General features: G+C 38.3%; 9 protein-coding genes across 20 annotated transcripts; 4 read left to right on the top strand and 5 right to left on the bottom strand.

Annotated features, from left to right (window-relative positions):
* Positions 1-22,166: 22,166 nt before the first annotated feature.
* Positions 22,167-27,820, top strand: adprh (ADP-ribosylarginine hydrolase). Of its 2 annotated transcripts, none has more exons than XM_041973193.1 (8): positions 22,167-22,525; positions 22,969-23,083; positions 23,238-23,346; positions 23,665-23,763; positions 23,838-23,943; positions 25,368-25,634; positions 25,987-26,201; positions 27,125-27,820. In XM_041973193.1, exons 1-8 carry the CDS (start codon positions 22,518-22,520, stop codon positions 27,271-27,273), a joined length of 1,068 nt encoding a protein of 355 aa, XP_041829127.1. In that variant the 5' UTR covers positions 22,167-22,517; the 3' UTR covers positions 27,274-27,820. The 2 variants fall into 2 exon arrangements, with proteins under 2 accessions (XP_041829127.1, XP_041829126.1); XM_041973192.1 differs by having other exon boundaries at positions 22,966-23,083.
* Positions 27,821-27,883: 63 nt separating this feature from the next.
* LOC121632037 (ataxin-2-like protein) lies at positions 27,884-38,810 on the bottom strand. 5 transcript variants are annotated; one of them, XM_041973188.1, is made up of 25 exons: positions 38,499-38,810; positions 38,335-38,379; positions 38,129-38,238; positions 37,370-37,406; positions 36,947-37,003; positions 36,474-36,545; positions 36,126-36,285; positions 35,595-35,716; positions 35,361-35,452; positions 34,134-34,382; positions 33,077-33,525; positions 32,914-33,000; positions 32,691-32,804; positions 32,359-32,439; positions 32,117-32,178; positions 31,280-31,638; positions 31,109-31,178; positions 30,755-30,889; positions 30,477-30,540; positions 30,028-30,209; positions 29,661-29,799; positions 29,224-29,333; positions 28,884-29,063; positions 28,594-28,750; positions 27,884-28,476 (listed from the first exon to the last, which is right to left on the bottom strand). In XM_041973188.1, exons 3-25 carry the CDS (start codon positions 38,179-38,181, stop codon positions 28,427-28,429), a joined length of 3,081 nt encoding a protein of 1,026 aa, XP_041829122.1. In that variant the 5' UTR covers positions 38,182-38,238; positions 38,335-38,379; positions 38,499-38,810; the 3' UTR covers positions 27,884-28,426. The 5 variants fall into 5 exon arrangements, with proteins under 5 accessions (XP_041829122.1, XP_041829119.1, XP_041829117.1 ...); XM_041973185.1 differs by having other exon boundaries at positions 38,335-38,810; XM_041973183.1 differs by having other exon boundaries at positions 38,129-38,379.
* A 141-nt stretch (positions 38,811-38,951) lies between these two features.
* Positions 38,952-44,294, top strand: mto1 (mitochondrial tRNA translation optimization 1). 2 transcript variants are annotated; one of them, XM_041973189.1, is made up of 14 exons: positions 38,952-39,354; positions 39,594-39,686; positions 40,017-40,219; positions 40,304-40,503; positions 40,592-40,709; positions 40,973-41,271; positions 41,382-41,494; positions 41,577-41,767; positions 41,936-42,066; positions 42,750-42,954; positions 43,202-43,370; positions 43,493-43,602; positions 43,790-43,947; positions 44,044-44,294. In XM_041973189.1, exons 3-14 carry the CDS (start codon positions 40,021-40,023, stop codon positions 44,209-44,211), a joined length of 2,061 nt encoding a protein of 686 aa, XP_041829123.1. In that variant the 5' UTR covers positions 38,952-39,354; positions 39,594-39,686; positions 40,017-40,020; the 3' UTR covers positions 44,212-44,294. The 2 variants fall into 2 exon arrangements, with proteins under 2 accessions (XP_041829123.1, XP_041829124.1); XM_041973190.1 differs by lacking the exon at positions 39,594-39,686.
* Positions 44,295-44,348: 54 nt separating this feature from the next.
* On the bottom strand, positions 44,349-50,294 carry LOC121632039 (tectonic-3-like). The gene is made up of 14 exons (XM_041973191.1): positions 49,600-50,294; positions 48,823-48,937; positions 48,635-48,732; positions 48,374-48,486; positions 48,164-48,272; positions 47,138-47,250; positions 47,002-47,040; positions 46,318-46,392; positions 46,114-46,233; positions 45,924-46,022; positions 45,710-45,813; positions 45,432-45,579; positions 44,792-44,926; positions 44,349-44,695 (listed from the first exon to the last, which is right to left on the bottom strand). The coding sequence occupies exons 1-14, from the start codon at positions 49,889-49,891 to the stop codon at positions 44,450-44,452; spliced, it is 1,806 nt and encodes a 601-aa protein (XP_041829125.1). The 5' UTR covers positions 49,892-50,294; the 3' UTR covers positions 44,349-44,449.
* A 1,776-nt stretch (positions 50,295-52,070) lies between these two features.
* sult1st6 (sulfotransferase family 1, cytosolic sulfotransferase 6) lies at positions 52,071-67,354 on the top strand. Of its 4 annotated transcripts, XM_041973813.1 has the most exons (9): positions 52,071-52,226; positions 58,964-59,015; positions 59,103-59,474; positions 60,269-60,397; positions 62,299-62,396; positions 62,616-62,742; positions 65,072-65,166; positions 66,413-66,593; positions 66,955-67,354. In XM_041973813.1, exons 3-9 carry the CDS (start codon positions 59,288-59,290, stop codon positions 67,065-67,067), a joined length of 930 nt encoding a protein of 309 aa, XP_041829747.1. In that variant the 5' UTR covers positions 52,071-52,226; positions 58,964-59,015; positions 59,103-59,287; the 3' UTR covers positions 67,068-67,354. The 4 variants fall into 4 exon arrangements, with proteins under 4 accessions (XP_041829747.1, XP_041829744.1, XP_041829745.1 ...); XM_041973810.1 differs by having other exon boundaries at positions 58,964-59,474; XM_041973811.1 differs by lacking the exon at positions 52,071-52,226 and having other exon boundaries at positions 58,745-59,015.
* Positions 67,355-67,700: 346 nt separating this feature from the next.
* On the bottom strand, positions 67,701-78,293 carry atp2a1l (ATPase sarcoplasmic/endoplasmic reticulum Ca2+ transporting 1, like). 2 transcript variants are annotated; one of them, XM_041973808.1, is made up of 24 exons: positions 78,027-78,293; positions 77,215-77,232; positions 76,794-76,876; positions 75,778-75,882; positions 74,773-74,911; positions 73,895-73,975; positions 73,712-73,797; positions 73,331-73,628; positions 73,067-73,233; positions 72,889-72,977; positions 72,690-72,792; positions 72,474-72,605; positions 72,248-72,364; positions 71,947-72,165; positions 71,741-71,852; positions 71,357-71,580; positions 71,029-71,249; positions 70,723-70,925; positions 70,544-70,629; positions 70,332-70,465; positions 70,106-70,223; positions 69,851-69,968; positions 69,495-69,540; positions 67,701-68,016 (listed from the first exon to the last, which is right to left on the bottom strand). In XM_041973808.1, the coding sequence occupies exons 1-23, from the start codon at positions 78,142-78,144 to the stop codon at positions 69,536-69,538; spliced, it is 2,976 nt and encodes a 991-aa protein (XP_041829742.1). In that variant the 5' UTR covers positions 78,145-78,293; the 3' UTR covers positions 67,701-68,016; positions 69,495-69,535. The 2 variants fall into 2 exon arrangements, with proteins under 2 accessions (XP_041829742.1, XP_041829740.1); XM_041973806.1 differs by lacking the exon at positions 69,495-69,540.
* An 8,006-nt stretch (positions 78,294-86,299) lies between these two features.
* On the bottom strand, positions 86,300-93,517 carry ppp1cab (protein phosphatase 1, catalytic subunit, alpha isozyme b). Its single transcript, XM_041973518.1, has 7 exons — positions 93,113-93,517; positions 91,437-91,568; positions 90,229-90,459; positions 89,635-89,739; positions 88,276-88,499; positions 87,260-87,394; positions 86,300-87,175 (listed from the first exon to the last, which is right to left on the bottom strand). The coding sequence occupies exons 1-7, from the start codon at positions 93,165-93,167 to the stop codon at positions 87,080-87,082; spliced, it is 978 nt and encodes a 325-aa protein (XP_041829452.1). The 5' UTR covers positions 93,168-93,517; the 3' UTR covers positions 86,300-87,079.
* Positions 93,518-93,619: 102 nt separating this feature from the next.
* Positions 93,620-103,060, top strand: pelo (pelota mRNA surveillance and ribosome rescue factor). 2 transcript variants are annotated; one of them, XM_041973517.1, is made up of 13 exons: positions 93,620-93,992; positions 94,518-94,610; positions 95,294-95,444; positions 96,200-96,290; positions 96,675-96,838; positions 98,665-98,725; positions 98,989-99,150; positions 99,226-99,272; positions 99,547-99,620; positions 99,709-99,780; positions 100,120-100,194; positions 101,657-101,688; positions 102,505-103,060. In XM_041973517.1, the coding sequence occupies exons 1-13, from the start codon at positions 93,979-93,981 to the stop codon at positions 102,597-102,599; spliced, it is 1,131 nt and encodes a 376-aa protein (XP_041829451.1). In that variant the 5' UTR covers positions 93,620-93,978; the 3' UTR covers positions 102,600-103,060. The 2 variants fall into 2 exon arrangements, with proteins under 2 accessions (XP_041829451.1, XP_041829450.1); XM_041973516.1 differs by having other exon boundaries at positions 93,620-94,096.
* A 356-nt stretch (positions 103,061-103,416) lies between these two features.
* Positions 103,417-105,697, bottom strand: LOC121632855 (progestin and adipoQ receptor family member 4-like). Its single transcript, XM_041974615.1, has 3 exons — positions 105,532-105,697; positions 104,415-104,633; positions 103,417-103,850 (listed from the first exon to the last, which is right to left on the bottom strand). The coding sequence occupies exons 1-3, from the start codon at positions 105,695-105,697 to the stop codon at positions 103,417-103,419; spliced, it is 819 nt and encodes a 272-aa protein (XP_041830549.1).
* Positions 105,698-122,834: the final 17,137 nt, after the last annotated feature.

Raw genomic sequence — 122,834 nt, 5'->3', positions numbered from 1 at the left:
AAAAATTATACTTTTGCCAAATTCATGTAAGACCAGTGTGCACAGCATGATTTAGTCCATATATTCTACCTTTCACTGCATGCTCTAAATAGTTGATGATTAATGATGTTGATGTTTACACAGTAAAGAGGACAATAATAAAACGCAAAAGCATTTTATTGTTGTTTGTTTACCCTTGATTCAACATGCATTTACCCCCTAAAGATGAGAGAGAAGGAGAAATATCATCTGTTCAAACCAAACATGGAACTGGTGCTGCTGCAGCTGTAATATCAGCAACAGCAGCTGAAACATGTTGCTATAGAACCAGTTGCAAGACTACAACGAAATGAATACAAAGCAATAGAAAACATAATAGTAATAATATTAATAATTATATATATATATATTTGAAGCATCAAGGTCACAGAAAACAGGTGAAAAACAAAGTATTGACTTTGGCTGAACGTCATCCTCCATGCAGATGAGTTGCTGAATTATTTTCTCACAACTGTGTGAAATGGAAGTTGTTTCATTTAAAAGAACATTCATGTCCCAAATGAAATAGAGTCTGACAGTAAAATCAAATGAAGACGTGCAACAGTTTTTGAGTCCAAGCACACAAACAAAGAATGATAGACAGAATAAGAAACTGCATCTAAATAGCAAAGATTAAAGTTGTAGAAAAAAAAGCACCTATTGTCAAAAGCACTTTCATCTAAAAGACAGATTTCTTTTAAAAGTGATCTTCACTCCCTAAGAATCTGCTTTGAAGGTTTTGTTTCTGTCACATGATGATTTATTAAATTGTGAATGTGCACATAACCTTACAGACTTTATATTGTCTTCAAGTCCAGCCACGACTGTAAAGCAATTAATGAAGACTGTGTGTGCTTCTCTGATCTGAGTATCTACGGTATATGAGTTCTGCATATAGGATTAACTCTGAGCAAATTGTCCTGGGTGCTGTCCCAGTTACCTTATTATTCATTTCTATTCTCATCCCCTATGGAGATTTACATCAAGACAGGATGAAGACTCCAACTATTGAAGACATTGTTAATTGTTAGATGTGCTTTCATGTGAGTAAAGATGTGACCATTGGATGGGAAGGAACACACATATCTAAAAAGCTGCTTCAACAAAGGCTGTTTTTCTAAAAGAAAACATACTGCTTAGTTATAAACAGACACTGAAGAGGTGTTTGACCTTGGAGTCATCCAGCGAGCAGCCTTGCTTGACATATGGAGATGAGCTGCTGGACCACTCATGGTGGGTAGAGAACAAGTTAAAACGAGTACATGAGCAACTGCAACATGTCCAGGTGAGTGCGCAGTGTCTTATGAGTCTTCCAGCTTAATGTGCACATCCACTCATCGGACGTATGTCGTTAGATTTCACGTCTCTTTACAACAAAGGCATGTGAATGCATTTACGTCAGCAGCTTTCTCTGCTTGTTGATATAAATATGAATCAAAACTCTGGGAACAAACAGAAAAGACAGTCATGTACAAGAAAATGTGTCAAATCTCTTGCAAAAAAAATCTCTATAAAAAATATCCTAGGTAAGTGTCGCCAGCTGTAAAAAAAAATCTCAAAAGAGCCCGACAGATTGTTTCAGTTAAACAATTTTCTCACTGAACTGAGGAAATTACTGAAGTGCTGCAGCTATTAAAAATTATTGCCATTAACCAGCCTTTGTGGAAGGATATAGCTTAATATCTTCCTCACCTGACTGAAGTTCCAGCCATTATTTAATCAGACAGTAAAATCTTAATTATCCCTTACCATTAGTAGTTGGAAACAAAAGCTCAGAAATTACCAAGCTGATATGAGACCAGTTTTTATTTGATTTTCAAACATTTCTGCACAGCAGCAATTCATGTGGGATGAATTATATAATTAATTTGTTTAATTTTCATGGGAGATAATGATGGAATTGGTGAGCTCTTCTGATAAACATCTCTCAGCTGGAAATGACCCAACTCCCGTCCCCTAAAGGGAGGACACACATTTAGTTTGGCCATTTCAGTTAAGCCAAAATTAAACATGCTTTCAGTGTTTTTTTTTACTCTGCCACAGTTTGCTTAAATACTTGAATGTTATAAGTGTGCAACATTTTTGTTAGTGGTTGCCACATATGGCTTTAAATCCTGGTTGTTCTGGACCTGCTTGGCAGTATAAATTTGCAGATGTAAAAGAATCTGAAACATCGTAGTTCACTTGCAGTTTCCAAGGGTCAATAAACTATATAGCTCTGCCCTGAATCACAACAATCATATTTGTGATGTAGAATCTAATAACCAGCTTTAACAGCACTGTTCTATCCAGTGCAGCAGTATCAATAAAGCCCAGACCAAATGATGGTTATTGACCCAGTTCAGCCTAGGCCAGGTTAAAAATGGAAACAGGAAAGAGACCCGACAAATTCTGCCTGAACAAAAGAAAAATTAGCTTTCAGAAGTGGTCCTAGACATGGTTGCCAAAAATCTTTTGGTGCAAATGTGACTAAACTCTAGTAGGACAGAGGCAATAACTCATCCCAAGTCTGGTGTGAATGGCATCCCATAACTGGCTTAACTGCTCAGGTTTAACTCCAGGTGGTGAGATTGAGATAGACTGGCATTACGTCCTAAATTAGGTCACCACATGTGGTAAGTTGTTTAGGAGAATGCAGCTAAATAAGTCAATTTTCATACCAAATCTGGCAACTGACTGACTAAACCACAGCTGTTATATTTAATGTGATACCAGACAGCTACCATGTGTTCCAATTCTTGCACTAATGTAGTGCATTTGGCTACGGATCTAATTCAAGGTAATCAGCTAGAAAATGTCTTTGATCAGATAGAGGTTTCTAGAGTACAAATTAAAGTGTACAAAAAATGTACACAAACACTCAGAGTTACTTAATCTGGTCATACTAGAGCCGCAATCCAGCAGGTTTTCACCGTATTCCTGCTTCAACACACCTGAATCAAATGAAATGGACTTGACAGCCTCTCTAGTTCTGCACAATGACTCATTAATGAAGAAATTATGGGAATGAAGAAACCAGGAGTCCGCATGCACAAAGCATACTGGCTGTTATTAACATCTCTGGCAAATCCTCTTCAGCCTATCTTCATAGGATCATCCAAGCCTGTCAGGAATCATGCTTTTGTTGACTCTTTTTTTTTGCTTCCTTTGTGGCTCGGGGACTTCCTGCCAGGTGTGGTGGTGGTGCTAATGGGAGATTCGACTCACCAGCTGCAGATAAACTCAGTTAGCCAGCCTGCAGCTCACTCATCGCCAGATCGTTGCCCTATCAAGTGGTACAACATCGGCCATACGCATATTTTGTTCTAAAGTATCAGTTTTGGTTAGTAATGTTCTTATTTTTTGTTGAATCTGTCCAGACTGGAGTCACCCTCCATGAGCCTGTGTTTTCCTTGCTGCACCACCTTTACCTCAGATTTATTTATTCTTTCTTTCTTACCTCAGGATTCTCAGTTCACAGAATAAACATTGTTTTCTCTTTACCTACCTGCTGTCTGCTCCTTCCTGGTTCCAGCCTGTCTTCCATTTAACCCTAACTTTGACCCCACCCCACCGGCATCTAACTCCACCCACAGCTTTGACTCTACGTCCACAAAAGTTACATGAAAATGTGCATCTTGATCTGGAATAGTGGGCAATGACTTTTGCTGTACAAAAGTTTTACATGTAATTCGCAAACAACTATGACTTTTCATCCCATTTGAATGAATAAGATTTGGCTGAAATGAGCCAAAAACCCAGCCTCCTTTGGAAATATAACTGGTAAACTATAACCTAGAAAAAATCCCTCCACCACCAGCATGCTTCATGCCCAGAGTTTGCCCTGTATGTACACAAATTATATAGCCAAACAGAGGAAATTATTTCAAATTAATCTGGGTGTGAAAGAGCTGAGACTTACAGATTTTGAGCTACATTACTCTTAGCATCAGAAAGGCTACTTATTCTCCCATTAACTCCTAATTAAAAACAAACCTGCATTCTCAGACCAAAATGCAATTATCACGTGTTTAAATTCTGTTCACATTAAATAAATTAAATAAATTACATCCATGCTTTCCTCCAATCCTTCTGGCACTTATAGTTGAAGAATTCTTAAGGTAGGACGTTTCATTTGCCAACAATGCTTGATTGTTTGAGGTACAGATGGACATATCGATAATCTGGAGTCGATACTTTGATAACAGCCAGTCAAAATATTGGATTCGATACATTTTTGAATATCAAGATACCACTCTGTCGATACAAAACAGCCATTTGTTTTCACTTCTGAGAGTTTTAGGCAATATAATTGCATGCAAGGCACTTTTTTACAACCGTTCTTTATGTTCTTGAGTTTTATTTATATTTCATACAGATACAAATGCACACTGTACAATCCTGATATTCTTTGAAGGAACAATATGTATTGGTATTGGTATCGATATTGATGAAAACGGATCATAAACTAAGGGTATTGTATCCACAGGGAAAATGTTGGTATGGCCTATCCCTAGTTCGACCGGTTCTTTGGGTCCTCAATCATCTATGAAGTCTGACTGTCTGTTTCAGAGTGAGTCAGCATGCACAGAACGTCTCTGTCATCGTAGCAACGACAACCATCAGGCCAGGGACAGCTGCGTGTGTAAGATTGGAATCACGCACACACCTCCTGCAGTAATACAAAGTGATTCAGAGGAACTGGATGCATTTAATGATCAATCCACAGTTTTTATTGATTCATAATGGACCCCAGTGATTCAGTGCTGTCATTTAGTGTCTGTGACAGTGCGCCTCTTCTCTCATTCTCACTCACACACACACACACACACACACACTCTGTACATCATACTGTTGGTGTGTCTACATATCATTGTCTGTCTACAACCCCTCCCTAAAACAAATTAGGGCTGGCTCCATCATTATATATGAGGGGCCATAGAGGCCAATATTTATTCACAACACTCTCACATACACACATACATTCTTACTTACATACATGTACATTCACTCTCACATTCATACATACTTACATACCAGTTATACCAACCAGTTACACAGCAGCTGCTTTGCTGTAACATGGCAGCCTTCATAGTACATGTATGTATACTAAGTGGGCAGTAGTTGCTGTGGCACCTGCCAAAATTTCTTCCAAGGCTCGAACCAACGATCTTCCAGCTGTGTTGCCTCTCCTGCTGCTAACCACCACACCACCCGGCACCCCATAGTTTCAAACCACGTTTTCATTAATTATATAATTCACCTCAAACTTGTCAGGAAGTGCACCAAAAGACGGGTACATGAGCTGCTCGCTTTATTGATAAGAATAAACTATCATGGACTGGCTTGGAGACAGGAGTCACCCTGGCTACCAACCACCAGCATGGTAGCCATGCTGAAAAAGAGATTTACAACATCTGCTATGTGTGCTTTCCTGAGCAGGATGTTAGTTGGACTGCATTTACTTCCATAAAAAAGTTGCTGTCTTATCTTGGAATGTTGTGAATGAGAAATAAATTAGACCTTAAGGGAACTCCCTCCTTTTATGCCTATAAATAACAATTTTCTTCAGTTGTGCAGGGAAATGTCAGATCTTTCTGAGATTTGACTATATGTACGTGTGTATGCGTGTGTTTTCACTGTAACAACGGATTTTCAGTAGATGTGTATTGAAATACTGGGAACAAAACTATTTCCCCACCACTGTAAGCCAACAAATAAAACACAAATATCTAAAATCATTCTCAATGTTGGTGTAAACCTGTGTGAGCTTTGTGTTTGACTGCTGGTGGTGAGAGCCAGGTTTATTCATGGTTGAAACTTGAGTTGTTCAGTCTAAACACAACAATATGCAGTAAGCTTCGAGGCAGCTTAATGTTAAAATTTTTCCATGCAAACTATAATAAATTATCCACTTTGGCCCAACAATCAGTTATTTAACATTTTTAACATGTTTATTAGCATTTTGTGGATAATTAATTAAGTAATTATTAGTATATTCAAGATTATTGCAGTAATTTCTGCATCTAGTGCCTGTGTACGTAGAATCAGTGCAATTAAAAACATTATGAGTGCACACAGATCTGTGTCATAAAGCTTTACAGCAGCGTTGAGAAATTAGATGTTCATCACAATATGCTGTCTCCATAAACAGCCAACTTGGGCTGTCTATCACCTCAGATCTGGCTTGTGTCGATCCTGTTGGCATTTGTTTCTGTGACGTGTAACTGTGAATATCTGTCACATGATGACAGAACACTGCTGCATACAAGCAATGTTCAAAATGCATCAGCAGCTGTCTGTATCTCCTAACATACTATATAGTGAGTAAAGGAGTGGACAATCCAGATCCAGCTCAAGTTTCACTGAGAACACTCAAGAAACAGCCAAATAAATAAATAAATAAATAAAATAAAAAATACAAATCACAATAACTAACTAAATAAGGGGAAACAGATTATGATTATTATTTAGACAAAACTCAACACAAAACCCACTGAAATTAGAACAAGATAAGAAATACATAAAAAACAAAACAAAAAAAACCCAAATTGAGACCATGACAAAAAGCTGTTTACTGATTAAAATGTTCCCAAAACATGTAAATAGAAAAATTCAATCCAAAAATGTCTCTTTCTTGTACATCAGTGTTGCTCATCATGTTATATCTCTTTATATGCTTGTTTACTAAATGCATGTTGACAAGATGCTGTGTCAGCAAGCGTTGAAATGTTCTCTTTAAATAAGAGCATGGCGTCAGCTTGTTTTTTTGTTTTCACTCACAACTGCATCCACACAGCCTCAGGAGAAATGCAGCAAGCCACATGAAAACTGAATTCTATTAAAAGTACAGTGATATTCACAAAGGCTGGCAAGAGTACTTTAAAATGAATCGTTTCCGTTCACATGCTGTAAAATCATCATACAGCAGTCTGGATGAATTTTAATATATGTTTTGCATATTTTTTATCTCTATTGCTATATGATTTTCATAACTGTGAAGCACTTTGTAGCATTAGCTTTTTTTTTAAGTGAGTAAATATATTTTATTTAGTTTCACTATGGAAATATACTCAAGTACAGACAGAGAGGACTATGATAAATGACACAATGCCGTCATTATGAAAACTTGATTATGAGACATTAATAAAGTTGTGTGTTGACATAAAAACGTCTTTATCATGTTTTAGTGTTTCTCGTTTGGCTGCAAAGTTGCAGGGCAGTTTGAGTTCATTCATTACAAACTGGAACAAGACAAACAGAGAAATGAAAAGATGAGACTGAGAAAGGAATTAAAAATAGAAATGAATCAGTATGGAAAGATTCTAATCTATTTCCATTTTCTCAAAACTTACTACGATTATTTGGTAAATGTCCTTTTTTCTGTTCTTGGTAATCTTGGATATAAGATTTAAAAAAAGAGGAAGAGAAAAAAAAAAGGTTTTCACCAAAAAAGTAATGGAATCATCTGGAAGAATCATCACTTGATCAGAATGAAGTTGCTCTGGCTGTGTTGAGATATTGATTTCATACAGCAGGCACACCTTTTTCACAATGTCTCAGAGATGAAGGATTTACTGAAAAATATCAGTGCTGCACCTCTGTTAGTGAAAGACAGGTGTTACAAGCACAGAGAAACTGTAAACAAAAATAACAAAAGAAATGCTCCTTGCAAACATTTACAGCCTCTGCATCCACAGATTATCCAAACAGTTCATATTGTAAAATGATAAAATAAAAAATATCCAACTTACTGGAAATGAATCAGGACAAATGAGATGACAAAAAATAACCTTATAAGCCAAGTTTTTTAATCTAAATTATCAGGACCAAGTAAGGCCTCTTTGAATATATGCTACTCAAGTCATCCCTCGTGCATTATCTTCTTGAATGGCCTTTCATTATTCAGTAGTGAATTTATATTCTAATGACCAAGCTTAGGGCCCCTGCATTTTTTATCTTTACAAATGAAAAAAATAAATATATTTATTAATTTTATTTATGAATAGCAAAGTCAGTTATTTTATCTCAACCAACAATTAATACTTTAAATAATAGACAGGCTCTCTGAGTCAGTTAATCAAAGCTCAGTTCAGTTCAGTTTATTCAGACATCTTTTTACAAAGAAAATATAATGTATGTCCTTGTAAAAGGAAAACTTAAAGACAGTCCGAAAAGGTATATAGGCAGAAGCAAAATCTTATATTGCCCACCCCCAAATCAGTTACATCAAACTATAAAAGAAGAAAATAGCTACCGTGACATACATACAATAATAGGATTTAGAAAATAATATTCACATATCTACTGTTAATAATTACATTCACATGATTCATTATGTTTAATCACATTTGTCTTAAATATGTTTTTAAACCTTGTTGTAGGTTGTGTGACCAGAGGGGCAGAAAGATGGCAGTAGGCAGAGGTCTTCCAAAAATGACAAGAATTTATTCTCCACGGTGCATGTTTCAACAAAAATATATACGCAACAGAAGCAAAGAAACATAATGTAACTTAACAGTTAACTTAACCAACATAACTGAAATCTAATAAACCAAACATAAAGTAGACATGCACCCTGCTGCATCATCATGGCCCCCCCAACACAGACTAAAGGCCAGCCTTATATAGGCTTGAGTTCTATCCACAAGATGGCTTCCCTGGGTTCCTCTCACTTAACAGGTGAGTCTATTCATTCAACCTAAATACAACATATAATTTAAATTACCAAATCCCAGTCAACTTAAATAAACAAACACAATTGGTAATAAATTAATCCTGGTACCACCCACAGAACTAGGTAATAGAAAAATCAAACAATTCCTGTAACACAACATAATCAATCTCCCCCCATACTTAAACCCTTCCAGTGACATCATCAAATCAGGGCAAACCCTATAAATACAGGAAGTGATGTGCTTTTCCCTCCTTTTGCTCCTGGAACACATGGTAAGTATGGTGAGTACCATTCAAATGACATTTAACAAACAAAACTGTTTTAACCAAATAAACAGAACTAAAGATATTAAACAGTGATCTGACTCTTGCTTTAACCAATGAAACAGTGGCAAATGGTGTGAACTCACCCACTTTGTCACAAACCTTTTTAAAGTTAAAGTTTTTAAATATAATATTATTAGAGATAAATTGTGCACCATGGAGATCATTTATCAAAAACATGACAGATGCTCAGAGCAGATGCTTTTCTAATGCTCTTGCTCCTCTACAAATTTATTATCCTGGTCAAAGTAACTAATATGCACAAAAACGTATGTGCATTTTTTAAAAAGGCTACTAGTGCTCAACCAAACTTGACCTTTTCAAATCTATGCAACTCACTTCAACTCAGTAAAACAAATGAGGAAACATACACATCAGATAATAACCTGAAATGCCAAAAAACTATATCAGTAAAAATGTTACTAGAGTTAATAGACTTTATAACTTAAGGGTGGCTCAGAGTTGAGTTTATACAGCTGCAGACGATGCTTCCAGAGGCAGAGAAGGAGGGACCCATGCACCAGCGGTCGCTGTGATTGTTGGCTTGCCACATTGCTGAAGTCAGCAAAGCTGCTGGAAGTGGTTGATTCTTGCAGCATGACACCTAACATGTTTCTTTCTTTATGCTATTCTTAAGCATTTTCTTTTTATCTGAAGATCAGTCTATACTCCTATTTCATTAAAGCTAGCCAATGACTGTGCGCCAAATAACATGATCACTTAAAGAACACACAGACACAACTTGCAAATATCTCGAGAAGTTTTCTCACAGCCAAAAAAAAAAAAAGCAAATGGGAACTGATTATAATTATAATTGTTTAGTACATAGAAATAATACAGTTGTTAAATAATAATGACTGAAAATTATATTTAAAAATATATAATAAATCTTTCTGTTTCTGCTTGACGTTTGTGCTAAAATTCACTAGATTTGTTACTAGTCACTATTTTAACGTGGTAGAGAGGGTCTAAAAAAGAAGCAAAGTCTGCTATGAGAACATCAATGTGTGATTCAATAACGTGTTCCATTCTTTGCCAGAGGCTGCCCAAAAATTACTGAAGGAAAAGACGAGACATACAGCAAAGAAGAAACCGCTTTTATCTACAATGCAGAACAATTTCCTGATCTAGTAGGCAACAGCTAAATATGGAGCTGTATCAGATCCTAGCTGTCTTGGGTCGATCAGAATTCTATCAGAACTTCACCGAGTTCTTCCACATTTGACCGCAAGCCATTTCTCCCATTCACTTATGTTTTAGTGGTGTTTACCCACAATGTTGTGCACTAAACCCACAATGCACTTTGTTTCATAGTCCAGTTTCTGTATTTGGTCCACTTGAAATGGATCGAGACCTGCATTTGTAGGCGGACCGAGTTTGCTTCTTTGATTTGAATCAGAATTCATTTGAGCATTTACAAAGCAGACTTTCCGAGCAAACGGACAAGGATTCACATCAAAAAGGCTGGTGTGAATGCATCCTAAATTGCAAGAGTCTCACACTCGTGCCTGAGTTGAGAAAAATAAACTTTTTCTGAGGAATGAGCTCTTCAAAAACCTCCAATTTAATTTATCTAAAGATGTACTTTTTTTGAGTGCAGTATATTTCCTGGAAACTGCACGGAAAGCAGCAGGAGAAGCATCAACATACACTCAAGTCAAGTCTTGTGCTGTGTATGCAAACACATTCACAATCACATATTCACGTATTATTCAGACACCAGTTCTTTTTAACCCCCACCCCCCACTTTTTCATTGGCAAATTCTTGCACATACATGCACATATAAACAGGGTCACACCCCTATAAACAGTGAAACTGTTAAATCTCCTCCAGCCAGTTGCTAGGCAACGCTGTAACCTCTCATGGCACTTGGGTATTGTGCAGTGGTGTAGTCTAGTTTATTCTAGTGGGTATACTCTGACTGGGGTTGTTGCCGTGGTGATTGCCCTTGTCCCAGTGGCTGGGGGTTCTGCACTGCAGTCCTACAGCTGTGATGTGGACTTTGGCCTGCCCCGATCTGGGTGGTTACTGTGGTAGTCTCTGTGGAAATGGGTGGGCTGGCTCTTGGTGTGATCGGATGCCAAGATATTGTTTCCTCACAGCGGCGTCAAGCCAGATGTTTATTACTTTTATTATTTTTGTACTAAAAAACAGAAACTGTGGAGTTCTTGTTTGTATATAATGTAGTGAGGGGGGGACTGCTCTGTTTGTGCATGTATGTGGACATCTGTATGACTGTGAGAGAGACAGTGATGGGTGTGTTTTTAAATTGCTATGTCATATAGTGTGTGAAGGCTTGTTTTACTTTAATATGCATACATTTTTCATCATGTAAAGCACTTTGTGTTGCCTTTGGCAAGAAAAACGCTTTATAAATAAAGTTTGATGTGAATTGATTAACAGCTGCACTTTAATTAACCACTGAACAGCCACTGAGAGAACAAGACAAATTCATTTTCAATAAATAAAAATTCATGAAAAAATATAGAGGCAAACATTCCACTCTTGGAATAGCTTGAATAATGAGACAACTACACGTTACACACATACGTTATTTATTTGATGGTGTACAAGGTGTCCTTATTAATGGACATTTAAGATTACTATGAATTGTCTTCATTTTTATTTAACTATAATAACATGCTAATATAGAGTTAACTTTGTACATTTAAATAGTTTCTACCAGCTTTAAATGTCCAACCTTTACCTAACTTTAAGTTTCTCCACTCTAACCAAGGATGCCTGTTTTTAAATCCCCCTACCTGACTCTCACTCCACAAGACCGGCCAGGTCGAAGTGCGCGCTCACACACACAGAGACTCACCGGGGTTTCAGAAAGCGGGTTAAACAAACTGAGTTTAAAGCGCAACTATGGGTTGACCAACTCTGAGTTTTCACTAAACCCGCTTTCTGAAACGGGGCCCAGGTTGAACGACAGCGTCAGGCTCTCCTCCCCGCCCGTAACTGTGTGACTGTAGTGTCCCCCGATTCGACAGTGGAAATAGCACCAGTAACACGCTCACTGACACACTAAAACAGTGTGATTTGACTTTGTTTTCTTTTCATGTTTTTTCTCTGCGTTCCCTCTCCACTAACTACTCGTACCGCCCAAAAAAAATCTTCTTACTCTGCTTTTTCTGCTGCTGCTGCATCTTCTTCTTCCTCTCATCCGCCACTCTTTAATTCGCGGTTGTCTAGCAACCAGCCACCAGCTGTTAAGGACCGCAGGTCAGGATCAGGACAGACGGCCAAGCTGCAGCGGCTCAACGTCACTTTTGACGTAATTCCTCATGGTCTAAACGGTCCGGCTTCGTGGTTAATTTATGACGGGGAAAGTAAAAGTTATGTCACGAAACATGTTAATACGCATCTTTGAGCAGTTTTTAGAGGTTATACGGACATTTGTGACATTTTTCTAGCGGTTATACGGCGTATACACCACTGGTATTGTGGTCCAGTGAGGGTGGGGTGGGGGTGAAGGTTTTTATAGGGGTGTCAGTGGAAGAGGTTGCAAAGGTTTTTTTTAGAGTGAACACCAGAGAGAGAGAGTGACAGTGAATCCTACAGACGTACTGATGTAAACTTCTACTCTGCAACTGTCATGGGACCCTGCAGTCACCATTAATGCCATTTCTGACAAGTGCAGATCGACTGGAGGGTCTGGGGTGTTAGATGAAAGCCAGAACAGCAGGGAGAGATGCCAAAATATCTCCTCCCTCACTCTGTTTTCCAAAAGACAAAAGCAAGAATAGAAGTGGGGAAAAGTCTAAAATCAACCCCACAGGCCTGAAAAATAATCATAACCTCGATAAAATACAACTCCACAAGTGGCAGAAAAAGATTTAAAAGGTTTGGGCTGTGCATAAGAAACACTTGGGACAGTTTTCACATGTAACACTGTCACACCCCATAGCCACCCAATTCTGACTGATGGTTATTTTTTGACATTGGAAAGAGCTCAGAGCTGTTTTTAAGATTTTCCAGACACCCAAGAATCCCAGTATTCAACAAAGTGATTCTAACTTAAGTCAGCAACGATCCTGCAGGGCTTTGCAGTTATAAGAAGTGATTGGCTGCCCCACACTAACGTCTATCCTATCTTGGCCACCCCAATAACATAGACTCTTTAAATGATTATGATAACCCATTTTTCTTTTTTGTAAGAAAATGTTATAGTGAGTAAGTGATAAATATGTAATTTGAGTACATCGTTCACACTGATCACTGATGAAATCTGACTCATCAAATTAGAGAATGACAAAAGTAAAATTAAAGAAAACCTTTTAATTAGTGTTTTACTAATGCAGGCTAGTGATTGTCATTTCTTTTTCTCATAAGTGTGATGCAGTATTTTATTTATTGAATATAGAAACAGAAAGGATTAATAAATATAACAGCAAAAACAAAATCAAACAAATGACAATCATCCAGATTCATAGCAGCATAATAGCTACTTTTTGTTGAGTATTCATTCTGTAATTCCTAGAAAACACAACTGTTAATCAGTTTTATAATCACTGAAATGTTGCATTTACTGATTCTTTTGATGATTGCACTTATGTGGAGGTAAGTTAAGGAAATAATTCGAATAATTCATTATAATGAAGCTTTTTTTGTATTAAGCGGGGGGGGATTGGCAAAAAGAGAAAATATATCTTCAATTTCAAAGCTGCATCTGCCATGCTTTTTTCTAATAGCCTGATGCAGCAACACTTCAGCCTGACACCTTGCGACTTCTACTCCACTCCATCCCTCATCCCTAAGAGGCAACCTGGGAGCCAGTTTGTCAGGCTTAGTCAAGCTGACTGTACCGTCTGCCTGTCGCCGAACAGAACTAAACTAACCAACCCCATGGAGAAGCAGTGCTGCTAACTGGAGCTCAACAGTGCCAGAGGGGGCAATTTAAAAAACATAATAATCACATGAGGAGAAATGTCTCTGGCTTGTTAATTAGCAGTGGATATCTTTGATGCTATTTGATTTAGCCACAGCGCAGTAGAAGGGCTTCTTCATTACTCATTCCCAGCTGTCTCTGAGGCTCTTTCAGGAGTAAGGAAATATATATATATTTTTGTTTGTTTGTTTTTTTCATGGACAGTCCACACTAATCAACATCACTCTAAATATGCCAGTGTAAGCCAAATGGCTGGCCAGCTTTTGTTTGTTGGTCTGTTAAAACAGTCATTAAGCTACCAACATCAAACAGATTTGAAATAAGAATGGGAGAAAAATAAGCAAAAAATAATAAATGCCCCCAAAAAACACAAATTTATAATTCAAGTAAGCTTACAGGTAATGACTTTTTGTCAAGGTGCAAGCTTTTCTCTGTATTTTTATTCAGTTTGTTCTGCAGAGTAACTAGTTGCTGCATTTTTACTTGAGCTCAAAGCAATCAGAGCATCTTAAAAATGATGCAGCATAGTTTAGTTTCCTTAATTAATCTGGAACCAGGTTTAAAAACATTTTCATACAAATGAAAACAGCTTTGGTGTGGGATGTTTTTGAATATTCAGCATCTTTCAAAAATATAGTAAAAGCTCAGTACTACAAGAAAGACCCTCAGCTACTACATTACTGTGACAAAGTCTTAAACTGTAGAAACAGCCACAATCTAACCAGGCATATCTGCACATGGCCCATTTGTTTTTATTTCCCCACTGTGGCTCTTGCTGGCTCTCCCCATTGTCGTCCTTTATGGCCTCTGACAATTCATGTGACAAATAGCCGCCAGGCAGTCTCCCTTGAGATACACCACATCCTCAGTCTGCACTTCCCTTTTGATAACGGTCGTCTGGTAGTGAAGACTGACCATGTGGATCAGCCATGAGGAATCACTGTCTGAAATCATTATCCACCACCTGCCAGCATCAGTCATCAAGTCTGTTATGGAGCTGATGTTGCAGTGAAACTGTGCCACCCTGTGGCAGGAAAAGCTTCCGATAATTGAAAATGTCATCTATCAATTAGAGCTGGATTTAAAACAAAAACTTGGCTTCGATTTGAACTATTGCTTTACAGATTTCTATATGAGAGTTTTCTCTTCGATTTCCTGCCTCCACCTTTAGGTCAGAGCACTGGTTCAAATACAAAACAAACATGTTTTGCTCATGAACATGTAAGTATGGTATTCTTCAGGAATGTTCTGCCCTGCTCTGTAAGCAGTGATATGGATCTGATAGTTGGAGTTTCTGCATCAAGCATACATGAAGGGTGCTTGAATCCCAGGGGAATATGTTTGCCTTTAGTACAACCTGTATCATTCCAGTTAAATATTATGTTTAAGCATCTTATTCATTCATGAAATACTGTGATTCATCCTTTTTTCCTGCCATCTTGAACCGTTAAGGCCCAACCCATGAAAAAACTGTGAGAAAAGTACATTTTTTTAATATGAGGTCTTTATTTGGCCCTTTAACAAAATGCAAAAAAAATATAACATTTTTTGGGGGGATATCTACCCTTTATGATCATGTGATATATTAAAAATATTATAATGTGGTTTTCTGCTTTTGGGTATCTATTAGGGGACAGAAGACAAGTATCAGATTGTGTTCAACAGAATTTTGAGCAAAGTTTATACCATAAATTGAAGCAAAATGCTCAGAAACTGTATGTAACAAATATGTCACGCCAGGCTCTTATGGGTTAAAAGTAACATTTAACTATGAGGCACCAGAATGAGGTTAATCTACTTCACCACATGGAGTTAACATAAACCAAAGTCCTTCAGCACCCTGCTAATAAACTTGGGCCTCTGACCAAGTCTGTGAAAGAGCTTATTGGGCTCAGGATTTCTATTAGCATTATTATTAATATCTCCCTCACTTACAGTGACTAGAAAGTTCTTGCCCTTAAATAAAATTAATATTTACTGTTACAGACTTAGCTGGACAGATCATTGAATAGAATCTGGAAACGCTTGAGTCAGAGAGAACAGGAGGTCTCAGGAGGTAAACAAACAGCTCTTCATCATGGACCATCCATCCCACCCCCTCCATGATTCATCACTAAAGACATAGGAGCTCTTTCTCCAACAAACTCATCCAACATCCGTCAGAGGAAAATGCTTCAGGAAATTACGCCTACTTTTCGACACAACACTGTTCACCTCAGAATAGCTGACCTCTGCGTAACAAGTGAGGACACCATGATACTTCTCATTTGTATATACCGCAAACATAAATATGTACTTTCTCGCTCCCATTTTCCAATTCCATTTCAGTTCATATTGTTCTAGGATTAATCACTATAAACCATGGATACACGGCATAATCAAACAAAGCATTGCCCAAAACTGTTCAATTTGTGTATTTTTCTAATATTTACCTCCGTCAGGCCATGTTTTCAGCTGCGTTGGTCTCTTTGTCTGTCTGTCTGTTAGCAACATATATTAAAAAAAGTTATAGAAAGATTTTGATAAAATTTTCAGGAAATCTCAAAAATGGAACAAAGAATGTTGATTTGATTTTGGAGGGGATCTGGATCCAGGAATTTTTCAAAAGATTCTTCATGGGAAGATAGGGAGAATTTTACCATTAGAGCTTCTAACTAAAAAATAATGCCCACAATCAATGGCAGTTAAATAAATAATTTCATTGCTAATTTTTCATTTTATTCATAAAATTATTTTCAACATTTCTTTGTCTTTTTGTACTGTTACAGCCTTATATTATTTCTTAAACAGCTCATTAAAGCATGTGGAATTTTTTGTTCAAGATACTATTGTGATTGCAGTTTGTTAAAATTAGTCTGATGAACAAAAACGAAAGATTAAGGTATCTTGGTCATGAACAGTGCTGAGCCACTGTGTATAGAAAGCAGCAGACAAAATAAAACTGTCTTAAATGTATTCAAACTAAATTATTTTCACATTTCGGGCTCTAAGGCACTTACCTGCAAGGTTTTAATGTGGCTAATTTGTGCTCTAGAGCATAACCACTGTGAAACAATCAGAAAATACCACTTTGTTTCTGATTTCCTGCCTTCTTATTTTAGTGTTCATTTAATTCATTCCCTGACTTTTTTAACCACCTCTGAGAAAAACAGAAAAGAAAAGCAGTGGCAAGTGTTTAACAACAACAAACATGTCAGATGCAACCCCTACAAAGTACAATTGCAGCTCCAGAGTGAATAACTGGGAAGACCAGAGTAAACCGATGATTTCACAACAGTCACATTATAAAAGTAAACCTTTGGGAAAGTGCCACATTGCCAGATTTTATTCCATGTCTTGAATAAGATGATTTTAGACACTGTAGCTTTACAGTGTATACTCAAATATAAAAAGAGGTATATGAAAATCAAGCTGACAAATATGGATGATTTTAAATGAAATATGCTGCATAATCCCACAGAAGCATACATAAATGATTTTCTAAAGCTATTAAACAGCAGCCAACATTACACCCATATTCTTTTTCTACATTTTGACTCTATTGTTTCAACATGTAATAATTTTTTCTTTAAATTTCTTATTGCTTTCACATATGCGGCAAAAGGAAGTTTGGATATTTAATCACTTGGAGGTGTTTTGGAAATAACATACCCGACTGAGAAAAAAATTTGAGATGTGATTTGATAAAGTGAACTGAGTATCTGCCTTTCTCCCGTCACAATAAACTTTAAATTTCTTGAACTACACACTTTGAACACAACATATTTGATGTTTCCTCTTTCACAAAGTGACTTGGTTTTCTTTTTGTTCAGCTGCACTTATGGCATATCATGAAATTGATTCTCAAAGAAATGTATTCATTTTAATAAAATTGTGTTAATGTTCTTTAAATTATTTTAAACAGATGGCATTTCATTTAAATTTAGCAGAGGATAAATAACAAAAAAAAAGTGTCTAAATCAAACTGACACCCACAAGGAAAAACTCTTCATTACAGGAAGAAACCTTGTGAGAGTTCATTCCAAGAGGAATTTCCCTCCAGGACGTTCAGCTGATGGATGCCAAAATTAGGCCATTTACTAATTATTCCTTTACCCTTAGCTGTGTGTCGCGCATACTGCCTGAAAACAGGTTAAGTTAAAAATATTGTGCCTGAGGTAAAGCCAAGTTCACTCCACATATTTTACCATCATAACAAATGTTAGATGTTTCAGACGGTCCAGATGTCAAGAAATGTGAGTTCAATCTGTTACTTGTCAACACTTTAAAGATGAGATTAGTGAATCTCAAGTCTCAGTCTTTGAACTAATGTGTGGTTTGCTTTATTTTTGAGGCATCAGTGGGAGAGACGCTGGTGAGGCAGCATGGCGACAGCTGGAGCTGCTGGGTCACCAAGCTGTTGATCACATTCTTTTAATCTGTTTTTTTTTGGTGGGGGTTATCATCCTCAGCATCATTGTCCTCTTTAAGTTGCTTTCCAGGCAGAAGTTGTGGGTCCTCCTCTGCTTTCACCTGCTTTTTCTCCTTCTTCATCCAGATCAGTTCAGCTGCTACAATAAGCAAGATCATGGTGAGATCTGATTGTAACAGCGTTCGAGGTGTCTGCAAGCTCATGACACTGCTTTGAGTTTTTGCTACTTCTCTCCTTAACCTCTTTATCATCGCTTGATCTTTCTCTTGATGGACCTGGCAAAGGATCTTCCTCAGAACCTGCAGGTTGGCGGTATGTTTTTAATTTTCACATTCACATGATGGAAGACAGGAATATTAGTTTTTACTCTCAGAGAAAGAATCAGACCTGTTCTCTGTAAACTTATCTAACCATTTTTACCCGGTCCTCTTTTCAAGATCTTGCTCATCATCCTCCTTTGTCTTTTTCCTTGGTTCTCAAGGCAGGGGCTCTAAATCTTCCTATACATCCTCATGGACTCCAAAAGCAACCTCAACCACAGCACCACCTTCCTCTGCATTTTCAATGTTGTCAGCATTACCAACATTGTCATTGTCAATGTTTTTATTGTTGGGATTGTCAGCTTGGCCATTATACGGCATGTTACCAATGATGTTGATGTCAACATTGTCAATATTTTGAATATTTTCAACAATGGCAATGTTTTGGTTGTATGGATCTTGATGGTTATGATTGTTGACATGTTGGTCAGCTTCTTGTTCAGCTCCCACTAAAAGCAATAAGACCGGTCCCTCTTGCACGATCATAACAACATCCAGCCATTCCAATAATCCTTCAAAGATTACAATGGCTGATGGATCCCATAGATGGAAAAAACGAAGGTGAAGATTTGGGCCTACGAGATCAGTTAAGAGAATTTTGTTAACATTACAGTTCACAAAACCCTGAATCAGGCTGCCTAGCTTTTGGAAAAACTGCATAGAAAAGAGGTTTGTGTCAGTATGATGAGCCAAATACGATTCTTTCTGTTGTGCTGTCCGTCTCCTCTGTCAGTCATTTTCCCTGAAAAAATTAAAGAAATCACTTTAGTAATGGTAATATCTCAGTGTCACAATAAATCTTGAGATCTTAGTATCTTCTTTATATGTAAAAGCGCTTAAATGTGATTGCTTAATGACGCTGTTACTGGAACCTACTATTGTGATAACTTTTAATAAATAGGAGTAACATCTTAATAATGGGATACAACAAAGCTTTTACAGCTGCTTTTATTTTTGTTAACAAATCCCTCAAATTAAGCAGTAAATGCTGTTTAGTGACTTGAACTTTGTTGAACTAATTAAGCGTAGCATTTAGTGACACCAGTTAAAGAGAACTGTTCCACTTTGGTCTCAAAACCAATGAACCACAAGTTGTAAAATCTCACTTTGCTGCTTTTTATCCACATATTAAGATTTTTTTTTATTATTATTGCTATTATTATTACTATTTTTAAAATAAAGATTTTTTTAAAATGGACGACTCAGCTCTGTTCCCTCCCAATGTTCGATTAACGGCCACAATCTGCCCCACACAATCCATTTTGTGAGTCGGAGTCTGCACAGAATTGATTAGTGGTTGGACGCCCCTCCCATACTCATCAGTCCTGTCGAGGGCTCAATTAAACTAAATGAACTAAATTTATATGCGTTTAACGTCTTCCACATAGGTTAAGTAAATATATATTTTAAAATACTTGGAAATCAAAACCTTTCTGCATTTTTCTCATAATTTTAAAAAGTCCAGTTAATCTGTTGCACATGTGTAAAGCACACCTGACACTGAGCCATAACTTTTACATTCAAATATATTTTATATTTTATTTAAAATCAAAATAAAGCTGCTAATTGCCAAGTACAGGTTGAGGAGATGTGACGCAAAGAGACCACTGGCACCAACCATGGTCTGGATACCTGGGTATGGGGTTCCAACAGTTTTAGAAACCTGGACAGAAAAGAGCCATTCCAGATGTTGATGGTCTGCCTGGTCCTGATCATGACAGTCCAGCAGTGTTTTAATAAAAGTGTCATGGCTTCACTTGTTTTGTATATTATCAGTTGAAGTATTCAGCAACTTCCTCTAAAAACCTTGTATTTTGTAGTGTTTTGTAAGATGAGTAATTCACTTAACTCTGACACGCATACCTTTACTGTTGTATTAAACACTATGTGCAGGAATACAAATGATTAAATTTTGTCATAAAAAGCACACATTAATAAAGTTTCTCACACAGTACTGAGGTAGTTAACAGTGAAAATAGAGCAGTGTGTGTCTAAGAAACGTAACAAGTGATATCACTAAATGTAAAAATGATAAGTAAAGGAAGAGGACAAGCGTTATGTAAATATGATTTGCTTTATTTCAATCTGCATCAAATTGTTCACTTCAAAATTTAACTTATATTCTTACTAAAACCAAAAATGTCACTGATGTTACTCAGTGAAGAATTTTTCACTAAACAAAGGCCAAACATTGGGAACTGTGGGAATGATGTCACAAGGTCACAGTCCAGGGTCAGCATCTGCAGTCGCTTATAAAAAATGATCGTAAGAACTGCTGTAGTTGTAATAGTCCAGTTTGTTACAAATGCTTTACTGGACTAGTTAAACTTGTGATGGTCAAACTTGGATCAGCAGCATAGAGACAAACATGGTACGGTAAATTTAAAACAGTACTAGTTTGAAAATAAATTTCAAGTCTGAAGATTCACTTGCTGTTTGTCAAGATCTTCATACATTAACAAAAATTACTCATAGCATGAATGATGGAGAAAACTGTCCATCCAACAGATGGTGTGTTTGGGACATGGTCCAGAAAGTTAATCAGAAATATGGTAAACTTTGCGACTGGCAGCAGAAAACACTGTATACAGGTTTCCAGTCCTGTTAGTATTCATACGTTACTGATGAATGTTGATAATGATCATGTGAAGCTGCCAAGCAGTGTCAAAGATTCAGATTTAAACTTGAAATATACCGTTCAAAAGGCACTATAGACCTAAAGAAAACTAATGATTTTACATTATTATGCCCTTTAATCAGTGTGACTACCTGTCAGTCATCCTTATGGACACAAGTTCTAGCTCATCATATACCAAAACTGCTCAAAAGTACTCAACACACTGAATATCCAGAACTACTCTAACAACTCAGTAGGTGTTTTTATTCTGAGCGGCTCATCTATACTAATACTCAAAACAACAGGTGTGATATGTGATCAATAGTGTGTGAAATGTGATGTGATAGGTGTCTCTTTTCTTTTAGTGTTGTTTTTGTCTTGTGAGCATTTTTAATGGAATCGTTTTTTCATCTTCACAGTTTCAGATCTTCAAGTAGAGCTACTTGAAGATCTGCTGCATATCTTAAAACCCTTCTAACAAAAGTATTTATAGATGTTTGCACACTTAAAAAAGGGCTGACACAGAGGTGATCTTATAGAAATGTTTTCTAGATGAGACATTACTAATTGCCAGAGCTGACCTGCATTTTCTCCACTTCTCAGTGTCCTAAAAGAAATTTGCCAAATAGGAAATGATCTAATAATCAGTTTGTTTTTTTAGGTAATGTTACTTTATACTTCTACTGTAGGTTTCAGTTAGAAATTATTCTTTTTCTCTATTTCTTTAACATCTTCCTATTAAGATGTAGTTGTGCAGCAACGTTAAAGGAAACTAATAAAAGCACAGGATAGTTTGGGCTTTGAGTGAACTATCACTTTTCTAACTCTGATGTTTCACTCTTTAATTCCCTCGTGATGGAGCCATTATCTCTATCCTTCTTCCACCACTTCTGTAAACAGTATTCAGTCAGAAATGTGCATGTTGCAGCACATTTTTGAGAAGCACATCGTCAATGATTACAGCGCTGTTGCAGCAACATTTGACATTTGTTTTACGTCTCATCTTGTCAACTAGAGAACAGCCGTCCGAACTTGGGTTACTGGGTCTTTTTTTAGTCCGGGAGTGTGGTGGACATTGTGACTCTGGTTTGTAAACCGGGTAACTAGGGGGGTCGCTCTTTCTTTTTGTGTGTGTGTCTGAGCTGGGATCAACGTCGCAGCCCGGTTGCAGGTTGTAGCTAGCAGCGTTGAGTGCTGGAGGTTTATTTGCAGCCCCGGTGTTTACTCAAGAGAGTGGCCGCCTTGTGAAGACTGGTTTCTGGGAACGACGCACTGCAATGGACCGGTGAGGCTGCAGCTGTATGGTGGAAGGATTTAACTAAATTACTCTTAAAATGAACCCGGAGAGTAACTTTTTATTAAGGCAGACACACTCATGGGTTGCTGTTAAGTCTAACAGACCAAACATTTGTGATCTACAGAGTAGACCAACCAAAGAATGACATTCATATGTGCTTAGTGCATTTCCATGGGCTAAGGGCAAGGAAAATATAATTATTTTAACCATATGACACCAAAGAAGAGGACTTGATACGACAGTACCTTGATTCTTCACATTTTTAATAGGTTTTCAGTGTTGAAAAGTACACAGGTTCTTTCTAAAGGCATGCTGTTAAACTTGATAAATGTTTGCAAAAAGAACTGATACAAAGTTCATCTGGAGGCGTGCTTATGGTTTTAAAGGGCACCACAATATATAACACTACACAAATTGTCTCTATCCAGCAGATCTGCCACAGTGGAGCACTATAAGACAGCCATGTTGCTGAGTGGTGCTGGTGATGCTCTGGGCTACAGGAACCAGCTGTGGGAGTACAATGAGTCTGGACCTGCTATTCACCAGGTCAGCGCAGTACTTCCACAGCAAAGTGGGACTGATTGCCCAATATTGATGTGAAAGATGATGAGTTCAACTTCTAAGTGATTTGTAGTTTTCATTTAAAATGAGTGAAAATCATCTAGTTCAAAATGTCTTTCTGTCTTTTCTGGCTGTGCAGGAGTTGCAGGAACTTGGTGGCCTGAAGAACATAAAGGCTGAGCTTCCCGATTGGCCAGTAAGCGATGACACAGTTCTACATTTGGCAACAGCTGAAGGACTGGCAACTGGTGAGATCAAAATCTCTTTGAAGCCAGGTTTCCAGCTCTTTCTTTTGCTTTTTTTTTTTTTTCTTTCAAATGAAGATTTGATTGGATTGATCAGACCTCATCAGAACACAACACACCCTCCCCTTCGAACGCGCCATCTAAAGGTTAAATCTAATTTCCAGTCTTGTCTTGATTTGCTGCTCTATTACAGCTTTACACAAGTGCACAGACAACAACGGAAATTCGACTTGACCTTTGCAGTGATAAGGCAAACAACCATGTTCACAGATCAAATTCATTTTTAAAGTCTGCGGTTTGAACAAGATGTCTCCCTCACAGGCAAGGTGGGGGAGGATCTCCTTCATGAGGTGGCTACTCGTTATGTGGAGGGAATGAAGGACATGGAGGGGAGGAAACCAGGGCCTTCAAGCATTTTGGGTAAGTTTTAATTGTAAAATCACATCACTTCTTCTGGTTGCAGCATTAGAGATGTAACTAACTTACTCTTTTAGGCATTTCCCAACTTAAGCCTGGGAAGGAAGGGGGCTACAGAGTGCCATATAACCCTGAGGGCACAGGCTGTGGAGCAGCCATGAGATCCATGTGCATTGGCCTTAGGTAAGTCATGCTTTGTCTTGTGTTCAGTTTTGCCTGAGCCCTTAATGAGTTTGGTTATTACATTTTCTCTCAGTAGATCTTATGCATTGCTTGCCTTCAGGGTATCATTATTATTGATGAAACTAGTCATCCTGAAAGCTCCACTTGATAAATTGTTTTTGTTTGCACAGAAAACTCAAAAGGAGAATATTAGAAAACTTGAGTTCTGTTGTCTAATAATATGTCAGTCTTTAAAAGAGCTATCCATCATATTCCCAGTGAGGATTAGATTTTTTTTTCACAGAAAAACCTTGGCTATCAGGCAAACACACATACAGATTTAACATTTAATGTATTAAACCAGTTACTGAAGTTTCCCTCTAATATCTGAAACCAGTGATGGCAGGGCTTGTGGACTGTTGAATCAATGAGCGCTGCAGTGTGGTGAAGCAGTGGCTCTGGTATGTTGAACACAAGAGCGCCACAGTGAGCATTTGAAGAGTGGGGCCTTCATAGTCATCAGATCTAATACCAAAATGTAAACCATCATCAGCATATTAAATGAGGGGAAATCCTTTGGAGGAGAGTTGTTTCATTCCTTCTGCAGATTTCTATATTCCTCTAGAATAAGTTGTATTTAAACTTATTGATTTTAGATACTTCATGTTTTTTTTTTTTTTTATATTCTGCATGTTTGCCAAATATAAATGTCAAGAGTCGTGACGCAGTTTGAAAGCTACAGGGAGCTTTATGAATGAAGATAATGAAATAATTGTTTTATTTTGTGTGTGCGCTGACATCCAGCAAAATCTGTGATGAGCAGCAAGGCATTATGATAATCAGGATCAATGATTGCTCTGCAAGATGATGCAGAACATTTAAAATAAACACAAACCCGTCATAATTTTAACAAAATACAAAGCTTTAAAGTTGTGCAAACTTGGTTATTTAATTTATATGTTTTGTCTGTAATTTTGCAGCAAAGGCAGATAGAAGAAGAAGAAAGCTGCACGCTAGTAAATGTGGATGTAAACAATGCTGGATTTAAACCAAATATTTGGACAAGCTTTACGCACAGAGATGAAAATGTTAGCGCTCATGCACAGATTGTGCATAATATGTTTTGGTAATACTGAGGAAAACTCCACAGGGCACTTTTAAGGTCAGAATCCAAAATAACTCCTGATTTATTCAGTGCATGTCAGACAGTCTGCATGTAAATATGTTTTTCTATAACTTGTAATACAGAGAAATTAAATATTTCTGGTGCCCAAGTGATTTTTTTCATAATGCTGGTCATTTTCTTGAGTCATAGTATCAGAAAGTGAGGGGAAAAAACAACATCCCTTGCATCATATAAAATGGAAAGTGGAGGGAAAAAATCTGGTTATATAGTTTGTTGAAAACAAATAACAGTGAAGGTGACTTTCATAATTCGACACCAGGTATCCAAAGCCTGACCAGGTGTTGTCACTGGTGGGTGCAGCTGTGGAGACAGGCAGGATGACCCATCCACACCCCACTGGTTTCCTGGGAGCTGTGGCATCGGCCCTTTTCACCTCGTACGCCGTGCAGCGGAGGCCAATCACCACTTGGGGTTTGGGCCTGATCAATGAGGCTTGCCCAATAGCAAAGATGTTTGTTCAGGGTCGAGGCTACGCTGTGGAAGAGACGGAGAGAGACTGGGACTACTTCTGTGATAAGTGGCAGTGGTAAGAGCTGCTGAAATGGGGCTTTTTTTCTGCTGTCGCATGGTACTCACATTTAGGTTTGCAGCGTCAGCAGCTTCTAATAACCTATGTAAGCTTCAAGGTTAACAGATGGTGGCATGACTTTGTACAATGTCCCTCATCAAGTCTAGTCTAGGATATCATTTGTATTCTAAACCACAGCCTCTGATAGAGATAAGACTGATGGACTAACTGATTACTTATCTTGCTAAAATCTTTAGTTTGGGGGGGCTCCAAGTTCATCAGTTAACTGTAGGTGAAAAAAAAAGTACATTTTTAAAGACATCTTGTAATCTGTGCCATTAGGAAGCAATGTCATAGTCTCTGTGCACAGGTACCTGGATATGAGGGGTATCTCCAATGGAGTGGGACCTGCGATTTGGCCCCCTGCCTATGGCCCAGCTGAGAGAGATGAGGCCTACAAGAGCTTCAGTCTGTCTGGATGGGCAGGACGGAGCGGCCATGACGCTCCAATGATAGCGTTGGATGCTTTGCTGGGGGCAGGCTCAGACTGGGAGGAACTGATGAGCCGAGCAGGCTTTCATGGAGGTCAGTGGTTTAATCAAGAAGTGTCCTTTAAAGAAAGTGTTTTCTTAGTTTAAATTTTGCCTAATCTTTCACGAAAGTACCAATTTAGAAAACATTTTCTCTTATCTTTCATACTAGATTTCTCCATCCCCAGCCTTGTTCATGTTTTTGTATTAAACTAGATTTGTGTAAACGGTGTTATATACATTTTTATTTTGTGCAGACCCTAATTAAGTGTAATAACTGTAATACTCTACTGTCATGAACAGATACAGTAAATAACCCATTTAAGCCCTTTTTATACTAGTCCAAAAACCAGCTGGTTTCTTGTCTCTTGGGAAAGATTAACTGGTATCCAGGCCTGTAGTAGAGGCAGGGTTGCATCAGCTTTGCTAAGCCTCAGTAGACCCACAAGCCCTGTGTACAGAGATTTAAGCCGGTACTGTTGCATTCAGGGTAATAAACGTGAGCACAGCTTAATTTCCCCTTTTACAGAAACACATTTGCAGATTTTAACATCACATGAGTTCCTGCAGCAACTTGAAAAACCGAGACAAGATCAAAATTTTTTCTTACACGTTCAGTCAATACCGCTGAAAGCTTGTTCTTTGTCCTCGTGTGGGCCTGACAACCCCGATTCAGTCAATAGTAAATCAACCTTATCAGAAACACAGCCTGCAGGATACAGTGTCTTGCAGCTCCCTCATGCTGTCTAGTTTGACTTGTTTTGTTAAAAAAGAAACTGCAAAACAGTTTTTACACCAAAAAGCATGTTTAGTGTCCCTTTAAAAGAAAATCAGAGAATGTGTCACAAAAGTCTGTGCTCAGCTGCTCATCATCAAACCTGAAGTCACACCTTTCACTCTTGTGAGCTTGTCATTATCACTCAAGTCTAAATTAGACATGCACTACATCTGCTGTTCTCTCTCTACAATTTCTTCCAGGTGACAGTGACAGCACTGCTGTGATTGCCTGCTGCTGCTGGGGTCTCCTCCATGGCACCACAGGGGTCCCTGAGGGCAACTACTGCAATCTGGAGTACCGTAACCGACTGGAGCGCTGCGCCGAGCAGCTCTACGAGCTGTCACATTGACAAAAGCAGTGACAAACCTGCAGCCCGGACTGAGAGTGCTCCAATATGCTGTGGTGAACAGAAACTAGGCCACACTGACCTACTGATATAGAACTAGCAAGCATGCTCAGTAGTACATTGATCTAGAGAGCTGTCACTGAGCCACAAAATGTGTTGTCATTCTTGCCTGAAGGAGAAACATTGTCCCACTAACCCAAAGAGTCATTTCTGCCACAACAAGGACAGCGCGCCTCGTGATGGTGGCAGTCAGGCTGGTGTGTAGAGGGGTCCCCCTAGTGAATGTTTTAAACCAGCGAGCAGAACGAATCCAAGCTAATGACAGTGTGAAAGATACAAAATGTCCCTGAGGAGGTAATTACTTCATTTTGTCAACCTGAGATAATAGCAAATGTTCAGTGAGTTTTAAATTGACTGCTCTTGCAGTAGACTAATGAAAAGGACATTTGTCTCATTATCAGCTGTTCTGTTACTTCCCACAGAGCAGGAATACTTACTGCTATTCTCCAGACAAGCACAATTAATGATACAATAAATCTAAAGAACAAAACTTTGTAATTGAGTTAAACTTTATTTTTTTGGTCATTGTGTTTTTTGTTTTTTTTTTTTGTTGTTTTTTTTCTTGTCCATTTTTTATTAATTAAATTTACTACAGGAGAGAAGGGAGTAAAAGGGGAGGTTTTAACTACTAGCTGAAGTTAAAAAAAAGATTTGCCAAACATCCCCTCTTCGTCTTCACAACCCTCCTTTCATGCTGTCCTCATGAGAATCCCGTAACAGTCTGAGTTTCCCAGTTTTTGTCATGGTTCTTAGAAAACCTCGCAAGGCTATAAACATATTTCTGGAAGAAAGTCTGCTGCTGTTTCTCCATCTGTTTTTCACTCTCCCACTGGTTTTCCCAGCAAGGTGCCTCATGTGAAAAGAAATGGGAAGAAGGGAAAAACGCAGCAGCAGGAGGGGTTTGTATGCTGCTGCTGTCCTCTCTCATCTTCATCATTAGCATTACAAGGTCCTCCTTGTCTGGGGCTGAAACTGAGTATTGTACTGATGAACAATATTACAGCAGAACAGTAAGGTGCTGGGAGAATCTTCCTCATCTTCTTTCCTCTTGAATGACTGTTTTTTTTTGTTTGGGAGATCGTGGAGGCAGAGGACTTTAGTTTCCAGGCGGATGGAATGAAGCAGGATGTGTTTGTACCTGCATCGCTGTGGAAAGAAAAATCAAACCAAATTGTAAACCTACATTTAAAACAAGTGTCAGATTCAGCTTTCTGTAGCTTTTTGGCTCAACCTTTTATTCTTTGGAGGCATTGAATCTCATACCTTGGTGTCCTAAGTAAAAGTGCTGATGTGCTCCTTGCTGAGGTCCGTGCTGGGGCACTCCGCCAGGACCCTGCTGAGGAGGCTGCAACATTACTAACTGAGGCTGACCGTGGCTCCCTGAGTGGTGAGGACCTGACATAGGTCCCTGTACATGGGCCTGGTGGGGGTAAATAACATTGATGGGTATAGTTAAAATATTACAACAGTTACATTCAGTGTCTCCCATAGAAAACACAGTAGAATTTAAAAATACAGTATTTATACCAAGAGTACAACAAATAAAACCATACCTGTGCTATCTGCCCCAAGGGGTATGTTGGTGGGATGGCCTGGTGACTGTGGATGCTGTAGCCCTGAATAGGGTAAGTGCCCTGTGGAGATGTGTGGCCTGGAGGCATGTTAGGTGGTGTGGGTGCCGACAAGGGACCTGAGTGGTACAAGGACTGAGCCTGTGGGCCTGACTGGGCATTCTGAAAGAAGATAACAGTCTGTCAAATAAATAATAGCTGTGTCCTACAGATACTGAATCCTGAAAACAAGAATGAAACTAATAAGACTAATGTTTAGTTTGATCATATAGCCTAAACAGATCAGGTTGTAGCACAGGCATTTCATTTTGGGGTATTTTACCTGTCCGGGGCTGGGTGCAGCATGCTGGGGTGGGGGTTGGTTGCCTGTTGGGGTACTGGAGGGCTGTGGTTGATGAACTGCGCCCGAATGATGAGAGAATGACTGTGGAGCTACAAATAAAAACTGGGTAAGCGTTTCCTTGGTTTTGAAAACCTTTATGTTAAGTAGTTAATTTTAAGCCACTATAACTGAAGTTTTAGTTTCTTTTACATTAAACTCAAAGTTACTTTTTTTCTGGGGAATTACACTTTGTCCTCATGTATATCTTTTTATTTTATTTCTAATAGTTTGTGCATCTTGAAAATGTTGCTGTGAAATGTGCATCACCTCCAGACTTAAGGTAAAGGCACACCTATGTTGCTTCAGGTCATAATGAAGTACTGTTAGACTTCCTACTCCTTGTATTTATTTTGACTATGAGATCCATCATCAATTACCATAGATGCCTTGCTGCGGCCCTTGAGATCCATCTCCCTGTGTAGGAAATTGAGGGCCACCTGGTCCAAGGGCTTGTGGATGAGGACCACCACCCTGACCTATCATCCTGGCTCCACCCTGCAGCATGGAGTACATTGGCTGTGGAGGAGAACAGATTAAAGAAATGAGTTGCTTAACATATTAGCAATCTATCAAAATATGCTAAAGAATGACCGCTGTTGCACCATAAGCTTTTGCAAAAAATAAATAAATAAATAAAATATATACATATATATATATATATATATATATATAAAATTCTATTTGAAACTTTAACTATAAAGCTAACTATTTAAAGCATGAAGTGTTCCAGTTTAGATGCTCTACCTGTCCTGGGTATGGAGTTATGGCCTGAATGACTTGCTGCTGGCCATACTGCTGTGGGTTGTACTGAAGGTAGGACTGAGGGTAAGGGGACGCCACCAGAGGAGCCCCAGCTGCTGATGCTGCAGCTTGCAACATGGGTGGTGCTGACGTGCCATGATCAGAGCGGGTAGCCACTACTGAGTCTGAAGAGAAGAAAGAATCATCAAAACAACAGAAAACTAGAAGACAAATAACTCTCTGTCCCTTGTTTCTGTTCTCTCTATTTAGGCTCCACACAGGTTACTGCTAGTTGCAGTAATTTGCTGACCTTTAAATTAATTTAGCACAGAGAGCATTGTGCACAGATGTCCTATGATGGGAGAAAGATTCATTAAATTCACAATCCTTTGCATCAAGTGAAAAATGTGAATTAGAGGAAATCAAAATAAAGACAGAAAGCCTGCATTTACTTTTGGTCCTGGCGTATTTTCCTTGGCTGACTGTGGACATGGCGTACGGGTACATTTGTGGAGCCTAAAAGAGAAGGAAATAGCAGGTCAGCTCAAGTAGAACTTTTGCTATATAGTAAAAAGTTAATATAGAAGGGGTTAATAAATAGCATTATTAGACTGATCAGCATCAATCTAATAATGATTGATGATAGACAGCAATTATTCTCCAATACTGATGTACCGAATAAAAATTTAACTTCATATTTTTTCTAGAAGAAAAAGTTTTGTTCACATACCTGCACAGGGTGAATCTGTGAGACGTAGGAGAGGTAGGGAGTATTGTAGAGTGGTCCCTGTCCACCATGGTGTTGCAGCACCACTGGGCTCGGAGGGGTTGGCCGAGGCGGGGTGGGTGCAGTGTTAGGCTTTGTCTACATAACAAAAAAACAAGTTAATCAATCCGCATGAAGCAAGAACACTCCAATGTTAATGTTATAGATTAACATGTTTTCCTTTGTGAAATAAGACATAAATATGTCAGATATTAAGGTTCAAATGTGTTTCCCCACTACAGTGCTGCAGCTTTCTGATTTTTTTTTTTTTTTTTACTATTAACATTTAGAGGATTCAATGGGAATAAATTGGATTACCATAGGGATTTGAGGTTTGATTGGGTTGAACTCTTTAGCGTTTGGGTTTAGGGTTGATTTCTTCACTTGACTAGAGAACAGAGGAAAATGGTTATATGAATAATAATGACAATATTTGAGAAAATTCCAGCTGTTTACATGTAGAAATAAATATTCCATTTTAAAACTCACTCTGCTACGCCTTCCGTTCGCTCGGTTGTCTCTGACCTGACATCCTCACTTCCTGGGGTCCTAGCTGGCTGAGGGGTGGCTGGTGATTGCCTGTCTGAAAGCTGTGCTGTGGTGGTGGCGGCTGCAGGACTCTGTGTGGTTGCAGCATCCTTGCTGGCGTCCTCAGTGGGAGCTGGTGAGGGCTGAGGTTGGGGCTGAGAAGGACTGGGAGCTAGAGGCAGAGGCTTGGGCTCTGAAGAAGGCTGAGCGTTTGATGGTGTGGACTTTGCTGCGCTGGACTGGGCAGCCTCACTGACAGTCGGAGGGGTTGCTGCTGCTGGAGAAGTAGGAGAGCTAGAGCTGCCTCCACTTGGCTGGAGCTGGAAGACAGAGGAGGGTGGTCTGAGACTTCCCAGTTAACAGCAACAGTATCCGACATGGGAGGGTAAATAAATTAAGTTGCTTTTCAACATTCAATATAACAGCTTGGGGAAAAAAAAAAATATATGACCAATAAGATTGGACAGGAGGGTTATGACACAGGACTAACTGTTGTAATCAAACGTAAACAATGTAAAGCAGGTTAGTGTAAGACGTGACATGTCCACCTCTAAAAACATATTGCTCATTACCAATTCATACACTGGCATGCTACTTCATCAAGAAACACCTTCATGTATGTTAAATTTAGTGAATTCATTGGCTGAGGTGTAATGATACGGTTTATTCAAATTCTAGTATTTAGCATAACCACAGAAAACTGTTTCTGGAACCTTAAGTAATTGCAAATGTCTGCCAATGTCACTGCCTACTGACTAGCCAAAATGTTCTAATTTCAGACTAAAGCTGAACTCTTACCCTGAATTCTTTGCCAAATTTTCGCAGCTCTTCAATCTGTGACATCTGCTGAACTGAGGGAGCTAGCAGTGGAAAAACAGAGGGGGAAAAAAAATTATTAAAATGAAACAGAAAAGTAAGCATGCCAGGAATGTAAAAAGACTATAACTCTGCACAAGCAGATGGTGCTTTGTTTTTATTCATTTGCCCAGTTCAGGCCATAAATTCTAAGGATTTAACCTTTACCGGTATAAAGCACAGACCTTTACTGCTCTTGTTATCTTCTGTGCTGCTCGGACTCTCAGCAGACCGTTCTTTTGCAGCTGCACCAAGGATCTCATTCACTGTAAAGAAGACATTTAGAAAAACAAAGATTAGGAGCAATTTATTAAAATCCTAGTCTTAAATGCATTTTTATCCAAACTGTCTGCAACATTTGCTCAAGCTGAAAAAATGTCCAGAACCTCAATAGATAAATGATTTCTAGGATGTGTTCACGCAAATCTATCCATAACTAGAACTGTAAGAAACAAACTAAACATAAATGCACAATCTCCTCAACAAACATAAAATAACCGAAGACGCAAGACGGTACCATCTACAGGGAAGAGAGGGGCAGGGCCAGATGTCTTCTGGGTGGGCAAGGAGACAGATGAAGTGTCCAGATAAAGCTTATCCTGGAAAGAGCCTGATTTAGGAGAACGTGCAGCTGCAAGGACAAAGGAAATGCAGATTTAGCTTCGCATTTATACAAGTTTTATCAATAATATACAAGAAAAACTGGACTGATGTCAAATGGACATGACTGCAGATGGTACCTGTGGACTGAGGGTGTGAGTTTGGATTGCGGCTTGTCCTGCTTGACTGTGGTGGTCTTTGGGCTTTAGGAGATGTTCTAGAAGAGACTGAAAGGCATACAATTGGCCTTAGCAACAGGTACAGTTGATAACATAGCTTAAACATTGTCTGCACAACATTTACCTCCATTAACAGGTCTACCAACATCAGACAGCGAGTGTGGGAGTGAATGGGAATGAGGAACTGCATGTCCGTGTGGAGCAGGGGGGCTGGCTGGGGATGTGGCAGCAGAAGCAGAGGTAGGGGTGGGTGCTTGTCCACCAGGAGAAGCAGGTGTGTAGGGGCTTGCAGGACCCGAGCCAGGACCTGGGCTGGGGCTTCCCTGTGGGTGGTGGGAAGCAAAGGCCCCACCTCGACCCGACAGAGGGCTGCTCCTCTCTGAAGGGGAGGGCCCAGGCTGGTTTCCAGCAGCAGAAGGAAGTGGGGGTCTGGGAGAGGAGGAAGAAGAGGATGGAGGGGTGGAACGGTAACCACCACTTAGACGATTGTGCGGTGGAGGCCCACCAGGACCTCTTTCAGCTCGCTCTCGGTTCATCTCTCTTTGACGCTGAGGTGGAATGTACTTGCCCTCCCTAATAAAAAAACAAAACCCATGAATGCATGTAGCTGAAATAAGTCACAAAACAGCATCACTGAACTTGAATTTTGTAGTTGACAAATTCTTGCATTATATACATTTAGTAGCCGTTCTGAAGCTGCTGGTGTCATCACATGATCCACCACAGCAGATGGGATCTGGGTACTTGAACTTTTGAAATAACAAGATTGAAACTTTGACAAGAGCCATTCAAGTTAAACTGTTCTGTCTGTTCTTGTTGGAAAAGTCAAGACAGATATTTGAAATTCAACTTTTAAGCTAGAATGGGCTCAAAGTTCACAATATGTTGATTAAGCCAAAATGCTGATGAAAGTCAAAAACAGTAAAAGCTGTGATGTTTGAAAAGCTCAGTCTCAATTCAAACATCTAAACTATTCACGTCTACAAGACAGCTGTTTTTCAAACCAATGTATGTGTATAGCTTTTAAAATTAATAACAGAAAAATAGTCTTAAATTTTGATATTCAGAGACTTTCTACTTGTTTCAGATCAGAATGAAATTAATAGATCACTTGTGGCTGCATAAAAACACTTCTAATGACAAACTATTATCTATGTACCTTAGGAAGCTACTAAGCTCACCTGTTGCTGGCTCCCGGACTGTCTCGGCCTCTTTCACGCTCTCTGTCACGGGGGCTTTCCCGACCCCTCTCGCGGTCGTTGCCTTCCCTGACTACAGCGCTGTACTTATCTTCCTCGCTTTTGCCCTCCTCATTTTCCAGGTTTACACGTTGGCGATACTGGGGGCTGGATTCAATCTCACTAGCCAGACGAGCCGCACGTGCCTCCCTCTGCCGATACACCTCAGAGTTGCCTCTTTCCAGTGGAACACTGTGGGATGGGAGAAAAACAAATACAAGAACTTGATGAACCTAAAAACAATGCCAATAACTTAAGATGCATGTTTGTGTCAGATTTGTCTGTTTGATACTGTTACAAATGGTGGCACAGAAAGATGGCCCCAAACAATGAGGCATTACGGCAAGGGTAACCAAATTTGGCCCACCAGCCCATTATGTCTGACCTGCCAATTAGATATCAAAACTATTTTGAAATACTCACCTTGTGAACCTCAGTGAGCCATGTGCAGCATAACATTGACAGCTAGTAATGTCCAAAGATCAGCTTTATGTGTCCCATTAGTGTTAGCAATTTGCCTTGTCCTTGAACTATATTTGGTTATAATTTAGTGCCTGCAATTATGTTTTGTTGCCCTAACCATGCCTTTATTGTTATTTTGCCATATTGATGTTTGTAGTGTGTTATTTGCACTGATGGAAAAGAATGCACTTGCATGCATGAACAATAATTAAAAGAACTATGATTTACATTTATTTGTGTTTCACCCTTAAAATCGCTGTGTTTGGCCTGCAGCTCACTGGTACATTTTTCCTTTGGCCCTTGGGGGCAAAAGGTTTGGGCAGTGCTGCATTACAGTATACTAAATACAGATTTTCATTATAGTATATTTGCACTACAAAAAAAAAAACAGATTAAATTATTTTAACTGTAAACCATAATATTGTCAACAGGTTCTGCTTTTTTACTTTTAATTACAGAGAAAGCAACAAAATGTAATGATGAAACAAACTTTAAATAAATTGCACTAAATATCTATAAGACATCCTACAACGAGGCACTGTATATTTTCTATTCATTTAATCCACAAATATGTAAGTTAAAACCAAAATAAAAAACGGGATTTAAAATTGATCATAAAATTTATGTCACAAAATTCTGTGTTTTGTTCAGCAGCTGTTGGTATTTCTGGGTAAATTGTCTCCTGAGTGAATCACTATGGTAACTTACGTATACATGGAGAGGCTGGAATCATATGTCGAAGTGACTCCATATTTCACTTCATTGTAGCGGAACATTTCATTAGCGTCCCAGCCGTTGGACTGAGGAAATAAATATGAGAATTAATGAGACAGAAAAAAACCATCAATGTAAAAAAATAGAAGACTAGATTTAAATTACAGGCTGTTTGTAAACAAAGCCTTTTGTACCATTTGATGGTCGCTTTTTTAGTACTAAACTTACTGCATCATTTTCCAGATCATAACTCTCTCCATTGCTGTCTCCTCCCTCCCACCTCTGTAAAACCTTCTCCTTATGTTCTCCATTGATGCGACTAGAGGTGATGGCTGTGTCTGTAAAGGTGTCTAAAATAAAAAACACAGAACAAGTCATGCCTTTAAGAAAAGAACCAAAATTATTTCCTTTGGCAAGATTTGCCAACAGACTGCATGTAAGCCCATTGCAGATTTCCTTAATTCGTTCTGTAGAAAAGAAAGACTTCAAATTATACATCCCCCCTCATTTCCCAATAATAATGAAGTGAAAATTCATACCAGTTAAGCCTTGGCAACACTTCAAGAGATGAACTCCTCCTGACTACTCAAACTTTGAAAGATAATCATTATCTAGATATTCCTTTACTGTATTTGAAAAAAAAACTACTAACAATGAATCAATGATTCTCTAAACATAGACAACGTAATGCTGTATATCATGAGGACTTTTCTCTACTCATGCACTGGAAGCTTTAGAGGAATGTATCTGTGTTTGTACCTCTGGTGGCATAGTTGAGGTCAACATCTCTGCAGATCATTGTCACCAAATCTGAAGGGCTAAATATCATGGTGTCGGTAATGTCCTCTCTCCTTGGCGGAGCTGATGGTGAACTCCCTTCCTCGGTACGTTTGTGTACAGCATCCACGGCCAACTCACACTAAGAAACAGACACCGGGAATAACTACAATTTGAGGACTATATGAACCTGCATGACAGGTTTTTCAGCGACTAAATGAAGAACAGACTTTAAATTCAGATGAGATGAGTGTTACACAATTATTTACAGCATGTTAAAAATCTAACAGAAAAATGTCCATGTCTGTGTAATCAATATGTGCTTCTTACCCGGGAACTGAGAGTTTTGAATATGCCTTCAAACATGCTGCCATTCTTTACTCTTATGTCACAAGTAGACCCCTGGAAGAAGAAGAAAAAAAAATAAATATAAAGTAACTGATTGCTTTCTGAATCAATTATATATAACACTGTGACTATATTTTATATCTGGATTAAGTCTGACACTGGATGAGGCATGTACTCTACATTCAGTGAAGACTTTGCTAGTTTGATCCTAAGCTTTTCAAGTCTACATGTTGTAGTGTTCCTTGAGTAGAAGACTGAACCCCACATTGTCCGCCAGCATTTTTGTAAGTCACTGTGGATGTGTGACATAACCAGCAACCATTAAAAAGTTTGAGAAAATATGTAACGTTACAACTCTGAATACAGTAAATTTGAAAAAGGGCTGATGAAAGCAGTTTCTCTAGAACAACTATCATGGTCCAGGAAAAATACTGACAACGAGCCAAATGACTCACCACCACAGCTGTGAGGAAATGAAGCATTCTGGCATTGTTGTACACACCCTCAAACACCTATACAAAGGGAAACACATCAACACATATCAAGAGAAAGTTTCATGGAGACATGCTGTAGAAAAACAGTATGTATACCCAAAAAAGTTTGCTGAGAAACTTAGTAGTTGGGAGGAGCTTGTGCTGATGTAAAAACAAATATGCTGCATTACAGAAACTTTTGAATACCTCTTTTATTCAACAGGTCTATCTAAAATTTTACTGATTGTAAGTTTAACTAACCAATTCAGTCAGCGGCGACAAATTAATTTCTTCTTGACTTAAGATTTCAAATTGATCAAACACTGACTTGCCATGTATAATTGCTAATAAATGTCTACAAAATGTTCTATTTGCTGACATTTCTTACCAGAAGAGGATACTCACCGGAGATGACTGGAATGTCAGCTTTGAAGTTCGATTCCTGTAAGAAATGTGACTGTTTAACCTGAGTACAACTTGTTTTCAAAGCCTGTCAAATCAGTGTGATTATGCACACACCCCCACCAACCAAGGAGTCATTTGAAAAGAGGTCTAAGTTTCCACCTGCCGCCTTCTCCTTATGAAAATGAAAGTAAGAATACTTCATCTAGACGGATCTTTAAAAGTGATTGTGAGGTTTATTTTTTCATGCATATTATGAAGCGATTCAGATCAATGTGTTTGTAATTAAATAATATACACTTTACACCGCTGCTAGTTACTTACAATTACAAAACAAAGGAAAACCTACAAATACTAAATGATGTCAACATACGCATGCAGCCCATAAATCCCTGCAGTATCACTTAAAAGGTTTGTTATCAAGCTTTCCTTTACAAGAAAAAGACGTACATTGATCATTAAAAACATTTGTCTCTTTATATCTCCCTGATGGACAGATAAACTTCGTATAGCCTTAATGCTGATTTGCTGCTTATTGCCTTCACCAACTTAGACCCGCCTCCTTGATTCGGCTAAGTACAAATACACTATTCTTATTGTTCCCCAGGTACTGTCCATCAAAAATAAACAAATCTCATTGGCTTAAACACGAGCACTATTCCAGAGACACGCCCACTGGGAACACAGTGTTTTAACCGGTAGGCCTTTTAGTCACCATGTAATCCCCAGACTGTCCTAATAAGAGAATACCCGTTTGCTTACCTTCCAGCCGGTGTCCTGCTGCTGCTGTTGATGCCACTGACTGGGGAAGACATACCTCCGGGGGCCGATGTTCCGTTAGACGCCTTTCTCCCGCCTGAGCCGGGTTGCTGCTGTTGTTTCAGCATTGCGAAGCAAAAGGCTTAGATAGTACCAAGTTATTAAAACTGATACCTCCAGAAATCAAAGCTGCTTTGAAAGACAACCACCTTTAGCAATATCAGCTGTCCTACGGAGCGTAGAGCCGGTGTAACCTTAAAAAGACCGGTTACTGTAGCAAATGTAAACCAGTCGCTTGTGGCCTAAAATGTTAACACAAACCCCCTCGATACTTGAATTAAATATCACACATAACTTTCCCTAGACTACTTACTTTTAATCCCAGATGTTACGTCAAAACAAGTAACTGATGAAAGGACTCTAGTTTCCGTGTAATTATTTAGCAGTAGCTGGCTAACTTAGCATTAGCTTTGATCCTCAAGCTCACTTCGGGCGCTTTCCCTCCGGGACTGACTCTCCTTCCTTGTCTTGTTGCCTTAACTCCGGTACTGTTTACTCTTCCGTTAAAAACTAAGGACTTAGCGTTATTGACAATTGCCTTAGAAGGTTTAAAGTTTCAGGTTTCTTACTGAAAACCTGCTGCGGTCGGTCAACACCACCTTTCGGTAGTCTCGCTTGACTCAATCCGCGCGCGGCTGAGTAGAAACCGGGTGGAGGGGGGAGGGAGCGGTTACGTGAACGTGCGCTTTTCACTTAGCATTTAACACGCGTACGTGGAAGAAGTTGCTGTTTGAATTGATATTTGGTGAATACTAATGCATCTCATATAAACAACAACGAAAGGTGTCTGAACACGACTGCACACGTGGCATTAACCGCACAAAACACAATTATTGTTCGTTGACAATAACATCTTTTCATGAATTTCCACTTTCTCACTACACCTCTACGTCAATTTTCAAATTATTGCTCAATATTTTAGTTTAATTCACGATTGACAAATAACTTTAGAAGTCAGAAATGCATTCTTAGAATTGCGAATGCGTCTTTACAATAGTTATTACGGCTCTGAGCTACAAACAACATGGCAGCCTCCATATAGAGCATTTGTTACATATCTGTAGTTTTGTAATTTGTCCGTGGATCTTCATCTGCCTAAATGTCAGTTTTTGTTGCCAGCATCTTGGAAAGTTAACAAAATCCTTTATTCGTCTTTCACCAAACAAACTGTAAGTGCTTTTAATATTTATGGCGATTTGTACTGGATCTACGGCATGTATAGTTGCACTCTTGTGAAGTAAAATGGTTAAATTAAGGTATTGGATGTTACCACATGTGTCCCACTAAAGTTGTTTTCATATAATTTTGTCCTTTAGATATGTGACAGTTCAAACTGCTGTTGATTTCTTTGTGAATAAATCTGCATTGATAATGAATCAATAACAGGCTGATAAATTTTCATTTGCAGAACTAAATGCAGCCACTTTTTACAGTAAAGGGAAAGACTACACTTTTAAGAAGCGCTCTATCGAGACTAAAAAACAGTCCCAAAGGGTTTAGCGTAAGCATAAGTCCACTTTTACCTATTCAGGAAATCACATCTCACATGCTCCCAAACTTGACTTTCTGATAGTCCCTGCATATTTAGGAAATAAAGCACACTTGTAATTGTAATTTTAAGCCAATATAGCAATCCATCAAACATCAGAACACCACCGTTGTAACAATTAATCATTACCTGTTCTTCTCAAATTATCTGGCCACATTGAAAAGTTTTAGTATACTACCAAATTGTTACAGTTTGAATAACTATTAGTACACAACATTTGGTACGGAAGTTGCAGCAAAACTAATTGTGTTCAAACTTCTACTGAACTTTTCATTTTGACAGGTATATGTCTCACATGCTGACAAAGACGCTTCCGCCTATGCAGAGTTTTCTGTTGCTGGTTTCCAGACGCTCCAGCCACCTCGCCAGACAGCAGTATGATGTCATTGTGGTGGGTGGGGGTCATGCAGGGACCGAAGCAGCGGCTGCAGCAGCCAGGGTGGGAGCTGAGACACTCCTGGTCACACAGAAAATCCAAACAGTTGGTAAGCAGAAGAAACACTTTGCTCAAATAAAATAAAATCTTTAGCTGACTTTTGCATGCTCTTTGCCAAAAATGATTTCTGCAGGCGCCTTGTCCTGCAACCCGTCTCTGGGAGGAGTAGGTAAAGGCCAGCTTGTGAAAGAGATTGACGCTCTGGATGGGCTATGTGGTCGAGCTGGAGACTGGGCTGGAATCCATTTCTCCATCCTGAATCGTAGCAAAGGACCCGCTGTGTGGGGGCCAAGAGCCCAGCTGGACCGCCAGCGCTACCGGGAATTCTTTCAGGTGTCACACACACATGGATGAATTTTTATCAGGGAATGAATTAAATGTCTTTGGCTGACTGTGGGTCTGCTTACTGTTCTTTGTGCAGTCTGAGCTGCTGTCCACTCCCAGGCTGACGATGTTGGAGGGTTCAGTGGAGGAGCTGCTGGTAGCAGAACCAAACCCAGAGGAGCCTGGACAACACAGAGTTACTGGGATATGTTTGGGTAAGCATCCTATTCAGGTGGCTTTTAGTCATTTTGTTACTACTACATTATTTTTATTCTCTATCAAATCATTGAATATGATTAAAAATTTTACTTAATGCTTACCAATAATTTAGATTTGTTCTAAAACTGGGCTTTTACATCTGACGCCAGCTTCTAAAATCTGGGCCAGTGACTTTAATGCACTTATAGAATTTGCAGAATAAGTAAAAAAAAAAAACAACTTTTTTTGTTATTCGCTTTTTTTCTTCTTTAAATGTCAGCAAATGGCAGCCACCCAATTTCGGCCAGTTCTGTGGTTCTTACCACTGGTACCTTCTTGTCTGGCTCCATCTTTATGGGCCAAACCACATCCCCCGGAGGTCGGATTGGAGATGCTCCATCAAGTGCAGGGCTGTCCCAGACGCTGAGAGAGAGGCTGAAGCTGAGGGTAGGCAGGCTGAGGACCGGGACTCCTCCTAGGATTGTGAAGGATTCAGTAGACCTACCACTGGCCCTGCTTCACCTCCCTGACAGTCACCCAACACCATTTAGCTTCATGAATACCCAAACATGCTGCAAGGTAGTTTATTAAAGAACATCTTTCATTGTTGGGTCAACAAATACTCATTATCAGCTCATGTAAGTCCATTTTTTTAAATAAATGGTTAATTTTAACTCAACACTCTGTAGCCGGAAGAACAGCTGCCTTGTTACCTGACCCACACGACTCCTGGTGTAGAGAGAGTGGTGAGGGAAAGTCTTCATCTCAACTGTCACATACAGCAAGACACCAAAGGTCCAAGGTACACACACATACTACATACTGCAGATGCTTGATTTTGTCCTCTGCTTTCTGAGGAGCAACTCATAGCTTGTCTCTTACAGGTACTGCCCTTCTATTGAGTCAAGAGTGATGCGTTTTCCAGGCCGGAGTCACCAGGTGTGGCTGGAGCCAGAGGGGATGACCTCTGACCTTTTGTACCCACAGGGTCTGTCCATGACTATGCCCCCTGACATGCAGCTCCGCCTCATCAGAGAAATCCCGTGCATGCACAGAGCTGAAATCCACACACCTGGTACACAGAATCCCATTTGATCTTCACAACAGAAGTAAAAAGCAGGAAATGAAAGTGGTCACATTCCTCTTTAGTTCAGTCTCAGCCTGAATGTACTTCTTGAATTAGTTTATGGATCTGACCGTCAAATGTCACAGTGGCTGTTTTATTTGTTTTCTGGGTCTCTAGGTTATGGTGTGCAGTATGATTTTGTGTGTCCCACTCAGCTGAGCCCTGCACTACAAGTGAAAAGCACTCAAGGTCTTTTTCTGGCCGGTCAGATCAATGGAACAACGGGCTACGAAGAGGCTGCTGCACAGGTAGCTGCTGTTTTTATCTAAGGATCATGAAATTACAGGGTCATGAAACCTTCTGGATTGTCCATTACAATATACGGAATAAATATATTTATATTTACACACACAAACATACATCCCAAAGCACTGACCAGACACATGTAGTTAATTAAACTGGGGTACAGGTCTGTTACTGACCACCAATCTGCTGCCAGTGTGCGAGTAGTTCTGCAGTCCAGATACATCTGGGACTGTGGTCCATTTCATTTCCACATGTTGGAGAAACAAGCAATCAATCAGAGCTTAGCAGAGGGGATTAAAAGGATTTTCAGGACATACATGGTTTCTGCTACTGGAGAAATTAGTTAAGTGAAATTAAATATGTGCTCATGCCAATCAGTTAATCTACTTTCCTTCATTTAGCTTTGCTTTTTTTTTAAATTCTTGCCCAATTTTAAAATCTGGGCTAAATGAAAGTGTATTGTAATAATTTTAAAAGCCAGGTATTTAATTCAAAGCGTGCTGCTAACAATTTTCCGAGCATTTACTAAATCAAGCATGTAGCAGCTTTTTTGCAGTGTTTTTTTAAACAGTACAGGACAAACACAATTGTATCATATCTTATTTTTTCTATCAATTACACAGAACCAGAGCTTTACGCTTAAGTAATTAAATCCTGAAGGAAAACGCTGTTTGTATTCGTGCAGGGCTTGTGGGCTGGGGTGAACGCTGCACGCAAGGCACTCTCCATGCCTCTGGTGGCATTGTCTCGAACAGAGAGCTACATTGGTGTTCTCATTGACGATCTGGTGAGTCGAGGTGTTACTGAACCTTATCGCATGTTCACCAGCCGGGCTGAGTTTCGAACCTCTCTGAGACCAGACAATGCTGACCTCCGCCTTACGCCAAAAGGTAGTCAAGTTTGTGACTAACTTTTTACTATCATGTCATTTTTTAATGTAGTGGCAAAAGTTATTTAGCTTATTGGTGTATCTGAATGAAATGGAATATGAACTCTAATACTTAGCTTTTGATGGAGAATGCATTTATTTCCATGGCTTTCACTCACACTTATCAATATCTAAAGATGTGCCTGCTCTCACAGGTTGTACTCTCTTTCAGTTTTTCCCCCGTCTCATGACTTTTCTCTTTCCGTCAGGGTTTGAGGTGGGATGCGTGTCCTCTTTGCGCAATCAGGAGGCTTTAAGAGTAAAGAACAGTCTCCAAGATGCAATGGCAGCCTTACAGGCTCTCAATTTGTCCACCTCCAGATGGAGGAAAAAGCTGCCAGACATCGGTGTCAGTGAGTCAAAGAGTAACACCCTAACGTGAGTTATGACATACATACTCAGAGGTGTATAAAGTTAATATGGCCAAGTAAAAAAAAGAGCTTTGCTTTCATTTCAGGGCACAGCTGAGATATTTGATTCTTTTGTGCTTTGTTTTCCAGTGGGATGGACCTGCTGCAGTACAAAGATGTTTCCTTTGAAATGCTGGCATCTGTTTTCCCAGATTGCCTTTCACCTTACATGGAATTCTCACAAAGACTCAAGATTGAGGGTAAAAACGGACTTTTGGAGTTTTACAGCAACAAGAAAGGGGAGCATTGTGCTTGGAAGCTGTGGGAGTTAACACATGATAAACTCAAAGCTCAGTTATTCCCTTTCATTGCCTCAGCATGTTTTCTTATGGGGGCTGTTTAAACTCATTCATTCTCAGTAAAACCTTTCTCCTGTCCACCATATAGCTGTGTACAAGCCTTTCTGCGACTTAAACAAGAAAGAGATTGAGAGGATTCAAAAGGAAGAGAGCATGTCTCTGCCGCAAGACATCGACTATTTCTCTCTGCCAGCGTCTCTGTCTAAGGAGGTCAGAGAGATCCTAGACAGAGTTCGACCAAGCACCGTGAGTCTGCACTCTGCAGTATTTTAACATGTTTTTAATATGAAGTTATGACATTTGTCCTTTTAAGTCTAACTGTCCCTCTATTGTGTCCCCCAGCTGGGTGCAGCTACTCGCCTGGAAGGCGTCACTCCTGCTGCAGTCGTCAGTCTCTTTAACTATGTCTACTTAACAGACAGAAAGGAAAGAATAATGCACAGAAAGCAACAAGACAAAAAGGAGGAAAAAGAAGACCTGTGTGCAAAAAATGCATCTTTACCTCACTGACAGAAGGCCTCTTAGTGTAAAAATGTATGTATTCTTGTAAAATGGGCAAAATGATAAATAAATTATGGCATCTTTTAGAATGATACAGAACATTGTCTTCCTTTAAATGAATGACATTTTATATAGTCAAAAAAAAGTTCACCAAAAACAAACTTTAATACATTATTTTTAGATTGTTCTCAAATGAACAAGTGTTCAAATGTTAAAACAACCCACTGCTCCTTTGTTACCTAACAAGCTAGCTAGTGAAGAATTCTAATCCTGTTAGCAACATGACTGTGAACAGCGTTAAACTCCATGTGACCTTCTCAGTGTTACAGCCGCTAGTAACAAAGTGACCGTCCAGCTCAGCAGTGCCTCGAGTGAAGAAGGCAAATGGAAACTTCCAGAAAGGCTGAGGCAAGCCCCTGGGGGGGCCTTGGTATTCTGTGGTTTCAACAAATGCAACGCTTGTTGTCAGGACAACAGGGGACAACAGAGGACACTAGGGAAAAAAAAAGACAGAAAGGAAGTACTTATAAGTAAAGAAAGACAAGAAGTGAAGTTTGAAGATGTGTTGCAAACATGTGCATTTAAGTACCTTGACATTTTGACATTGGTACTGGTATTTAGCTCCCAGGAGGTAGTTCTGGGGAAAGTCGATGATACCCTGACGAGCCCACAGCACTTTTATATAGAGAGAATGTGGGAGGATGCAGCCTGTTTCACATGTTTCCTAAGAGAGGGAACAGAAATGTGAATAGATGGTATCTTATCTGGAGATTAGGGATGCAAAGGTTTATACTGTAAGTGCAACATCACTACCATCAGACATTTAGCTTGTTGACTGTAATCATGCAGCCTGGTTGTGCTGCTTTTACTTTGCTCTGAAACATATTAAATTTATTTACTTTTTTAATTTTACTTTCTTTTTTTAAAACTGACAAATGAGTTGCATTTCACTTTATTTGGTGCAAAAACCAAATGAAGAGAAAATAAATTGATTGGCCATGAAAGCTCTGAAAGCCTCTTAGACGATGGTTTAAACAGGTTAAAAAATCTTTGGTATCAGTATCAACCTAGAATAACCTGGATTTCTCACTAGTTACTAACAACTAAAAGGGAAATTTTTAATTAAGTTGAATGGTTTTCAAGTCTTATGGTAAGAAAATGCAGAGAAACTGTGATTAAAGTACATTAAACTTAGCTTAAATAACTTTAAACTCCTATATCAGGTGTACCTCCAGACTGATGGGACACTCCTGCAAGATTACTCTTGTCCAGTCTGGTTCAGAGCCGGAGTTCATGGCGATCACATCAGGAGCAGAGAGTCCCTGTAATACCCTGTAAATCTGCGAGCGCAGCTCAGAACAGTTATTAGCTGGGGATCTACGAGGAACATGGGAAGAAATAAAAAAAAAAGAAGCATGTAAAATAGGGATCACCAAATAAATACAAGGATTCATTTTCAACAACGCCAACATGTGGATAAAGTTGGGATAAAATAGCGTCCACTCACCTAAATGTGCAACCAGTGATGGTGTTATGTGCGAAGTGTATCTGTGCACGGCTGCTGAGTTCAGAAGAACACTCCCCACCCTGTGATAGACCGAGTGATGTTAGCTGTTCTCACTGTTAAGAAATCATGATGAATTGTTGACAGAAAACTTGGCAGATAGAGCTGAATATAGTATCTAAAGGAGAAGTTCACAAATGAAAGTTATTGAGGATACAGGCTGCACTTTTCCGTCAGCACGACCAATGACAGGAGATCCCACTTTAAGGCCGACAGGAGGCGTTAATTCTCCTGGAGTGGGGCTTGGTGTGGCCAGCTACACAAAGAGGTTCATGACATTACTCTCACAGCTTGAAATAACAGCTTATTTAGTTTTGTAGACAGAATATCTGGCTTTAACAGCGTACCTGGAAATGTACAGAGTGTGTCTGCAGCAACAGCTGATCAAAATCCACATCAGCCAACTCTACGTTTATTACTGCATATGTGAGCTCACCCCTCCCTGTATAACCTATGATAAACTCCACCTGCAGGAAAACCAGACGAAGGTTTGAAGTTTCATTGTGTGCTTAAATAAATACAGTTTCAGACACATTTGTGTGGCTACTCACCCTTTTCACAACATCTACACAGGAACTGTTTAGTCTGGTTGGTGCAGGCCAGTCAGCTCGTGGAGTTACTGGGATCTGAACAGTGACAAGAAAATACTTCATCCATTCTTTATACTTTATCCTTTAATACAATCCTTTTTAAAGTTGAAGTTAGGGATGTATTTTTTATATTTTTATTGATATGCTATATGCTATTTTACACATAATAATTGTGACCAACTGCGAATGCATTTATTAGCCACAACCAAATTAGACCTCATCTTCATGTCAGTGTTGATTTTTTGGAATTATTATTTAATTTTAAAGTCTTTATTCACCTATATCAACAAAATGTTACTATCGTTATACTTCCCTTTTTAAAACTACATAATTTAATCTACATGTTGAGCCTTTATGTATTTTAAAAATGTGGACTCTGAAAATAAGCATAAAATCGACAAGAATTGAGAATTTTTGATAAATAAGAAATGTATTTTCTATTTTTACATTGTAAATACAGATTTTATTAGCCAAAGACTGTAAAAGATATCATTATAACACTTTTACTGCATTAGCATTTCTGCTTTACAACTTGTTACAAATAACTGAGTATAAACCGTTCAGTGTGTAAAGTGCAACGTTAAAGTTTTTGTACAAATGTCAGGTTTGGCTCTGGGATGCATTTACTATCAGTTACAGACTCACCGGGAAATCTGATGAGATCACTGTCTCAGCTGTTGGAATCTGTAAGAGAGAGAGAAAAAAAATGTCAGCCAGTCTGCTGTGATAACCGATAGTGATTATGTACTTAATAGCATTTATTCCAAGTGTACTTGGTGACCTTAAGCAGAGTCAGGTCAGAGAAGTAGGACTGGGCGTTCAGATTTGGATCTGTGGTGCATGACTGACTGGTCACACTCTGGGTACAAGACAGAGATGTAGACCTCAAAAACTCTACAAGCAGAGGGGAACACCAAGCAGTAAGAAAAGGAGTTCAAACGTCTGTATATACCAAAAATATATGATCATAATTACCACATAAAAATATTATTAATGAGAAAAACGGACAACAAATAAAAAAATAAAAGTTTCTAAACTGAACTGACTTCATGTACTTCAGCAACTACTGGAAAATACAATTTTAGACAAGGAGGAAAACAATAGTGGTTGGAGGCAGTAGTTTTCTCAGCCTGTGAAGTGGAAAGAAAATAAAAACAGGAGAAGACAAGCGGGAAGAGAAAACATATGTTTGGAGAACAAACATTTTTGACAAGAACATATTTCCAGCTGTTTATATGAGAGATGATCGATCATACTTTTGGTTTGTTTTTACATGGATTCAATTCAATATCAGTAAATTTTGGAAGATGAGATTAAAAAAAATGACATCTATGACATTAAAATCTACAAACAGCGAGTCTCCTTCAATATCCTGCCCAAATGTTTGTTTTATGCCCTTTTACTCTTGTGTTATTTTGAACTTCTAAAAGACAGAAATAAAAAAGTAATCATGCTTAAAATATTAAAGAAACACATCTGCTTCGACTTTATGCTTACTGAAAATCAGGTCATCTTTTACTTGCTTATCTTTTCTCAGTAGTGGAAATCTTAACTAGAGGTACTTAAATGTTTACATGATACTATAAGGGAGACAAAGATGTCTTACAATGAAACATGATTTAAATCTGTTTTTATTGTACATTTTTATTTGACTGAAGGTTTGATGATGAAACCTGCTCATTCAGGAGGAAGTCACTGACACAAAAGTATCTGGCAGGACAGCATTTGAAGTTTGCTTGAAGAAACTTCAGTACATCATGTTACTCAGCAGTTTTTACATTTGACTTTTTATGCGATGTGAACTTACTTGCAGGGTTGCGGTTCATGCAGAATGTAGAAGCAGTCCCTGGAGAAGGCTGGCGGAGGACACTCCGCACAGAGGAGGTGGGGAAAAATGTCTGGATTGCATCATCAACCTACAAAAGAGTTTTGCGTGTCAAAAATACATTCTCTACTCTAAAATCTAAAAGTTGTGAGAAAATGCTGTATATCTTTAAAGCACCGCATATCCGATTACCCTGTAAAAATCTCTGGTGTGCGTGATATATACATTTTTTGGTGGTGAGAAGTAATACAAGTCCCCTAAAGTTGGAAACTGAGGTAGTCTTGGAAGAGACTTGGGTCCACCATCTGTTTGGAAGTTGGAAAGCACATTTTTTAACAGCATTCATTGATGGACACATGTATTTCTCATTCATGCATTGCTGTGAGGTGCTGCAGAATCAGTAACTTTCTTGGTGGTAGTATTTGACATTGTTAAACTACTGTGTCTATTTACCTTCAGATCGGACACAAAACATGGAGTCAGTCACAGTAAGAAGAGATGCATTCATGTTCGCTCTGAACATAAGCCATTTCTCAATACAAACCCCTGATCTGTAAAATAAATAAATAAAAAGCTTCCTTAAAAGCAAAAGATGGGAGGTTTATGTGCTATCAGGTGAGGAAGAAATGAAGAAAACATACATGACTGGTTGAGGACATCCAGTGAAGACAGTGCTCAGATTGGCAACATCACAATCAGCTGTGTCACAGCAGCAGCCAATGTCACAAAAATCAGGGGTTAAATTACAGAGACATCCTGAGAAGACAACAGAAAGTTTGTGTTCGTTAAGATAAGATTTAATGTCTCCATAAATACTCACAGGATTTCAATATACACATCATTATTCTATTTCTTACACTGTGTCAACACAACACAGAGAAACAGAATGACTACAAGGAAATGTAAACAGCTAAAACAGCTATTAAAAAGATGCAAAAATATGACCAATATGAGTTTAAAAAACAAATGTTAACACGTAGAAACAAAACCAAAGCTGCATATGTTGTGGATTTTTTGTCTTTTTTTCAGTCTGAGTTTATTGGTTCTTGGTTGGATGAAAGTGTTGTTTGTTATAAGCTCTGTTCATGTTACAGAATTGATATGATGTACAGAATCAATAGTTTCCTCTTATGTTCTACGTAAAATATCAAGCAAATATAAAGGCACAACAGAAAAGAGGCAGTCTTTATCAGTGAGACAAGGGACAAAGAAAAATTATCAACAAATTGCAAAGAAAATTTGAGCCCTGTATCTTTAGTTGTCGATAAGTATTTAAATAATGGGATCAGTTTAATATGCCTCTGACACTTTAAAACCCCTCAAAACAAGTTCTGTTAAAGTTTGCAGTAAAAAGAAAAGAAATAACTGATTGTAAGACTAGTTCTTATTAGTTATGTTTAAGTTCAGGCGTAAATTACCCTGCGCAGACATCGGAGCCTCTGTAACCATTGTAGTTGGCGCTTCAGACACGGACAGCGTCGCGGTTACCGTGGAGCCCACAGTGGGATACAGAGTGACCTCCTCAGTAGGTCCATCGGCTGAGTTCACGGTCCCCGGAACTCCCGGAGTTGGAGTGACTGAGCTGAAAGGCTCGCCTTTTGTTGGGTTGGAATTAACAGTAGAAGTAGCTCCTAAAGCTGTGGTAGCGTGAGCTAAAGACTCTAAAAGGACAAAAAATACGTGAAATGAGCCCCAGCTGCAAAAAATCATTATGCCGACAGAAACATGATTCTGTGAACAGCTAGGGGACTCGCTGGTTAGCTAGTAGCTAAGTTACTTTAATACGTCGCTCGTTACGTCTCTAAACACAAATTTGCATACATTAAAATAAGATTATATTTAAATAATTAATCTTAGAAGAGATTTCCAAAAGAAGCATTTACAACATGCTAAATAGCAAGAGTCCCGTTACTAGGGAAGTTGTCATATAGACTTCCGGTTCCAGGGTGCTCTCTGGCTCCGATGTTATTAAATAAGACAGCCACTATCGTAAAGCACGTAAAGGAAACGCACATTTTTCAGCTCATTAAGTTCAATGACCGAAATGCAAATATCTATCGATTTTAAAAAAGAAAGTTGGGAAAGCAAATCAAACATTTTAGCAGAATAAGCTACTAAAAAAAGTAAATCATAAAATGGGTATGTAGTGCATCTAATTTCTTCGATTATGTTTGGGACTTTCCTCTTTGTACTGTAGGATTTTTTTTTTTAATTTATGCAAATGAAGCCAGTGACAACTTCTGATGTCAAAAAATTGAGCAACAGAAAATCATCAAATTCACATATTGGTGGAGCTTCTTTTCAGCTCCCACAACATAAGCAGACTTGAAAAAAAAAAAAAAAAAAAAAAAAAAAGAATTTTGGGCTCTAGTGGCCTTTATTTTAATAGTAGCTGGACAGGAAATATGGCCCCAGGCCGGGACTCAGACCTGGGTTTGGCTGTGCTGTAGCCTCTGTACATGGGGCAGCTGCTCAACCAGTTAAGATACTTTTTTTTCAAGAAGAAAAGGAGAATCCAGTTCTTTACTTGTAAAATCAGGAGTTTGTAGAACACAAAGGGAGCTATGTTGTGGCAGACTAACACTTATCAGGACTACAGAAACCACTATTTAGGATACTTTCCTTGTGACAAGTTGTGGACTCATCAACTCCAGTAAATTCTACCTCTTTTGTGCTTGTGTCTCCTTTGGCCAATTTACTCCTTTGTGTTTTTCGCTCTCAGCTGAGTGGTTGGGAAAATACATTGAAATCTACATGTAGGGATAAGAACAAATAAATAAATAAAGATACAGTGAGGGGTTGTGTTTGTACTGCAGAGTATACATGGAGGCAGGGTTTCCAGAGGAGAGAACAAGTAAGCTCATCCTACAACCCAAGAACACATGCACACAAATATACTAGAAACAATCAGAAAGATGAGCTAAACAGCTGTAGAGACTCCACTGAGCTGACATAAAGAGTGGGCTCAGATATTGGCTTTGCAGTTGACTTTGTTAGCATACAGATAAATTATTTGTTACTCCACGTCAACATTAGATTAACTTTTGTTCAGATGTCAGTCCTGAAAAGTTAGTCACACTCTGCAAGTGACTGATTTCTAAAATTTGTGATGCATGAAAGGTTGGATGAAGTAATATGTGATGCAGATCGTCACTGAAAGGGCCAGCATCGATGGCCACATTATTCAGCGCTTGTGTCACTTATGATTCTGTCATTTAAAAAACACAATCTGAACATAAATTTTAATTTGTTTTTCAGTCTTTTAGCAAGTTTAATAGTCTCTTTTAGGGACGGTGCAAACAAAGGACATAAAATCATAAATTTAAAATGGGTTGATCCTATCAGTATCAGAGCTCTAAATTTCTTTAGACATTCCTAGTCTTTGAATCTTAATGCTCCCAGTTTATTATTTCCATTTTCTCTGGATTAAAAAAAAACCCTTTTACTCCTTGTGGTGGTCCTGCCAACAACAACTGATACAGTTAAGTATATTATATAAAATAATATAAAAACAAGTAGATGGAGAATTGAAAGTTGGTTAAAAAATGAATGATCTAACAATGAATATCAACATTTGAATTTTGGGTATGAAATTTGATTGGCCGAAATATCCAACACAAAAGGAGACCTGGTGGTTGGGTGAGGCTCACCCCGCAGAATGCACATCTGTTTAAGGTGTTGGACACCAACCTAACCGCTTACATGCACCATTATTATATCTTTTTGCTTCTGTGCATGTTCTAGATGTGTTACTAGGAAAATGAAAAGCATGCCCCTAAACTCAAGTTTATTCATGATTACTCTCTCTTTTAATCTTTAATGCTTCCATACTAATGTTTTATTGATGGATCTCATTTGACTGCTGTTTCCTTTCCAGAAATACAGACGTGCCCTGGTAGAGCCGGACCGTGAGAAGCTAAGAGAAAGAGATGTGATCTTATATTTGAGATTTCTATGATCTGGAGGTGGAACTGCACAGATGTTAATTAGTCAATGCAAAAAGAAGCATGCTTCACTCAATCAACCTGCATCTGGATGACAAAAGGTAAAAAAACAAAAAGAAAAATCATAAGAAAAGCAATTTGTTCCTTGTTGTTGTAGTAGCTTTGATGCTATCCTTAAAAAATAACAATGAAGGATTGTGTGTACCTTTATTCTTATGTCTCACTCATGGAAGGCTTGTCTGAAATGCTAACACTAGTAGCATCTACTTTACGTTAGGTTCAGACTCACTGCTAAAGGTTTGTATGATTCCATTTAATCATTTTACTATTTTTGTGTATTTATCGTCTCTTTGTGTTGGTTCTTCTCAGTTTTGTGATTATTGCCTGGAAAGAGAATTGCATTGTGAAATGGTTGAGGTTTTAACAAAAGCATGTTATTCAGTCACAGAGGTCCATCCAGTGCCAGGTCAGCTTTTAGTGTTTACTAATGCTTCTTCATAAAACTTGCATGCGCTTGATTTTCTTTCCTTTTTTTCTTTCACATATGGTGACACAATTCAATAATAAATATATAAAACAGATGTTATGAAGTAGGTCAGTTAAATGCTCACACTTTTTTTCTTTTTAATGCCATTTTTTTATACCTTTTTATTCTATCAAAATGAACCAAATTGAAATCCTCATTGTATACATTTCCATCAGTTATGGCACACTAATACTTGTCTCTCAGTTTCTCAAATGCTCATATTTGGGCTATCACTTCATGATTTAGTTTTTGATCTAAAAATAATAAATAAAAATCATTCCATTTTCTAATTTTCTATTTCTTGGAGACCGTAGCATTAGCTTCTAAACAGCGACAGTGCCCTTCTTATCTTGAAGCATTTTAATATTCATTCTTGACCAGATCTTGTGTCTAAAAGACTGTATAATAAAATGTTTTTGTCTGACCAAAACAGACGTTTCTTGCAAATGAGACTATGTGTCTCAGCGGGACATGCAGTCACATTTGACTATGACCATGAAGCATCACATAGACTGGAAATACACCAGTAGTTCATCGAATTAACAAACAGCTGAGGAAATTTTCAAAACTAGCCTTACATCATTTTACTAGATTACCTTTTCCATCAGTTTTAATAATATAATTCTTTATTTTATTCTTTAATAAGATAAAAAATAACTTAAATCTAGATTGCATTGTAAATCAAGAAAAAGAATGTAAAAGGAAAAATTCTTTTATAGAAAAAAATGAAATATTTTCCTTATATGATGTGTATTCTTAGAAAAGTGAAAGTAAATCTGAGCTGAGTCAAATTTTTATCATGTTTAACAAAATAAACCTAAATTAAGGAAAGCAGATCATCGATCCTGCTCAAGTCTTGCAAAGGCAAAGAAAAACAAGCAATAAAGATAGAACACACTCACATGTGCCAATGAGCTTTATAATCATTTTAAAACATTTTTTTTTTTTTCTGTAAACACATGAAACTTTGATTTATTGTCCTTTGATTTTAGTTCATGCATCTTCAATAAGATTAACCAATGTTGTTTCCTGAAAAGGTCTGTGAAGGTTTTAAAAACATTTTTAAAGAACATTTCCATTTGTTCATGTACATCTAGCAATTGATCATCCTTAGTGCAACATGGGGACACCCCCTATATGTAAACAAGGATAATATTTAGAATTACATAAAAAAAAAAAAATTCTAAATAAGTGCAGGAAGGAACTTAAAGTACAGGACAGATACCAGCCATCTCTGTTAGGAGAGTTTAAGATGACTGTTATGGTGCTGTGAAAGCAAACCATCTTGCTATTGTGTAAACTTAAAACTTTTGTAATATTGATGACACCTAGTTTGCTCAGATGATCATCATTGCATTTTGATATATCTAAACAAAAATAATAGTGACAATTAGAATAACTTAATACCTTTTCAGTGGTTCTCTATTATAGGATTTGCATTTGGTTTTATCATAATTACTGATAAAATAAACTGGTTACATTTAGGGTCCGACTGATATGGATCTTTTTGATCTTTTTTGGATTGATTAATTTTAAAAAATTAAATAATGAATAAAATATCTATTTGGTCTCTTAACATTTACAGTAACAAAGATATAAATTATAGATTTTACTGTTTAACTTAACAGAGATTAATTTTCAAGTACAAAAACATGCAAGAAAGCATTAGACCTCTGGGAAATTATATAAAGTTTATATTAGGCTATAATAATTTTAGATATTATATAGCACTATTTTCTTTGGCATGAAGTCATGACTCATGAACCAAAATAAAAACAATAGACGCCTTTCTCATATGTCAAAACATGTCATCTGACGAGTTTCATTTTAAATATATAATGGTCACACTTATCCGGCACTAACGTTATCCCACAACAACACAGTAGTTGTTGTTACAGCCTGCGTAATGCTATAGTATTTTCTGATAAAGTAAAACTAAGAGTGACATGACATCGTGACGGTTGCTGAAGACTAATATAAATCATTATAGCCTTTCGGGCCTGCACTCTCTCCTCCGTAACCTTATCCTTACAGAGAGTAACTTAAGCTACGTTTGTACAATGTTAGCAGTGCAACGTAAATGAAAAGCATGACCGACACAATGAAGCACAGGTCATTATCATGACACCTGGCAAACAGAGCTAAACTGATACTGGAGACATGTTGAGTCATTCTTAATTTCAAAGCATTGTTATAAACTTTCCTGTCTGCAAACGCCACTCAGCCCACTCCTGTAATGTTGCCTAGCTGCATCTTATTCCTGTACTTTACTGGGAAGACAGTGCTGAGGACTGAGGATTGAATGGAGGCAGTGCTCCATCTATTAGACAAACTGCGCAACGATATCATTATACACAACCCGACACTTAACACCATTTACTGTTTTATAATTATTTAAGACTATATCTGCGTTTAATCGGAAAACTCTAGCCGATGGTAATTATTTTGAAAAGGGCTATGATCAGCCCATTTAACTGGCCGCCCGATTAATCGGTGGGGCCCTGTTTACATTATTAAAGCTTCACATATGTATCCTTTTAACATACCTGTAGACTTCTACTGAAAACACATTATGTTATTGTGTAACATCTATTGTCAGTGCACTAGAACTTATGTAGAGAATAAAAACATCACCTGTGGTCCAGCTGGACTAAATGATGAATCCTATGACTCTTCTAACATTCTCTCCATCATTTTTCCTTCTCTGCACTCTCTGCTTCTGTCCTTTATTTGAATCTGAAACCTTTTCTTCATCCCTTACACTCACATTTTCTTTGTCATCTTCACTTCAGCATGTGTTTCTCTTCTAAAGTAGGGGGGGCAACTGCCCCCCCTTTGCCCCCCTGTAGATCCACCCCTGTAACAATGGAAAGCCTCTTTGCTACACTGAGGGGAGACAATACTTTTCTTTCTTTCTTTTTGTTTTCATTTAGCAGCTTGTTTTTGCTCACTTAACATTTAAAATGGCAGATTTACTACAGAGGTAAGATCTAACATCTGGTGTTAACCATTTTATTCATTCATTTTCGATGTGCTTAGTCCAATTCTGGGTCACGGGCATAAATTAGCAGGGAATCAGCCTCTCACAGGGCCAACACAGAGAGGCCAACAACCATTCACTACACTAACTCTTGAGTGACCAATTAACCTAGTATACATGTCTTTGGACTGTGGGAGGAAGCTGGAGTACCCACGCAAACAGGGGTGGAACATGCAAACTCCACACAGAAAGGCCAATATTTAAATCCCTGATCTAAAGGAAGTCTTGAGCACACAAGACCTTTTATCACTGTTTCCATCTCGCACGCTGTGGGAGTCAGTCTCATGCCACGTATTTGTTTCATCAGGGAGTTGGAAAAAAAAAGGCATACTACTGACATTATGGCAGGAAAGTCAAAGACTGACAACACAAGTGCAGTCAGAACAAGAAGTATGTGTCTGCAGACCCAGAGACCCACAGAAACCAGTTCTGGACCCTCAATTCTGGACCCCGTCTATTTTCGACAGCACCCCCTTTTTTTTATTGCAGACCAGACAATACGAGAGTAAGTATTAAAAGAAAATCTCATTGTTCAAACTATTTTGTTGACCTAAAATTGACAAGAAAATGAAGGTTTTACTGTGATCAGTTTAAAATGATTTGACACTACCACCATAGTCTGAAAAGTACATCCTACATCAGCTAGTAGTAGTTTAGCTTCTTGGAAATTAATGGTTTAAGCTGCACATTTAGTGAAATGAAATTGAGGTGGCACGACCAGTTTAACATAAATAAATGATCAAAGTAGGCCTAATGTAGTGGATGATAAACATGAACAGGCCAACGTTTTGATAAAAGTTATAAACTTATTTACTTTACAGTGTCTTAGTCTCTCAAACGGTTTTATTTCTATTAATGTTATTGCTTTCTTATTTATGGTGCTGCACTACTGTTGTTCATGTTATTATGTTTCCCTTTACGGGACAATGGATGGAAATTAGCAACCTGCTAAATCCGACATTTATGGCAATAGTGTACTTCATTAATATGCATTGTCCCGTTCAAATAATTAAATTAAAATTGACATTTTCCAAAAGGCAGAAATGCTTATTAGCAGTTTATACTTTATGCTAAAATTTAGTTTAGTATTTTATCATGTAAAATATTCTAAATGACAGTTATCCTTTATTCTTTATATTACATATCATGTTTGTTTATACCAGTATTTATATTTATATTACTATCGCTTACGTTTAGACATTTTCTTCTTTTTTTAAGTATTAACCTAGACTAATTAAGCACTCTCTTTTTAAGGTGCACAACTGTCCAACCCAGACAAAAGCAGATAGGACAAACCTTCCAACCTGGACCTTTTCATCTTTTTACATATTAAGTAAAAATGTTTCTGCAGCTTTGTGATGGATATGTTTGATTTCTTTCTTTTTTTCTGTAGATTTCCCTAATTTGTGATCAGTTAATAAAACTGTTTCAGTGTTTCAGTCTTTGTTCTAAATTCCCACAACAAAATGAAGATTGGACACCAAAGAGCAGACACTTCCTGCGATATGTTTGAACAGGTTTGAAGAACATGTGTAAAAGCTATATAGAAATGTCTATAAGAACACATATTTCTGTGTACTAAAGAAATATTTGGGTTGGATGCTGAATTAGTTGTTGAAATTTCTGGATACTGGAGAACCTGCTGGTCCAGAAATGCAGATGCAATTTTACAATTATCCAGTAGGTGACGCTGTCGCAGAAAACATCAGGGGGCTGGAAGTGTGGGAATCTGTGGGTCTTAATCTGGAGACACATACTATTGGTCAGAACAGAGCTGTGCAAATAAATAGGGTTGGGATGGATGGCAGAAGTTTGCAAACATTTTAAGCTATTTTTTCTTTGTTTTTCTAAAGCATAATTTAGAAAAAGAAATATTTTTTCTTCTATGAATCATTTCCTGTCCTGATACGCCAGTTTTTCATAGTTGGATCATTGTAGCTTATCCATATTTGAAGTGTCCTTCCTTTTATTAAATCAACAACAGGCACCAGAAGCAATGATTTTTTATTTTCTTACCAGGACTGAAGAAAGTGAAAACTAATAGCCTTATTGTACAGAAAGGCAGATTTGGAGCTATGCTTCAATCAGTAGCTTTAGTTTGTTTTGTTTGTTTGTTTTGGCAGTAATAAAGGAAATTCTGTAGCGCTTTGAGCAATGTCAATAAGCGATTTTGAAACACTGCAGCGTTTGCTCTGATGTGTGTGAGGAAAAATGAATGTTTGCTTTGTATTTTCTCTGAACAAACCGTGAGGAAACACCACACCAAACCAAACTCCCTCTCTGAGAAATTTTACTTTAAGCTGAATTCAAAACATTTATGCCCTTTTTTTTATTATCTTTTAAATAAAATACACAAAATCGCAGCAAATTGTACCTGTTTTAATGTTCGGCTTTCAGTGAACTAACCTCAAAATTCAGCATAATTGTATAAGTGGCTTTGATGCCCACATTGTGTGCATTTTATACAGTTGTTGACATTAGCTTGTGTTTCTGCTGCTGACTGGATATAAATGTGGAAATCCTGGAACATGAAGTCTAAACAGTTGTTTCTGGAGGAAAACACTAAACTGAGCATTTAGAGCTCTGAAGACATCCAGCCAATTGTCCCTGTTGCCTGTCAGCACACAAAATATTTCCTGTTAGCAGAAATACCAAAAGTGTAATGAGAGAAGCTGACTTTTTACCAGAATTAGGTCAGCTTTTTGTTGACTTTAAAGGGTCCAAAGGTGTGTTTTATTTGTGTAGTTTTCACATACTTCCTGTTTCTCATAAAGACATAGTAATATATTTTATTTGTTATGAATATTGGCTTTCATGTAAGAAACCTTGTAAAACAACTGTTGTTTGCTTTAGTGAAAGAGCCAGAGTGAAAATGTATATGTTAGATGAGAAATATTTTCAAGTAATCAGATTAAATGTTAATCCATCTCTTGTGCCTATAGCTTACCTCTCAGTGGCTCCTTCAAGACCCTCCCTTGTCCCTTCCTCAAATTACAGAGGAGGTATTTAAGAAAGTTGTGAGCAAAAGTGGATTTCATACGTAACTGGGAATGTTACATAAGGGCACTTTAGTGTTGGTCTGGCTGTACAAGTACCAGTGATCGCAGAACGATAAGAACCTGGTACATGCACTCAGAAAGCCAGGTTACAAAGATAGAAAGAGGGAGCAAGCAAACACATTTAGAGTAACTGAAGCACTCAGACTTCAACAGGAATTTTAAACAGGACTGTTTTTGGAGCGTCTACTGACAGATTCTTACTTTTGGATTTAGATTTTGGGGGAGGACTCACACTGATAACCACAACAAATTCAGAGGAAAGCAGGTAACACCACCAGGAAGAGATGATGGCAGAGTGACCAGGAAGTATACACAGTGACTCACGGCTCTTTTGTCTGGAATTTTCTGACAGCTGGAATTTAAGGTTTACAGAAGCAAATCAGACGTGAATGTTGACACAGCCAGCAGAGAGAGACGCACTGCTGCAGTCAGGACCTACGGAGGAACCACCACACTGGCCTTTTTGGAGCTTTTTCACAGTCTAATTGTGGTCTCTGGAGTCTGATTTCCTCAAAAGAACTTTTAACGCTGTCAGTAATGTCAGAAGGGGAAGAGTTGTCCTACAAGGAGGCCATTGAGAAGGCCACCTCCTCCATCACTCGCTTCCCTCTCATCCACATCAGAGGAGTTCCTCTCATGTCCCATATCGCCTACAACTGGGACTCCATCTCGGCTTTTCACCCTGACCCATCAGATCTCCTCATTGCCACCTACCCCAAAGCAGGTAATCAAGACGGCTGCACACAGATGCAGCTTTCCCCTAAAGAGTAAAATCTCAGAGTCAGGAACTGACTGTAGACAAAGGTGTTGTCAAATGTTTTTTTTAATGTTTGTAAGTTATGGTTGGCAACTGTGATGAGAATAGATTTGCTCAAGTTCAAGTTAAATGAGGTCCCCTTCATACTTACACAAAATATGCCTATGATCAAATATGTATATAATATAAAAGCTATAGTTAGACCCAGTGGGCAGTGTGGGATTGCTTATAGGTGGTTTATAATAATGCTAGAATAAGAGAAAAGTTGCACCAGTTTGGCAGCATAACTTAGAAATGAGCAGAAATTGAGAAAGCAGAAAACATTCTAGTAACTGTAGAAAAATCTCACACAAATTGATGACATGTTAGGAAGCCCCAAGGAAAACCAACAGAAAAGACTATATTTTTAAGATTTATGAAACATGAATTTGTCATTATGTATGCACATATCTATGTAAACATCATATATACACACATATGTGCAATGCATGATATGTGCATTTCGCGAGAGCATAATTTATCATAAAGTGAGTGTTTTTTTGTTTTGTTTTTATTTTATTTTTTTTCATTTTTCCAAGAATGTTTCCTTGCTTTTGCAATATCCTGTGAGGTAATTTCCCCAGGGTGGTCTGTGTAATTCAAAATAGTTTCTGGTAAATTGTCACAGAATGAAAATGAGTGATTTTCCCTTCTGCTGGATGATAATCGTACACTTGAAAGAATGCTTTTTATTCAGTTTAGTGTCTGTGTCTGCACATTAGGGACCACATGGACCCAAGAGATAGTTGACCTGCTTTTTCACAATGGAGATGCCGAGGCCTGTAGAAGAGCACCCACGCCCGTCCGCAGTCCCTTCCTAGAGATCTGCTCCCCACCCCCAATCCCCTCAGGTGTGTGTTTTTCTGCCTCTGGCTAAATATCCTAGAATGATTGTCAAAACACAAATACAATTCCTGGAAGACTGTTTCCATAACAGCTTGTTTGTTCTTCAGTAATCAGGGTCAAAGAGATTTTAACTCACAAATATTTCCCTACAGCCCCAAAATGGTCAATCCACAAAAATGACAGACTCAAACATTTTGCTGATATTTTTCAAAGAGTTTCTTCCATCGCTTTTTGTGCAATAAAAGAGCACTTAAAAGACAGTAAGTGACTTGTGAGGCAGATGAATGGTTAGGCCTACTTTCTGTAGGCCTCCTTCATCTTTTTCTGAGCAGTTTTCCTTGACATTGTTTGAAAAATCTCAAGTGTTATGACAAATGGTGGGAGGGAATTTTAAAAGGCTTGGAAAAGAACGATGAAAATCCAGCCACACTAACAAGCTTTGATGTGGGTCTGCAGCAGTGAAACTACAGACATTAAAAACATTGAGCGCTTGTTATTTCACGGAGCTTCTATTACATATTATAATAGTTTAACAATATATACTATATACTATAAAATATCACTGTACTACCAAGAATTCTGAAAAACGCAAAAGGATCAAGTAAAAGATATTGTCACAAGCAGCTCACAGTCACTGTCCTGTCCTAATATTATTTTACGGAAATGGATGAAATTATTGAGCTTCATGTTAAATGTTGTGAGGAAATGATCTCCTTTCCGTTAATAAAAGATTATCTAATTTTGATGCTCATTTGCTTAGTAATTACACACTTCAGCCAACTTCTTTCATAGCTGCTACTTTGGCTCCTCCAGGTCATGACATAATGAGAAAAAACAGGAAGGATGGAATTGAGATGTCTTGATGCTGCAAAGAGAGCTCAACTACACTTTGCAATATGAGTTGCTTGTGACATATTTACAAATGTTGGATTATAAAAAGTTAATTTTGCATTGCCCTGCGTGCTGTAACTTTTATACAGGCTGTATAAACAGAGACAACTCAGAAAAAAATGTTACTGCTTTCCCAAGGTTAATTGAAGGCAATAAAACTGGAGAGAACAAGCAACACAAACTACTGTGACATTATGGACATTTTCAGCCAACATTGGGATTTAACAATCATTTCTGACCTAGCAATCATTCATAATCTTTATTTTTATATGATACAGACACTGTGATCTTAAACTTAAACTGTGCAATACCTTATGCCATATAACAGTTTTGTATTTCCACTATATGCAATATTAGTGCCTCAACTTCACACACACTCCAATATTTCTTTGTAAATACTTTTTACTAAATACATATATTACTTGTACTATATAGCTTTTTAAAATTAGTTTGATTATTTCTTTTTATTTATTCACTTACAATGTGACGTCATTGTGATGTTGATATATGCAAAAAAAACTATTTGACCAAATGTGTTAGGTGTCCAGAATTGGTCCTTGAAGGCCACTGTCCTGCAGGTATTCAATGTTTCCCTGCTCCAACACACCTGACTCAAATGAAATGGATTCAGTAGCCCATGAAGTTCTGTACATTGACTCATTCATTTGAGTCAGGTGTGTTGGAGCAGGGAAACACTGACAGCCTGCAGCATTTTAAGCCTCGGGTACAGGACACCCTTGGACTGCTACACTGGATATTTATTCTCTTTAATTGTGATACTACAAATGACTTGACACATGCCTGGAATTTTGATATCTGTTTGCACATTAGTTTAAAATTCACAAAAATGCCTTAACCTAATGCTGGGCTCTCTTTCGATAGCTGATGCTCCATTAATATGCTTAAACTAAAGAAAAAATATGCCAGTTAAAGTTTAAACAGGAAATTCTGTTTTTGTGCATAGTGTCAGACTTGTAAACCGTTCATTTCTTGTTTTTCTAAACATATGTTTTAGGTCTTGATCTACTGAAAAAAATGGATCCTCCAAGAGTTATCAAGACACATCTTCCTTTCCAGTTGGTGCCTACAGGATTCTGGGAAAACAGATGCAAGGTAAAACATAATTTAGCAGTGAAATTCTGGCAGTGTATTTTATTTATTCTCATTGGACAATAAATGTGCATTATTGGGGGGAAAGGTTCATAAAACGTGTGTGGGTTATTGGGGTAAGAGGTTAACAACACAATGCCAAGCATAAACGGCCCCATCAAATGTCCTGCTATGTTCATTGTCTTAAATTTCTTTCTATGTTCCTCTTGATCACTTGCAAAGGCTATCTACGTGGCAAGAAATGCCAAAGACAATCTGGTGAGCTACTACTACTTCGACCTTATGAATAAGACTCAGCCTGAGCCAGGACCTTTTGAGGGCTACATTGACAAGTTTATGCAAGGAGAGTGTAAGTAGATTAAATTGCATTCTTCTGTGTCCTATAACAATGAGTCAAACTAGCCTATAGTTCTGACTGAACCAATATAATGTATGTTTCCACACTAACATCGTCTGTCTGGAGCTGTCTGTGTAGGATATAATGATGACTGGTAACTTCTGAAATACATGACACCTCCTTTCTCATAGTCAAAGTGTTTTCCCCTGTGAGGAAACTTAATATGCTTCAGTGGGTGTGATGAGATTAGCAGCACCCTGCATGGCTGTGGAGTGCCACAAATACCAGTCAGAGGAAAACACCCCTGCAAATATACAAAGGAATTATGGCAGGAATGTTTCTCTTCGTTGTGATTAACCATTTCTGTTGTCATGAGTACACTAGCTAATTCTGCTTTACAGCATCAAATGCATTGTGATATTGTTTGGCGTGGATACACTTTGTTTATTTAATAGATAATAACTTCTCCAAATAGATTTAGAAATCTATTAAACAATTTATGCTCTTACAAGCTGACATTTAAACAGCAGACAATAAACAACTAACCAGTGAACACAATAGAGCTTTTTTTTTACCTAAAGATAGTGAATTCTGACGCTTCCAAGGAGCAGATAAGAAAAAGATGAATTCATGTTTCTCAGGTTTTAGGAGGCACAACTCCAATAAACACGAGAGTCGTTCTTTGTCTGCACAGCTGAGTAAATAACATCCCTGTTATTTTTAAGCATTTAGTAGACCCACCTCTTCCCTACAGGAGAACATTGACATAGTTGGCTTCACCAAAAGCAAAGAGCCCAGGAGTAAACACAGCGTGACATATATGAGTGTGTATAACGATAGTAAGAACTTCATTTACTGGACTCTTACCTCACGAGACAGGGATTCATATTCATATGGGGTTTTTGGACTTTTAATTTAGTTTTGCTGTACATGTTTGTTTTTCAGTCATTGGCTGATTTGGTTTAGACAACAAAAATACTTTGTTAGGTTTTGGAAAAGATCATGCTGTGGGGGGGAATTTGCTAATGCAATATATACATCGTGGGAGCCACTGTTGTGTTTGATTGTGGGTAAATTAATTTCTCAGGAGACACTGTCACAACTTCCTGAAGTCAGCGTACTAAAAGCAAGGCTGGTTTATTTGTATAACTCATTTCATGTACAAGATATTTTATGGCATAGAAGGGAATAGAAAAAGCATGCAAAACTAACATTATAAAAGAATAAAAATTAAATATTAACAGAAAAAACTCAAATAGAATAATAAAAATGCAGGATTAACAGGATGAAAGGCAGCAGCAAATAGAAAAGTTTTTAATCATCTTTTAAAACTGCTGAGAGCTTCAGCAAACCTACAGTTTTCTGGAAGTTTGTTCCACATGTGAGGAGCATACAATCTGAACATTGCCTCTCCATTTTTAGTTCTGACTCTGGGAACAGAAAGTAGACTTGACCCTAATGACCTGAAGGCTTTTCTATTGTAGAATGAAGAGTCTATTACATACCTTACATCAAACAACTTTGACAAAGCAACTTAAGAGGTTAGCATGTTAATTATAGCGAAGGTCTTTCATCTTCTAATGAGCCAGTGACAATAATTCTTCAGTTTTAAGTCATCAGTCCCAAATCAGTAAGAAGGACTGATTGTTGTTACAATCCAAGTTGCTGGCAAAAAGATTTAAGTTTCCTGCAGTTTACCCTCTTGTTGTCCTTGGGTCAAGTTGACCTGTTGTTTAAAAGTTAATATGCCATAACAACATTTGTGCTTCTTATCATAACTATGGTGAAAATAATAAAAGATATAAGCTTTTGGTTTATTTTTACTCAAAAGTTAGGTAAAAATTTAGGTCACTGAGGCAAAAATAGGCATAAATGGCAAAAGTAAATGTAAAATGCAGTTTTATGTACTGGAAGCAAGTTTACTAACAAGGCAACATAAAAATATTTGGCAGTCATTTCGAACCTCATGCTTTATGAGCAGTCAAAAAGACTGGGTCAGTTTGACCCAGGAGGACACTAGGTGCGTAGTCAATGTGAAGACAACACGAGGGTTAAAAATTAAATGACTGAACTTCTTATTGGCAAATAAAGGAGTTGACCAAATGCCATGCAGGATAAACATCAAATAAAAGAACTTTAATTTTACAGTCTGACAACCGAAAAGTTGATGACTAATCCATAAACTGTGTTATAAAAATGCTTTAGAATTAGAAAACAATATAAAGGTGCACGTACATCAGCCAGCCATAGCCATCCAGTCTGAGTGATCACAGTTTTAATGAACCTTGTAACATTTTAACAAAACTTATGAGTGTTTGAAGTTTGCTGTTTACCTCCACAGTGTCATGGGGTTCCTGGTATGATCATGTAAAAGGTTACTGGATGGAGAAAGAGAAGAAGAATATCCTTTACCTCTTCTACGAGGACATGAAAGAGGTAAATTTGAATGTTACCAAAGTACACTGTATATTTCCTAATTGTTAAAAAAAAAAAAAGCTAAATATTTAACTTCTCTTTTTTTCTCACGAAGCAAAAAAATCTGGCAAAATAATAAAGTAAATATGATGAAACCAGAGAATTTTTTTTTCTTACTAAAGATTGTAGACTTTTAGGACTACAAAAGTTTAATTGATGATCCCTTTAGGTGCAGCAATTGTTGGCATTTAGTGGTCCAGTTGGAGATAGCAACCATCTCAAATTCTGTCCCCTGATCATCAATCAATATATACAGACCATAGATTAAAAGACTTAACTTTGCCTTCACTCTAAAGATTTTTCTGCTCATCATCTAAAATTTCTGTCTTAAAAGAGTCTCATAGATGTTTGATTCAATTTTCGAATAATGCCTGTCTTGAATTCTCACTGCTTCTTCTTTTCTCTTCTTTAACGCACCGTTAACTGTTCTTGCACCATGGAATTAGTATGATCAGCCATTTCTCAAAGATGCACCCTCAAATTTAAACCAGCACCTCTGATTCGGCTGATTCAGCATCCATCTTGTATCCTGTCTCTTCTTTGAGCGTTCTCTAGCCAGTAAAAGTCAGTCTGATGTTGAATCGTCTTATCTCTTGCGTACTCATTTTCTCTCTTTTTTTCCCCTATTTCCTTTGAAAATAACCTCCTGAGTTTTTTTGCTGACTCAATAATGATGCATGTGTTGATATCCAGTTGCTGGCATGTGACACAGTGCTCTAAAAACAAAATGCAGTTGTCACATCATGCCCCAGGCTAGACAAAAACATTGTGAAGAGCATTTACACAGCATTTTCTTGTCACAGATCTTTGCTATTGTTTGCACACTGTTACTTTAAGGCTTACAGGTTTGTAACCTTTAAGGAATGCTTAAAACATTCAGCTGGCTGTTTTCATTTAAATATGATGATTTATGATATTATAAGAAAATTACATGGAGATTCTCATCAACCTTTTGGAATAATTTTCCATTACAATCATGCTTAAAAACCAAAATCTTTGCTTTCCCACATATACTGTAATAGAAAAGAGGGATTTAAATGAATCTCAATATTTACATAAATGAGATTCTCTTCATATCATATCATGACTTATCTGAACATCACCTTTTTGTGCCACTTGTGTTCACTACTGTAATGTTTCAGTAGCAGGAATGTGTAATTTAAGATCAATCTTGCACATATTCTAAGCATCACATTTGTCTCCACAGAATCCTCGGCGTGAAGTGGAGCGCATCATGAAGTATCTGGACCTGTCAGTCTCTGACAAGGTCATCAGCCAAATCGTGGAGCTCACATCCTTTAAGAGCATGAAGGAGAACCCAATGGCAAACTATTCCTGCATCCCATCACCTGTTTTTGATCAGTCCATCTCACCCTTCATGAGAAAAGGTGCATGAATCAGATCCCAGTCTCAAATATTATTAGGATGTTGAGGCCCTTAGATTGCGTTTCTCCTACAAATCAGTACAGTACAATGGCGCCACCTAGAGGTGCTTGGATTTTCTCCCCTTGCTATGAGATGTATATATGGGAAGTTTGGGGGGGAAAGCCACCACAATCACTCCACCTTTTTGCTTAGTTATGATAACTTCCTGGATACAATTCTAAGTTAGTCACTGCATATTACTGATGACATGTCCTGACCACACTAGATACATAAATGATAAATCTTAAGGTGTGTATTAGTTCCTGATTTAAGGAAAGCCACTAAAATTCACCCATTGTCTTGTACATTTTTGTCCATGTGCAGGTGAAGTAGGCGACTGGAAAAACCATTTCACCCCAGAGCAATCAAAGAAGTTCGATGAAGACTATGAAAAGCAGATGAAAGATGTCAACATACCTTTCAGGAGCCTCATCTAAAAGATTTTGTGTTTCGTTCTGCAAACCAAAGGCCGATGAACTGACACTGTGCAGCACTCAAACAGCAGAAACAATGTCAGAATTCTTGGCACAAGCTAAAAACCAAAACGAACAATGTCAAAATACAAAAAAAAAAAAAAAAAAAAAACTTCACTTATTATGTTTAAACTTCACTTATTATGTTTGGATATAAACACTGTAATCGCTGCACTTAATGACGTGTCTATTAAAGGAAATCATCCATGTACGTGTGTAAAGAATGAATAAAAATGTGCTCCACAATGCAAGTAGATGAGTATTTTGATCATCATTTTATTAGAGCTTATCACGTAAACAATAAATAAGACCAGAAGTGTTGTGACTGAGTGGACATGCCCATTTTATGTCATGAGACCTCCAACGGAGTCGGCTGACTGCATGGTGCCTATGGAGCGCTGGCAGCTGGAGGCATGTGGTGTTTTTCTGCCCATATGAAGTCATTTTGTAACCCTACACCACACTGTACAGAGCCCAGCTAAAGCAGGGAAGCTGCACGAGACACGAGCAACAAAGACTAGAGTAAAAGTAATGAGCTGGAAAGTCAATCATATGAAAATGGACAGAGGACACAAAAACACAACAGCTGAGAATATCCAAGGTTAACAAAAAAAAATCACCTTTAATACATACTTCATCTCTTAGAATAAAATCTTAAATATTTTAGTACTTTATCAGCAGGAATACTTCCCATTGTTTTAATTCAATCTCCTTCTCTATGTAGAGGCTTTTTTCTGTAGATTTTTGTCAAGTTTTATTGTTTTTTCATATTTTCCTGTGTTTTCTCCTCTCTCTTCTATTGGTTGGCTCACTATGGTTCCCCTCTTTGGTTGTGACTTCTCTCTCTTCTCTGCCTCTTTCTCTTCAACCCAAGATCCTCTTCTTCTACATCCCTATTTATGAACTTCTGTGCCTGATAAGGAGAGAAAAGAGATGTGTTGGACAAAGGAGGGATTTGTAAGAGATAGAATTTGGTTCACAGTGGAAACGGACACAGAGACCCCTGAGACAAATGAAGAGGAACAACACAATCGTCTTGGACAAACGTGCAATCATTGCCAAGTCAAAGCATTGGAAATTCCACCAAAATTAGAAATAATATCAGCATAAATTTAGGCTGTTTTCCACTAGATAAACTCTCTAATTAAAATAACTAGACTAATTACTTAAAATGGTGAGTCAGCATGAGGCATTTTGTTTTTATCTGGAGGTCAAAAATTGAGGAACAATGCTGAATTAATGCAGCTCAGAAGTGATTTACCCTAAATTGTGTCATTTTCAACCACTGTCCTCCAGCTTTAAAAGGTTTAAATGTGTGATTTAGTGTTTTTCATCAGGCAAAGCTTCATTTAAACAAAACTGAAATATTCTAAGATCTATTGTACACATACTGAAATTATGCAGAGCAATAGGCGAAGAAATTCTCCTGCAATTTCTGAAATTTAATGTAACCACATTTTTGATAATTTCTTGTAAAAATTTGGTGAATAAATTTATTTTCATTCTTTTTTAGAACCATGTTGTCATTAAGGACCACATAACCTGTCATCTAAAACTTACATCTAAGTTAATGCTGTGCAACTAAAAAAGAAAACCTGCATATTTGTACATTTTTATAGCTGTACCAGGCATGAATTGTAATTACAGAGAACACTGATTTCCAAAAACACATTTTGATAAATAGACATAAAGAGCACATAAAGACAATACTATTCAAAATGGTTGCCTATCATTTATAAGTTGCATATAAACATGTAGTATATGTTGTTTATAACTAATTATAAAGTAGATTTCAAGATAAAAAATTGGGTCATTTTTCTGTAATTCTATTTTATATTATTAATTATGTTACACTGTCAGTGATTGCTCACCTTCTTATGTAAATTTAATAGGTGAAAGTTAACTATTAATTTTCTTTGCCTACATTATAATGTTATAAACTACTATGTTCAGAAGCTGCTTATAAATGCTAAATAGAAGGGATGCCAATGGGCAATCCCCCTATTTAGTGTGTTATTTTTGTGGGACAGGCATCTCCTGCTGCAGACATAAATAACCAAAGGCAGACACTGTGAAGTCAACGCTGACAGCATCCACACAGAGGTGATAGACTCACCTGCATGATGTCACAAAACAAAAATAACATTCAACAGGAGGACGTCACATATAGACAGCAGTGCTCTGAGATCTCCCTTTGTCATTTGCAATTTAAAATGAATTCTCCAATTATGTTAATGAGTAGAGAGACCCCTTAGCACCACATCAGCATGAGTCTGATAACAGGTAGAAACCTGCCTAAGAGCAGTGCTGTACATGAAACAATAGAAAAATACACAAAACATACGCAGAAACTATGTAGTGATACAACTAGTAGCGTCAGCTGTGGAATACCTTGCTTTAGTTACAGGCTAATGATGGTGGGTTGATTGAATTTACTCTGGAAATCAAAAAAGGGGTAAGTGAGTTAATGATGAATAGAGAAAAGTGACAGTAATGGCACATCAGGTTAACGAAAAACAGAATGATACTTGGTAAATACAAATGATGTAATAAAAACAAAGTGACAGGTCAGGATGAAGATTAACTTTGTTAAACTTTTAATGAAAACCTTTAAAAAGATGGCTTTATTAATAAATTAATCAAACAAGAAGTAGAGGTAGAAATTAACTGTTAGCTTCATAAATTTAATAACTCTTTTGTCATTAAAAGATGTTAGAGTGAACATGCAAAAATATAAGACCACTTACTCTCAACGTAGTTGCGGGCAATGAATTTCAACACCTCATCAATGGCGATGACAGGGAAGGAAAGCTTCAGGACCATCATCCACTGCTCTGTGGATAGATGGGTCAACTTGAAGATCATCTGGGGAGGAAAGAGAGGAAATCAGAGCTGGTGGAAAACCCCCACAGACCCCAGAAATTTGAACAAAAAAATTCAACTTTCATAGTAATTAATCAGCTATTGATTTGAGCTGTTGAGAATTGAATGTCTTGACTTACGGGCAGAGGGTCAACATAGATGATCATGAAGTGCAGGGACATGGAGAGGGTCATGGCAGAAAGCAGCCAGAAGTTGCTCCATGGTGGCATGCGCACCAGAGACTGGTTCTCAGACAAGCTTAAAAAGGAAAAAGACACATCTGCTGTGTGAGAAAACCGACCGTTTGTGCAACACCTAAAGCAGATTTTCTTTGAAATCTGTGACTGTAAGCGCTTGGAGTGGTACCTGTTGAGAGCGTTGCACATCTCAATAGTGACCAGTACAGACAGGGCCATGGTCATGGGAGGAGCAGCCTCAAAGATCTCACAGTCCAGGCCGGCGAAGTCCTCGTTCTCATCGTGGCACTGCATGAAGTGGGACTGCACAGAGGAGGGGGGTAAATCAGTGAGCGCAGTAGTGTCATTGGAAGGCAAAATTATACCAGCACAACTACTTACCAGCTGGTAGTAGGTGACACCGGGGCCAGTTTGATCGTAGATGAACCACCAGGCAGCACCACCGACGGTGGCGGCACCAACGTATCCTGAAAGGGAGGAGGGGTAACAGTCATGAGACAGGCAAGTGTTTTTGCTGCATTCAAATAAAATCCAAACAAAATCTGCACAGTCCCACTTACCACCAATGGCCATGTATCTGAAGAACAGCCAGCCAGAGATAAGGGGCTCCTTGGGGGACCGTGGGGGCTTGCCCATGATGTCCAGATCAGGGGGGTTGAAGCCCAGAGCGGTGGCGGGCAGACCATCAGTCACCAGGTTGACCCACAGCAGCTGGACTGGGATCAAAGCTTCAGGCAAACCCAGAGCAGCAGTCAGGAAGATACTGAGGAAGGAAAAGAGGAAATAACAGAAGGAAAGGACCGCTGAGGTTAGCTGCACACAGAGAGAAAGATGGAGTTTGAGTCTTAATGAGAAAGGCCACTCACCAGACAACCTCACCAACGTTGGAGGAGATGAGGTAGCGGATGAACTGCTTCATGTTGTTGTAGATAGCTCTGCCCTCCTCAACAGCAGCCACAATGGAAGAGAAGTTGTCGTCAGCCAGGACCATCTCAGAGGCAGACTTGGCAACGGCAGTGCCAGAGCCCATGGCGATGCCGATCTCGGCCTTCTTCAGGGCAGGGGCATCGTTCACACCATCACCGGTCTGTAGTAAGAGGAAATTAATCATACCTTGTAAAATACTAATCAAAACCACTACAATAACACAAGTGTTGGGTCTGTACTGATATTCAGAGGCTGCAAAGCTCTTACCATAGCAGTAATGTCATCATAACCCTGCAGGAACTCAACAATCTTGGACTTGTGGGCTGGCTCCACGCGGGCAAAGCAGCATGCCCTGCGCACAGCCTCAGCCTGCTCGTGGGAGGGGAGATCGTCAAACTCACGTCCAGTGTAGGCCTTGCCTGAAACATCCTCATCCTCAGAGAAGATGCCAATACGACGGCAGATAGCGATGGCAGTTCCCTTGTTGTCACCTGATATGCAGAGAAAGAGTAGTTTGGTGAAAAGCTGGGAAAATTTCTTTTCAAAATGAGTTGAAAAGCAAATATTTAGCACCATGTTGGCGTGAAATACAAAAGCCTGTAGAGAAAAAAGCAAAGTATTTTGTTTTACAACACTATAACACATACTTACCGGTGATCATGATGACACGGATTCCAGCATCTCTACACAGCTCAATGGAGCCAGTGACCTCCTTACGAGGGGGATCCAGCATACCCACACAGCCAACGAAGGTCAGGTCAGTCTGAGGAGAGAGGTGTGAATAGGGTTGTTTAATCCAACAAGAAATCACAGATACAAGTTTCCTTATCACGCCCACCTGGGTGTCATGTTCTCACCTCATAATCTATAAACTTGGTTGAGTCCTCGAGGTTCATCTCCTCAGGCTTCAGTGGGCTGTCACGGGTGGCAAGAGCCAGGCAACGCAGGGTGTCACGGCCAGTACCCCAGTCTTTGATGACGTTCAAGATCTTGTCCTTGATGGCGTTGGTCAGGGGCACACGGGTGGTGCCAACACGCACATATGTGCACCTGTCAATCACACCCTCGGGGGCACCCTGTGGAGACAGCATCATGATGATTTTGTGTTTTATTGCATCCAGTTTGCACAAAGTGTTGGGGAAAAGAGGGAGTGCCAACCTTAACAAACATCTTGGCGCCACCATCACCTTTGGATGGAGTGCAGTACACGGACATGGACTTCCTGTCACGGGAGAACTCCAGAGTGAAGTTCTTCTTCATGAGCTGCTTGATCACCTGTTGAAGGACACAGAAAGGGGAGATGTAGTAATAAAATAACATTGTGTAATAAAATCTAATCTGTGTAATATCCTTGTCATATTACAGGTTTCAAGAGTAAACTTACAGTGCAGCAAGCATTAGCTCTCTCAATCCTGGACAGATTCTTCACATTGGAGCCAAACACATTCATCTTCTCAACCAGGCAGCACAGGGCAGTCTCAGTAGCCTCACCAACCTTCTCATAGATCTTCTTGGACTGGAAAAAAAAGAAAAAAAAATTGTTTCACAACTTTTAATCCTGAAGTTTCACTGTGGGGGCACAGAGAGCTAGGAGTTTTACCTCATTGTAGTCCAGAGAGGAGTCGTTGCACAGGGCGCAGATAGTTGCCAGCTCAACAAGGCCGTCGTATTGGCTGCAGTTCACCTTGGAACCTCCCTGGGAACTGATGGAAAAGGAGGGAATGTCAAACAAATCAGAGGTGGTCTATGAGCATGAATTGCCTATAAATTATATAAGAGGGCAAAGCAAACCAACTTACACCTCGCCCTCTGGGGTGTATTTGGAGCCAGAGATATCGAAGGCATCAAGATCAACATGGTCTCCCTCAACGTGCTTGACAATGAACATCTGCAGAGAAAGAAGAAGCAGAGATTGTCTTTACTGTGTCTGTCAAAAAATGCCAAAAGCACATGATTCCTCTATGCTGAGATGCCCACCTTGGTCACACACATCTGGTTGGTGGTAAGGGTGCCAGTCTTGTCAGAGCAGATAACAGAGGTGCAGCCCAGGGTCTCCACAGAGGGCAGGCTTCTGACGATGGCGTTCTTCTTGGCCATACGGCGGGTACCAAGAGCCAGGCAGGTGGTGATGACAGCAGGCAGACCTAGGAGAAGTCAGAGAGAATTTTAAGATAAATACAAATAAACAAGCAGCAGAGAAAACAAGAAAATATGATCGCACTGTTTTTTGCACTCCCTCACCCTCAGGGATGGCAGCCACAGCCAGAGCGACAGCAATCTTGAAGTAGTAGACGGCACCACGGATCCATGAGCCTCCATGGACGGGGTCGTTGAAGTGGCCGATGTTGATGGCCCAGACAGCAACACAGATCAGGGAGATGACTTTGGACAGCTGCTCGCCGAACTCGTCCAGCTTGGCCTGCAGAGGAGTCTTCTCCTGCTCAGTGGCAGCCATCTGGTCACGGATCTTGCCAATCTCAGTGGCGACTCCGGTGGCCACAGCAACACCAATGGCCTTGCCAGCAGCGATGTTGGTACCCTGTAGAGATAAAAGGAGAGAAACTAAGTTTGGTGCAACAACAACACCTCAGTTGATAAATTAGACAGTGGTATGCTGCTCACAGAGAAAAGCATGTTCTTCTTGTCCTGATTGACAGCTCTGGGGTCAGGAACAGCCTCAGTGTGCTTGATCACACTGACAGACTCACCTGAGGAAAAGAAAACAAAAAATTATTTAAAACGTACTGCAAAGTTGGGTTAGAAAAGCAACTACTGGCTGTTTTTGTTCTCTTTAGGAAAACTTACCAGTAAGGATAGACTGGTCAACACGCAGGGTGGTGGACTTGATGGAAACAATCCTGATGTCAGCGGGTACTTTGTCACCAACTGTGGGGATTTTAAAAAAGGAAAAAACATTAAAAGGATTTATTTTACTGTCATTAAGCTATTGTGACTGTGTGTATAAGTTATCAAATTCTTTTGGGGGCTGTGTGTGCAAAATACAACCAAAATCAGGGTAAATAAAATATTTTTTTTCCATTTGACTCCTTTATATGATTTATATATAATTATTTTATTTGCATTTGTTGATATGTTTTGTCAAATCTAGCTATATTTTGCACCTCTGCTGTCATAAACATCTCACCATTCATGTCTTAAAGTGAAGGGAACCTCTGAAAGATTACACCACTACCAGTAACTCTATAAATAGCTCCCAGTAATAAGCACTAAAATGCTCAGACAACTTACTCTATGGATCTCATACTGGTCAGAAGCTTTAAGTGACACATGCTTTAACCAATGGGAGTGACACACATATGGCTGGCAGGCCGGGGACAGCCAGCTAATGAGCCAACAGGTGTATACTGACAAATGAACAGGAATGGGCGATGGCAGGCCGGGGAGAAGAGGTGCAGCAGGCGTTGGTCAGGATATTTATATTCATGGTTTCTTACAGTCAGCATGTAGCAGTGCTCCATCCTGCCACATTCACATTGCCTTTAAAAGACACCAGGTGACAACAGCCTTTACGAGGCACATACTGTACTCTGATTTCGTCTTTGATCCTCTAAACAGAGCTGGAAGTATCTCAAGTGTGATCTTGTAACTGACTGTGACCCTCTTGCCCCCTTAATAAAAACATAATCCACACACTTCCAGTGAAGAGTCTTGACAGTTCTTACCAGACACCTCCACAATGTCTCCAGGGACAATTTCTCTGGCCTTGATCCTCTGCACACTCTTTCTGTCAGAACGGTAAACCTTGCCCATCTCAGGCTCATACTCCTTGAGAGCCTCAATGGCACTTTCAGCGTTACGCTCCTGTAACACACACACAAGACAGAAAATGTACAAAAGAAGAAAAAGCCCAAACAAATAAAAGAAATCTACTTGGAGAAAATTAAACCATATAAAGGCACAAATTAAACCTTGAGACACATTTAACGGGGTAAAACGGTGCACGTGAATTCTGAAGGCATGTCATCACGGCTGTTTATCTTTGCTTGGATGTAAACTATACTCCTTTTGCCCTTGGTCTGGTGCTGGCAATGTCCTCTAAGAGGCTTTGAGTCATTACAAACAGCAATTACACAGTGTTGCACAAGTAAGTGATGATACATGAGTAGGTCACATCTGTTATCTGGTGTGCACTCTTCCATCTTAGGCTGCCATAAATCCTTATGGTGGATTTTCTTTCTGTGTCAAATAAACATGATTCTTTCTGCGGAAGGTGAAAAAAAATCTCATTTAGGGTCTCTGCAACAACAAGTGTTTAGGTTTGATATCAAGGTGAAAAAATCTGATTTAAGGTGCACAGCATGGATTTTCTAATAGCCGCTTAGGCAGTTGTTTAAATGAGAAAAACAAGAACATAGCAGCTGGTTTAGAGACTTGGCAAGGACATGATGCAATGTTCCCTCGTTGGCTGATGCCTGGCAGCAGCACCACTTATTGGTGTGATTTGACGCCTACAGTCTTAACATACATGGAACATAATATCTAAAAATATAAGCTAAGCTAAGCTAATATAATATAAGTTGAGATAAGATAGGATTTGCTCAACACACAGACTATTTTGAATGTCAGGTCTGGGCAGAAATCAAGGCAGTAATTGGAACCTCCATATTTGCTGTCATCACTGCAGTGGATATGTGCTATTGCTTAATGGACTCTGTCATGTCACTGACCTGCCACACTCCAACAACAGCATTAGCGATGAGGATAAGGAGGATGACAAAAGGCTCCACAAAGGCAGTGACGGTCTCCTCGCCTTCCTCAAACCAGGCCAGCACCTGAGGGTGGAGTAGCAAAATAGTAAGCCAGTGTAGCAGAGTAGAAACAGTGAGAGATTTCAGATGTTTAACTGGCTTAGAATTAAAAAGAGGCCCTAAAAGAGGAAATAAGTTGTGTAATATCTGAATAATAACAAGCTATATATTTCAAGGATGGTAGAGGTTATCATAATGAGGGAATTTTTGTTTTAAATGTATTTATTATTGGATTCGACATAAGCTGAATGTTATATCTCTCTCCAGGTTCTGTTTTCACACCTGTTTTCATATCTTTTGCGAGCCATCATTGTATGATTACATAATTGTTATTAATTTGTTCCCATAGCTCCTCTGTCCTTCTGATTTCAACTTTCTTTCTAAGGAGGCCCTACCATTCCTTCCTTCAGGCCTGACCTTTCCCGAAGGATTCAGTTTCTCTCTTCAGCTTGAGGCTTTCTTAAAATAAACCCTCACCCTTCAGTCCCTCTACACTTTCTTGACCCCCCATCTCTCACTGGCTTCTCAATATTCGCCTTCTAAGGCTATCGTGACAGCTGGCCGAAGGAGTGAAAACTGTGCATAGCAATTAATACACCTCCTCCAAGCCTTCGCAATCTGTCTCCCCTCTTCTCAAGTTGTCGTCGTTCAAAAATACATAGAGGGGTGGAGGGCCTCGAGGGGATGAGAAGTCATCTTGACAAAGTGGCCTTAAAGTCAAGTTTTGTGCAATAGGCTTGAAATTAGATGTTATTAATCACCTGTCACAGGATTAACAAAGCTGTGACAATATGAATATAATGTAAAGGATGACTGAAAGCAAGTTTTGCATCAGTGCCCCTGAAGCTGTGGTGGAATTTGATGCTTCGACTACATGAACAGCAGGAGGATAACCTGATGAGATTAATGAGTGCTAATGATTCTTGTTTACTTACAAAAGAGATGCAGGCAGCCAGCAGCAAGATCCTGACAAGCAGGTCCTCAAACTGCTCAATAATCAGCTCCCAGATGCTCTTGCCTGAGTGACACAATAATATTAACATATAAGATATGACACGTACAGATCAGTGAAAGATAATTAACTTAAAATAAGCATCAAAGAAGGGTTTTGAGTAGAAAGGAATGTGTTTGCAGGATAAAGTGTGTAGTTAATGCTATATATGCTGCCAGTGATTGACTGACAGTGTCCAGTGGTGAGGATGATGTCACGGCTTGAGGGGATTACATAGTAAAAATGCAGCCTGCATGTTTGTATTTAAGCTCTGCTGTAAAGAAGGGGCCACTCTGAAGGCATCAAATCAGATGTCTAAACTGAAGTTTTCATTATTTTGTAAATGTGCCCAGGTGAAGACTTACCTTCCTCAGCGGGCAGCTCTGGAGTTCAAAAGTGAAGCAGGTGGAGGAGATTAGACACAGAGAGAGACAGAAGAGAACATGGTTGGTGGATGTTCATCAGAGAGATTTTCAAAAAGTTTTGGAGAAATTCTTGACATAACAGGATAAATGTAACTAGTTAATTTGTTTCTTGAACTTCCTGGTGCTTTCATGCACTGCAGCTGTGTGGCTCATATAAAAATGCCAATGTGCTGTATTAGTATTTGACATCATTTCAAGCATAGGCCCCAAATCCTCCATGAAACAACATCACTGAGAAAGCAAGACTATGGCTGCTTAAATAGCCAATATATCCATAGAGTCTAATTTGTTAATCCAGTGCTTATTGATCAGTAGCCATGGTACTAATCGTTTAGCCATAAACCATCTAAGGACCGCCCTATGTCACCCAGCCTAAAATTATCCATCTCTCCTGTTAATGCCCACCCCATACATCACCCAGGAAGCTTCTTGAGCCATCACCTGTCTCTCTCGCTCTCCAGCCATCTTCTTTGGCTATCTTTAAATAGCTCCTCAAAGCCCTCAAAGTCTCTGCTTCTCAATTTCTCTGCATTTCTACCAGCTGTTGCAACTCCTCTCTTAAACAGCATCACCCCAGCTCAACAACCATCTCTGGAAGCTCCACACAGGAAAACCCTTCCAGAGACAATCTTGTGGACTGTAACAACTAAGATGTTTCTTTGACAGTCAAGTGAGAAGCTTCTCAGTGTGGCCTACTTGCCAAACAGGTACTGTGTGAGCATTTCCCCCATCCCCGATGCCCGGACTCTCACCATTGTAGCCGTACTTCTCCAGGTTCTTCTTGAACTGGTCGGGAGAGAGGCCAGTGTTCTCATTCACCCCGAAATAAGTCAGGCATTCTGCCGGGGTCTTTGTGTGTGCGTTCTCCATCCTTTTTGGATAGACAAGGGATTGGGCGACTAACCGTGCCTATCCGTGCTCTTTTACTTCTTTGTTGTTCTCTGCAGTTTTCACCCTTGGTCCACCACCCTCACCTAGAAGTGTGGCACTCTCTAATTCAGGAGTGCTGGACTGACAGAAAGAGCGAATAAGCGCATGCACGCTCAGGGTTTTATACTACCAAAGGGCTTGGGATGGGAGGGACACCCCACTGATACATGCCTCCAAATTCCAGCATGAGCAGACATGGTGTTGGGGTGAGGGTGGGGTTCGAGGTGGAGCAATGGGGAGGTGAGATGGTGGACTTGGACAGGAACTGGGGGCCACAAGGCTTGGATTTGGAAAGGAGGTAATGCAGGAGAGTTGTAGCAAGGGAGGGGGCAGGGGCAAAGGGGGTTGAAGGGGGGGAGTTGTACCGTGGATGAAAATGAGATCTGTTTTTGGAACATGCATGGTCAGTGGAATAAGACGAAGGGAGAAGGTGAGAGAGTAAGACAGGAGATCGTCGAGAGGGAAGGGGGGTCATTGAGTGACGGCTCAACTGGTTTCTGCTGAGGAAGGTGGCCAAGACAGCTACAGAGGAGACCACTACACGCAAAGCAGAGGGAGGGAGTTGGGAACAGTTTAGCACAAGAATAAGCTGGAGGCATCTTTGATGTGGCATGGAGAACGAGCACGAGACACATGTAATTCTCCATCACTGGAAAAAAAAAAACAGGTTTAGTGCACCACAGCTGCATCATGTGCTGACACCTACAAGTGTGCAAGCATTCAAAGTTTTACAGAGACACCAGACCTCATAATAAAACCAGTTAAGTGAGACGTGGGGATGATAGAGATAAGAAGAAAGTGAGTGTACTAGAGAAGAAAGATCACTGGGGGGGACAGGAATGCCGTCGAGGACAGCCAGAGTGTCACACTATCACACCACAGAGGAGAAGGCCAGGCTGCAGATACAGGAGGATCAGGTTTTATTTCTTCATTTTTAAGAGGAAGGCAAGGCATCAGGGAGATATGGCAAAGCTTAAACCAACGCATGTCAGATGATCCTTCAGCTAATGCTATCCGGGGCGGCACAATGGCCTCTTGTGGTGACTTCAGAGGACTGAATTTGTCTTTATGAAAATAACACACCACTTACATTGGGTGAAAACTACATTTAAAAGTGAGAGGTATACTGCTACATGCTGATCTGTTCTGATTTATTATTTGTTTTAAGAGCAGTAAAAAGCCTGCTGGGCAGCACAGAGAGCTCTGTCCACAGACATTCAAGTTGCTGTTAATAATCAATTAACTGACAGGTGCTGCTGTACAAACAGCAGTGATCACAGCTCACTACATCAGACAACTGGACAAGTTTTTTGCACTGTCAAAAGCAACAACAACTTGTTTTCAGTGTGCAAAAATTAAAATATGTTTAAAATGGCTCAATTTGTAACTATGGACTCTCTGAACGCAAACAACTGTCTTCAGTTAGATGTTAGACCCGTGCCAGGCATTTGGAAGTCATATTTGATTATGAACTAGAGTCTGACACAGATAGATTCTGGGGTTGAAAAAGTTTTTTTTTTCCACTTGAGAAACATTGATAGATTAAACTCCTTCCTGTCCAGTGAGGACTTAAAGACAGTTATTGCAGCTTTAATCACTTGGAGGTTGGTTTATTCTAGGTATCTGTACTTGGCCATCAGTCTCTTTAAGCCCATCTGCAGTTGGTACAATACTCAGCACTTTTTACCAGAAAAAGACAAAGACTGCTGTTGTTGCATTTTAATCAAATACAGAATAGATTTTAAAAAAATTTATCATTTTTAAGGCTTTACCTGAGTACACTTCAAACCTGCTCCCGGGTAATTAACAGGTAAGATTGTGCCTTTGCAGCAGCCTTCCAGTGTTAATTACATACCCTCCTTGTTGACATGTTTGTTCTCCTCAGTTATTAACTATATTTAATGCTTTTAGTATTTTATTGTCTTTATACTTAGTCTTCATTGAACTCATTTAAATGTTTTATTTTGTGTCAGCTCCTTTCGCTTTTATATGCTTTAAATTAAACATTTATTTTAGAGTTGTAGTTTTCTTTTCAAACCTCTAAACTCTTTTTCAGCTGAGAGAGTGTTTCAATTCTGATCAACACAGACTGGATAGTCAGGAAACAAAAAATGTAAAGTAAACTGGACCTAAGGAAAAACGGAAACATGTGAATTGTCATACAGTAAGAGACACATTATTTACTGCGCTAAATCCACATGAAAAGAGTTTATACTTCAAAGCAATACAGCAAACCAGGCATTCACCTGGAGGAGGCTTAGCTCTCACCAGTGAGACATGAGAGCTAGGTCCCTACAGAACACATCAGATCCCTTCTGACTCATATCTGAGGAGTTTGGATGCTGATGAACACCTCAAGCAGTTTTTGCAAGACTTTTTGGTGTCCTGCTGGGGAGGCTGCTACTACTACAGGGGTGTGCTGCTGCCATATGAGGATGTGAGTGATCTGAAAAAATGTTTAGGTAGGTGATAAGTGTTAAAGCATCAGTCATACCTATTTTAATGACTTTGACAGGTCTTTGTGTGCACTGTTGTGAAACATTTCTTCAAACTTTTATCAGTTTCCCCCTGTCGCCACTACTGACTACTTAACCTATTCATAACACAAACATGAGCTTGTGCAGCTCCTCCACTGAGGAATTCTAAAATAGGAAATTATTTTTGTGGCAGCTTTCAAGCTTCAGTTCAGCTGCTGATGGCCACCTGCCATGTGGCCTGTTGATCAGGGCCAAGCTCTTGTCAAAAAGGTACAGTACAGTGAAAAATTCTGCATGTGAGTGGAATGGACAAAACAAAGGGGAGAAACATTATTGAAAGCATAATAGAATATAATTTAGAATGTATAATGAAGAATAACAACAGGGTTTTGCTCTGTAAGTTATGAGTGTTCTCTTTTTATATATATATATATATATATATATATATATATATATATATATATATATTGCATTAAATATACAAACACACATGACCAACTCAAAGTGAAACTTATTAATTTGTACCACTGAAGTGGACAAAAATTTGTCACCAAGTCAGTGTTCCCAGACATACTAAAACATTTTATATTTGTTCTGCCCTGCCAGCCTCCCATCTCTGTTTCACCCAGTCGTTTTCCGGGCCTCAGCTGTCGTACAGCCGTTCTGACCTCTGAGATTTGGGGGCTGTGATAGGGGTCGGCCTGTCAGTGTCTCCCTCAGTGTACGGCAGTGACATTTAATTCAATATCCCAGAAGGATAAGGTTTCTCCCTCACTCCCCTCCATTTTCCGCCTCTGTCTATCCTGAAGTATCAGTAGCCTGTGTGTGCAGGGACTCCTTCGGCGTAAGCCCGTGCAAACTGGGACACCCATCACCTCCAGCTCTGACTGGGGTGCTAACACGCCACGCCCTCGTGCCAGGCTGAGGGATCACCATGTGCTACTCTAGCCCATGGAGCACTCCCTACTTCACTTGTGAACTTTATGCGTGTTCCTGGCTCTGTACAAGTGTTAAGTACTATGATGGTTCAGCTGTACACATCTTATGCAATTAAGTGCATCTCTGCTGACATGCACGCCACAAGTAAATTGAGATGGACAAGGTGACGTTTGTTCCTTAAAGATGGGGAGATAAGGATTGCACAGTACACTGCACAGCTGCCGCATCTCGTTCTTTAACAAGAACTTTTTATAAAATAACCTGTAATTTTTAAGCAAAATAATATGGATTTATTTTTTCTAATAGCACAGCAACTTAATAGGCACCATGCAGTAATTGCACCTGCTTGCATCTGGAAATCATGACGTTATTGCCATCTTTATCTTTTATGCAAATGCAAAGCATACCCAAAGGGCCCTTGAGTGAAATTAAATTTAATACAAGTGGTATGGACAGTAAGGTCATAATTAGTACTGGGTAATAAGGGTATGGGTAAAGGAGTTGGTATTTGCAGGGTACTTGTTACAATATTAGCTAATAGTAATAATAGAAGTGGCAGCTGAGTCTCTGAATCCAGAATTCCTCACAAGATATAAATAGAGCAGGTGACACCATGGCAGCACAACAGCTTTGCTGCTTTTCTATGTCAGAATGCTTGCCCCTCGGCTCGAGCTTGTGGGTCTAACTTTCACTTATTGGGTGAAAAGGGGTGTTGGAGGACACGTGTCATAAGTATCCATGCTGCACTGAGGAGTTCCTGGTTGTTCACACCATTCCACACACTATTCTCAATGAGCCACAGGGGAGTTGAAGAGAAAGTGAGCCTGTTGATCAAAAGTGCCTTTCATTTTACTGGAGTGTCGGTTACTTGGTTAGCTCTGCATTTTTAAAAGGTGTGTTGTTCATTTATTGGAAAAAACTTATTTAACGTGGATGCCCCAAGGAAAATATGCTGAGTTTAACAGGAATGCCTACAGAAAAATTGCAATTCATTCATCCATCCAATTGTCCGTTTGTCCATCCATCCGTCCGTTCGTCCATCCATCCATCCGTCCGTCCGTCCGTCCGTCCGTCCATCCATCTTTAAATTGTTTTATATTGTTTAAAAAAGACTTAATTGTAGTTTTCCAGCTACATTTACATGATATCACACTGAATTAACTAAATATATTGGATGAATCCTATAAATTTTGTCTTTTTATTTTCCAATCATTCAAATATCTTGTCAAATTTGATCTCAAATTTATTTAAATATATTAAATATAAAAAACCGTTTACCTTTGTTTTAAACTGAGGAATTACTAAGCTTAATTATTTGATTGATTTCAGCATGCCAACAAATCATGAAGGCATCAAGTGCAAAGCACTGCAGACCCACTTGTCAGCCTCACAATAGGTTTCTGGAACTCTTTCATGTAATAAGGGACTTATATTTCATAACTGACATGCTGTGACTGATGTGTCATAAGCCAAATTCTTGTGGAGCTTCATAATAGTAGTCATAAATTAAAAGGCTTAGTATGTCAGACCAGCATAGCTGTATAAACGAGTATGTACAGTATTTGGTATCATCTGAAAGATGAACTGTAGAAAATATACAACATCTTCAGTGTCTTGTCTATTTTGAGTAGGCTACGCTTATCCAACCAAGACACTATTTCTGGGCTGTTCGACTGTAAATGATGTGAATGCAGCAGCCACAAAAACAGACTTCACTCTAATGATTCATTTAGTTTGATCTTTTTTGGAGCGACTGAATCCAGTAAACCTACACAAATCAGGGTCAAGGTCACATTTCAGTCCTCAAGACTCCCTGACCAACACAGAATTCAGAAACATAATCCCATAGAAGCACCACTGTTAGAACTTGAGACCACGTACTCAATGACAGGTTGTGACCACCAAGGGTGACCTCAACACTCCGTCATCCTAAATTTAAAGTGATGAGGAAATAATTAATTCTGTCATAGACATAGAAAAGGGAGAGTATACATATTTTATAAAACAGAAGTTTGAAGTAACCTCACTCATCAGCTATACATGTTGTCACCCCCTGTTCCTCTAAAAGGAAGGCCAGATGATGGACGTGTGTCTTGGTGAGCAGTGTTGATGACAGGAAGATGAATGGATGCAAAGAGCTCAAGAAATGCCTAAGAAGGAAACAAACCTTATTTGATAAATATAGAAGGACTGAAAAATGATAGTTTTCCACACAGTCCATGTGTAGTAGTAGTAGCAATGCGATTTTTATATGAAATACTTTTTATTTCAAAAGCAGGGAATCATCACAGCTCTGCAGAGAACTTAAATAAAGCTGGAGTGAAAGCGTTTTCTTAACCATCTTGTTCTGTTTTTATTTAATGAGTATATATCCAGTGTTAAAGGAACTCAATACTGCCTCCCTGTGGACAGTAGTATAGACACAAAACTCAACAATTAGTGAGAGCTGTAAAACATTTAAGCTTCTTAGGTTACTTGGCCATGACTCGTGCTCTGAACTGTTGCCAAATATTTAATTCATCTAAAAAGCATTCTATGTAAAATAAAGAATTTGGGGCTATTGTAATTTATGGTACATAACAGAAAATTAAGCAAGAGATGTTACTTTGTTTGGAACTACGATTATCTAAAATGACCAAAAGTGGAAATTTGTCCTGTGATGTGAGGTATTCACTTTAGATGGGATAGAATACAACCCGACCAATCCCATAAAGAGAAATTATGGAATAAGATTTTACCTCCCCTAGTCGTATAACTTAGAAATTACTGTGGAATATACAAAAATGTCCTTTTCAAACCATACTTCCATATATGGCCATACTATTTATATATATTTTTATTTTCTTGGAATAATTGCAATGTACACTTAGTAAGTCCTTCTGACGTCTCTGGAGGTTAAACTTTGTTCATGTTAGTAAAGTAAATAAAATATGGCAATGTTAATATCAGTGCTTTAAAAATAAAAGCCACAAAAAGTGAAACCATAAGGCTAATCACCCATCCTTATTTACATCAGCCCCCATTAGGACTGAGAATTAGGCAAGGCAGTTTATTTGTATAGCACATTTCATGTACAGGACAATTCAAAGTGCTTTACATAAAACAAAGACATTACAGATATTAGGAATAGTAAAAGGCATCAACACATAATCACAATAAAATAATAAATTACATTAAAATGATTAAAAGCAAGATTAGTTAAAAAGTTACTGTGCAGATTTCATGCATAGGCGCATGAGAAAAGAAAAGTTTTTAACCTGGATTTAAAAATGTCTACATTTGGGGAAAGTTTAATCTCCACTGGCAGTTTGTTCCATTTGTTTGCAGCATAACAGCTAAATGCTGCTTCTCCATGTTTAGTCTGGACTCTGGTTTGGACTAGTTGACCAGAGTCTTTGGATCTAAGAGCTCTACTAGGTTTATATTCTCTGAACATATCACAGATGTATTCTGGGCCTAAACCATTCTGGGATTTGTAAACAAGCAGAAGGGTTTTAAAATCTATTCTGTGACTGACTGGAGGCCAGTGTAAAGATTTCAAAACTGGTGTGATGTGTTCAGATCTCTTAGTCCTGGTTAAAACCCTAGCAGCAGCGTTCTAGATGAGCTGCAAATGTTTAATGCTCTTTTTAGGAAGTCCTGTTAAAAGACCATTACAGTAATCCAGCCTACTGGAGATAAATGCATGGATGAGTTTCTCTTGGTCTTTCTGGGAGACTAAACTTTTAATTCTGTTGATGTTTCTGAGCTGGTAAAAAGCTGTCTTAGTGACAGCTTTGATGTGGCTGCTGAAAGTCAGATCTGAGTCTAACACTCCAAGGTTACGAACTTGATTGGTGATTTTAAGAGCCCGAGTCTCCAGGTGTTTACCAATGCTGACCCTCTTCTCTTTGCTACCAAACAGAATAATCTCAGTTTTGTCTTCATTTAATTGTAGAAAATTTTCCTTCATCCAGGTGTTTATTTGCTCCAGACACTGACACAATAAGTCTATTGGACTGCAGTCATCTGGTGACAGAGACACATAAAGTTGTCATCTGCATAACTTTGATAATTAATGCTATAGTTCTGTAATATTTTACCCAAAAGGAGCAGATACAAGTTGAACAGAAGAGGTCCAAGGACTGACCCCTGGGGACTCCACAAGTCATGGCCACTCGCTCGGATTCATAGCTGCCGATCGTAACAAAATAACTCCGGCCTTCTAAATAGGACCTGAACCAGTTAAGAACCGCTCCAGAAAGTCCAACCCAGTTTTCCAGCCTGTGCAACAGGATTTTGTGATCTACAGTATCACAGAATTAGTGTTGCCGGTAGTTGCTGCAGCCACACGGAATCACCCATCCATTATCTAGACCGTTTCGTCCAAATGAAGGGTTGCAGGGATCCAATGAAGCAGGAGCCTAACCCAGCATTTAGCAGGTGAGAGGCAGGTACACCCTGGACAGGTCACCAATTCATCACAAGGCCAAAACAGAGAAAAACAACCATTCACTACACAAGGAATCATATCAATTTATATAATAGCACACACTTCAGGTTTCTAACCTAAGATCTTTGTAGATAAAGTGAGAGCCTCGCTGTAATGTGAGCAACATTCAAGCTGTTATGTGATGAAATACGATGTCTTTGCTTCTAAATACATAAGTATAACAAAAACGACACATAAGACAAAGCAGTTCAGATTCTCGCTTTATTGGTCAACTTGATGAAAGACTACAAAACGAATTCACAAAAAATCTCTTTCAAGTAATCAAATCTGTACAAACCTAAACTGTATGGGGTTTTTACAGCTCTGGCTCATGAATCTGAAGTCATTTGTGTATGTGTGTGTGTGTGTGTGTGTGTGTGTGTGTATGTATGTGTGTGTGCGCGCTTGTGAGCTTGCTTTGAAAAGGTGCAACACCTCCCTGTTCAAAGATACTGAGACATTAACTCAAACAGACAAGATACCACATACGCGCACAGACACACCTTTTGTTTGAGATTTTACAGTACAGAGGACAGGGAAAACAAAATACTCCCCCCTGCTTAGGTACACACACACCTGCAGGCAGGGGTTTGCTGCCAAATCCATCAATTTAGCAATCTCCCCACCATCTCCCGAACCATGCTTTTTCAGTCAATTTACTATACAGACTGATGCTGTGGTATTAACCTGTCCACGGGAAAAGTGGTCAGAGAAGGGGGAAAGTATAAATCTCTAATACTCTCGCACAAAATGTACATGTGCACACATGATTTTAATGCTCACCTGCAGACGGGACATGTTTGTCATCTGCACACGCACGCACGCATTCAGACATTTCATTACATTAAATGTTTTAAGAAGTACAGATAAAAAAGGAAAAAAAAGCCCTGGGTAAAGGTTTGATTTCTGGCTGTTTGGTGAAAGAGAGGAGAAGAGAGGTAGAGAGGGCAGGAGGGATGGGTTGGAGGTCCAGGGCAAACTACTGGTGTCATTTCTTAGCTTTCCTGGGAGGAGTAACTGGACGACCGGAGCCCATGCCTCCTCCACCACCGTAGAAAAGCTTCTTGTCTGCCGGTTTCAGAATCTACGACAGGAAAACAATAACAACAAAGTGAGCAAAGAACAGAAAGTTGTGCAATTTAAACACAATGGTCGGCGTGATGCTGACCTGGAATGAGCACATGAGGGTCTCGTCTACACTCATCATTGCTCCGGCGTTGTCAAACTCCCCGCAGTAGTTTGGGGCTGAGAAGAGCGTAACCAACTGCCTCTTTGCAAAGAACTCATACCCGTCCTCAACCACCTGAAAACGTAGAGGTTACCATGTCTTGAGGCAAAATAAATTTACACAGCTTTTATTCACAAAAATCGGACAGAAGACGTTAACTATCTTTGAAATTAATTCGACTTGTACATATGAATAGTGTTGCATTTCAGTTATAAAGTCATGTATTCACTTCAGTCACTTGGAAAGAAAAAGTCATTTTCTCAGATATAAAACGTAAACTAAGAAATTATTGTAAAAATGTTTTGCAAGTTTCCATTAAAAAAATATATATAAAAAAAAAAAACACACACACACACACACAAAGAAATGCTTGAAAACCAAACCTAAAAATCTTACTAAAAATTAAAATTGCACACCTCCGTTAACAAATGCAGTATTTACATTTCAACAGCTTTTCAGCTGGGTCCACTAAGTTATGGTTCTCTTCAACATGCTTCCACCTGTAGCACTTCCCTAAACACTTCTTTAAATACTTGATAGGTGTAAACTACAAAGAAGCCACAGTTACTGTAACTTCAAAGAGGATGTTGTTTCAAAGATTCATAGCTCCAGAATGTTGTAGGAACAATACAAACATCATATACATTTTAAAGTGGCACTTTGCTGAAACAAGTAGTTTGCGACCAGCTTAAAAACCCTCAACTCACCCTTCCCCTCCAAGCACTTAACTATGGTAGTGTGTGATTATATGCAAACTAAAGCGTAGTTATAAACATTAGATCTACCTACAAATTACAAAATTCAACTTTACTGTAACTGAGGGTAAAACTGCTCATCATCATCATCTGCAACTTTAAGCTTACAAGATACTATAAATCCATCACTTCCAGATTGAACTCCCTCTAGTCCACACAATTTCTTTTGTTTTTCCAGCAGTCTTTTAGTTTCAAACTGACCTGATGGGCTCGACAAATGAGGTCCATGTCATGTTTGTGGAGGAACTTGGTGACCACATCTGCACCAAAAGTGAAGGAGACGCCACGGTCGTTCTCACCCCAGCCCAGCACGTCCTTATCCGGATCTGCCCACAATAGGTCGCAGAGGAGACCCTGGTCGGGCACATCCGTGGGACGCATGACCCTCCGCACCTGCTCCATAGACTGGAGGTCAGGGGATAGGCCTGAAGGAGATATGTGTAGGGTTTGACATACGACAACAAACTTTCAGCATCTGTGATGCATTTTTCTGGATGCACTTTTTGATAACGGCAAGTTACAAAATGTTAGAGGGAACAATGAATATAGAACAGAACTGGATGTATGATATAAAAAAACAAAAGTTCAGTAATGCCAAATATGTCAGATATTTCATATTTACTGTCTAAAATCTAGGTTTGCTTTTCCCCCCCGATGTCTTGGTGGTCTATTTTATTTGGTATTTATCAAACTATGACAATCGGCTTACTGAAAGTTGATTGGAGGTCTCAGTATCTTTAATAACTAAATAATTAACCAAAAAATGTAAATAGCATAAAATAAACAACAAAATATTGTTTACTTAATGCCATATAAAGTCAGATACACAAGCGGTAGAAGACTGCCTCTAAAGATATTTTTTTATGTCTAAAACAAATTTAAATTAGACAACTAGATTTAGATAGGTGAAAGCTTTATTGCAACTTTAACTTCACTTCAATAAATGACTAACAAACTTACAGAATCACTTGTGTGTTTGGCATAATGCAACTTTATGTTGAAGCAGGAGGTGGAATTCACAGTCATAATTATCAGTGCTTGTTTACACATTTTGATTAGTTATTCTCATAGGACATGAGATAACTGTGGCTCACTGTAGGTGATATTTAGTCTGACCCACTGAGTTCATTTTAAAATCACTGCCATTTTTTGTAAAGCAGTAAAAATAGAACAGATTTGGTCAAAGTAATGTTTTTTTCTTTCTACAACTTTTTTAAAATTTTGAAAGTACTGCACAGTAAGATCTTCTGAACCTTAAACTAACTTCTCTAAGCACAGAGCGTTTTGTAATTACTGATGATGTTCTTTCATTTTCAATGGTTTAAATTCATCTCAGTTAATTCATGAGGCTTGTGGACACAGAATGACCACTGAAAGTAGCCCTGAAGTGTCAAAGTTATAGTCACTGCCTGATAACGTTGTACCCATATGTCTACAAACACGAGGGAAAGGATAACAGTCATTCATGCACTCCTTTGACCATGACGTTGACAGGAACAACAGAGCAGAGTTTTGTTTGCACTCTGGATAGAAGCCAAATAAAGTATTTGATGAGAATACCTCCATGGCAACAGAAGATCTTCTCATCGACAATAGCCGCAACAGGCAAACAGTTGAAGCAGTCGGTGAAAGTCTTCCACAGCTTTATGTTGTATCGCCTCTTACCTACAAGGGAAAACCACAATTTCTTGGTAATAATCTAATCTGGGGAGCCATAAAACAAGCAGCACCTATTGTACCAGATTAGAAACACCTTTTACATAATCCTGGCTATGAACAGAAGAGGCATGTGATTATACTGCCTGATCATGCTCCTTAGCCAGGAGCCAGGTTGGACTGAGAGGCTTTTGAATGTAACTGTACTTTTGTTATCATGGAACAATTACTTTCACTGTCAAGTATAAAAGAACTCAGAAACATAATTTATCATTATTAGTGTGTAGATTAATTTCACAGGAACAAATATTTGATAAACACACAATTGTGACATACACACAAAGATCAAAACAATTAAAATGTGTCTTATATATCTTGACCACACCAAAGTCAATAAGGAGTGCCTTACATTTCTAATCAAACTGCCAGCAACCGCAGACGGGAGTGGTGAGACTGTGAGATTATGGTTTATGTCAGTGTGCGTGCTACATTACTTACACTCATCATAGAAGCCATATATTCTGTTAATAGACGCACACTCATGGTTTCCTCTCAGCAGAAAAAAGTTTTCTGGGTATTTGATCTTGTAGGCCAGCAACAGACAAATAGTCTCCAGGGACTGCTTGCCTCTGTCTACATAGTCACCCAGGAACAGGTAGTTGCTCTCTGGTGGAAAGCCTCCATATTCAAACAGCCTCAGAAGATCATAGTACTGCCCATGAACATCACCTGGAGAGAAAAGCAGAATAAAGCTTAGTTTATGGCCATCTGTTAGACTGAGGAAGAGCCTACATGGTAACTGCTGTGTCTGCAACAAGCAGTGATGACTGAAAAGTTACAAGATAAAACTCGGCTTCTACACGTATGATGTAATGAAAGTTTAGACACTATTACTATCATTTCTGTTGCAAAGAAAATTCAAAGCACGAGATAGTGCATTAGCTTATTTAAATTAAATAAAACAGGATTTTGCTTTCTTATGAGCAAGCCTAATCTAATTACAGACACATTTATGCTCTCTATGCCACAATGCAGGCTACAATGTTAGGTAAATGGCTACAGCAAGGGCCCTGTGTCAATTTGATGTTCCAAGGTACATTAAATTTGAAAGTTAAAAGGTAAATTTAATCTGAAAGTGAAAACAGTATAGTTGGTCAAAGATGAGCTTATAAGGCTGTTAAAAAAAGCACAGGAAAGGGTAAAGAACTTGTCTAGAAGGACAAATAAATAAACAAAAACAAGTCAACACTACTTTTTTTTAGGTCTTTTTTTAAAAGAAAGTTGACCCTCCAGAGTAGCCTAAAGTGATAAATTGCCTTAGTGTGAGGATGACTGTGATTTTCAACAAACTTGTCCAATTTTTTAACTCTAGACATGGCAAACTGAACATTAAATGACGGCAGCACACGAGTCCAAATAGGTTTAAAATGCAAAACAAAGGGTGTAGTAGAAAGCAAATATCAATTTAGCAACCTTTTTTGTTATTATTTTTATTTGACAAACACAGCTGTTCTGTAACATTTAATATTCAGCATTTTGTCTCTTTAAAAATGAACTATAACGTGAAAATATGAATAAGCAGCATAATGTGAATGTAACCATTTTCATCTTAGCCCACCATTTCTTAAGCTTCAGCAGCTATCACTGTAAGGTTATGACCGCACTTGAAAATTCCCTCGACTCCAAAGAGCAAAACTAAATCTCACCACAAATCTTGAGGGGTGCCTCAAGTTCAAGCAGGATTGGCTGGCTGAGGAAGATCTCCCGGGATTTGAGGCAGAGACCACGGATTTCATTCTCTGTCAGCTGAACATTTTTGCCAGGTCTTGAGCCTTTCACTTTGAGAAAACAAAATAACAAAATGAAAAAGGTTTCAACAAAGTTAAGGAAGATGACAACCCACTGACAGCAGACCTTGCAATGTAATTTCATTTTTGTAAGAAGATGGAATATTTAAATAGAGTAGGTAATGGTATTGGGGTTCAATTCCAAGTTTTTGCCAAAAACAAAACAGAACATTTTAGACAATGTATCTTGCTGTGAAAACCAATAAGTTTTGGACAAAATAGAGGATACTTTTCTGGACATTTGGTGCTTATTAGTCTGCAGAGTGCACACTACTTACTTTGCAATATCATCCTTTAACTGAACTGAGCCATCATAAATTTGATTAGAATTATTTCCCTAAGCTTTTCTATTTTGTTTTTATTTACTTCTTTTTATACATCTTGATCTTATTTATTGTATTTTATCTATTACTTGTCTTTGCTGTTATGCTGATTAATAGCAGAACACTAAGCACCTTTTGTTTTTGTCACCTGATTAACTACCTGTCTGTCAGGTTCAATGTATGTTTCTGTTTTGTTAGGGAATGCCAAAGCTAGCATTGTTTCTGCAAAACAAATCTACCCATGGGTATTAATAAAAAAAATTAATGAACGAATGTTTGCTTTTTTCCAAACATGTAAGAAAACAAGCAAAAGATGATCGTCTAAACAAAACAAAAAGAATATAATAATATAAAACAGAAACCTTGAACCAATTAGATCTGACTTAAAGTTTAGATGGACTGCACATTTCGATCAGGAATGGAAAAAAGCTGAGTGCTAATATACAACTAGGGTTTGCAAATTGAACAATTGAACAAAAAAATCTTTTTTTAATTGTTCGTCTAATTTTCATAAAATATCTTCTCTAACCCTTAAATCTTCCAAGGCCATAAGAGAAAGAAAACATTAAAAAAAAATAGTAAAAACGCAGATCTAAAACTATTGACTATCTAAAAACCTTATGTCTTTCTAATAACCGTTACATTAGGTATTTTCTATTAATTCCATAAAGATCAATCAATGACAATAAAACAAAGAGCGGGACCCCACGTGACTATATACTGCTTAATTGGACCGTTAGATTTTCTTTTGCAGCTCAGTTACAATTCAGAAATAAAACGTAGCCATACAGTGCACATTTGTTTACAGTGAGATGGTAAAAATTAATTTTTTCTCTAGCAAAAGTTCGTCGTGGAAATAAATTTTGAGGTAAGACATATATTGTCCCATCGTTTCAAATGTCAATGTAAGCTTAAGCACAAACTGTCACTATGTCAAATGTCCAGAGGATTTCTCAGGTGTAGAAACTATATACACCATTTCAACGATAGTTTGAGCATGTAGGAATGATAACTATTAATATGTTGCCTCAATGAAGCAAATGACCAAACAAAGCCGATGCTGACTAACCAACATTCAAATTTTGAACTTCATTTGCAAGACGCAAGAGATGGGAAACTTGCTAGCCGGGCATTCGCGGCTGTCGTCGTCCTCTCTGTTAGCTAAAATGGCACCTCTGTGTATTAAGTATCTGGCGGAATACTCAGACTTACCTTCCAGCAGACGCTGTATAATGGAGTCGATATTCAACTTGTCGGCTTCCGCCATACTATCCCCCGGTTCTGGTCGGCTTTATATCACTTCTACGAATTCTAAACGTAGTGACTGTTTAGTGGCACCGAGTTACCGTTAGCTCAACTAGTTTAGCGTTAATCGGCTATCGTTAGCCCGCTAGCTAGCTAACCTTGGGGAATAATTAGCAACCTCAAAATTTGAGGCTGGGAGCTGAATTGTTGACGATGTGATGGCTGACATGTGCTGCAGAATTCGAATTATTTAACAATTTTACATTCGATTGCCGAATTCACTTTGTAATATTTGTATTTAGTCGTTACAACGATGTCTCTGCCGTATCCACTAGCGCCATGCCATCGACAAAAAGAAAGGCTAGAAGAGCGCTAGCCCATAGCGAGGTTGAACGGAAGTGGTCTGACTGTTTCTGCACTGCCATTGGTCGGTTTTACCAATAGGCGGTATCTGAAGCATCAAACCATCTCTCTGATTGGCTGTCTTTAGCGTCTGTCAGCATTTACTCCTCTTAAAAAATCTCAATGTAAAAAAGGCAATCATCCTCAGATATGTCTGAAGTTTTTGTCTCTGGAAAATTTTTATATTTTTCCTTAAGCAATTAATGATAAGCCACATGCGTTCAGATAAACTCAAATGTTTTGGTTTGTGTCGCTTTGTATTTGTTGCGCAGTAAAGCGACACCCACGGAAGTGACCGCGGTCGGAAGAATTGACGACGTATTTTGGCATGACGCAATGTCTCGGCGCCTGGCAACACGAACTGAGTGATTCATTCTAAAGTTGAGCCATGGCTCAACTTAGCTTAAATAGCGTTTTAATATAAAGTAGACATGTCTCTAAATAGGTAAAACGTCAGTTTTTTTGTTTTATACTAATATTCCTGTTTATTTTATATAACCTCACAACAATGAAGTTGCTCCATAAAGATATTGAGAAAGATAATGCCGGGTGAGTGAGTGATCATAGCTAATGTTAGCAAGCTAACCAGCACGTTGTGTTGTAGCTGACTGTAGATGTGTCAACCGTGTTGTTGTAATTATTCACATGAGCTGCATTTACTCCTATCAACACAGTCCCTCGGACTTTTTTATAGGTTATATGTATACGTAGATTGTTAAACCTTACTAGCCTAAATGAGCCAAAAATTGACAATTTATATAGCTTCCATGACTGAAAATACTCACCACACCTAAGTAGGCAAACAACAAAACCAAGCTTAGCTGGATGAACACGAATGCTTGTGCATCATTCCAACACGTGTATAATCAAATTACATAATGTATTATTGAGTGTGTGTGCATTTTAGTTTTGGTTTCCAAGGCTAATACGAGTGCAGAAGCTGGCTTAATGAATGCAAACACTTTCTCAGTCAGGTGACTCTTGTGCCAGAGGAGGCGGAGGATATGTGGCACACCTATAACTTGCTCCAAGTGGGGGACAGTTTGAGAGCCTCAACCATCAGGTAACCATTACCTTCTTATCTCATAGAGGTAAGAGTTGAAGCTTTGTAGTGTACACACAGCTGAAAAAAGAAAGTTGGGCTTGTGATAATCTAACTGAGAACAGACGGTATGACCTGTAATTAACCCCATATGTATGAATGGTGTGTAGTTCTTTCATGATTGGACAAGGAGTGGTATCTAGCCATTTATCATTTTTGCATAGCTATATATGCCTGTCACAGATGCATAATTGATACTTAGATCAGTTTTTTCTGTTACTGTTTTAATTTTGTTTCCCTTTTTCTGCCACAGTGTAATAGCACTAACTTCACCTGGAGGCTGTAATTGCATCAGTGGAAAGCAATACAAATGTACATTTTTAATCAATAAACACTATTTTCATGTTTTTGTTTTTGTTTTTTTTTGTTTGTTTGTTTGTTTTCTTTTATACCAACTAGTCTGGGAACATAGACATGACAGTGATTAAAATGACTGCTTAACTTAAGGCTGAATTTAATTGTATTGCAGCGTCAAAGTCCCTTTGTTTCATTGTCAGTCTTTGTTAGTGTATGATTGTGATGGTTTCTAACTTTGCCTTTCTTTATTTCTGTCTGTGAATAACTGAATGTTTTGTTGTTCTTATCTACACATGCATGACTAAATATCTCCCTCAAAACTAAAGCCTTTGTCTCTGTTCTTGCAGAAAGGTGCAGACAGAGTCTACTACAGGAAGCGTGGGTAGTTCAAGGGTTCGGACTACTCTGACATTATGTGTGGAGGCTATTGACTTTGACACCCAGGCCTGTCAGCTGAGAGTTAAAGGCACTAACATTGAGGAGAACCAGTATGTCAAGGTGTGAGATTTCATGGCAATTTTATAATTAGATTTGATTCCAAAATATGTAAGCCTTTATTCTATTTTTTCTTTCTTCAAACTTATTGAATGAAAATGAATTCCTTAATTCTCTGCATTTCATGTATAAAATCTGTCATTGATTGTTATCAGCTATTTTTACTGCTGTAAAAATATTCAAAGCACAGTGATTCAAACTTGTTTTTAGCGTTCCAGTACAGGCAAACATTTTGACTAAGTATGTGTTTCGACTTTACTCACATGAAATACAGAGACTTCTGTAATTTTCTTCCCACGGTGCTATGTCTTGAGACACTTAAAAAAATGCAGCTAAATATGAACATTTTGGCTGTCTCTTATTCCAGCAGTGTTGTTATATACTTGACACTGTATTGAAATTTAACCGATGGTGCACTTAGCCAAATAAGGTCTCTGTTTGGCAGCCGTTCTTTCTCCTTATTTTTTTTTTACTGTGAACTGCTGCTTCTGCTATTTCACTGGATTAGACTGGCAAATCTTACTCATGCTGCTGTCTTCTAGAAAACGGCAGCAACAATCATTTGTGTTGAGACGCCAAACAAGAATTTCTTACTGCCGGTGTTGCTTGTGCTGTTTAATAGCAGCTGAAAAAGAATGATCATTCAAATTGTGCAAATTTAAGTGAATTAATATAATGTGTTGCATTGTCTCTTGTTGTGACTACAGAGGCCTGTCTGGAATAAAAGCTGGTCTGATAATGTGTTTGTTATTTTGCAGATGGGGGCTTACCACACTATTGAGCTTGAGCTTAACAGGAAGTTTACTCTTGCCAAAAAGAGCTGGGACAGCGTTGTGCTGGATAGAATTGGTAAACACATGCTACGGTTAAACTCTGAAAACACCACAATTGAAACCACTTGTTTCATTTGACTGAGGAAGTCACATCAGATGTACACAGTTTGCGTAATTCTTGGTAAACCATGCACTTGTACATTAACTTGCAACCGTTCACTTAGCTGTCATATTTCCTAGCTGTATCACATAATATCAGGTTATATGTTTATATGTTTATATATATATATATATATATATATATATATATATATATATATATATATATATATATATATATATATATATATATATAATCAGTTTTATTATAAGCAAAAATGTAATAACAAATTGTGCATAATTCCATGAAATATCCACCACCACAGATGATCCATTTATTGTGCCATTGTCTTCTCTTTAGATCAGGCATGTGATCCAACCCAGCGGGCAGATGTGGCAGCTGTGGTAATGCAGGAAGGTCTGGCCAACGTAGTGCTGGTGACCCCAGCCATGACCCTGCTTCGTGCCAAGGTGGAAGTCACCATTCCTCGTAAGAGAAAGGGAAGCTGCAGTCAGCACGAAAAGGTGAGCCATCTGTAGCGGTGTACTAGGGAAAATTTAAAAAGTATTAATGTTTTAGGGACAGTAATATGTTGAGGGAGGGAAAACATTTTTCTTAAAAACATTCCTGATAAAAATTGACAATTACAAAAATGTCTTTTGTTTGTTCGTTTGTCATCAGAAAATCACACATCCTCTCTTTGCCAGGTTGGATCAATGTGACCACACCATATTGATGGTGTATATTGCATCGTACTCAGAGGAAGTAAATATTCAGATCGGAATAATTTGTTCATTTTTGTGCATCAGGAAATACAACAAAATGGAAAGATGAAGAGTATTGCTAGTTTAATTTACCAGCAATTCAAATATGGACAGCAGGATATAAATATCTAAGGGCTAATGCCTGACGAGGTGGCCATTATCGTGGCGTGAACCGATTCGGACGGTTCACGCCTCCACAAAGTCCATTAATTTATGATAATGGAGATCTCAAAGGGCATTATCCTGCTTATACCATAGTCACTTACGAAAGAAAAAAAATATAAAATAAATTATTAATGCATTGATGTTGTTTTTTACCGTTAAAATTGTCATTTTTTCACAAAAAGCGGCTGAGTGGACTATTTCGTTGTGACGCGTTGCCAAGGTAACCGGCTCTAACACAGAACCTGCAGCTCTCGGCCGCAGTGATGTTACGTGACACAAACATTTCAGAAGGCAGGTGCAGCTCTTACAGCTTGTGTATGTCCATTTTGTTTCAAACAGTCAATGTCCACAGATCGTTTCCTAAATCTTTTTTTTGCAAGAAATATTATGTACTATTCACTCTGATCGTTAAATGTGTATCAAGCAAGTAAGTCTATCCTAAATCATTTTTATAATATCCACCATTCTCTCTGTATCAAGTATGTAAATGAGGTAATCGAGACAGAAAGACAGGTGACGACCTATTTAAACTTAAATGCAACATTGCCGTTGATCATGACATTTTATAAAGATACTGGCATGTCCATAGTGCCGTTTGAAGGACGGAGATTTAACGTTTGTGGACCCTGACCACTGCCGGTTGAGACATTGCGGGATGACAAAATGTTGCTCCATTCTCGTCTCTCCTGGACTGATGGAGTCCAATAAGCCTGCAAGCTGCTTTCACAGCAATGCGTGTCACAGACATGATCTGGCGTGTCTGCAGCCCAGTGTCTGAGTTTCTGTTGCCACGGTTACCAACTACCGTTTAGTCAGCGCAATAATTTCCAACAGTAAGTCTATTTGACTGGAACTTCTTTCATAGGTGTCCATTATCACTTTTTAATGGACACCCTCCGGCCAATCAGAATCCAGTATTCACCCAGACCATGGTATAAAATAGATTATACCATCACTTCTTAACTGTTGTGCGTCATCCTCTGTCTTGGATGTGGAGCAATGTTAAAGCAAAATTGCTTTAATCTCTACTATTTCAAGAATGGTGTTTAGGTGGGCGATGAAACCCACATGAACTTAAACAATAGCTAATAGATAATACACACTTGGGCCCCTTTGGGCAGGGAGATCTACTGCAGGTTGTCTGCTTGTAGTTACTAATAGTATTAATATGAGTTGCATGGAGGTATAGTACATTTTCCCTGTGTTCTAATCTGTTGAAATGATGGCAGCTTTCCTTTTTTTGTCATTGTAAAAAGAAATCAGTCAGGTTGAAAGCAGTTGCTAATAAACAGTAAAAGTCAAAAGTTTGAACATGCAACCGCCATTCAGTTTCAGTGGGAAACTTTGTCCAAACCTTTGACTGGTATTGTGATGGTGTGGTTGCTATGCACTGTTTGATGACAAATTTTCTTAATTTACAGGCTCTGGAAAGGTTCTATGAGGCTGTGATGCAGGCAATTCTTCGCCACATCAATTTTGATGGTAAGGCAACATGGTAGACACACAACTACACTTACACATGTACATTATGTTCCTGTTTTCACCTCCTACTTCTCCTTATTTGATTTGTTGCTGCTAATGCATTTATAGTTTTGCTGTGTAACAATTTATAGTCCTTTTGTGGTTTACGATTTTTTAAGCTTTATTTTTTGTCTCAGTTTTTTTCTTTTTAAAAAAACAAAGGGAAAAATAATTAAATCTAATGGAAGTTTAAGCTTTGATTTCCTTTCTGCTTCTTTTATAAGTGGTGAAATGCATCCTGGTGGGCAGTCCAGGGTTTGTGAAGGACCAGTTTATGACCTACCTCTTTAAAGAGGCAGTGCGACAGGACAACAAGGTCCTGCTGGAAAATCGACCCAAATTTATGCTGGTCCACTCTTCATCAGGTCATAAGTATTCCCTCAAAGGTAGGAACTGCTGCACCCTTTGAATAAAACAATCATGTAAGCTGAAGGCTTAGTGAAATGTTTGTTGTTTTGCAGAAATCCTTTGTGACCCCACTGTGACAAGTAGGCTCTCTGATACCAAGGTGACTATTCAGTCAGCTTCGTTCATCATCCGGTGAACAAGTGATCCCAAGTTAAATAAATGAGATATTTGTTTTATAGTGCCTATAATGCGCCAGTGGGCAATGTTTAGGAGCATGAATCCATTCCCAAAGTTTATTTATCCATGCACAGCATTTATAAATCTACCCAGTCAGGTCTTTAATCTCTTAGCATGGATTTACACATTAACAATCTTGACCCCCCCATGTCTCCACATGTTATAGTTTAAACTGACAAATTTTCTGCAACTTTCAGGCAGCTGGAGAGGTGAAAGCCCTTGAAGACTTCTATAAGATGCTTCAGCATGAGCCTGATAGAGCCTTCTATGGGTGAGAGATGATGGATTAGGATAACTAATTGAGGCCTCACTCATTCACACTAATGGTCAACAATAATTGTGTGTTTACATCATCACAGACTTGCTCATGTGGAGAAAGCTGCTGATGCTCTCGCCATCGACACCCTGCTGATAAGCGATAAATTGTTCAGGTAGACACAGATTTGTATCTGACATGGGTTTATAATTATCTATTTTAAATGCACAATGCAGGTGACCATTTATTTTCACAGAACTATTGGATAAATGGGGTAATGTTGAAATTAATGTTTTAACTGAAATAAACAATTTCAGCCTGCAGCTGAAAATCATCAGAAAAATGTAGAATATTAAGTTAATGTAAATACTACACATTTTTTTAGTGCTCGGTATCTAATTTATCCTTCATTTGCATTTAAATGTATCTCTCAGTTCTTAGTGAATCAAACAACCAACAAGTGAATCGGTTTGGTCTTTCACCTTTTTTTGTTTTTGTTTGTCTGTGTGTTCAGACATCAGGATGTTCCAACCAGGAGTCGCTATGTTCGGTTGGTAGACAACGTTAGAGACAATGGTGGCAATGTCAGGTAACTTTGAGGGCTAAAACTTTTGGATGATGCACTTATAAAATGCATGTTACATGAATATATGGTATTTTAGCAATTTTATATACATTTAAAGAGTTTATGTTTTTTTCCACACAAAGGGCCTGATTTACTGTGATTCCTGATAAAGAGCGCAGAGTTGTCTGCGCACGCATGTAGATTGCACGTGTTGTTTGTTTATGATTTGCGGGCGATCAACTAAGAATGATGGCACAACTGATAACAGGTGCAAACAGCAGAATTCAAATGAGGATTTAGCTGTGTATGGCTTCGCCATGGAGAGTTTTAAAACAGAGCAGGAGGATCGCAAACGCAAAGTGAAATTCAACCAGATGGAGATAGACATTATTGGACGAGGCAAATAAAAATATTGCTGAGCTTCAGCGAAGAAATGGAAGAGCTTTTGCTAAACAGTAAATGTAGTTGGCAAAACCACAACAACACCAGATGAGGTTAAGAGGAAATGACACGATACAAGACCAAGTTCCAAAACAAATTGCTCATAATAAAACTGTGCAAATAAGAAAGGTAAAGGCAACTGGTGCAGCTCGCTCAGTTTGTGGAGCAGATGACTGGAATACCGGCTATGACGCTCTAGAGCTGATTGCAGAGCAAGGTATGACACAAAACAATAGTTTTTATTGACAAAATAAAACTTTCAGCCCAGGACATATTGATCAAGTAAACATGCCTCCTGTGGCGCTGTGTGCGCAAATGAGGCAGCTGGTCAGTGCTGGATCTGGGCTGACGAGGTCATTAATGCCCCTAAGAGAGGGTTGGAAGATGGGGTACAGATACAGGCAGTGGTGAGGGCTCTCATTGCCAGCAGACCCAAAGTGCAGCAGCAACAGTCCATCCTGCATAACATAGCAGATTGCCTCTGTCAATCCCAAATTATTTACACGATCAGAAAAGATGTTATCTCTCCATCATCTTGGTGTCTAGCCTCCTACTTGCAACAATAACTGCAGCCATTTCTGTGTAAAGTTGTGTCAGTTAATGCCTGCCTTTCAGACGTGCTAAACATAGATATAAAATTAGCCAGTGCAATCAGTTTCATGCTTAGTAAATCACATTTCGTGTGCTACGTTGATCTGTTCGCATCTGTTCCTCCCAATATTTTGTGCTTTCTGGCAGACGCCCATATAAGGGTAAATGCAAATGGATTGTCACATTATTTTGTTCATTTAACAGAAGCAATCCTCAGTGCTCCCTGTTAATAAATAAACCGCAACATGTTTTTGTGTGTGCTATCAAGTGTGCACATGTTTTTACACATGTAGGTCAGGCCCAAAGTGTTTGCCAGGATTTATCCTGGGTCTCACTCATTGCTTGTTTTTTAGCCAGCAAAGATATATAGTCTGGTCCATTTGAATGTGAAACAATATTTTTTTTCTTTCCCAAATGTTCTAACAAGTTTTCTTTCTTTATCCGTTTTGTGTAGAATATTCTCAAGCCTTCACGTGTCTGGTGAACGTAAGTTACAAATCACTGAAATTTAATATATGCCTTAAAAACACTTCAGAATTACTTATTCATACAATTAGCGTCATTTCTTTGTTGCATACACTCATTTTTTTTCTTCTAATATCAATCTTAGGCTTGAAAGAGTTTGATGATCTTGCTCATCTTATTATTTTGGATTTCTGTGGTTGTTAGTGTCATATTAAGCCACAAGTTAAGAGTTAAACAGCTACTGAATCCATCATCTCTAACTTTCCAGCACCAATCAAAAGACAGACACAAGACCAAAAACACAGTTTGAGAGAGTTCAGTCTTGTGTGAATTGCAATTGTCCAATACACTCTGTGCCTCTTTCTTTCACTTTTACATCGGGATGTGTGAATGCAGCCAGAATAACATCTGAAAAGTGACTAAACAGCATCAGATTAACCGACTGATTAAGGCAGCACTGTTTATCTTATGTGTAAAAAGGTTTTTGCTTCTCTTCATGTTACTCCCCCTGCAACTAATATAACTCTTAAAAACTGCAACATGATGCGATTAGTATAACAATGCCACCTAAATTAGTGTATTTATTTTGTACTTAATGAACTATTTATGGGAAAATGATGCCAAAAAAAACTCAAAGATCATCAGTAGCTATATGAAAGGGTTCAACACTGTGCAGTAACAGTTTACTTAGTACTTCATGTTCTACTAGATTAAAGATACTCAGCACCAGACATTAAGTGATAGCCTGATTCATTTTTTGATGATAATTTTTTTAATTTAAGTATTCAAGAAGCTATTCTCAGTACTGTCATTCTCACTTTTCAATCTCCCCCTCAGAACTGACTCAGCTGAGCGGAGTGGCTGCCGTCTTACGGTTTCCCATCGCTGATCTATCGGAGGGCGAGGAGGAGAGCAGCTCAGATGAAGACTGATCCACACCAGCTGACTAGACTCTTAACTTACTGGGAGGAAAAGAACAGGAAGGTTAACTCAACACTGCAGTGATTGTGTGTGTTGTTAATCAATGAAGCTGCTGTGCTGCTGTGCAGGTATTCTACCTCTGCAACATCTGCACTGCTATGAAATCAGTTTAACACACGTTTTTCCAGTGTGGCCATACTTTCTCATAATTTGATGCAGTTTTAAGTGCTTTGATGGTTTTGGTTTGAAGGGGACTGTGTCTTTCAGAGGTGCAGGTTATACTTGGAAGAAAGAAAAAAGAAAGGGATTTCTGACAGGAATATTCCATGATAAGAATGTAACATTCATTGCCAAATTATAAACTTTACAGGTTGCAATATTAGTGATTTTTCTTTTTTTTTCTCTCTCTCTCTTTCAAGTGTAAATATACAATTTATTTTTCTTGCAATTAAACAACAGGCATGCAAACACAGCAATCGTTTCTCTTTTTCACATGAACAATTGTTTTCATACATTAAATACAAGCTAGACCAAGATATAAAAATATATAATTTATTACAAATTTATTTAATTTTCACTTCTTGGTTATGGATAATACAATCCAAAAACCACTGGATATTAAGCTATAAATCAAGTATGCTCAGGTTTATCATTATTATAGTCTTAGCTGAGTTCCACCATTTTTGTTATTTTTCTCTGGCAATGTGTCAGTTATAAACTCTCTTATGTAGACTTTCAGCAGCTAGAACTAAAGTGCATTTTTAATCACCCTCCTTGCCTGTAGAGCAGCATTTAGTGTGAGCCTGTGTGGACTACATGGACTTGGCATCACTCAGTAGGACACTGGTAGGTCTTAATCCAGGCTAAATCCTCCATTGTGCCCCAGTGCAGGTAGATAATGGAACAGATAACCATGATGTGCATTATCTGGTGGCTGTTGCCCCAGTTGTCAAACAGGCCCGGGCTGAAGCGCTCGGGTATCTGGATGATGTTGACTAGTCCTCCCAGTACAGCTAGAGTGTCCATGATGACAAAGAGCCGCAGAGAGTTTGGACTGCCCACCCCACTTCCATAAACCCGGAACAGGAATAGAGTGAAGCGAAACAAAGCCTGCCAGATGAAAGCACGCAGGCGCAGGACGTTTGTGCGGGCTGTGGTGGCACAGTAGATCCCATAGGCTGATAGGAGAATGTAGGCTAGCAAGGCAGCCTGTTGCACGCTGGGGTAGCAAAGAAGAGTGATGTAAATGATTGGAAGTGCCCCTGCAGAGAGAAAGGATTTTGTTATTGATACTGTTCCATCATAAACCCTGGTCAAGATTCCTGTGCAACACACCTGAAACCTAAATTGCTCAAGACTTGAGCAGTAAATATAACCAGATATATCCATTTGCAGTAATGTATTTGTTTCTGGGACTCAATAAGACCTTATTCTAATTCTTTTATATCTTACATACTGGCCCCTTTTACAACTGTTCATCTGTCCAAACAAAACCATCTTATCTCCCATCTCCTAAAACGCTTCCACCCTAATGGCCGTTATCTATTTTGTAGAAAAGCGAGATCTATTTTGTAATCATTATGCTGATTACCAACTTTCTCTCTGACTTAATGGTGGATTAAGTCTTGGATTACAGGTAGGTTTCTACATATTCCTCTATTACGATGATTAAAAGTAAACTGAGGAGGGTAATGTGGTAATAACTGTGCTTGACTACATTGAAACCTGCAATGCTACTAAAGTGTCTAAAGCACATTCTAAGAAATGTAAGAATTCATTCAAAAGAGATCATCTGTGGTTATTTTGACTTTCTCTCAGCAACATACCCAGTGTGTTAACTAAGCAGACCCCAAACATGTCCAGGGAGAGCAGGGTGTCATACACATGCTCTCCTCCCACGTGGTTCATGAACAAATGGTAGACCACTGAGCCAACGGTGGGGCAGAGGCAGGCCAGGTAGTGAACAATGCATATCCAGGGGCACTCCACCTCCATCCAGGGGATACTAAAAGGCAGGAGCACCAAGAAAAGGAAGAAGGGAATGCCTGACATGATAGGAAAGAGGAGAAATTGGACTATATTAGATAGTAGAATGAATTAAGAAAAAAGAAAGGAAAAAAAGGTTTGAAATCTAACATTTTTATTAATAGTTATTCTTCAGGCTTGCTATCTCTTCACAATAGAAGAGAACAGTAGATGCAGAACAAGAGAGGAAATGAACGGCCTACAAGTGGTTCCTGTTTTTTTTTTTTTTTAACAAAACAAAGAAAGAAGCGAGTTGGTGAGGATGCATAAAGGAACCTGTGCAATACTTCAGTGCTAATACCCTTCACTTCCCCTTAGTAAGCGTGTTAGTCTTAATGAACTTATGGGTTAGCTGAAAGGGAAAATGAGACAACAAAAACCTTGCAAAGGTCATGCATTTTTATTATTACTGGTTTTAAATCATTTGAATTTGCTTGTATTTATAAACATAACATCAAGAGCATTCTTTAAAAAAATATAGCAGAAGTCCCAAAATGCAAATTATATGTGTACACACAAAAGTCTCTCCAGGAATCTTTGCTGCCGATACATACAGGAATTTACAACTGAAACGCATCAATCACCTTTAAAGACCTAGTTAACCGTCAAGATATTTCCAACACAGGGATTCCCAGGGCAGATTACAGCTAATACCCCATATCCTCATTACAGTCTTGCCAAAGATGCTTGGAACCAGGCATAAGTGAGAGTAGTTGGCATGTGGTGACCTGTTTTGTTTCTACGTCCCTCATATTGCTTAATAGGATCAACAGCTCTGTGTTTTTAGACATACTGTATACATATTTTAATATAATGTAGTATAAATGATAGTTTAGAGAATAGTACTTATTGGAGGGATTCCTGAAGGAAGAGCAGTTCTTGAAACAAAAGACAATTCATGATTATATCTGGACTTACCGTGAGTATAAATGTTCCCCAGCTCATTGTGCATGTAGAAAAGACTCCCGAGGCACCCTTGAGCTGTGGACACAGGCCTATAACCCGTCAGGACATATTTGTTGAACTGCAGGTGCGGAGGAGTCTTTGTAAAGTCCAACAGCCGCGGCCCATGGTAAAGCACCATCACGACTTCCTGCAGCTAGTGTACTTACATTTGACACTACAAGTTCCACATCTACATGAACATCCTAATAGATCCCGCACCTGGGACTGTCATGGCTGTGACCATGACCGGCCGGCAACTCATCCTTGAGACCCATCATCGGACAGGTGTAATTCAAAGCAAGCAACCTGTTGAGCTGACCTAAGTGGCATGGTTTCATTAGGACCAATCAGGAGACAGCTTGTATTCTTAATCTGGGGTAATCCTCACAAACGCCATGTGCACTGCTGCAGCTTCTTCTTGTCTCTGCCAATTACTAATTTGCACATAAACTTCACAGTTCATTTAATACAGAATAAAAGTACAGAAGTATTTCCTGTTTTTGTTAACCTGAAACAGTTACAGGTTGTCTAATAGTCTGCTGCAGTCAGGATAGGATATATATATATAGGATAAGGTGGTGGGGGTCTTCATAAACTCACTGACTGTACAAGCACTGACAAAATGCCATCATACACATATAAAAATCAGAAAAATAACAGTTTTGTCAATTCTAAAGATACCAAATGTACAAAATCACACAAATGACTTTGGGGATTCTTTGAGGGTTTAATCAATCAAATACTGTACAATAATAAACAGATTATTGCATCAAGTAGTAAAAAAAAACCTTTCCCATGGAAAATAAATAAGACTGATTTATTATTACTGTATTTTAAAAATATTTTGATTTCCCAACAAAGTGGCAGCTTTAGTAAAAAATAATGACTACATGCAGCAGACAAACTACATTTGTCTAACAATTTCTTTGCATACAGTGAACAGTAAGTGCAGGACAAAAAGGTTGCAAAAGTACACAGTAAAAAAAGAAAACCGGAACTAAAAATGTTGAAATATTTCATCTACATACTTACAAACATAAAACTACCTGCACTATTTGACAGAGAAAAATAAAAAATATACAATTAGGAAACAAATGTCAATGAACAGTAAAAAAGGACTCCAATTATTTTACTGAAGAGTTAACCTGTAGGGATAAATAAACAGTAGAAAGGTAAGTATGGTAACAACGAAATACAGCACACAGAAAACTTTTTGTGTCACCCTGTTTTACCTTGATAGCCACTATTCCCAAAAAAGCCATTCATGTCATATTTGCTGTTCTTTGCTCCTAAAAGCAGAGAGACGCAGTGTTATGGGACAATTTAAAAATTTTTTACCAAACAATTCTTTCTTTACAAATGATCATTCTCAGTAACTGTAACGCCAGAAACATTCAATAATGGCTCTCCTTATTGAGCGACTGAGGGTTTACGCTTGCATGACTGTGTTGGAGACACGGGAGATTTGAGCCTGTAACACTAAACTTGAGAAGAGGAGAGAATTTTGAAAGGACGGATGATTTGTTTGAGAGCAAAAAAGGACTTTAGAGTGTGAAAACAAGAAATCTTGCTCTAAAATCAAACAATTATGATCTAATTAAAGATAGGGAAATGCCCCCATAGAAATGCAATGAAGTGCAAATTTCATAAACCCAAATTTTATTCCCAATAGAACACAAACGTATGAGATGTCGAAACTGAAAAAGAAAGGGAGCGAGAGAGAGAGAAAAAACAGCTCATTTAGTATTTAAATGCAGCAACACATCTAAAAAAATGTGGGAACAGGGGCAACAAAAGGCTGGAAAAGTAACTGGCAGAAATCTAACTAAAGGAGCATTTGGCAACTAATTACGTTATTTATAAACAGGTCAATAACAAGACTGGGTATAAAAGGAGCATTTCAGAGAGGCAGAGCTTCTCTGATATAATGATGGGCAAAGGTTCATCAATCTGGAATTTGTGGAGTAATTTCAGAAAAATGTTCCTCAACATAGAATTGTCAAGACTTTGAAAATCTATGGTGTACAATATCATCAAAAGATTCAGAGAATTAGGGGACATAGGATACAGTCTAAGGTCTAAACTGGATGCTGGTGATCAGGCAGCACTACGTGAAAAACAGGCTTGATTCTCTCCTGGAAATCACTGCATGAGCTCAGGAACACTTAAGAAATCACTGTCTGTGAACAGACCTTTCACCAATAGGGCCAGGACTGTTTAGCAGCTACGATCCTGCATAAAATCAGAATGGGAGGATCACTTAACTCTTGGGTCTTCTCACTTCCCAGATGTTTACAGATAGTAGAGGGGATGCTACACAATGGTAAATATCTGCCTTTTCCAATTTATTTGAGATGTGTTGCTGCCATCACATTTAAAATGAGCTAACATTTTCCATGAAATAGTCAAATATGCTGTTTATGTTTAATTTGAAACAAAGAATGGGTTTATGAAATTTGCAAATCATTACATTATGTTTTTATTATTTTACACAGATCCAAACTTTTTTGGAGTTGGGGTTTGGGATTGTTTCCATGCTAAGCTAACCTGGAGCAAGATGCAGTTAGCTTAGCATGGAAACAAGAAAAAGGTTAGCTTGGCTGTGTAAAACAGCCGGCCACCACTGATACACGGTTTCTGTGTATTCCACGAATCTAACACAATAACAAAAATTCTGACCTTCATCAGTGCTAATAGCTGGATGTATGCTGGTAAAGCAAGTGGCATTATTTATTTATTATTATTTCATTTTCTCCTACAATTCTTGGCAAGAAAGTAAAAAACTTGCTATTCTTGCTATTTCAAAGTCACTATTGCTACACCATTGACACAAATCTACAATATAACAATTCATACTATAGGTTTTTTAGGCAGAAAGTCAAAATATGTAAAGGCAAAGCTTCAAATGCATAATAACCTTCCTTTTAAATACTCATTTCCACTATTATTAACTGTTTTAACTTATTTGAATTATTTAAAAAATTGAATAGCACCTTAACTTGTGTCCTGATCCAAGAGGCCAGGTGATATAATATACTGGGTATTTTTTGTTTAACCCCCTGGCATTCCTGCAGTCTTGCACTTAAAGTGTCTCATCTGCAACCCGCTGGAATGCCAAAGGTTATATAGTTATTAAAGTTATATAGTCTTCCTGATTTATCCTCTAACTTTGCAAGGTTGCTATTCTTTTTAAAACATGACTAGATATCCTAGAGTTTTTATTTATTTATTTTCCTGTTTTTAATAGGATTTCTTTGTTGGACTCTAGAATGTCCAACAGTAATTTCAACCCCTCCAGTCCTTGCCTTGTGGGTGGAAATGCAGTTTGAGATGTTGCTGAATATGTATCTGACGTGGTAGCTGGTGTAGGTCATCATGTTGCTCAGGTACTTGAGATTCGCCCTGTGTTTCTGTAGAAGGTGCAGATTCAAGAAGACTGGCTGTGCCCTCTGGGTCAGGTAAGTCCTGAACACCCTCTCCAGGTACCTCGTCAGGTGTGAAAGACTCTACGTGGTCAGATGGGTAGGACAAGGTGGGGCTGGGAGTGGGCACTGCAGGAAATAGAGCAGCTAGAAAGTAAAGGGGAAAATTGTTGGTATTGTCTAAACTTAAACTAATGTTTTCTTTTCTGTCTATGCTCTACTATTTTAATAGATACTTTTGGTTTACCTTCTGGCTGTATTTGCCCATTTATGTAGCCCACATTTTCTGAAATTTACAAAAAGTTAAATTAATATTTAACTGGATGCAGAAAAGCATCAACATATAAATGTGCAGAAATACACATACTTACCATATCTATCAATGGGCATCCCTTCACCTTCAATCGCAAGTGCTGGAGTCGGCACCACTCCCTTTACTGGGAGACGAGAGGAAAAAAAACACATTAGCAGGAGGATTTGGGTTCTTTTTATATCTTGGATTTCTCATAGAAACCTGTTCTCCTGACTCACCGTACGGTTTTCCAGCTGAATGTGGCTCAAGAGGCTGAGACTCATAAGTTAAACCAGCTGTAGCTGTAAAATTCACATAAATAGATGTCCAATTTATTTGTGCATTTCTATCCAGACCAGTAAGACAATGACAAAATATACTTTTTACCAGTTTTACCTTCAGTTTCAGACTCAGGAGGCTGCGGCTGGTAAGGTACCTGTTTATCTGTTAAGGGATTGGCATGAAATCAGTGAGCCAACTTTTTAAAAATACACGATAATAGTGATTGAATAAAAACATATGAAATTTTTTACCATATTTTCCAGATTTTACTTCACTTCCAAAACCATGGGTTTGTGGTGCATATGGAGCTTCTCCACCTCCTAATGGGGGCAACCACATAAAGATGTCACATTCAATACATGAAGAAATGACAGTAAAAAGATTGTGGTGTTTTCATCAATCTCACCATGAATTCCTGTTGACTTCCCATTATGTCCAAGACCAGCAGGTCCAGGCTGATATGATGACCCAGTAAGTCCTTGGTAATAGTACATGCAGAAAACAAATGAATAAAATACAAATAGATTAATTCACTAATGCTCCATACATCTGCTTCTCCAATTCAAGCCATGTTTTAGTCAACCTATTAAGTTTTGTTTTTTTTTTTTACCATATTGACCCGCTGATTTTGCCTCTGGGCTAAGTCCAGCTTGTTGAACGTCATAAGGGAGTCTTCCATAACCTAAGAAAATGAATGATGCCTTATCACTGAGAAACAGGAGCATGCCTGAGATTTTACGTGTGTATTAGGAAAATCACAACTGAACAAACTGCTCACCATATTTGCCAGGTGTGTTTCCATTACTGCCAAGAAGTTGTCCGCCATTGGGGAACACACCATATCCTGAGCAGAGATGGAAATTAAATGAAATGATAATGATCTGTCACAATAAGCCCTGTTTCAAGGCAAATATTTTCAAAGAATTTCACCATTAAGTTTCTCTTAATCGCTGTTTAAAACAAGTAGTGAAGACAATCACTTTGTTTTTTACACATTACACTGACCATATTTTCCAGGCACAGGATCCCCTCCCATGCCGGCACTGAAACCACCTGCAAATATGTGGATTTGCATTATCTAATGATGCAGATTTGGTAGAGAATGACTTTTTTTTCAGTAGTAAAGAAAAATATGTTCTTACCATATTTTCCAGGTGATTTAGCCTCACCTGCAGGCCCATAGGGGTTAACTCCATAACCTTTAGAGAAACATTATGCTGTTAGAATATGTTTGTGTTGACCATATGTAGATATTAATCCATAAATTTAGTTAAACTATACCCTTAAAACTGACATACAATCATTTCCTGCACGATCAATACCTGCAATGATGGGCTGTCCACCAAACTGCAGTCCACCAATGCCTGAAGCAGAGTGAACAACAACAGAGATAAACTTATTTTGTGGATTTTTCAGACGTAAGGGATTTGTGATATATTTATATAAAATTATGAACTTGAATTCCCATGCAACTCACCATACTTGGTGTTTGATTTCTCTGCACCTGTTCCATGTGTCTGACCACCAAGGGGCAAGCCACCCATACCTGAAGCATTATAAAAAGATGTAGCGTGCTTCACTTTTTATTCGTGTATCTTCACAAGTTTTTCTAAAAGTTTTATTTAGTTATGCAAAGTTATACATACCACCATACATACTGCCTAATTTTCCATTTGGACCAAATCCAGCAGACTGAGGCTCAAACTGACTCATTCCTACACGAGTGGAAAGAAATTATAATTTCACCTTTACATTTACGTCTTTACCACTGAATTCAGAGAATAATCTTCATCTGGCATTACAACAAACCAAGTAAAGTTCCTTATGCAGTCCACAAGAAGTTCCAAATCAACACTATACAAGCATCTCTCTCTGCAAGGAAGCTGTTTTCCTGTGCATTTAATTTCTCTAAGCTTAAAATACCACAAAGCACACGTTGTTAGGTATGATTTTATACAAATGATTGACCTTACCATCTAGTCCAACAGGAACCACTGGGGCTCCATTGAATGGAAGTTGTCTGCTGCCACCTGTAGAGCCAACATATATGGGCTATTTTAACTGTTCAACCTTTGTGTCTTGTTTTAATCAAACCTTCATCCTTATTTTGTATTTAGCTCTACTGTATCCATTAATGTCACATGTCATACCTGATTTATCATCAGTAGTAGGCACACCTTGACCAAGATCTGGAAAAAAAAAAATACATGCTGAATTTTGCTGTAATTTACAAAACATTAAATTAATTTTCTGAATTAAATTTCATATTTTGTCCTTACTTGCATAGTCAGGTTGTGCACCTGTCCCATAGCCATTTCCATACCCTATGAAAAAGCACAAGCGCCTGTGCCTCAGTGCCTGAAGCTAATACAAAGCAAGCTAATGAGCTGCAACAACAGTCGGAATACAGTATCTACAAAATCTTAGTGGGTTTTATTCATATACAGATATTTATAAATTAAGTAAACACTTAGCATTAGATGTTTTATATTTGGCTGCTTCACCCAGATTAACATTTCCTGAGAAAAATGGCTAAATTTGAGTGGAAGCCTACAGAGAGTATTTCTTTTTCATTCTAAATTAATTTTTATTTTATGAAACTAGTTTAGGTTTAATTAATAACCAGTTAACAAGGGGAATTAAAAGATTATGGTTACAGAATTTTATTTGAACCCAAACCTCCATAAGAATTTCCGTTTCCATATCCAGCAGCAGGGTAGGCACCTTGTCCATAGCCTGGGTACATACAGAGCACTTATCGAAATGTTTTTCTCACTTTCAATTATTTTCCAAAATTTCATTAAGCTGAGAAAATAAGGTTGCTTACCAGGTTGCACTGTTTTCTCACCATAAGGATATCCAAGTCCTGCATGCAGAAATCCATTATAAATATTGCACAAAATGTATTTTAAAATAAAAAAAAAGGCAAACAAGAAAATATTAAAGTGCACTCTTAACTGTCAAGTACACATTAATAGAAAATATTACCTGCTCCATATCCAATATTTTGTCCAGGGAAACCCCCAGCTACATAACCTTTAGATAAGCAAATCACATTTCAGGTATGGGCATAAATCCTATAGAAAAACATGCAATCTGAAGTGAAGTAAAAAAACAAGTCCGTAATTTATATTTAATCACAAAGTTTGACTTTAATCGTTTTCAAATCTAGATGCAAGATGTAAAGATTAAATGTAAATATATTTCTTGATGAGCAAACTAAACAAAAAGTACATGCTTTTTGTCCAAAACAACCAAATTAGCTATTTATTGAGCATCATACCAGGTTTATTTGGTTTGGGTCCTCCTCCGTTTGAATACCCTCCTGCACTGCCACTGTATCCTAAACAATAGAACAGTGTCGCTGGTAAAATGTCTTTGATTCCAGCAATTTGTATGATGACTAAACTGGTGGTGGGTTATAGTATTCAAAGCAAAACACTCCACTGTGAGAATTTCATACACATGAAGAGAAGAATGAACAATGTGGATTTGTTATTTTGTTTAGAACCATGTCTGTTTTGAGTAACAACTCCTGTCCCATAACCACAAAACAAATTCATAGCCCATAAATAAATTTAAACAAGACACAGATTTACTGGTTTACAAATACCTTTTGTATTTGTGCCATCAGAGGTGCCAGTACCTGCATTGTAACCTGAGGTAGAAAAACAAATACCATACAGATTTGTCTCGATATAATGTCCAGAAAAAGTTCAATCTTAGTATCCCTACTGAACATTTAGTGTGGTAAGTATATTCTCTGCAATCTTTTACCAGGTCTCGGTATCTTCATCCATTGTCCATTAAGTCCACAGTCTGCAACACAGAATAACAAATCTAATTTAAGAATTCAAAGTACAACAAATCGGAAGACGTATACTTCAGAAATAAACTTATATCCAGAATTTGGGACCAATTTTAAGTTTGAGTGAGAATAAACTGAAGTATAAATAAAATTGTGAGGTAATTGAAACTTCATAATATAAAAGGATAATTGAAGTTGTTCGAGATCAACATAAATGAGTTTTCATGTACTACGTGTGAGGCAGGGTTTCAGCTACCGATCAAAGAAAATAAATGGTTACCAGGTTTGGCTGGTTTAGGTCCTTTAGAGACAGAAGCTCCTCCATTCTCTGAAAGGCAGAGACAAAAAAGTTCAAGACCTAATAGAAAACAGTCCCCTTTTATTTGTTACATTAACTGAGAAGGATTATCTTAAATGAGTTGGTTAAACTTATAATTCCACTCATGTACTGAATACTTACACCTGGACAACACCTCATAAGAAAGAGCACCTCTCACATTTATAGTCTAAAGACATATTATGAAATTGTTGCTTTAAAAGTGCCACACTGATTGCTTAGATGTGTCAGTGTTGCAGGAGGAATTCAACAACATTGAGAGAGAAGCATGATTTTCTGAGACAACACTGAAAAGAACATGCAGCCAAGAAACAGAACAGTTGTTCATTCCTGAATCAATACTTGACAACGCTGTATCTCCCCAGCAGGCAGGACTTCTGACCTCAAGCCTGTCAGACCCTGTTTCAGACTGACTCTTGATGTTTGCCTCCTCTCATGCAATTTCAGGCATAATCACAGTCACTGTTTTCTCATGAGAGGCGCCTCTTATACTTTAAGCTACCACTGTTTCAAGAACAGCTTTTTCATGGGGGTTGGTGCTTTCAGGGGCAGCATCCCAGATTTGCTAAAAAAGCTTGCTGCTCATGACCAGCACTTCAACTGTAATAATTGAGAAAGTAAAGCAGCACAGTAGAGCCAAGGATGACACAAGCTGCTTCATGTTAATGGTACGTGCCTTGAGAAACAGCTGCAACGGGTTCTGGAACCACTGGTGCAGGTCCAGATGTGACACCTTTCTGGCCTTTATCCTTTGGTCCCATGGGTGCAGGTACTGGTGCAGCTTCTGAGTCTCTTGTTTTAGAAAGTTCTGATGCTGGTTCTGGAGTGGCTTTAGGGAAAAACGGCATATGCTTGTAGTTTTTTCCTTGTGGCACTGGTGAAGGTAGCTTTTGGTATTTTTCTTGCGTCACCATAACAAGGATACCACTCGTGGGCTCAGGAGCATCAGGCACTTCACCTTGAGTTATTACTGGTTGAGCTGAAACATCCTCCACAGATTTTTGAGGCTGCTGCTGAGGAGACAGAAGTCCACCTTTAAAGCTCTTTCCATTTGATACATCGACATCTGTTACAGCTTGATCCCTCCCATTGGGCAATCCATAACCTGAGATCCAAACACAAGATTTTAGTCATGTAAACATCTGGGCAGCTGGAAGTCTGCATGAAGTTTCCAGAACTAATGTTGTTTCATTTCAAGAGGTAAAGATGACAAACACAAGCATCTGCAGAAGAATTTACCAGTATTATGTCCATTAGGTCCACCAGCAGGACCACCATATCCTGTAAACACAATGTTTTGAGCCAGTCAAGAAATACTGTAAGTAAAAATTTGCTTTAAATGATGTTTAGAATTTTGTTCATTGTTTTGTTTCATGTTATTGCAAGAGATTGTAAAAACTTCTTATCGGTGCAGTGTTTTTCCCACCTTCACTCGGGGATCCTGCTCCAACTCCCTTTATACTTATTTGAGGTTTTGAGCCGCCATTCAGACCATATCCTGCAAACAGTGATTGTCCAAATGTCAAAACAATGATAGTGTTTAACGGTAGGGATCAATTCACCACCAGAACTGCCTTGAAGATAAATTTGCTGATGAACAGTGAAATCTTACCACCAGGTTTACCTCCATTTCCACCCAGAGCAGCACCGTTTACGACTCCATGACCTTGTGAGAAAAATTAAATATAAAAAATGATAAATATACTGGACAACTGGTGAGATGTAAATGTAAAAACAAAACACTAACGTAGACAACAAAGCAAAAATAAATTATTGTTATTATCATAAATTATTTTGTTTAATGGGACAAATGAAAAAAGTGGCCCTACTTTTGACTGATCCATCCTGACATAGACCCAACGTGTAAGCAAATCATTACTATTTCCATTATTAATTATTTCTATTATCTATCTATTTATTGATTGATTTGACTTGTTTACGGATCATACATAAATTATGTTCAGGTAATACATATAATAATGTGCATGTCTATAATTTTATGTTCTTTTTTGTAAAGAAAAGTATATGGTAAAATACCTTATATTAAAGTAGGTTTCCCTTTTTTTTTTTTTTTTGTTAAAAAAACAAAGAAAAAGTTATCACCATTGTTTTGGGCACCATATCCTTTGAATGCTCCGGCTGCAGCTCCATAACCTGGATCAAAGATAACACATGTTACATAAATATACCATTACAGGAATAGTACTTCTGTATCAGTACATAATGATTAAAGGTCTTAGAACTATTTTAGTACAACCTCAGGTGAACAACAACAAATGTATATCATATACATTTTTTTTTTTTTTGCAAGTAGTGCTTTCTTTTTGGTGTATTTTTTTTTTACATAACATTATCAGTTACCATTGGGTTTAGCACCATGTCTGTTGGGAACAGCACCGTTTCCATAACCTTGACATCAAAAACATGATTACAAAGAGTTAACAACTTTTTTTAAAAACTTTAAGTCATATCTGTGTAAACACTACCTGGTTGTGGTATCATTCCACCTCCATATCCTATGAAACATTATGAGCAAATTGTTTCAAAATTTTACAAAAAGGAGGGAAGAAATACTTTTAAATTGTAAATTGATCTAAGAAAAGCCATACTTACCATTAGCTTTGGCACCATACGCATTAGGAATATTACCAACTCCTATATAAAGGTAATAAAAAATAAATAAAATAAACAGTATGCAATAAAAAGTAGATGACCATTGTCACAAAATATCTGATAGACAATAATCAATAGTAATACAATAAAAAACAAAAAAAACAAAGAACTCATATACCTACATATACTTGTGTGAAAGAAATGTAATAGTGCAGCCCAAATATGTTGTGTGGTGAAGCGTTACCTGGTTTTGCAGGGTTGGTAGCGCCTCCATTTGAGTTTCCATAACCTTAATAGTTGAGAAAAACCAAGAATTTGATTAATTTTACTTTCTAAATTTCATAATATTTATGACAATATTAACCCATCCTCTGAAAAAGCTCCATTCCCATTAGGTGTTCTGGCTCCAACATAAACCTTTTATTTTACAAGACATCACATTAAATTTCTTTAAGTTTGTCATTTTATTAAACTTCCTGTGATATGTTGTATTGTATGTGATATGTACCATTGGATTTTGCTCCTTGTCCACTGGAAACATCGGCTGTCGCACCATAACCTGTAATTATTCATCAAGTTGAAGGAATTGCAACGTAAAGGCATAAAGGATGACACAAGGGTGAAATTTTATTTTAACCCTACCTTTCATTGGTCCTTTCATCCCGCCGTTTCCATAACGAGGTCCAAGAGCCGAACCAGCACTGCCGTAACCCCCATTGTGGCCTTTAAACACGTTTCACCCAGTTTAATTAACAGTATGTAAATTTGACTCTTTATGGTGAAAGTGAAGGTTACCACTGAATGCTGTGTGACGCACCTCCCATGGGTTTGGGTCTGTAACCATTATAACCATTACTGCCATAGGCTGGAAGAACAAATACAGACGTTGTTACTGGTGTAGTAAGTGGTGGCCTCAGCACTGTGCCATCGCCTTCACTCACCCCTCCCTTGGTTCCTGGCAAGCTGAGGCACTCCAAATCCTCTAAAGGGTCCCACATCTGGGCCTTAGGTCACAAATACAAATGTAAATGCAGCGTCAAGGTCAAAGTCTGAATTACCTGGATAACTGAATTTACCTGGCACATACGGTGGTCGACCATAAGCCTTCATTGGTTTACTTCCAGCTCCCCCATGTCCTGTTAAATACAGACTCTTCTTTTATAGTCAATAGACAAAAAAAAAAAAAAGTTTTAAGAACTGAAAGTGTCCTTTTGTATTTTTATTTCTCACCGTTTGAACTTGCTCCGTTGCCACTAGATGGGCCAGCTGCCACTCCTTGACCTAATAATTACATTCAGCAACAATTTACATTCATTTTTAATGCTCAATATTAAAGTTATTTTTGGCTAATATTACCATTGCCCTTCATCACATTCCCATTAGGTACAGCAGATCCGGCACCATATCCTGTCAAACAGATAAGAGTATTTTAACATACTGTACTTACATGCAATGCTGCAAAAACTCAAATATTTCAAATGATTTATTTCCTGTTTTATGACCCATACCCAGCCAAAAGATAATTTCATCAGCATGCCTTTAATAAATGATAAATGGACAAACAAACACACACACACACACACACACACACACACAAAGAATCCGGTGGCAACAGGAAAAATGTAAACATTTAAGCAATGTTGTAAAAAAATAAACCATTTGGCACAAACAATAGCAAAAAAAAAAAAAAAAGAAAAAGCAACTAAAAAGAAAAAAAAAACAAAACTACATAATAAATGATCAGATACATTGGAAGCGTGTTTACAAAATATTTTACCATTCCCTTTTGTTCCAAGTCCATTTTGTGCAGCAGCTATAGCCCCGTTACCTAAAAACAAGGACACAAGTAAACTTAACTCCTCGTCTGTAATGCTTTTCCTCTTAGCATCATAAAAATTGACCACATAAACTGAGCTTGCACTTCATGAGAAATGTGCTAAAACAACTGGCATATTTTGTTGTCTGGCTTGTAAATGGGCTAAAACACTATTAATGACTCTTTTCAGTGTAATGCAGTCCCGTTTAGGCCACTAACAATGACCGTGTGAGTAAATAAAACCCTAATTCTTATCTACAGCACATCTAAAAACCATTGCCTTTGGTTCTTTGTCCACCATTTCCACCAGCTTGAGAACCATAACCTGCAACAAGAGCAAAGCTTCAGTTAAGACGTTGCTTTTCAGAGTGTCTGTGAGATTGATAAGATTATGTTTATACCATTTATATACTGTCCGTTTGTTGGGCCAGCTTTAACACCATATCCTGCAACATAACTCACATAATTATCTGGATTCATTACTAAATTGAATCATTTTTTGTGGATACAGACTGTAAAGTCCGAGAGAAGTATTCAGTGTACAGTATTTACCATAAGCTGCATTTCCATTTGGTAAAAGTGACGGATTTCCTCCTATATTATAAACACAGAGACCAAAGTTAATAAAATGCAATGATTATCATATGTAAATTACATGCATGTAAGCCAAATTCAAATTCAGTAAAACAACAAAAAAAATTGCTTTCAGCTAGTTATTCATTTATTTCCTTTCAGCAAATCCTGTATTACCATTGCCTTTAGTTCCTTGTCCACCATTTCCACCAGCCTGAGCCCCATAACCTGCAACAAGAACGAAGCTCATGGTAAAACATGATATGTTCAGTGTGTGTGAGCTTGACAAAAAATAATGTACCACCTTTTATTTGCTGTCCATTTGTTGGGCCAGCTTTAAGACCATATCCTGCAACACACATACACAAAAAAGAAAAATCCCCAAAATGATTATATTCTAGAGATCAGTCATTGGTTTAACATTGTTCTGTGGATACAGACTGTAATGTTAGAGAACAGTATTTACAATATTTCTAATTAAATACAGAGATTAAATGTTTTGTGAATTATTGCATCAAGTAAGGTATAAAAAACTCATTTTTAACTATATTATAATCCTGATATTACCCTGATTTAATACAAAATTTAATATGTGATTATACTTTACAAAACATTTGTTTTTTTCCCTTAGCATGAAGATCACAAATCTATTTATAGTATTTTACTGTTACCATTAACTCTTTGTCCACCATTTCTACCAGTTTGAGGACCGTAACCTGCAAGAAGAAGAATGATAAAATTAAAACCCATTTTTACTCAGTGTGTGTATGTGAGAGAGTTCTGTAAAACATTTGTTTTACCACCTTTCAGTGGTCGTCCATTTGTCGGGCTAGCTTTAGCACCATATCCTGCAATAAAAATCCCAATGATTATATTCTAGAAATAGTTTATAAAGTTAAATTATTTCTACTGTGGAAGCAGAATTTGAAGCTGAAGAGAAAAAGTCTGTGAAATGAATTTACCATTAGGCTTAGCTCCATTTCCACTGGGTAAAACTGAAGGACTTCCTCCTGTATCAAAAACACAGTGCAAACAAAATTATGATGAAGCAAATTAAACAAAATGATCAAAACAATTATAAATGAGCATTTCTGATATGTAAATGACAACATATCCTTTTTATTTAGTATTTAAATGGTAATAGTAGTAATAGTAGTAATTTGCGTATGCTCAGTTACAAACGATACACACACACTTTAATCATTAGCTTATTTTGTTTTGTTTTTTTGTGCACGGAATACTACAAAGTGGGTGTCTGACACAGTTTTGATTAAATGCAATGCAACACAACTATTTACCATTGCCTTTGGTTCCTTGTCCTCCGTATGCCCCAGCTTGTGGATTGTAACCTGCAAAAAGGGTGAAAGCTTCAGTAAAAACATGCTATTGTTTAGTATGTTTAAGTTTAAGAACATCTATCATACCAATTTTCATATGTTGTCCATTTATTGGGCCGGCTTTAACACCAAATCCTGCAACATAAGTCACTTAATTACTTATCTCAATTCATCATTTAACTGAATTATTTCTACTAAATTAAATAGAGAATATTCAGTACACAGTATCTACCATTAGGTCCATTTCTGTGTGGTGGAACTGCTGGATTCCCTCCTTTATAAGAAGCACAATGCAAACAGAAATCATACTTAGTGAGAGCGATGACCCTTACATACAACATACAGACATACAACCCTGACTTATAACCATATGGGTTGTCAAATTTACTTTAAAATATGAATAAAAACTTTTTTTAATGAGCACATATTCAACAAATAAGTACACATTACCATTGCCTTTGATTCCTTGTCCACCATTTCCACCAGCCTGAGCACCGTAACCTGCAACAAGAACAAAGCTCAAGTTAAAACACACTGATGTTCAGTGTATTTGAATTTGATGAGACATGGATCATATTACCTTTCAGTTGTTGTCCACTGGTTGGACCAGCTTTAACACCATATCCTGTAACACACATTACTGATTATTGTCCAGGAATCGCTTACTGATTTGAATTATTTACACAGTGGAAAGATGGAGAGAAATATTCTGTAAATGTATCTACCATTAGACTTGGCCCCATTTCCATTAGGTAAAACAACTGGATTTCCTCCTGCATTATAAACACAATGCAAACAAAGATCAATGTTATTGGAAAGCAGGGATTTCATCTGGATTCTCTTTATTGAATAAATGTCAACTTCAATCAGATAACACCTGTTGTGACAACTATATTGGCTCATTAGCGCAGCTTAGTGCTGCTTCTTTACCATAAAATGATCTCCACACGGAACTGATACCATTCAGACTGCAGGCCTAAAGATTATGACAATTTAGTTATGAGCTTGCAGAAATTTCTCTGGATTCTCCGAATATTTTAACACACACAAAAAAGGAAAAACTCAAGAAGATCAAATACACATTTTTTTTTCACAACTTTTGATGTCACCATTGTTAAGACAACCTTTTCAATATTTTGTTTCCAACGTTTTTAAACAGCTGTTGCCAACATGGAATTCAAGATGAGGATATATTCACTGAAGAACAATCAAAATATTTCCTTCTAAATATGGTGGTTTGTGTTTATGTTCATATTTCCCACAGTGACAGCCTTTCTCTGGACACAGAGCTATTTATACACAATACCAGTTTAGATTCCCAGTTCTTTTACTCTGGTAAAATACTGATTCTTTCAAAAATCACTTATTCTTTCATCATACAAAACCAGATTGTTTCACCAGCAAACAAACTGAGACACATTAGAAAAATGTGCATGCATTATGCATTATGTGCAGCAGCTACAGCACCATTTACTCATATACAAGAACAAGACATCAGAAATGTTCATGACCAGTCTTCCCACTCTGCAGTATTGCATTTTACCTCTGTGTTTTCAGAACTGACCACAAAGATTGAGCCTGCATGCCATGAGGAACACGTTTAGTTAAAGAGCTGGTATTGTTTTCTATCTGCCTTATTAATGTGCTAAAAATATGATTCACCCTTTTCAGTGTTATGCAGTATAGTACCTCATCACCCACTATGAATTCAACTAGCAGGATTAAATTTTCTAATATATGAAAATCTCAACAAAAAACGGAACCTTAATGAAAATGTATTATGGTTTTACTGAAGCAGAACTTTCTGTTTGGTCTGCATTAGACACCTTTGAGGTTCCTCATAAAATACTCTGGTTGCATGTGTGTCAAACTCCACCCTAATTCTGATTAGCTGTATCATCACATCTAATTACCATTGCCTTTAGTTGCTTGTCCACCGTATCCACCAGCTTGAGGACTGTAACCTGCAACAAGGAGAAATATTTGATTAAAATGTTGTTCAGTGTGTGTATAAGTGACAGTGTGGTATGACATATTTTTACAACTTTTTATATTCTGTCTATTTTCTGGGCCAAAAAAAATTTAATATTTCTTTTCAGTGTAGGCCACTCACAATGACCACCCATATTATTATCTTGAGTACAACTATATTTAAATACCATTGCCTTTAGTTCCTTGTCCACCATTCCCACCAGCTTGAGGAACATAACCTGCAACGAGAGCAAAGCTGCAATTAAAACAACATTTTTTAGGGGGCTGTGAGACTGATAAGATGATATTTATACCATTTATATGCTGTCCATTTGTTAGGCCAGCTTTAACACCATATCCTGCAACATGGACCACATAAGTACTTAAATATCTGGATAAATAACTTAATTGAATTATTTTCTTTGTGGATACAGACTATTAAGGCAGAAAGAAGTATTCAGTGTACAGTATTTACCATTAGCTGCATTTCCATTTGGTAAAACCGATGGACTTCCTCCTATTTTACAAACAAAGCAAACTGAGATTAAATTTAATAAAATGCAATGATTATCATATATTACATGCATGTGAATTGTACATGCAAAGGATGTACGATTCACAGGAAAACAAACAAAAAGGTTTCAACAAGTTATTCAGTCATTCATATTGTGCATATTTGCATGAATTACCATTGCCTTTAGTTATTTGTCCAACATTTCCACCAGCTTGAGCACCATAACCTGCAACAAGAATGAAGCAAGTTAAAACATGATGTGTTCAGTGTGCGTGAATTTGACAAGTGCTGTACCACCTTTTATTTGCTGT

This window comes from Melanotaenia boesemani, chromosome 21 (genome assembly GCF_017639745.1).
Source record: "Melanotaenia boesemani isolate fMelBoe1 chromosome 21, fMelBoe1.pri, whole genome shotgun sequence".
NCBI classification, from domain to species: domain Eukaryota; kingdom Metazoa; phylum Chordata; class Actinopteri; order Atheriniformes; family Melanotaeniidae; genus Melanotaenia; species Melanotaenia boesemani.
The sequence above is the reverse complement of the archived record's forward strand: the minus strand, read 5'-3'. Positions and strand labels throughout refer to the sequence as shown.

Excerpts from the sequence above, each read along its gene's own strand:
- adprh (XM_041973192.1), top strand. Across the intron at positions 23,084-23,237 it reads CTGGACCTGCTATTCACCAG|GAGTTGCAGGAACTTGGTGG; the intron begins GTCAGCGCAGTA and ends CTGGCTGTGCAG. Across the intron at positions 23,944-25,367 it reads TCCATGTGCATTGGCCTTAG|GTATCCAAAGCCTGACCAGG; the intron begins GTAAGTCATGCT and ends ATTCGACACCAG.
- LOC121632037 (XM_041973183.1), bottom strand. The coding sequence starts at position 38,253 with ATGCTGAAACAACAGCAGCAACCCGGCTCAGGCGGGAGAAAGGCGTCT. Across the intron at positions 32,440-32,690 it reads CCCTCTCTTCCCTGTAGATG|TGAATGAGATCCTTGGTGCA; the intron begins GTACCGTCTTGC and ends TCTTCTTTACAG. Across the intron at positions 30,210-30,476 it reads AAAATACGCCAGGACCAAAA|ACTCAGTAGTGGCTACCCGC; the intron begins GTAAATGCAGGC and ends TCTTCTCTTCAG.
- mto1 (XM_041973190.1), top strand. The coding sequence starts at position 40,021 with ATGTCTCACATGCTGACAAAGACGCTTCCGCCTATGCAGAGTTTTCTG. Across the intron at positions 40,504-40,591 it reads GCTACCGGGAATTCTTTCAG|TCTGAGCTGCTGTCCACTCC; the intron begins GTGTCACACACA and ends TTCTTTGTGCAG. Across the intron at positions 43,371-43,492 it reads TCAAAGAGTAACACCCTAAC|TGGGATGGACCTGCTGCAGT; the intron begins GTGAGTTATGAC and ends TTTGTTTTCCAG.
- LOC121632039 (XM_041973191.1), bottom strand. The coding sequence starts at position 49,891 with ATGATTTTTTGCAGCTGGGGCTCATTTCACGTATTTTTTGTCCTTTTA. Across the intron at positions 47,251-48,163 it reads CATGAACCGCAACCCTGCAA|AGTTTTTGAGGTCTACATCT; the intron begins GTAAGTTCACAT and ends CTCTGCTTGTAG. Across the intron at positions 45,580-45,709 it reads ATCACTGGTTGCACATTTAG|ATCCCCAGCTAATAACTGTT; the intron begins GTGAGTGGACGC and ends TGTTCCTCGTAG.
- sult1st6 (XM_041973813.1), top strand. The coding sequence starts at position 59,288 with ATGTCAGAAGGGGAAGAGTTGTCCTACAAGGAGGCCATTGAGAAGGCC. Across the intron at positions 59,475-60,268 it reads TGCCACCTACCCCAAAGCAG|GGACCACATGGACCCAAGAG; the intron begins GTAATCAAGACG and ends TCTGCACATTAG. Across the intron at positions 60,398-62,298 it reads CCCACCCCCAATCCCCTCAG|GTCTTGATCTACTGAAAAAA; the intron begins GTGTGTGTTTTT and ends CATATGTTTTAG.
- atp2a1l (XM_041973806.1), bottom strand. The coding sequence starts at position 78,144 with ATGGAGAACGCACACACAAAGACCCCGGCAGAATGCCTGACTTATTTC. Across the intron at positions 72,978-73,066 it reads ACCAGATGTGTGTGACCAAG|ATGTTCATTGTCAAGCACGT; the intron begins GTGGGCATCTCA and ends CTTTCTCTGCAG. Across the intron at positions 70,630-70,722 it reads CAGATACATGGCCATTGGTG|GATACGTTGGTGCCGCCACC; the intron begins GTAAGTGGGACT and ends CCTCCCTTTCAG.
- ppp1cab (XM_041973518.1), bottom strand. The coding sequence starts at position 93,167 with ATGGCGGAAGCCGACAAGTTGAATATCGACTCCATTATACAGCGTCTG. Across the intron at positions 87,395-88,275 it reads TCATTTGTCGAGCCCATCAG|GTGGTTGAGGACGGGTATGA; the intron begins GTCAGTTTGAAA and ends CTACGTTTTCAG. Across the intron at positions 87,176-87,259 it reads CCCTCATGTGCTCATTCCAG|ATTCTGAAACCGGCAGACAA; the intron begins GTCAGCATCACG and ends TTCCTGTCGTAG.
- pelo (XM_041973516.1), top strand. The coding sequence starts at position 94,056 with ATGAAGTTGCTCCATAAAGATATTGAGAAAGATAATGCCGG. Across the intron at positions 95,445-96,199 it reads AGGAGAACCAGTATGTCAAG|ATGGGGGCTTACCACACTAT; the intron begins GTGTGAGATTTC and ends GTTATTTTGCAG. Across the intron at positions 100,195-101,656 it reads GACAATGGTGGCAATGTCAG|AATATTCTCAAGCCTTCACG; the intron begins GTAACTTTGAGG and ends CGTTTTGTGTAG.
- LOC121632855 (XM_041974615.1), bottom strand. The coding sequence starts at position 105,697 with ATGGTGCTTTACCATGGGCCGCGGCTGTTGGACTTTACAAAGACTCCT. Across the intron at positions 104,634-105,531 it reads GGGGAACATTTATACTCACG|GCATTCCCTTCTTCCTTTTC; the intron begins GTAAGTCCAGAT and ends CTATCATGTCAG. Across the intron at positions 103,851-104,414 it reads CTGCTTAGTTAACACACTGG|GGGCACTTCCAATCATTTAC; the intron begins GTATGTTGCTGA and ends TTCTCTCTGCAG.